Source organism: Cibotium barometz, chromosome 41, assembly GCF_041138505.1.
Source record: "Cibotium barometz isolate CiBa-2024 chromosome 41, ASM4113850v1, whole genome shotgun sequence".
Taxonomy (NCBI): Eukaryota; Viridiplantae; Streptophyta; class Polypodiopsida; order Cyatheales; family Cibotiaceae; genus Cibotium; species Cibotium barometz.
Genome location: NC_141086.1, coordinates 26,524,854 through 26,669,032, shown reverse-complemented (window position 1 = coordinate 26,669,032; position 144,179 = coordinate 26,524,854). Strand labels below are relative to the sequence as shown.

Here is a 144,179-nt window from a genome sequence, read left to right as displayed (position 1 = left end):
ATCTGTTGGAGTATGGAGCGCATGATGGCTCCAAAATTCCCATCCTGATCTTTTCTTTTAGTAATTCCATCAGCTTTGGCAAGAGAGCCTTTGGTATTGGAATCAACCGCAGGTTCCAGGGCACATGTGGAACAGTGAAGATCACCATTGGCGCTGTTACGCTTGGATCAACACAGCCTATCTCATGCGGCTGAAAAGCAAAGGCCTTCCCATGTTTTACAAGCATCTCCTCAAAGCATTCCTTTTCAACTGGCAACAGAAAATCCTTTTCACCAATCTTCAGCTCTTTTAGGGTTTCCTGTGTAAACTTATGCCCAATTTTCTTCGGATCTCTGAGATTCGGTTGTATAGAGGCTTCATCTATTTTCTCCTTGCTTCCTGGTGGCAAGGGCAAGGCAACTGGTTTCACCTTCTTTGCAACCGTTTTATACTTTGTATCAACACGAGCATCCATCTCACAATACATGTTTTTACATTCCATTCCTTCAAATTCCCGGATTATATCATACATCCCCACAGATGACACCTTTATCATCTCATTCCCACCCTGTAAGCATGCTCTTTCCATAGCAAAAAGCACACCCATAGTATCCACAAATGACACCTCATCAAGCACCCTTGAAATAAACTCATTCTTCTCCAAAAGACCACACTGCTCAAGACTTTTTTGTTCATTTTGTACATGTCGACGCATGCCACGCTTCAAATCCTTGCTTTTTACAAAGACCAGTGACCCATAGCTAGAAAATCCCTGAAAATTTGCTGAAAAGTTATTTACATTGATTGAGTCCTGCGAGAACTCATTTTCCCTTGTACCATTGGAATCTCGCTTTACAATGGCACCTGGCCAAAATTATCTCCCTGTAGTTCATGAATTCTCTGTTTATCTTTGGGAGTGACTGTGCTCGAAGAGACTCACGGTTCCTTTCATGGTTAATGCAAACTGTCAAGAACTGAACAGCTTTCTTGCCATCTTTACTCCTTATTCTTGCATATGCCGAGCCATCATCCAAAACTTTTGTTTCCATCCTCACATCTGTAATGTAGGATTACCCAAGGATGAGGGGATACGATGACATCTCCTGAACAAAGAAGTTATGATCATCTTTCACATCCCCTATAGTTACCCTTACATTTGGACAGGCTGCATAGAGCTCTCCAGATGAGTTATTAGCCGCTTTAATCATCCACCCATGATCTACATCCATTGGCCACTTACATTTGTTGTAGAGATTTTTAGCCATAAGATTTATTTCAGACCCATGGTCGATTAGAGCGACATACGGCTCTTCCAAGTCACCTATCTTGACAAGGGTTTCAGTGGTGGCCCTTCCCCAATGGCTCCTGGAGTAATGACTCTTTGTAAGAACTTCTTTTTCATCATCCTCATCCACAAAGCACACTTGTCGTGCCCCTTCAGCAGAGTGATTACATTCCACCACATTCTCTCTCTCTTCCTTTTGTTGTACCTGTACTCCATGAGTCTTGGAAGTGCTTATCTCCCCTTTTGATGGAATAGATTCAATTATAGACTGCCTTTTCCTTCGTATAATATCAATTATTTTATCATGGAATTCTTTCTTTGCAATTCCCAAGACTTCGCCTAGTGTAAATTCCACCCTACTGTTTAGAATCCTCTCTTCAAGCACCTTTTTGAGGTCTGTTGCGGCTTCAATATCAGATTGAAGCTTGTAGAGTGGACTTTTCCCTTTACCCTTCTCCTTCTCATGCTTCATTTTTGCTGGCACTTCTTCCATTGATACTTCCTGTGGAGGTTTGCTATGCGGCGGAGGCATATGTGATGGCCCAGGATCCTTCTTTTCGCTACCACGGGTGACCCTTTTTGATGGCCCTCCTTCCTCATTTTCCCTCTTACGCTTTTCCTCTACCTGTGCCTCATTATTCTGGCATTTTGCAATGTAGGCATGAACAGAAAAAGAATCCACAAGCTCTTCCCAGCCAATCTCAAGACGTATACAGTCACCTGCCTCATGCAAAGCCTGTTTAGACACTTCTTTGACGCAATTAGCTCCATTGTTGATGGCCAAAAATCTTCATTCTCATAGTCTTCATCATTCTCAGATTCCTGCTTTGATTGACCAACCTTTAACCCATAGGTTGCTACCTCAACCATAGAGATGGCATGTCCAGCAACCATGTCTTCAACTAGCTTTTTCATCCCTCCTTTTCCAAAGTTTGTGCTTAATGGAAGACCAGTCTCTGTAAGGTGGATTTTCCCATCTTTGAAAAACACAAGTTGATTTCTGAGGACTTCTTTATAGCTAGCACAGTCTTTCTTTGCATGTTCTGGGTCATCACACCATATACATCTGAATGTAAACCCTTCTTTGCTTTGAGGCCTTTGCATAGAAGCCTGCCCTAATGGTAGCCCTTTTTCCTCAATCCTGGACATCTTCAGTTTTAGGTCTCACATGCCCTTAATAAGCTCATCCATCGGCCCTTCTACCTTTGGGATTGCAGCAGCTGGTTTTGGTAGATTCTCAGGGGTAACAGCAGTTATAGGAGTTGCCGAGCTCATCACCATTTTATCCCTCCTTCGCTGCCCCTTTGCTAACATGGTGACCGCATCCTCGACATCATTCCAATCATTCTTTAGCCCCTGCTCTGTATCCTTATCCTCAAGGAGAATTTCCAGTTTTTCTTGGAGATCTTTCCCAGCTGCTTGTAAGAAGAGCTCTGTTTTTTCCCTGTCTAAGGTTGTGCGCTCTATCCTTGACAGCTGGGCATAGCGCTTCTCAAACTCTCTTAGCAACTCTGTGTGGCAGAAATTCCAATTTTGGGTTTTGTAACCCATTCCAAGAAAGTTCGTTTGGTCACCCGCTCGGAATCCTCCATGAAATAATCATCCTTCAAAGCAAGCTTGAACTCCTCCCAATTTCTACCACCATGTGCTGCATGTAATCCTCTTATGCGCTCTCTTATTTCAGGAACACATACCAGCTCAAAGCTTCGAACCATATCCTCCTCAGTCACCCTATTTAGCTCCATTTCCTTTGTGTAATTGCGCAAGTACTTTGTGATGTCCTTACCATCAAATTGATCCACCTTTTTCACAATTGACTGCAGTGCTTTAGTCGTGGAAATTTGCCCTCTCTCAGCAGCTTGCTGCTGTTGCATATACATAGTAAACATCTGAAACATTTGCATAACCTCGGGGTCAAAATGAACCCCCTATCTCTCAGAATTCTCAGCCATAGCTTGCAATGTGTATTTCACCACTAACTCTCACCCCAGCAGTTTCACGTCGGGTTCACCAAAGCTGTCGTGACGTGGGCGGTATCGCTGGGCAAGTGCGAGACTTCTGGCTGTGAGAGTAGCTTCAAATCCCAACAAAGAAACAAAACATATAACTCTTCAAGGAGCATAAGACATCTCCATTTTTGATGACATGTACATGTGCCAATTCACTTCAATACATCTCCAAATTCAACTTGATGATTGCACATAAATTATGTGTCAAGAGCATGACCAGATCCAAGCATATATCTCCTGACCCTTTATCCAAATGCCATATACATGTCACATATTGGCATCACATAGACTTCAACAAGTCCCCAATACATGTGAACTTGCACATCACATATTTTGCATGTTGCCATCTTCACAACTTCAAGACGAAAATTGAACTTGTCGAAAAGACCTGCTTATAACTTCCATCATCTCACAAAGAAGCAATAGATAGAATGTAACACATATACATCCTCTTCATGTGTCCACTAAAAGCATCATTTCTACATATCGCAAATCAAACAAAACATCTTTATACAAGTTTCCAAACCCGAATTTTCTCCTTTGTTTTGAAGCTTACAACTTTCAAAGCTCACAAATCCAAGAAGTTCTCCAAAACCATGATTATTTAAGCTTACAAAGGGAATAATTAAAAAAAACCTTATATACTCAAATCTCCATCCTCTCAATGCTTTTACGATTTAGAAATCGTATTTAAAAAAAAACTTATCTCTGTATAAAGGAATAAGCCGATTTTAGCAAAAGCTCCACGTTTATCAATCTCATGATCTGCAAAATGCGCTGATTCCACTCGCCTTAAAAGAAACAGGCAGCATCTCGTTCATTTTTGGAAATTTTTAGAAAGTGTATCATTAGAAGAAGCTTCAAATACTCTCTAATTCAAACCCCTTCAAGGCTTGAACAGAAACTAAATTCCCAACACAAGATATTCTGCAAGATTGAGCTCTGGTTTTTCCTCCCCCCCTCTTTCTGCATACTTCCCCCTCGTATATCTGATTTTCTGGTTCTTTCCCATTTTTTCCAGCAAGGGATCCGGGCTAAATTCGCTTTTGCAGCCAAAAATTCGGATTTCCCCATTTGAAATACTCTACGCCTCCTTTTTTCTTGCTTAAAATTCGGATATTCCCTTTTTTAAAAAACCTTCGTAATTTCCCATGCAAGACGCCACCTTCGAATACGTCTGCAACTGCTGCCTCTGCTAGGTGGACTTCCACTCCCCTCGCTTCTGTCTGCTGCAGTAGGGATCGCCTTCCCATCCTCAAAAGCTGCCAAGCTTGCACGTGCATCAATAGCACACGTAAAGGATACTCTGTCTGGCATCATGCCATCAAGCAGCATAGTACGAAAAAGATCCAAAGCTCCATTACCCTGCTCATTCTCAACCAGCACAGCCATATAAACATTCCAAGTGACAAGCTTCTGAGAGAGAATTTTGTCAAATGCACTCCTTGCCTTGCATAAATCTCCACATTTGCCATACATGCTGACAAGAGCAGTCCCCACGATATCAGCATCAGTTGAAAAAAAATCCAAAGCGTTCTCATTATATCCATTCTGAGCAAGCGCAAAAATCATGGCATTCCATGAGATGATATCCCGAGAAAGCATTTTCAAGAACACCTTCCTTGCACTGTGCATGTTGCTGCACTTGCCGTATATGTTTATGGGCGCATTTTCATCCATGGTATCAGCACCATAAATGTTATCAATGATAGTTTTATGAATCTCCTGCCCTTCTTCTAATGCTGCTAAGCTTGTACATGCTTTAAGTGCACATACAAATGTAATGTTGTTAGGTCTGATGCCTTCAATTTGCATCTCATCATACAAACCTAGAGCCTCCTTGTTCTGCTCATTCCGAGTAAGAACAGAAATCATGGCATTCCAAGACACGATATCTCGAAAGGGCATTCTTTCAAAACCAATCCTTGCATCATACATGCTCTGACATTTCCCATACATGTTGAGAAGGGTGTTCCCTACTACAAGGTCTACCATAAGCATAAAAACTCCATGATTCACACCACACTCACGTACAGAGGCTTCGAGACCTGGCTCAGCCTCAGCTCGTCTTATTGAACCTCATTTACAATATGAACATATGTACTTAGGCATCATATAATGACTCAAGTCATGGCACTTAATCCCATGCATCTGGATTTGCATTTAATGGCCTCATATGCATGGTTTCACACCATAGACGTGCCATGGCATGACAACGTGCACGTGTAGATGCATGTGTGCATGTGCGTACATGTGCACGCATGCATGCGTGTATGTGTGTTTGTGTGTGTTTGTGTGTGTGTGTGTGTGTGTGAGAGAGAGAGAGAGAGAGAGATAGAGAGAGAAATGAAATGATATATTAACGTCTTCAAAAGGCCAAAATGACCTATGAGACCAAAAAGGTTACAACAATTGGTGGATCTGATACAATGTCTGTGATATATTAACATCTTCAAAAGGCCAAAATGACCTATGAGACCAAAAAGGTTACAACAATTGGTGGATCTGATAAATGTGTGTGTGTGTGTGTGTGTGTGTGTGTGTGAGAGAGAGAGAGAGAGAGACAGAGAAAATAGAGTGAATGGATATAAAGGCCTCCTCTTACAATTAGTGCTCAGAAAAAATCCATAAGTGCTACACTTAATGAAACACTAGGATAAGTATTTCGATAGTTGAATTGGTGACCCAAAGAAACACATTCTTGGGAAAAAAATCCATAAGTACACTAGGATAAGTATTTCGATAGTCGAATTGGTGACCCAAAGAAACACATTCTTGGGAAGAATATTTGTCTTTGTAACATTCATATTTGCACCCCTAGATGTGACACTAAGGGAAACACCTAGTAGAGAGGCAGTAGTTGACAACCTAGAGGGAAATTTTAAGAGTTTAGAGTGTTTCTTTGGAGTGATGGTATGGCCCCTAAGAATTTTACATAAGAGTTTACCTAGTTGACGGAAATACATTGTAAGTATCCCAAAACGAACTACCCCAAAATGAACTACACTCTAGCAAGGACAAAATCATGAATCAATTTCTTTTCTTAAATCAAGAGAAATTCACACCATTGAGGAATGACTCTTTTTATGTGATTGAATGTAGAGTAGATCTTGAGGTGTTTAACAATTATAATGCACGTTCGTAAACCCCATGAAATAGCTTACAAGTGTAGCATAATTCCAATCTCTAGCAAGGCTCTTGAGGTTTCGAAGAGAATTCCAAGAGTTGGGAAGTAGTTTGGTCCTTATACAAATTTATGAAGGCATACATAGATTTAAGCTACTGAGGGCCAATGTAGAGGAACCTAACGTGGCATTAGCCAAAATAAAAGAGAGTAGAGGAGCGAAAGGAAACTATAAAGAATTTGAAGCCTATTGAGCCAATCTTAAAGATGAAATAAATGAGTGAAGACTGAAGTAAAATTGTGATAATCTTAACAATACCTGAACATAAGTCCTCACTACCACCACAAACATAAGACCTCACTACCCCCACCACAAACATAGATCCTTTGACAAGTTACATGCTTACTACATATACAAGAACTGTAGAACTTCAATTGTGGATGGTTGTTAGGTGACATCATAGCTTGCATGTAGTCACCGTTGGTATTTCTTAATTTGTGCAATGGGCCAAGTGTTCATTTAGAAAAATCATTACCTTTTTCATGGGTCAAACAATTATGTCTCACATGTACCCTTATTGCAGCAATTAACCAAGCACATACATAATTTGCATTAAATTAGAAAACAAGATGTATCAATGCTCATTAAAAAACTCTACATATGTATACTCGGAGTAAATTCACGATCTCATCATACATTAATCATGTAACAGCATGGATTCACCTTTATGGTCTCATCATGCACACTAGGAATGTAATGGCATGGATTCAAGAGAGTGTTTGGGAAACATACATGGCATAAAAAACTATGTTTTTTACACATCCAAGTAAGTTGGGTAGTTCATAAGTTTTTTTTAAATGTGACGAAAATAAAAAGATCTAGTTAGCATTGAGTCTGATGATCATTCAATTTTGATGAGTTTCATAATGTAATGTTCAGATGCTCGTGACTTCGGGATCACAAAAGATATACAAGGTGTGAGACTCGAGTAGCATCATGGCAAAAATTGTTCAAACAAATCGTTGAAAATCTACTTTGAAAAATAAGCAGTTTCAATAAATTTGTACGTAGGGTGAGTAAAAGTATCCTCTAAAGTTATCACAAGTCAATCGTTTCGAACTTCAAAAATGAAATTTGTAACATCATTGGAGGACTATTATGATGAACACTTATTTTGCTACATATATACCACATAAGACTGAATTGATAAGAAAAAGGTAGGCAAAAAGTTTAAAAAGGAAAGTGTTAACAACCTAGGGTTGAGAGCTTATGGATATATTATTTACTTCATTGCCTCTAGGATTAATATTAATCCATGATTAATTGCTCAAGCCTAAAGGGTTAGCACATAAGGGTTGGTCCAAAGGTTAATAAGCAAGGGTTGATTGCCTAGGGCTTAAAGTTCAAAATTTAAATACTTAGGATAGGGCTTCATTTTTTATGGGTTGCCTTGGCCATTAAAAAAAAAGGGAAAAAACATATATAACAATTGTTTAGTGTTATTTTGACATGCATATGCAAAACTTGCATGTAAAAGCATTGGAAATGGGTAAAAATGGCTTGAAAAATTCAAGCCTATTAAGGCTAAAAGTGCATGCTAGCTTTTCTAATGATTGAAATTAGAGGTTATGAAGCAAACCATAAAAAGTACACAAAATGGTAGTAAAATAAGGATTTAAATAATAAAAACCACACAGAAAAGAGAGACAAAAAGAGGAAGAAGTGTTGGCAATGATAGTACCATGAATGAGCTTAAATCTTTTGGGAGCCCAACAAATCAAAGACTAGATACCTATTTACACTTGTTAATGAACTCCAAGGTTGTTGCTAATGAGGAGTTAGGAGCAGTGCTCAAAAATAAATGTTTTTTTCAACCCTTAAAATTAAAGGCAATGCTTAGAAGTTAGGCTTAACAAGGATTTAGACTTGAAAATCACTAGATATCAAAGGCAATGCTTAGAAGTTAAGGTTAACCAGGATTTAGACTTGAAAATCACTAGAAATCATACAAATGCCAGGATTCATAACCAACATATACAAATTTTAACCCTTAAAATCAAAGACGACGTCGAATTCTAACCAAGATTTCAACATTTTAGCAAGGAAAATTACACTACAAAATCGAGATTTCTAAATTTTAGCCGAGAAAATTACACTCTAAAATAGAGTTATGTGAGCACTGATTAGGAGGCAAGGAGGCCACCAATAATCAAATCACAAGGTTTCCATTAAGTGAGGGATTCCCCACAAAAACGAGGTGAACCGTGACACTCACTGAGCAGAGAGAGAGAGAGAGAGAGAGAGAGAGAGAGAGAGAGAGAGAGGGCTTTAAAATAGAGCTAAAAAAGGTGAGCACTGAGATTCCTAGGGATGGGGGCAATCCACAAGTAGGAAAATGTGTGTGCACGCACTGTGTATGTACTTACTACAGGAAGCAGTGTGTGTGTGCTCGAGCGCGCACTGTGTAGACTGTACGTGTGTATGTGTGTGTGTGTGTGTGTGTGAGAGAGAGAGAGAGAGAGAGAGAGAGAGAGAGAGAGGAATGAGGACAAGGTGGTGTTCACATTTAATAACGTAGGAGAAAAGGTGGTAACGGGCGGCAGCAGAGGTGATATTCGCATCAGTATTATTTATGACTAGTTCTGCCCGTGAGAGGACCTCGGAAGCTGTAAATTCAATGAGCGCATCAGATAGTGTGAAGAATGATGAGCTCCTCCTCTCATAGTGGCTTGTGGTTTTGTAGTTGTTAGGTTGGTGAAATTTTGTGTCCTTTTAAAACTATTGCACTCACAGTCTAGAGAGAAATATTAGATTACCCCCTTGTCGATATGCTATCAACATTGAGATTCTAATTATCATTAATCAAATCTTAACCAAGGTACATTGATAAAGTATATTAAGAGCCAATATCCTTTCAATTCATCAAACTTTGAAATGAGACGAGATTTGGAGGTTAGGTTTTTGATTACTTTAATTTGCACACTTGGAACTCCTCCTTTTTTTTTTGGTGAGGACTTTCGGTATTGAAATTATGCCTTTTTCGGGCACACACCTTGCGGGTGTAATGCAACATGGTTCAAGCACTCCAGCTCTGCGAGTTTGGAAGTTTGCATGCTTGCTCCAAGATCTACCCAGTGAATTTTTCATTGAGTCAAGGCACTTTAGTGCTTTTTCAGGCAGTCGAAAATGGAAATACATGATGATTTTAAGTGTGTGAGCGCACAAAGTGCACTCAAATTGAGGGTGCCAGACAAGGGTCTCTACTCTCTGGCCAAGTTTGCCCTATGTAAAGTTTGGCAAATTAGAAATTACAACACACCCCCCATCTTTACAAAGCACCACTTCAAGCCACCATGAGGGTTTGAACTTGTGACCTCCTCATGTATGGACTTCAAACACCCTAACAACTGGGCTATATGCTTGGTGGTGCTTTTACCCTATGTAGTATGTTCATAAAGGGCAGGACATATGCAGTAATGGGTAATGTCCCTCATTAATGGGTAAAAAAGCTACCACTAATAATGTATCAAGCAATCATCATAGCTCAATTGGCAAAGTAAATCAATTTGAATCAAGATACTCGAGGTCAAATCCCTCCAACCAAGGATAATTTTTGACGGGTTGGGTCACCCTTCAAAAGAACGAGTTTAGTAAAAATAATCCCCATTTTTTTCATAATTTATCTTATTTTTTGATGGTCACTCAAAATAAGTGCATGTATTTTAGGGCCAAAATGCCCAAAAATGGACATGACTCCCATTAAAAAAAAACTTTCCTTGCCTGCAATGACCATTTTTTTGGAATGTTGTGAATGTGTCCGCCACTTTTTGGACCTAGAGGTGCTACTGATAACTTTTCCTTTTGTGAGCAACTGAGCGCTTTTCACCCTTTGAATCGAATTACTCCTCCATGTAAGATCCACGCCCCAGTTTATGTATGTCCATCTGCCCTTTGTGAACCAAGCCTAAACCTAACCACTCTTCTATGCAATGTGTACCGTCACTAGAGTGAGTGTGTGTGTTTGTGTGTGTGTGTGTGAGAGTGAGAGATACATGTGTGTGTATGAGAGAGAGTGTGAGACGTGTGTGAGACATGAGTGTGTGTGTGAGAGAGAGAGAGAGAGAGTGTGTGTGTGTGTGTGTGTGTGAGAGAGAGAGTGTGAGACTGTGTGAGAGAGTGTGAGACGTGTGTGTGTGAGACAGAGAGAGAGAGAGTGTGTGTGTGTGTGTGAGTGAGAGAGAGAGTGTGTGTGTGTCTGTGTGTGTGTGAGAGAGTGTGTGTGTGTGAAGGAGACATTGTGTGTGTGTGTGTGTGTGTGTGTCCCCTTTATGATCTATCATCTATTTTCCCCTTCATAGCCCGCATCTCGAGAGACGACGTAACCTTGTTGATGTTAAAACCTTGAATTCAGACCTCTTTTGTACCTATAATCAAGTTCAACATCTTGATAATCTAGATTCTAGAAGTCATCTATTACAGAGTTGCAGAGCAGCTTTTCGACGCTTGTCGTCAAATAGCCTCCCATAATCCGTGTGTTGTTGTACCCACACAAAATCATTTGTAATCTGCTACACTCTTCCCCTCTAACCATCACTGATCACTGATCAGTGCTTATCATCCCTGATCAGTAGTAAGTACTAAGCTTGAAGGTGCTGATTTAATGTAAATTTTGTCTGTTGGATCCTACAATGTAACTTGGTACGGGACAACAGGCGGACCGGTTATTAATGCACTTAATTATCGGCCATCCCATAATCAGAAATCCGCAAGTGATTAAAGAGCTGGGTCTGCCTTCTCCTCTCATCATCATGCAGCAAAAGCAGCTTCCTCACGGTGGTGATTAAGGAGATGACATTTAATCCTCTACCTTCGCGCAACAAAAGCTTCTGAACGAGCTCGATTAAGCTTGTTAATACAAAGGTTTGAGCTAATCACAGATGAAAGATAGCCCCGGTATGATGTTATCCAGCCTCGCCGTTGGAGATAAACAGCACCCTAAGCTCGGAGGATGCGTTGGAGTGTTTTCCCAACTCTTTGATTGGAACCGAAGGATCTCCGACGGCCAATTTTTCTCGCAAAAGCAGCTGCCTGCAGGTCAACAATTGAGCTCATAAAAAGTGTTCATTAATCTTTGTGTTTATGCTCTTGATTAGCAGTTGATTACAAAATTTTGATTTATTTAGGTGGGTTATCTTGAGTTTTTGGATTGAAATGAATATTGTTTTGGCCTCCATCTCAGAACTTACCCCTATGCTTTTGCTTTTTGATATAGAGAGACCAAGGCAAGCCTCTAAGAAGTTTAGAGATGTCAAAAAAGTACCCATGGCAAAGTTGCTTCTTGTAAGTTTTCTCTTTAAATTACCTTAATTATTATTACTTTTGTATTCATTTAGGGCTATTTAATGGACTTTTTGTGTCCTTTTAGGAACAATTAGTGGGTGGATTATCTTAGATTTTGATTTATCCTCTGTATGATGATCAACGCCAGGGCAGCAGCTTCTATTGTTTCAAGTCATGGGCAGTCTTCAAAAAAAAATTGCTCTTAAAATTGAAGGCAATGCTTAGGCTTAACTTAGATTTAGACTTGAAAATCACTGGAAATCGTACAAATGCAAGGATTTATAACTAAAATGTACAAATTTCATTAGGTGGTTTTATCTTTTTAAGATAAACTCTTAGAAGATTTAATTTTTGGAACAATTATGATTAAGTAGGCATGATCACATGAATTGATCATAGAGGATTTAAAATTCAGGAACAATTATGATTAAGATGAATTCTCAGAGGATTTGATTTTCTGAAAATTTATGATTAAGTGGGCATGATGATGTTATTGTTAAGGTGCATGGTGAAATTAAGGGTGGTTCTTGTTAAGGGTGCATGGTGATATTAAGGGTAGTTCTTGTTAAGGGTGCATGGTCAGTACACTATGGTATAATTTGATGCTGTAACTGATTAGATAGATTATTTTTAGGGTAATTTATTAGTGAATTTAATTTCTGGAACGATATTGTTGCAGATTGCTGATGAAAATAGAGTGGATTTACACCCAGAGGATGGTAAGGTCGATAGGATGGCCTCCTCAGGCACGTTGAGTGAAGGTGAAAACAATGATAAGCCCAAGATCAGCAAAAGGCCCGGAGCCATTGCCAGGCTGATGGGTTTGGAATCTTTGCCCGCGCCTGAATGTGAAAGGAAGGAATCATCTCTCTTAAGCAAGTCAAGTACTGTTCATGTTGAGGCTAATCACTTGATTACCACAAAGGAGGACTTTGCATTAGAGCTTGCATTGCCGGATGAGATTAAAGGCTGGCTTGATGATTTTGATGGGAAATTGGGTCCATTTTTGTCTGCATTGCAAATCCAAAAAAGCATTAATGTTAGTTGTCCGGCCACACCTCGGACTAGTGTGGACATGGGTGATTCTTCTCCTGCTTTTGAGTACCCATTGAATGGTGTCATTAGTTCTGGTCCCAGTTTGATGAGGCAAAAGTTGGCCGCCAGATTAGAGCAGGTGGGTGGTGCTAAATCATTGAAAAGCCAGCTTATGTGTAGCAGTGGGGACAGGAATGGACAAGCAAATGTGGGTGGCAAGGTTGAAAAAAAGGAAAATAATAATAATAATTTAGCTTGCAAAAGGCTTCATGCAAAGGCTACCCATGGTAGCATTCAAGATGGCTATATAAAAAACAATGATCATGGCCAAGAATTACATGGCAAAAGCTCTTGTAAGCAAAAGCAAAGGAGATGTAAAATAGACCAAGGATCTCTCTCATTGCATCAATTGAGAAGCCAATCATCAGAACAGCAAGAGAGAGCATGGAGTGTGGATCAAGCCTACAATTATGGTTCTGGTAAAATTAATAATCATGGAACAAGTGTTAATGAATGCTTGTCATCAAATAATAATACTAATCCGGGCTTATGTTATAAGAGAAAGATTAAGGTTGCTGCTGCAGAGCCTAGGTTGGCAATGAGCAATGGGCACTTCGATGATCCAGGGAGAAGATCAAATGGTAGTAAATCGAATGAGGCTCAGAGAGAGATTAAAGCAGAGCCTGCCACAGAGAATGAAGCTTTCTCCTTGATTAAAACTTTAATTAAACGAAGAGCTGCAAGACAGGCTGCTGCCGCTGCAGCTATGGAAGCTGTTGGATTGTTAGGCTCGACGATATCTGCCGAATCCCAGCCGCCCTTGCCGGAACGCCGGGAGAAGCTCTCAGCTGGCAGAAGCGAGGCCGGCGTCGTGTTCATCACTACCAGAGGCTCGCACGACTGCGTCGCCGACGGGGCGGAATCTTCTGTCGTTGATTTCGATTGTTGCCTGCTGCATGTGAACCGAAACGCTGCGCCGTCAACGTCATCCTCTCCACTAGGTGGCGTACAGCTAGAGGTTAGCGGCCAGAGCAACGGCAAAACGACGGCAGCCATCTTGCAGGACGTTATCTCTGCTTTGAATGCTAACACGGAAGTAAGTACGTCAGTGACTGGGCGACGGAGACATAAAGTTGACGACGGCGGTGCCACTCCGTCAACGGCAGAGGTAAGCTCCCGTGACCCGTCATTTCTTGACAATGATTTGACAATTTATTTATTTTTAAATCAAAAACATCTTTATTTTTCACTTTTTTTGGCATGTTAATATGAATTCAATAAATTCATTCCGTCAAGTATTTGTGATATTTACCAAAAAAAGAGAGAAAAATATATACAATGGACCTGCAAAATCTTCCATATTTTAATTTCCTCAATTTGGATTACTCCGCTAATTTTTTAGTAATATTTCAGCTCAAAAATCTGCAAATTCTCAATTAAAAAACATTCAAAATCTTAAACTTCTAATTTTTGTGATTTGTTGAGAAGGAATGGTTTCTGTAAGTACTGCAAAATATATATCTATTTTCACTTGTTTAGTTTATATTCTAAATTATTTTAGAGCTTAATTTAGTTTATATATTCTAAATTGATTTCAACAAAATCATTTTAAACTCGTGTTAAAAAACTGCCCTTTTTTGCTGACAGGGCCAAGACACAGACTCCACGTCGGATTCCGTGGGCTGGATGGGAACTGGCCAACCTAGCCCTGTTTCTGTATTAGTTTCACCATTTGATGACGAGGCATTGCCAGCTGGAGATCACGACGGCGATCCCGACGACACGTGGCTGATCAGAACCGAAGAGGACTACGTGGCTGCCATTCTGGCTGCCACGTTGGAAAGCAGACCGTCAAGCTTGTCACGCGACGCCCGCCGGCTGTTCAAACAGCTGGAGCAACGCGTGGTGGCAGGCTGGCCAGACAGCGAAGGGCCGCCGACACGCGGCCACCGCCGGCTGGTTTTCGATTGCGTGTGCGAGGCGGTGGAGGAAGCGGTGGCGTGGAGGGAATGCAAGAACCGGTGGCGGTGGCGGAGGCTGCTGGCACGTGCCCTGCATGATCAGATCCGGGGGTGGAGAATTAAGGACGCCGGCGCCCACCTTGCTCTGGTGGAAGCTGACCTGCGCAAGCCCTGCAACCGGTGGTCGGGTTTCGAGCCGGAAATCGGCGAGATTGTGTCGGCCATCGAGCGCACTATCTTGCGCTCGCTTGTGGAAGAGCTCGCAATGGCTTGCGTGTGATGTTGCTCCGAGCTACGAGCCCCGTCTTCTTGAAAAAGACAAAACATGTAGAAATTGATACGTATGGTGATATATATAACATCTGGTTAGCATGCGTGATGGATTCTTCGTGTGAGATTTTGACACGTGTGTTTGTTTGTGGATATTCGTGTGTGAGATTTTGACACGTGTGTCTGTTTGTAGGATAGTTGCCTTTTGATGGGCTCAGGCCAGGGCCTAAAATTACGGGTGTTTTGCCTGTCAAGGGCCTTTTTACATGTCAAAAAAAAGGTTTAAGTTTTTTTTTCACATAAAAAAACATGCAATAACTCAAAAATTGCATGTCATTGTGAAATGTTTTAATTAAAAGTGCATGCCATTTGACATGTTGGTCTAAAAAATTTGTTTTCTATTTTTTAAACTTTATATATATATATATATATATATATATAATATAAGCCTTATAAATAATATTATATCCCTAAAGCTCTCTTTTAATATGGGAGAGAAATTGGAAATTGAAATTTAGAAATTAAAATTTTAGATGCCTTGGAGGCTGGCAGCCTGGCCCGTTATAATTGTCTTAAGCAATGCTATTAACTCAAAGCATATAGGTTTAAATATTTTAATTAGTTTAATTGCTGGCATACCACCTCACGAGTCACATTTCACCTACCCTATCTTCAATTTTGCATGCTTCTTTCAGCTTTGGATACCTTTTACTAATTAGGCTATTATCTAATACCTATTACCTTGGTCTAGAAGACGGTCGTTCAACGTTGAGCCCCCTCCCCTGCTTTTATCTACTGCCGACTGTTGGGCCTTGGCCAAGCCAGGTAAGGTTGGCAAATGATCCCCTCATGCATTTCTCACCTCTGTAAACCTCCATGGCCTGCCGGCGGTTGCCTTGCTACAACTCGTCTCCATCTGCCAAGCGATCTCTGTGTTGAGCGCTTCTTCCTTGCTCTCTATGTTGAGTGCTTTAGAGGCTGGAGCCCTTCATCTTGCACACAAGGGGCAGAAAGCGAATCTACTGTGCTCTCCCAAGTCCCAAATAGGTATATGCTCATTGCTCACAGCTCTGTCTTCTTGGACGGTAGGAGTTCAAATTTTGATCTCGATATCTGTTTAAAATTTCGATCTTGATATTTGTTTAGACGGTAGGAGTGCAATCTTGATATTCTTTGCTTCTTTTATGTAGCATGAGGCACTGTGGAGTTTGAAATTTGAATCACATATTCGTCTCTCTTCAATGTTCATCTTCCTCTCAAGAGGAAGTCGCCTGACCCTAACTGTGCTCATTGCCAACCTTGTCTTTGCTCTTCTCAATACTCATCTCACGAGTCACACGTTTGCATGCATTGCCGTGGCTTGCCTGCGTGCGTGAAGGACCTGCATGCAGTGGCACTGTGGTGCTCTTTTATTTGTCAGAGCCGTGGCCATCAAGTAATCTTTTTTTCCCTTTTTTTCTTCTTCTACTGAAACTGCTTTTTTCCTTCTCAAATTGCTAATGAATCATGGGCAATGGCCATACCTAAAACATCTCTTTTGAAGCTATAGATAAATTAGGGGATGTATTGATGGTGTCTTATGTGGGTGTTATGGATGGGGACTCAATCACATGATTTTTTCTACATGCTTTTGTAAGAGGTGTATAATATAGATGGAGATTCAGTTACACGGTTTTTGTAGGAGAGACCAATGAATGACATGATGGTGCATGATATGGTAGTCCATGCCTATGGAATTGTGCTCTCTATGTCTACAATAATCTAGGCAGCTGTCTCAAATTTTGAGTGAACTTGATGGCTAGTTAGGTATTATATTGGGTTAACTTGAATTTGTGTAGTTTTCTCTACTCCATGGTGATACATTTGACTAACCTGATGATGATTGAGTGGGTAGAAAGTGAATCTTAGCAAACTCAAAATAACTACATAATGCATTCTTGTAATATTGTAATTTGTAGGCAATTCAGCTTGGTAACTTTGTTACTGTTGTTACACACCTATCCCTACCTAACATAATTAAAGCCTTAGCTTAAAGTCATTTGCTTGGGAGGATGGGGATGCATTGTAAAAGTATTGAGCTTGATTTGATATTGAGTCTTTCTTCATGCTAATGTATTTGGCAGCCAATTTAGATATGGAGGGTCATCTATGGTAATGCCTCATAGGGGGAGACGTAAAAAGAGTAAATCTCAGCCCTCAATAGCCTCATTCATGTCCAAAGTGGTCAATGTCCGGTTGCTTCGGAGTGAGAGTTCTCCAAATGATGCTCCAGTTGCTTCGGAGTCTTCATCAAGCAAGCCCAAAAGGAGGTGGAGAAATGAATGGAATCTTCTTCATCCTTGGGCATACTTGTGCAAGTCCCCATGTAATGAGGATAGGATGAAATGTACATGGTATCAAGATATAGGCAAAGTCAATACATTTACGGAGGGAGGGTCCCAAAACATTCAGGGTCCCAAAACATTCAGCTTTTAGCATTGAATGAGCATGCAAAATCAGCTGATCATAAAATGTTAGCAAGTGCTCAGATAAAGATTGGTGGAAAAGGACCAATAGATGAGAGTATTGAAACTATAGTACATTCTGAACAGTTAAGGATTGTAACTTGCATGAAATTGGTCCATTTTTTAGCATGCAATGATATTGCATTGGAAAAATATCTGGTTCAATGTAAGCTCCAAAGGGATCTTAGTACTCCCAATATGCCGACATCCAATAAGTATGGTGCTCATACTAATCCTGTTTTTGGAAGGGAATTCTTGATAGCCATGAGTGATTACATTAGAAAGAGGTCGCGTATGCTGAAATTTGTGAGAGTCCTTTTTTTTTCAATCTTGATTGATGAAAGTACGGATCGAACCATGGAGAAGCATTTGATCATCTATGTAATGTATTTGAATGGTGGTGGCAAAGGACAACCTACTTGCAAGTTTATGGGTCTACTTCCCATAGACAATGGGTCTGGTGAGGCAATCTACAATGCTGTCCAAGAATTTATGATAGAGACCAATTTAGACATGAATAAACTTGTTGCATTTGCAAAGGATGGTGCTTCAGCATGCACAAGTCATAGGACTGGTGTGGTGGCACGATTCCAAGCATCAACTCCACGAATCATGGGTGTGTATTGTATTGCACATCGCAGCAAAAGATGGTTTTGTGTCAAATCCTCATGTGTTTGCCTTTGTTGAGAAGGTAGCAAACAAGGTGTATGCATGGTTGGGGAAGTCAACAAATAGGCTTGTTGAGTTGCAAAAATTGATGCATGATTTTCACGTTATGGATTTGAAAGTGTTGCACTCATACCATTCGATGGCTGTTTAGAGGGCAAGTTATGGAGAGGTTGGTTTCTTCAATGCTTGCTATTTTGGTTTCTTCAATGCCTGCTATTTTGGAGCAATGGAGAATGCATTGCCTATGCTACGATCTTTCAAGTGCAATTTGTAATCCATTTGCTAGCTGATGTTCTTATTGAGCTAAATAAGTTGAATGTGGAGTTTCAAAGAGAGAACATTGATGTCACAATGATTGGTGTATATTTGGATTTGACATTTGAGAAGCTAATAATGAGATATATAACTTTTGATGCTAATTTTGGTGTAGGCTCAAAGCATCTTTCTAAGTTTCTAGACATGTCAAAGGAAGGGAGTCTAAAATATGTTGATTATAATGGGCATACTCATACACATGCATTAAAGTTTATCCCAATCCCAAAACAAGCTAGGAAAAAGAAAAGAACTCGAGCATCAAATGGTAGGAGACAACGCTTAATTTGAATGTGTTGCCCGAGGATGTTCAAAGAGAAGTAGGTTCTCTTGCTGAATCCATCTCTATTGGAAAATCATATGTACAAAATGTGTTGGATGCTTTAAATAATAGGTTTCTTGACCTTGGAGTCTTCAACTCAATTAAGCTATTTAATCCTTCCACATATCCTCCAGATCCAATTGATAGGGGAAAAAGGACCACATAATGGTTGGAAAGGCTTATCAATAAGCTAAATGTTGATAGTCCAATCATCGACATCAAAAGGTGTCTTGGTGAACGAGAGGATTTTGTGGGTATGCTATATAGAGTGACTAGAAACAAGGGTATGTATGATTCTTGGGAAACTTGCATCAATACAAAAACATGGTGGGATACATATCCAAGGTTGATGCACTTGTGGCAAGCAAGCATTGTTGTTCCGACCAAGACAGCATCGTGTGAACGGGGCTTCTCTCATCAAAATGCTATTAAAAATAACTTGAGATGTGGTTTGTGCTTGGAAACCCTTGATGCCTTGATGTTGTTCACTTAATGCAAGTGAAGCATCTCAAATTCATTGGAATGATGTCTTTAGTACTTGGTTGGAAAGCAAAGATAGGCGGGCAATGCCATTATAGTGATGTATGATATTTTGCCATTGCTGAACTGTATAGCTTGCAGGTTGCATTTGGACAAAGGTTTCATTTTGAGAAAAAGTCATGGTGGGTGGTTGGGCTATACAGGTTGTAGGTTGCATTTTGGAAAAAGATTCATTTGGGAAGTAGTTGATTTTTGGTTTCAGGAAAAGTTGATGGTTGGGCAGCAAGTATTTTGTCACATTTCAGAAAATGAACATGCATAACATATGCATTTGTTAGATAGGTAGTTGAGGACTCTACACATACTATTTTTGGGGCCATTTTAGCCCTTAGCGTGCATAGCATATGCATATAGCTGCATTGGTAATCCTTTGGTAATAATGAAGCAAAGTATATTGCAACATTGCATGATGTTTGACATATGTATTGGCTATCTTATGGTGATGAAGCAAAGTATATTACAACATTGTAGGTGTATCAAAAGTATCTTCGACATGTATTTTATTCAAGCATATCTATGAAGGGAAGTATGTACATGTGGTGCTTGTGAAGGAAACTACTTCTAAACATATACATGTGGTGCTTGTGTTGTTGGTACTTTTTTCTAAGCTCACTCATTCATGTGTATCATGACTAGTTTAGTATCATGAGTTTCAAGGTGTTTGGTAAGAGTTTAAACCTAAGTTTTATCTTAAATCACAAAATTTAAATATTATATTGTGTTTGATTTTTTATCTACTTTGTACTAACTTTCTAGTGTGGGAGGGGGGGAGTCGGTTCTCTTCCATGGTTATGGTGAAGATAATGAACTCCCCTTCTCCCCCGAAGAGAGCTTGGTGTAGCCACTCCATGTGGTAAAGGGGTTTAACTCCCCTACTCTCTCTCTTTATGTGGTAAAGGGACGGGTCCTCACCATCGACAACAATGTTGGAGATTGCGATCTTGGAGATGTTCTTATTCGAGGACACTTACATCATCTGTCCTATCATAGGTAGGCTTGAATCCTATCTACTTTGCTATTCAATTTTTTTTCCATATGCATGAAAATAGATAATACTTGGACAGAGTTTTAATCAATGTGATAATTTGTTGTGGAAAAAAAGTCTGCGACTTTGAATATTGCTAATATATTATGGTAGTTTTATTGAAAAAAAGCCTTTTATTTTAAAATAATGCTTGTCATTTGAAGGGTGTCATTTAAAAATTTTACGCCATATATGAAAAGGAGTAATAAAAGATACATGTCAATTGAAATTCTAAGACACTCGTCGTCAATTTTAGGCTCTGCCTCACACCTGTTTTCGACCATTTTGGCCATAAAGTACTTGTTACAAATTCTATAAATGCCCATCAAAAATTACACTAAAATACTCCCAAAAAATTTTCTAATGTGGGTCCCAAACATTTTTTATACATTAATTAATTAATAAGAGAGAGCAAAAACCTTGGAGATTGGAGATCTAACCGAGGCTTTGGTATCTGGAGACTTCCACAAATTCTATAAAAGGCTTTGGAAGTTGATTTTCACAATGGGGCTATGCCCCTGAGTTGCAAAAAGAGGGAGACGTGAGAGAGAGAGAGAGAGAGAGAGAGAGAGAGAGAGAGAGATAGACAGATGTGTATGAGATATAAAAGGTTTTTTAAAATATATATACTGTGTCATGCAAATCCATACTGAGAGAGAGAGAGAGAGAGAGAGAGAGAGAGAGAGAGAGAGAGATGGCTGTGTATGATATATATAATGAAAATAATAATAATGTTGTATTTGAGTTAAAGGGTGTGAGAGAGACATGTTTGAGTTGAAGGCTATGAGAAAGAAGATTGTCAGTAGAGCCAAAAAGAGAGACGAATTATTCAATGGTTTTTTTAATTAAAAAATTTAAACCTGAGAGACTAAGGTTATGAATCTTAGAGGCTATCCATTATAATTAGTCCCCCTTAAGGGCACTAGTTCATGGATATGGGTAATGGAGTGAATTTTACAAAACCCATCAATTGTGAAGGAAGACAAGGGTGCCCGTCAAAAATCAAGCGTGTGTGTGAGTCAGTGTTTGCATGAGTGTGTGAGGGGGTATTCATAATCTCTATGTGAGAGTAAGTGTTTGCATGCTTGGGGAGTGGAAACCCTATGTATCACGTGCGTTCAAGGGGTATTTGAAAAACCCCTTACCTATGCATTTTTCATGAATAAAATGACCCCTTTTTCTTTATGGACTTACGAGTTTTTTTCAAAATCGATTAAAAAAATCTCTTCTGTAAATGTATTTGTGTAAATTTACCTTAAAATTTTAAATTTAAAAACCCCTTCATTTGAACTCACGTGCTATACTTACATATTTTTAGGTGAACCCCCCGAGTCTGCATGAGAGAACGTGAGGTACAATATATCATATGGTTCTAATTACTTAACAACATTATATAATATGCTTATAAAAATATGTTACAAACTGGTTTTTTGTTTTTATTTTTATATCATGTCTATGCCAAATGTGAGAGAGACCAAAAACAAGTCAAAAAAATCCTAACATGGATGGTTGTTTTGAAAGTTTCAAGGTTTGGAAAAAAAATGAGTTCGCTTCATTCACCACCCCTTCAATTTAGGAAAAATCCATGGAAGAAGGAACAATGCGTATTTCTTATTTTTCAAAAATAGTTATTATTAGATCTATATATGAAGTGAATGTTGCTTCAAAATAACCTTTTTCTTTCAACCCATGGTGGAAGGGAGTGCTATAAGGTTCACTTAAAAAAGTTTTCTATTTGAAATCATTGCTTTAGACAAATACACATTTAAATTTATAGTTTGCACCAATCGAAACCTTTTAAAACCTAATAAAACTTATCCTTGTCTTAATAAAAAACAATGAAATATTCATATTTTTAGTTCAAAATTTGGTAAATTATAAGAGTTGGATTTTAAAAAATTGGTTACATTCCAACTTTATGCCTTTTGTCTATGTCTAGGGAAAAAGTTTTCTTCTAGCATTATTCAAATGCTTATTCTTTGCCCCCAAGCTCACTTTTGTTTCTGGTCCATAATTAAGCCTGCAAGTGGCAACTAGAGTCACCCCTTTTTTTCCTCACTTATGTTGCTTGAGAGATTGAGCTCCTCAGGTTACAACCCACCACTTTGCAAGTCCCTTAGAGCATGCCTGAAAGAAAGTGGCAATCTAGATTTAACTTTATTAGCCTAGGATTAAGGAAATCATGTTAGATTAGCCTAAGATTAGAAAATGAAGAGAAAGAAAAGGCTTGTGTAATATTGATTATCAAAAGGTATCAAAAATATTATGTATGAGACCAATGTACATGACCCCGATTTCACACTATCATAAGTGTTGTCCATGGGCATGGTCAATTGGCCTTGAACCCATTATTCATATGAGACCATTCCACTTTGTTACAAACCATCCCCACCCAAAAGGTTTCTTCCTCAAAACCATTGATACGTACAATTACAATTCCCATGGATGGATTATATGTCAATGGACTCATGTAAATCTTGAAGCTTATGCTTTCACGATGTATGGGATATCAAAATCACATGTATATGGTTGTAAACTACTCAATAAGCCTTCAAAACAAGCCATAACTTCTTCCCTATAATGGTAAAAGAACCTTGAGTAGCTTCCAATCATCATGCATCCAATTCCCAAAGGTATAGGGCTGTCCACAGTGAATTTACAGTAATTTCCAGCAAGTTAATTCAATGTTTATGACCCTCGTTGGACTTCCAAAATGCATCCAACAACCCTTTAAATCCTTCCAATGTAGAGGTGGGTTGCCAAGAAGCTTCTTCCTTAGGTGGCCCTCGCCATTTGATTAAGTACTCCACTAATGTACGGTTGCGAAGGACTCTTTCTCTTGTACCCAAAATTGCTTCCGGAACATACTCAATCATTCCCTTCTCATCCACTAGAGGCAATTCATCTTGCACAAATACCTCCGGCCGCCCAAGGTAAGCTTTGAGATGTGATACATGGAACACATAATGAATCTTTGAGGTTGATGGAAGTGCCAATAATTGATAAGCAACTTCACCAACACGCTTCACCACCTTGTATGGCCCATAGTAGCGATGAGCTAGCTTGGTATTTGTCGTACCCTTAAGAGAACCATATCTTATCTTGGGAATCCTTAAGAATACCCAATCACCCTCCATGAATTCTAATGGCCTCCGATGAGCATTAGCATAGTGCCTCATCCTTTCTTAAGCTTGCTTCATATTATCTTTGCATTGTTGCAAGGGTGCATCCAACTTTTCCATCTCTTCTTTTACATTAGGATTCACCCCTTCTTGCTTTTGAACCATCATTGGCATATTCACTTTGTACCCATAAAGTGCCTCAAAACGTGACATGCCAATGCTCTCATGATGCGTGCTATTATGAGCAAACTCGGCAAGCGGCAACCACTCATCCCAAACACCTTGTATATCATGGCAATAGTGCTTTAAGAAAGTTTCCACCCACTTGTTCACCCTCTCGGTTTGCCCGTCGGTTTCAGGGTGATAGGCGATGCTAGGTGTCAAAACAGTCTCCATGATCTCAAACAATGTCTTCCAAAATGAACTCATAAACTTCACATCTCGGTCACTAACAATTTGTTGTGGCACTCCATGCAACTTGAACACATGATCCACAAACTGTTTTGCAACCATAGATGCTGTAAATTTGACCTTGGAAGGAATAAAATGCACCATTTTTGTCAAGCGGTCTACCACCACACATATACGCTATCCCATCCCCTCCTTGTATGAGGAAGCCCCATGATGAAGTCCATGGAAATATGTGTCCATTTTCCATCGGGAATAGGCAAAGACTGAAGCAAACCACCGGGCTTATGTGTGGGGTCTTTGTCTTGTTGACAAGGCAAGCAACTTGTCACAAAAGTATACACATCTTTCCACATTCCCTTCCAATAAAAACTATTCTGCACCTTCTCAAAGGTCTTAAACAGCCCCATGTGCCCCGAAAATGGAGAAGAATGCATCTCTTCTAACACCCTCTTCTTGTAGCTTGAAGTAGGCACAAGGTAGACTTTGCCTTTGTAGTAGATGAGTCCATCACGAAGTTCAAAATGTAGCAAATAATCATAGGATCCTTGCTATAAATTTTTCCACAATGGTGCCACTTCCTCATCCAATAGGTACTCTTCTTGGATATCCAAAATCCAATCTTTATGTACCTCCGAAGTTGCCATGCATCTACATGCCCATATGCGTGACAATGCATCCGCCACAGAACATTCTCTTTTCCCTTCATGTAAGAGATCTCAAAGTCATAATTTTGAAATGTGGCCACCCACCTTCTTTGCTTGGGAGAGAGTGTAGGTTGAGACAAGAAGTATTGAAGCACTCTATGATTACTCTTTACAAAGAAATGACTCCCATACACGTAATGATGCCACTTATTTATTGCATGAAGTATTGCCAATATCTCTTGATCATAGATGTCACGTAGGCTGTAACACTTGTGGGCTAGGAGTAACCCATCCCATATCCATAAGCTCTTGCACTTGCTTTGCCACTTCATTGTTCTCCACTTTTGACAATCTATAAGGTGGCTTGTTGATGGGAACCTTGAAATAATCCTAAGTAGTGATCAAATAACCATGAGCATTCAAGTGCTGCCACCATGCATAGGCATAACCTTTTAGATATAAAGTAGCAAACTAAACCTTGGCCCTATCACTATAAGGGCTAAGTTCAAAGTAAAGCTCCATCTTGTCAATCCATTCTTCAAATTCATCATTTGATGAACCCTCTCCTTTGAACTTAGTGAAAGTAATCTTTTCCTTAACACCTTTAAACTCCTCATCCGGCGTCTCTATGACGATCACGTGGTCTTGGATGAAAAGCACCCATATCATTGAATTGAGGTGGCTTAATGTGATGAGGTCCCAAACCATTGAAATGATCACTTGCCCCCAAATCATTGATGAAACGGCCACCCAATTTATTGGAATGACGATCTTGCAAACTGGAGAAGCATTCCAATTGCCAGATGGAGGTGGTTCACCTAATGGAATACCTTTTCCTCTTTCCAAACTTCTCCCTTACATTGGAGATAACCCATGCCCCGATGTACTTGCCATATTAGCATTCCCTTTATGCATAGGCATATATGGAGCATTATTTCAACTTGATTGCATAGGCATCCCATAACCACTTTGTTGCATCCCATAACCACCTTGTTACATCGGCAATCCAAATGTGCTTGTTCCACCTTGGTACATCTTACAAGGCCTGTGACTCAATTCAAGTTGATGAGGACTAACTTGAGGTAGCTGTGAAGCATTTGCATTCAAAGTTCCCATGGTAGAACCAAGAGGTTGGGGTCCCAATGCTCGAGATCCCATTGGCTCATTGAGAACTTCCTTTTCCTTGCCCAATTCTTACCTTAAGCTAGTGAATCCTTCATCTCAACAAATCCAACTTGCAAGGTGTCACTAACCTTTTCGATATTTTGATCCATGGATTCAAATCTTTGATCCAAGCGGTTAAAGAATTTTTCCTCACTTGCAACATCTTGAGATTTTTTACCAAGGCTCTCCATAAAAATTTAGCATTTGGCTCATAGTGTTGTATTGCACAATCCTTAGATTCTCCATGGACCCTTGAGGTAAGTTTGACCCTTGATGAAAGTCAACATTACCTTGCACATGCTCTTGAACATCTTGCCTTGTTTCCAGAACACCTTCCTCCTTGAGAGTAGCCTTGGCCTTTGACTTGGTGGATGCCATTGTAAAATGACCAATTTCAAGTTGGATATGTTCCCGAACTCTGATTTACAAGCTCTTTATCTCTTTGGAGAAGCAATGATGTGTAGAACACCTATGTATGATCACTTTGACTACGGTCAATGCATAAGTACTCTCTGTGTTTCTTTGAAAAGTCAATCAGTGAGTAGATTACCACTTTGACCAAGCAAACCAGGTCCAAATTTTGAAGTTTTTAGCTTGTTGGAATGAGGGAAGAGTATACTATCTAGCTACGGTTCCAAAATAGGTTCAGTCTAGAAACCCTAATTTTTGCAGAAACAGGGTATTCAGTGAAAAAATGGATATAGCGGGATAGCTCTGGTGTCCAAATGGTAAGATCTAAGGCTAGATAGGAAGCTTAGGGTATGGGGAACCTAGCCCTATGCTCACTTTGCCAAAATGATGTGTTGTTTTTGATTGGGTAGCCTTCTTGTCCTGCGAGTAAACTTGTCAATTGGAGAAGTAAATGGAGTCTGAATCAAACACTTGAGGCCTCCAAACATAGCCCTTGGAGAGTAGAATAAGGCTATGTAAACACCTTGGAATTAGTCCTAACCCCCTCGGACTGAATTAGGGTTTAGTGCTGCAATAGAAAACTATCAAACTTCTCTCCAAATCAATCCTCACTTCCCTTTTGCATTGGCAATGTCTTAGACCTTATTTGAAGGTATGAATCTCATCAATTTGTAACTTGGCATCCACATGTAGCCTCAAGTTCCTTGCAAAAATTTTAGCAACACCTCCTTTGTTTTTGCAATCAAATCTCAATATCAAATCAAGCGAAATTAAATGCAATACTGAATTCCCTACTTGCCAAATCCCTTCCCAATAAAATGCATCCACAATAGGCACTCAAAAGTCGATGAAGAGCGTTGAAGCTTGCCGATCTCCTGGCCAAGCTCTTCCCACCTATTGAGAATCATGGATCAAGCTCTCCTACTCACAAAACATTTACCTAATCATGCACTAATCCTACACTAATCACAATACTAAACTAAGGTGGATAGAAATGAAAAAAACTCATCATGAGTGTGCAAATTAAGGTTTAGAGTCAAGTTCAGTTAGGTTACAAGATGGAAACTTGTACTCATAAAAAGACTTGAGATGTTGTGCTTGTATTCCAATGCTTCAAATGTCCTCCTTTTATATGAGGAGAGTACAACATGGCCTTTCTTTTGCATGTGGGATAATTCTCACTTGGTGTTGTGGCTTCTCACTCTCACTCCATATTTTCCTTTGTGCTCTTTGGCACCACATTTCTCAACACTCCCCCTTGTTGGTGCCAAATCTTTGGGCTAATCAAGGTGGTTAGATGTCAGTTACATAATGTTTTTGAATTTTTCCTTTCTACATTCCCCTATGTGCTACTTTGGCCCATGTGCTACTTTGGCACTTCCCCCCCGTAATGCTACTTTGGCTCTTAGGTGAGGGATGAATTTCTAGCTTAGGTACATCATCGATCCTAGAGGCTAGTTACAAGCACTTTTTGTAGGAAGTAGGATTTCTAAATTTTTTGGTAGTGAGGTGGTTAGCTTCTTTGATGTGGACTAGAGTCAATTTCCCATTTATGGTTTTCACACATATGCTTGCATACTCATGTGGTTGCGGTATTTTTACAAAGATTGTACTTTTGCTTTTCACACACACTAGCGTGCTCATTTGGCCGATTTACAACATGATAATTTTTCTTAAAAGTTTGTTGATGGGCAAGATTAGCTCTTCAAATTTTAGAGGTTATGTAGAAACGTTGGAAATCTTGGCATGATCGTAATTAAGATTCATAGGCCTCCTTCACCTTCTAGTAAGTGGTGTTGCTTTAGTCAAACTTGGTGCTTTTGCAAAGCAGGGCTGGAGGTAGCGTGAAATAGCACGCGTTCTCAAGAAAGGCTTGTAGAGGACCTGCTTCATAAGCACAATGATAGGGCCTTTGCATGTGGGTAGTTAGTTGAGCAGTGGGGGTGGCAGCACCAATTAGCTACCTCTACTAACTGTGGAGGCCACACTATTCTGCAATAGCTACCATATTATAAGGAGAGATATTACTATGTAGCTTCTATTTCTCTCTCCAACCAATTTCTTGCTTGGCTACCTACAAATGAAATTTCCAAATTGCACTAAAAAATGGATACTTAAAATGGCTGACTTGACAAATCTCTTACCCTCTCTTTTCTTAGCAGCAATGGAAGTGATGTGGAAATGAGGGAAAGAAGGATGAGGAGTTTTTCATAGAGAAGAGGTTATTTGGGAATACAATTGAGCTTCTTAATGTCTTCAATCCCCATGGCTTCATGTGGAAATAAAACAATGCCAATTGCACAAAGAAACCCCAAAAGAGAAGGGTAACCCAATTCTAGGGTTAACAAAAGCTACAGCCATTATCTTACATCAATGAGTCGCGATAGATACACCAAAGGGTCATACATTCAAGATATGAAGCAATAGTATCCAAAGCTACAACTTAGACGAGCGCCCATAATGGTGTGACGGAGTATTTACGGTGATTTCCACTTCAAGAGCGTGTAGTAAGGATGAAGTCCTAAGTGATGTACTTCATGGATTTATTATGAGAGTAGTAATTGTAATAGCATTAGGCCTCTTATGAGCCTAAAGTGCCCAGCCGAGCACAGTTTAAGTGAGTGTGAACACTTATGGCCATGTATATAAGTGAATATCTCTCATAATACAACACAGTCTCCCATTGTGCAATTTATTCTTGCTCTTGCTAATCTCTCTCCCTAATGCATGCTAGTGAGTGTGTGTGAGTGAAGTGAGGTGAGAGGAGGGACGAGAACCCGTAGTGCAACGCGGCGGTGTGACAACACTCGTGGGAGGCACGGTGGTGGAATTGTTTCTTAAGGCGTTGTAGAGCTTGGAGATCTCAAGGGTTACGAGCTCGGCCATTAGAAAGATCCTCACTCACGATAGTTATGATTCACCGGGTGATCTCTTTTTGGATGTGTTTCAAGAAGGGCTAGGGTGATCTCTTTTTGGATGTGTTTCAAGAAGGGCTATGGTGAGCCATAACATTTTTGGCACCGCTGTGCCAGGGAACTATCCCTTGGCTTTTTCCATCATTTTTCCTCTAATCTACACATTACCCATTGCCCATTATCTTGATTAATAGTTTCCCATGAAAAAGATGTGGATTGGATGGTGATTTGTGTGAGATTTGGTGTAGAATAGCTCTCTTTTTTATTTTTGAAAAGAATGCTTTTTGTTTAATTTTTAGATTAATTTGTTGTTTTTGTGGGTTTTCATATTCTTAAGGCTTACACATAGTTTGTATTAGGCTTAGTTTGCATCCATTACATTAAACAATGCAATAGAATGTAGTTTTTAGTGAATGTTAGCTCTCTTTAGTGTTAAACATAGAATTAAGATCATTACTTTTAGTTAAATTATGTGTTTGTTGTTGAAATTGTTTGGATAAGAGTGTTGGCAAGCATTAAGAGTAGCTTCACCTTTTAAAAGAATTCTTAAAACCATCAAAAAACCATTGAATTTGACAGATTTCTCTTGATGGACTGGTTTTTGTCATTAAGGGTGATCAATCTTGCTCAAGAGGAAAAAAATTTAAAAAAATGTATTAATTGGGGTCTAAATTAATCATATGAACTGTAAAATTGACCATTTTGGCCTCCGACCAACAGCCTCAAAATTCGTGTTGGCCTCCGACCAACAGCCTCAAAATTCAACCTAGAAATCAAGGCAAAAAACCCAAAAACCACGAAAAACACAAAAAAAAAAGCGTGAAAACGATGATGAGCCATATTCGGGCTACTTTTTGAAGGTCTAAACGACAAAATCACGGACAACTTAGGAAAACAAAGTTGTATCAAGTAGTGCCCAATGTGTCAAAATTTATAAGCATATGGAAGGGATACTCTTAGAGAAAACAAATAATAATTTAAATCTTAAAACAAAGTTGGTATACAAAATAAAAGAGACACTTAGTTGGATCCATGATCGAAAGAACATAAATAATCATCAAGCTCAACCGCACTGATAAAGTACGAAGATAAAATCAAGGTAGAAGAAATGTCAACATTAAAATATGAAATGCCTCTAAAAGTACAACCATGGAATGAGCAAAAGTACTATGATGGTAAGTGGACTCCCTATCATGATAGTCATCAACACCCTCTCTATCTCTCAAATGCTCCAAAATGCTATCATGGTTATCCACTCGAAGAGTGGACAAGATCCGTGTTTTCTAACTCTATACTTAATCAAGAGTGAGCCTAATTGCAAAGCACTAGATGAGAGTACTAAAATGCCTCTAACTCCCAGTACCACTGTTGAAACTCACGACTGTCTCGATGATGTCCGATTTGCTAGTAGAACCAGCCTGGCGCAATCATATTATGGGTATCAAAAGAAAACCCATGATCATCTGTCGTATCATGGTCGAGGATACACTTTGGCCTAGAGCAACACATGAGATAGTACTCTTCTCCCTTGCTATTTCCTTCATGAGAATCCTTCGTCAAAAATAACGGCAAATACATCACCCTCCTATAGAGAAAATCTATTAAATCATCATAGTTGGCCATGAACACAGGATCACATCAGACAACATTGTATGTCAAGGATGCTCAAGAGAGAGCACTGTCTGTGCATCTGCCTAAATCCTCTTGAGGAATAATCTAACCAATCACCATCCATAAATTCTCCACAAAAGCATGCAAACCATCGTGTGTAAATCGTGTGTAAATCATGGGGGGATGCCATGCACGTGCTCTTGATAGAATGCAAGCGCAAGGTGCCTAGTATACTGTGTCACAATCATGTGGGCCTCTACGGACAATAAGGCCACCATCCACACAACAAAAAAATCTCCTAGTATCATGTGAGGGATAGGATAAGGCTATGCTCCCACACAAATGATGTTGGGAACACCATTCGACCACGTGGTGCACATCTCTAAACCACTCGGCATCTTGTCATAATTGATGATGTCTCAAAGCACATTTCAACACATGCTGGCACCCATTGCATGACCACCCTCAAAGAAGCTCCAAATCACTAGGATACTAGACTGCACATGCCACCTATAAATTCATAAAAACAAGTCTTAGTTAAGGTGTTATAGTTTAGTGAATTTAGGTTATTTATGAATCCTTGAGAACTATAAGTACCACTTATAAAGCCAATAGAATTTTCATACCATCAACTTGAACTATGCACCACAACCATCTGACCAAACATTGCGCCACCATGTGATCCCACAATCCAATAAAAAAGCAATCATAGAGATGGAAATAGTATTCCATAAAATGTGCATCATGTTGACCACTAATGTAAAAATGGTACTCTCGAACAATGGCATAGGCCTTGGGGGTGCTCGCTACCCCATCTACATGTGCCTCTACATGTTGATAGTTAATGTGGACCATAATAGCAACCTAGTGAGGTTACCTAGGAGGAGAGGTGATTAGGTCACAAAAATCAATTAAGTAATATAGCTCAAATATGAAATATAACCAATTACTCAAAGAAGTAATACTTAGGTTGTATCTCTTGAAATGGTGTGAAGGTGTAGTTATCTGTAAAATTGACCACAAAGACCACCACACCAATAGAAAACTTCCCCAGGCATGCTCAAGACTGATAATCCTACCATTTGGTACAATAAGTATGTGATATATAGGAGTAGATTTTCTCCCTAAATGTCACTGTGAAGAGATAACATGGTGTATGTTTATCCACGAGTTGATTTCTCCCGGTCTGGAGCTGATGTGTCACATACTTAGTGTCGCCATGTCACTATCTCTTGGTCACTTGAATCAAGATCTACCATCTATAGTCATGCAAGTGAACCACATGATGTGCAACTCTCTCCACACAAAAGATATTATATGGTAATGAGCATCCTTCATGCATGCACACAAAAGAGAGTGGATGAAATCAAGGACTGCGAGGTAACTCTCTATGCCCACTAAAAGAACGGAACACATCACAAAACAGTTGGAACTTAGCATGGTCGACAACAATCACATAAGAATATGGCATAACAAAAAGAGATAGCAAGACAAAGCACAATAGACAATGCAATAGATGCACAATGGAGAGAATTTAAAATTCTAATTATACCAAAGAGGTACAAGTGATGGTGTTGTCCACCCGTGCGCTTTCAAGTAGAGCTTAGATGTGGTGATCTAGACAGACTCTGGATGGAGTATGTACAAGGTGTAGAAGAAGGGTGGATACTCATAAGCATTGGATACTTTAGCTCATGGCAACCATGTCCATATATAGTACTATAGACGGTGTGGTAGACGTGTATACAACGAGGGTGATTACACTGCATAGACACGATCACCGCCCACATATCAAGAACACGGCCCACATGTAGAGGTAGAGGGAGATCTTCATGTAGAGACTGAGATATGGGAGTTTGATATGGAAGCAAGAATGATGAAAAACAACAACATGATTCCAACTTGCAAACGTGTGGAAGAGGCCACTCTAGAGGTAGGGGGAGCCAGAGAGACCAAGGTGGATGACAAAGATATCATAGTGGAAATAGCATAGAGAGTGCTACTAATGTGGTAAACCATGGCATATACCTAAGGATTTCTATAAAAAGAAAAATGACATAAAAAATGGAAAGCTTACAAAAAGAGAACTAGATAGAAGGGAGCAACTTTTTGTGATGAATCCATATGCTTAGTTTCATGATTGCAGATGCACCAAATTTAGGAGATATAAGGTATGTTGATTTGGTCACCTCCTACCACATGACCATCCATGGTAAGTGGTTCAAAGAATTCAAAGATTTGAAAAAACTAGGTTATGTAAAAATGGGTGATGATATAGTGTGGAAAGTCCCCCCTTTATCTATGTAGGATGGAAAAATGGAGTATCTTGCTGATGTGCTCAAACATAACCAAAGAACTTGGTTTTTGTTAGGAAAATGATCGACCAACGTCTATAAGTGTGGTTGGTAGAATGTTTACATTGGATGTAAGCATAGTGTGCCTAAAGTGAAGGAGTTTATGCAAGTCCTGCGGAAACCACACTTAGATGCAGCTAGGTGGATGCTAAGGTACATAAAGTCCACAATACATTATAGACTTCTCTATAAGGCTAGAATACAAGTACAGGTACGTGGGTACATATATTAAGATTAGGCTGGTAGTGACTCAAACAGGAGATCCTACTAGTGATTTTATGTTCTCTTTTAGGAGTGCTTCTTTTAGCTAGAGTAGTAAGAAGTAGTGTTAACTTTTCACGTTGTCTAGTACCAAAGAGTGAGTACAGGGATGCTACTATGGTAACATGTGAGTTATCTTGGTTGTAAAAGCTATTTACAGATATGGATGAGCCCATGGATAGAGTAGCTATGATTTATTGTGTGACAACATGAGCAGCATACAATAGCCAATAACCCAATGTATCATTCTAGGACAAAGCACATGGAGGAGCATTGTTGAGATATCGAGCTCGTCTAGTGAGGCGGTGGCCACTCATGACCCGCCTGGGGGATAGGCCCCACACTTACACCACTAGCATGGTTGGTGAGATCATGGGAGATATGCGGCCAGTGGGATGACAGGCTGTGTGACAGCCATTCTAGAGACTGGCATAGTTATAGCGCCAGCTCATTTAGTCGGGTTCACACTATAGAGAACCTGTGTATGTATTGGTTGAGTACCTTTCATATTGTGAGTACTCTTATTCTTGTATATGATGTGTTGAGTGTTGAGTAGAGAAGAAGAAGATTTTCAGCCTCTCACCTTGTGTGTTCTCTATTAGGGTTTTGTGAGTGTGTGTGTGTGCTTGCAAGAGCTCAAGCTCTCTTCCCCCCTGCATCTTTTCATGGTATCAGAGCGTGGTTCGTGCCAAGGACTGAGCTGCAAGCAAGAGAACCACAGGAAGCGGTACGAGGGTAAGAGCTTCAACTACTCTTCTCTATTTGTGTTGGTGACTACACCCTTGTCGGGAGCTCTACGGGAGGCACCGACAAACGATCTCTGATTGAGGAGCTTTCTTCGCGGGAGTAAAGCTATAGGGTAACTATACAGTCCTATCGGACTAATATTTTTGGGCCGAAAACGCGTTTCGGGCGCGTCTGGACCTCCGTTTTTCAGAAAGCAGGCGATTTCGAGCACTGCGGGGTAAGTCATCGATTCTCTGCAGAACTCTGTTTTAAGAACTACAGGAAGACAGATTGACTGTGCAGACACTGTGGGTGCTGCAAAGAGGTCTACAGTTGCCATTGGGTGTATGTATGCACATTGAAGTCACTGTTGGTGACATTTAAGAGTACTACAGTACCGCTGTGCAGAAAATACAGCAGTTTGTGTAGAAAAACCAGAGTGCAGTTTCTGGTATTATTGTGTGTTTGGCAAGATGTCAAATGATGGGATAACTCAGATTGTGGCTGAGAAGCTTGACAAGAATAACTTCCATGCTTGGAGGTTCAGGTTGACGAATTTCCTGATGGGAAAAGGCTATTGGGACTACATAGAAGGTGAGCATGAAGAGGCACCGGAGATACCGGATATAAATCCGACTGCTGCAAATGTGAAAGAGTTTAAAGACTGAAACCAAGGAGACAGGAAGGTTATGTATTGGCTCTCCATTAGTATACAAGACACCATGATTGGGCACATTCAGGATGCCAAGTCCCCCAAGGAGGCGTGGGACACCTTGGTAAAGCTTTATGAAACAAATACCAAGGCACGTAAGATATAGTTGAAGAATGAACTTCATACTGTGGAGAAAAAGAGCATGTATGTGAATGACTATGCGTTGAAGATAAAGGGTATTGTGGAATCCCTTGCATCTATTGGTGTGTCAGTAGATGATGATAATAAGGTGGAGGTCTGTCTACGTGGTCTCGGGCCACAATACAAGGCATTCAAGACATCTATTTAGACTTGAGAAAACATTCCCAACTTTATAGATTTGGTGTCTATGCTGATTATCGAAGAGAAGAACTTGGGTGAAGACCAACAGTCTTCACAAAGCAAAAACAGTTCAAAGCAACAGGCCTTCTACACGAGTTCAGGAAGAGGACGAGGTAGAGAAGGCCGTGGACGCGGTCAAGGAGGTGGTCGAACAGGTAATCAGAATTATGGCCAGCAGCAGCAGCAGCAACAACAACAGTCCCAGAATCAACAACAACAACAACACACAGGTGGAAGAGGTAAATTCAGAGGCAGGGGGAGTCAAAGAGGCCGTGGAAATTAGCAAAGGCAATATAATGATGCACGTGAATGCTATTATTGTGGTAAGCCTAGACATGTGCAGGCAGAATGTTATAAGAAGCAGGCTGACATGCAAAATGAAAAAGTGCAGCAAAACAACTATGCATCCTCAAGTAGAAATAATGAGGATAATGAAAGGTTGTTTGTTATGCAGCATGTCGTGAATGCCATGTCTGAAAATGTTGATGCAGCACAAAAAGATAATGTATGGTATGTGGATTCAGGCGCTTCGAACCACATGACAAGTCATGGACAGTGGTTCAAGGAGATGAAAAACCCGAAATCTCCAGGTTTTGTGGAAACAGGGGATGACACTGCTCATCCAATTGCCCACGTTGGAGATGTGCCATTGTCTATGGAGGATGGCAAAGTGAAGTACCTTGCAGATGTACTTCATGTACCGAACATAACAAAGAATCTGGTTTCAGTTGGCCAGATGATTGAACAGGGTTTGTAGGTTCGGTTTAACCCTGATGGGTGTTATGTTGAAGATTTTAAAGACAAGTGCAGGTTGGTTGCAAAAGGCAATAGAGTGGGCAAAATGTTTACGTTGAATGTAGACATGTCTGAAATGAGTGCTGCGATGTTTGCAAATGGTTCAGGAGTTGTTGCAGACACAGACATATGGCATAAAAGAATTGGACATGTAAATGTGCAGAGATTGAAGTCTATGCAGACAAAAGGAATTGTGACAGGGCTGCCAAAATTTAAAGTGGAAGGTATGCAGAAAATATGTGAAGCATGCCAATTTGGGAAGCAAACAAAGCATGTGCTTCCACGTAACAGATATGTGAGCAGAAATGCACTAGATGTTGTGCATTCAGATGTATGGGGTCCTACGAAGACCATATCTATGGGAGGCTGTAGGTATTATGTGACTTTCATTGATGACCACACAAGGAAAGTGTGGGTATATTTCATGAAGGAGAAGAGTGAGGTGTTCACTCACTTTCAAAATTTTAGAGCTTTGGTTGAAAAGCAAACAGGGAAATATGTAAAGTGCCTAAGGTCAGATAGAGGGAGAGAGTACTTCTTCAATGAGTTCTCTGAATTTCTGAAGAAGAATGGTATTCGGAGATAGTTTACATGCAGATACACTCCGCAGCAAAATGGAGTTACTGAGCGGAAAAATAGGCACATTGCTGAGATTGCACGAGCATTGATGGAAGAGAAGAATATGCTACATTGCTATTGGGCTGAGGCTGTTTCTACAGCAGTATACATCATGAACAGGACTCCAATTGCAGCCATACATGATGTAACTCCAGAGGAGAGGTTTACTGGTAGAAAACCAGATTTGTCTCATCTGAAAGTCTTTGGATGCATTGCATATGTGCATGTGCCAGATGAGCTGAGAACTAAGATGGATCCAAAAGCTAAAAAATGTGTGTTTATTGGATACTCCCTTGAGCAAAAGGGATACAGGTGTTATAACCCTGCTACACGTGAGTTGAGGGTAAGCAGGGATGTTGTCTTTGATGATGAAAAAGAAGCTGTTCGGGCTGATGTGAGTGGAAGTGTGGTTGCACAAAATGCAGGTCAGCAATCATAGTCTTTGAACCAAACAAAACCATTAGAGACTTTATCCTACTACGGATAAAACTCTTGGACTCACGATGTGTCATGGGAAAAATTAAACGATTCTCAATTGAAGCAATGTTTCATGATGGGCTTAAGGAATAACATCTTACACAACTTGATCATTGTATCCAACCGGGAAACATTCGATCAATGTTGTAAAGAAGTAGTACGTTTAGGTGACATAATGCTGGAAGATGATCATGCTACGAGGTGTTCCTCATCTAGACCAAGTGAAGCAATGGCAAAAGAAAGATTGATCTCGAAATTGCCATTACCCAGATTTTATGCAGCCTTGCTTAAAAGCTTTCACTCGACATCTCTAAGATAAGATGAGATCCTTCAAAACCAACCATCCTTAATGCCTCTACAAGTGAGGAGTAAAATGCCTTGTGTTAAATGCAATCACTACGACCATCCCAATCCCCATTGTGCATACAAGGCACCTATTTTTCTATACTACATATATTGTAAATCCTTGGATCATGATACTACAAAGTGTCCCAATTCATCAACAATTGACTCAAAACCTCCATCTCCTCCCGTACACCAAACAAAAGCATTCCAAAGGGTAGAAATTGCTTAGGAAGCAGTTAATCGAACACTTCAGTGTTTCTATTGTCGTGCACCTCACAAAGTGACAGACTACACAGTTTGGAATACTTTCATGCCCATAATCACTAACACTTTGCAAACCATGTGTGAACGATGTGGCATTGATCACATGTTCCAAGATTACCCAGGACGAGTTACTTCAATGCAACTTGTCTCACAAAATACAACTCTTAACATCTTAAGTGTATAAAACGGGCAATTGTCCACGGTACCCTTGAATGTGCTTATAGGCTTACAAGCCAAGGCACCAAAAATGATAAAAAAGAACACAAAAGACAATACCCCAACATGGGTAGAAGAATATGCTTTAAAACCCAAAAGAAAAAGCAAAATCTTCTAAACCCAAGAAAAACAAGGGACAACAAAATATCGAAACCAAGATTGAACTAAAGACAGGAAAAAGGAGCCTGTGGAGGACATAAACCCAAACGAGCCAAAAGCTACACATGATATAGAAGCATCCACTTCAAAAGCCACTACACAAACCACAAAACCCATATGTGTGACATATGATACAAAAGCCCAAAAGAGAATTCAATCTCATTGCATGGACAAACATAATGAGAAACTGATGATCCAAAGAAAGTCAGAAGATGAAACAAGTTCTAGTGCATCACTTAGTGAGGATGAGACAAGTTCTGATTCGTCACTCAGTGCACTTAATAGACCAATCAAGAAACTAGAACCCACCCAACTACCCCAAATTGAAAATCATGATCACATGACATATTTGGAACGCAAAAGGCGAGCTCAAGAGAGCATGCTTAGCATGGTTGAATGGCTTACAGGATCACCGATTCTGATTGAGCCTCATAATGCCACCAATCTTATAGGTACCAACCCTTTTCAATCGCTAGGTTCCCACACCTTAGATATACTAACTAGTCTAAGAAGGGGGGTTTCCCAAAAGGACCACGTGTGAGTCCCTATCATCAAAAGAGCACTCACACACAGCCATAGTGACTCATACAAAAATACAGCCGTACAGATTTCCATAATCATGGAAAAATACGAGCGATGGAACAACAGATCCTGTTCAATTCATACAAATGTTTGAACAGTGATGCGAGGCCTTTGGAAACCCAAACTACCCCACTAAGGTACATGCGTTGAACCTATGCTTAGAGGAAAAAGCTAGTCGATGGTTCATCACATTGATGCCGGCAATCGAGACCAACTTTAGCACCTTGAAAATAGCCTTTATCCACGGTTTTTCAAGATAAGGTGATCGGTGGAGTGCGGCAAAAGAACTCTATTCAATTGAGTGTAAACAAAACAAAACCATTAGAACTTTATCCTACTACACGGATAAAACTTTTGGACTCACGATGTGAATCATGGGCAAAATTAAACGATTCTCAATTAAAGCGATGTTTCATGTAGGCTTAGGGAATAACAGCTTACACAACTTGATCATTGTATCCAACCGAGAAACAATCAATCAATGTTGTAAAGAAGTAGTACGTTTAGATGACAACATGCTGGAAGATGATCATGCTATGAAGTGTTCCTCATCTAAACCAAGTGAAGCAATGGCAAAAGAAAGATTGATCTCGGAATCTCTATTCCCCGAATTCTATGCAGCCTTGCTTAAAAGCTTTCACTCGACATATCTAAGAGAAGATGAGATCCTTCAAAACCAACCATCCTTAATGCCTCTACAAGTGAGAAGCGAAATGCCTTATATGAAGTGCAATCACTACAACCATCCCAATCCCCATTGTGCATACAAGGCACCTATTTTTCTATACTACATATATTGTAAATCCTTTGATCGTGATACTACAAAGTGTCCCAATTCATCAACAATTGACTCAAAACCTCCATCTCCCGTACACCAAACAAAAACATTCCAAAGGGTAGAAACTGCTCAGGAAGCAGTTAATCAAACACTGCAGTGTTTCTATTGTTGTGGACCTCACAAAGTGGCAAACTACATAGTTTGGAATACTTCCATGCGCATAGTCACTAACACTTTTAAACCCATGTGTGAACTATGTTCACATTTTCCAAGATTGCCCAAGACGAGTTACTTCAATCCAACTTGTCTCACAAAATACAACTCTTAACATCTTAAGTGTACAAAATGAGTAATTGTCCACGGTACCCTTGAATGTTCTTACATGCTTACAAGCCAAGGCATGAGAAATAATAAACAAGAATGCAAAAGACAATCCCTCAACATGGGTAGAAGAACATGCTTTAAAGCAAAACCCAAAAGAAAAACAAAACCTTCTAAACCCAAGAAAAACAAGGGACAACAAACTATCAAAACCAAGGTTGAATTAAAGGATAGGAAAAAGGATCCTATGGAGGACATAAAGCCAAAAGAGCCAAAAGCTACACATGATGCAGAAGCATCCACCTCAAAAGCCACCACACAAACCACAAAACCCATATGTGCGACACATGATACAAAAGCCCAAAAGAGAATTCCATCTCGTCACATGGACAAACATAATGAAAAACTAATGATCCAAAGAAATTCATAAGATGAAACAAGTTATAGTGCGTCACTTAGTGAGGATGAAACAAGTTCTGATTCGTCACTCTCAATGCACTTAATAGACCAATCAAGAAACTAGAACCCACCTAAGCATCCCAAATTGAAAATCATGATCACATGACATATGTGGAACGCAAAAAGCGAGCTCAAGAGAGCATGCTTAGCATGGTTGAATGGCTTATAGGATCACCAATTTTGATTGAGCCTCATAATGCCAATCCTAAAAAAGCAACCAAAATACAAAGTCTAGAGGAGTACCACTTACCCTTTGAAGAGGAAGACATACTCTCTACATAAGAGTTATTCGAGACAAATTGCACGAATTATGCAATTGAGAAAGCACATGAGGAATTTGATAATTCCCTTACAAGATTAAAGCAGTCTCTCAAAACCTCATTTGGAGGAATGCTCTTCTCTCATGGAGGGTGAAGCCAGCATAACATCAGCACTTGCACCTTTAAGGGCTCAACATGAGTTATACCAAGACATAAAGAGCTCCATAGCACAGGACTGTGAGGATTCGCAAGTTTTCAAATAGACCTCATTTAGAATTGTCAAAGGGACAAGTGTGCCAGTGTACACATTGGATACTCTTGAAAAAGTTGAAAGCTAAAAAGAGGATGAAAGTGAAGGGAATATGAAACAGAAATGGGATCTGAAGCTAAAACACAAACTCAAACATCCATGGTTCCTCTTAAAGATTCTATCATGATATGGTTGGATTTCCCTACAGTCAAGCAATGATGTTAAGTGCAAACGCGCATTGATTATCCCTCGAGCTAGTCATAACATCATGATAATAGACACTTGGGTGTCATTGGGACAACCGAAACTCATCCCTACAGATAATGGTCTTACAAGAGGAGCCAATGGACAAAACATTGAAGTTCCCAGTTATTTAAGCTATGCTACTCAAACAATCGGTGGCAATTAGAAATTTACATTCCATGTTACCCTAGATTCCCTTGAGTATAATGTCATCCTTGGTGGAACTTGGATACGTGACTCGTTGTATTCAATTGATGAATCCATGCAAACCGTCACCTTGAGCACTCGTGCAGGCATTGTACAATTGCTATCACAGGAGAAAGAGACCTTGGAGGAGCTAGAACTTCCAACATATCTTACTAAAAAGATCCCTAGGATTCTGGTTGGATTGGAACTTTCCAATATATTCACCATAGCTCAAGCACAGCTTTATCCAACATGAGAACACAATCTCATGACCCTCGAGTTATGGGATTTGTTAGGTCAACCAACACTCATGGCTCATCCTGAAAGAATTCCGTTTACACAAGACTTGAACATGCCATGTTTCGAGTACTTTTAACATACAATTTATATTGAAACTAACTCCCTTACCTGCAAGTTTTTTGTGGTTAAGTATGTGTTAAAAGTAGATTTGATCTTGGGGCGTAAATGGACTATTGCTGCCCAAGCACCACTATGCTTTGCTAGCGATAGAGTCATCATGATGGTCAACGATAAAAAGTTGATAATACTATACTGGAAGGAAGAGGATCCAACTTTAATGGATTTCAATGATGTTGAATGCAAAAGGTTACAAGCCTCTTCCATAGAAGCCTCTCTACACAATGACCTACCATATGCATCCACGACTAACTCCAATAAAGAGTCTACTCCAACTCCATCTTCACCAAACAATAAAGTTTGATGCCAAAACCTCGCAATCAATAGCTATTCTTGATGAAGAAGTTCCTCCCTACGCAACCATCTATCTCTAACAAAAAGGAACTCAAAGGAAAAGCCCCAGAGCCTCTTCATCGACAAACCCCACCAAAGGAGACAACTGCATGCTCAAAAGCCTCATCATCGACAGCCACTCCACAAGAGACTCTAGCCTCATCATCATCAACAATGCACATGAGTCCCAAACCTGTAGCCTCACCGCCAACTAATGTGGAGGGCCCAAAACCTTCCGCTTCCACCAAAAAGAAAAATCCACCAAGACAACACAAATCAAGGTATCTTAATGGTATCAAAATGTGGGTGAAGAAGTAGCTACTTGTCACTCAAAGCTACTACGAAGGTTCCAATCAAATTTGGGTGCCTCAATATCAAAGCCTCTTCCTCAATGCAACACTCAAAGGCCAAGGAAAAATAAAAGTACTCCATAACACCATCCACAAAAAACTATGCAAGTTCATCAAATAACTCCATCAAGTCAACAAGTGTGAGTACCAAAAAGATTTACTACAAGCACAAGGGTACTACCAAAGAAAATACCAATGCTTGGCTTTCCAAGAGAATAAAAAAGTTCCCTTAACCTTTTCAAAGAAACAAACCTTAACACCAAAGGCATTAGCCACCAGTTTATGATGTTCATCAAAGATGGGTGCCTGTGCCTGTGCTTCAACAACAAGGATACTATGATGGTATTGCCATCATATGGTTGCCAAAATTGAACAACGTGAAGAAAGCCTCACCACACCGACTTCAACCCCAACATCTTCACCTAAAGTTCAACAAGAATGGAAGCTCAAATGACACACCAAGCAAGTCACTTAACCACTCTCATGCATTCAGCACCTACACAAGAGCTTGTGTGTTCAAACAATCCCAATGGCAATCTTACCTACCCCCTCGACAACATTTAACCCAACAATTCAAGAATCAATTCCCAAGTCTACAACAACGGAGACTTATGTGAGCACATCAAAGACATACTCACAATGCTCTTTTCACCCCTCTGGATGTGAAGCATAAGTGAAAAGGCTACGCAGCAAATATAAGAACCTATTCTCTCAAAAAGGAGAGTAGCCACAAGAACCTATTGTGCTCGTAAGGTGTTAGTTTTTTTTTTAAAAAATTAAAAAAATACACAAACACAAGGCAGCCACACATATGACTTACCTAGAAGTGATAAAAATCACAAGCAACTCCAAGAATCTTCAATAGCCATTATATTTTATTAAGCTTATAGCTTAATGTTCTTTTGGCTATTTTAACGTAGTAGCTGCTCCATGAGTACATATCCATACTCATGCACTAGAGAACATTTGCACCAAAGTCTCACCATCAATAACTTCCAGGTACATCTTTAAATGGGGGGGGCATTGTGGGTGAAAGCCTGGTCAATGGTACAACCCATCACCTGGAATTTTCCTTCAAATTACAAACCTCTCCAAAAGACGCTACCATCTTCAAAAATCAATGATCTCTAATCCTTAGTGAAGACATCTATATTAGCCTTGCAAGTCAACGTAATTCTTTCAACCTCATCAACAAGTGGCTACTTCAACAAGAGTCTATTTGACTCAATTCTTGTACTTCATGTATATCTGCTTCATAAGAACACTTAAATATACATAAAAACACAAAAAGCCCATGGGAAGAAGCATGCAGGAAAAGGTCCTACTACTCAACAACATTTGACAAGAATCCTGCCACACAAAGGGACATCATCTAAGGCCAATTCTTTAAATAATGAATGTCGCGTCAATGAATCAAATGAGGAACTAAGAATCACCATCTTGATCTGATGATTCTGTCTACGTTCCTCAAGACCCTTCCCTCTCTTCTCTCCCATTATTAACATCTCTTAGCGTCCCCACTAACACAAATCACATGTAACCTTGCCTATGATTGCCAAAAAAAAAGCAAAAAATCCACCAAAAAAACATGCTCACACAAATATAAAAATTTAATGACTCGCAAAAAACCCCACCCCATTAATTCCCAATAAACCATTAACCTTTTCATTCACTAACTAGCTTTTCTTATTCCTTAATCCAAAGGGACAAAGGCCATTGTGTGTCAATCAACATCAAAGCCATCGGCAAAGCTTGTCCATTCTCCCCACACAAAGGCATTAGGACCTCAATGGAAGGCTTCTTGGGCCCTTTTATTTGGCAGTTTAAGGAGTCAAACCTTTTCTCTTAAGAAAAAACGTTTTCTAATTAGAAGCTTCAAAACGGCTACTTTATTCGAATTTGAATTTTGGGGGAAAAATGGAATTTAAAATCTAGCGGACAAAACCATATCATGTAACATATCTATGGAAAGCTCTTGATGCGTAGATCACAGATCTATAATCTCCGTTCAAATCGGAGCTTGTATGTAGAAGTTATGGAGGTCCGAAAATTGTAAAATTGCCTCCCCCCTTTTTGGGGAAAAAAGTGCACCCTTTGACCACTCTTACACCTCTCTTACAAACCCAACATTTCAGTCCACATGGCAACCCCCCATTTGGCTATTCCTTAATCACCTTGATTAGGCTTGGGCAAATTAAAGGGCCCAAGAAGACCCCATTCACTTCCTAATTGTCTTCGACGTGATCGCGCAGGAGGATGCGATCGCCATCAAGAAGGGGGGATGTTAACCCATTCCTTAGGTTAACAAGAGATACCGCTATTATCTTACATCAAGGAGTCATGGTAGATAAACCAAAAGGTCATACATTTAAGATATGAAGCAATGGTGTCCAAAGCTACAACTTGGATGGGTGCCCGTAATGGTGTGATGGAGTATTTATGCGATTCCCATCAAGAGCATGTGGTAGCAGGTTAGGATGAAGTCCCAAGTGATATACTTCATGGATATATTATGAGAGTAGTCACTATAATAACATTAGTCCTCTTATAAGCCTAAAGTGCCCAGGCTGGCCACTATTTAAGTGAGTGTGAACACTTATGGCCATGTATATAAGTGAATTTCTCTCATAATACAAGATACTCTTCCATTGTGCAATTGAGTCTTACTCTTGCTAATCTTCTTGCTAATCTCTCTCCCTAATGCATGCTAGTGAGTGTGTGTGAGTGAAGTGAGGTGAGAGGAGGGACGAGTACCCGTAGTGCAAAGCGGCGGTGTGACAACAATTGCGGGAGGTGCAGTGGAATTACTTCTCAAAGAATTATAGAGATTGGAGGCCTCAAGGGTTACAAACTCGGCCATTGAAAAGATCCTCATGACAGTTGCAGTTCACCAGTTAATCTCTTGTTGGATGCGTTTCAAGGGGGGTTAGAGTGAGCCATAACACATGCTTTTCCCTAGATTTAAAAAAGTACATACATGGTTTTTCACTAAATTCAGAAAAGTAGATGAATGTCTATCCACTTGTTTTTTTTAGTAGATAAATAGAATGAACATATTCAAGGAATTGACATATAACCATATTAATTATCTTGCTAAAATATTTTTTTTAAGTAGATAAATAGAATGAACACATTCAAGGCATTTACATAGAACCATATTAATTATCTTGGTAAAATATTTTTTTTAAAAACGAAAAGTAAATAATCCTTGCTAGAGAATTGAGACATCAGACATTTTATTAGTACAACAACGTGAAGGATCTTTTCAAAAATACAGTACAATGTCATCAACAGTACTAGGTCCTTTTCACATTGGTCTCCTGCTGTTGAATATTCTCATTAGGTCCTCATTTTTAGAGTGGGTTGATGTATAAACATATTATGGCTTGCATCTAATCCAAAGAAACACAAATATACAAAGTAAAGGTGCTTGCATGCACAATATGGTCGTCCAAAACCTACCCTGATTTGAAAATCGGGACATGTGCATGATGGATTCTTTCCTATAATCATCCGGTATTTTTTATTACGCACTAGTGTTTCCTCAGTCTCAATTACAAACACTTCCATCTACTCGATCTTAATGACCAAATGCTCAAAGATCATAGTAGTTGTACTTGAAATTGCCAAATCTATTCTCTTGGCTGCCATATCTGATATGCCACTTCTGCACCTTGTTGATCGTTGGCCTACATCATTTGCTTCCTGACATTATCTCTTTTACAACACAGGCCAACCATCCTCCAATTCTTGAATCTCATCCATAGTCAGGCTTGTACCTCATCCCATTGGCCAAACAACCAGGGGTCTAGCAGTAGGTGATTGACAGATGGTGTTACATACTCTCCAAGTATGATCCACAATGCTGCTGTTTACAAAACCACATGAACTGACACCTTTGCCCCCCAGACCATTCTCTCATACCATAGAAAGAAGGAGATGGAGCAGCTTGCCCATAGTTCTTGATGCTCTTTTTACACTTGCCATCTTGGCCACCTAACCATCCTTGGCAAGTTACCTTACTCTGTAGAGATGTTCGATGTATAGCCCACATTGAATCGTGTATGTCACTCTGCACAATTTCTTGCACCTCTGCTTTAGTTATCTCTCTCTCTGCATTTTTTTGAACACCTGTAATTAAAGGAATAATGGATGGAAAGCTTAATCTCCTAACTTGTTTCTTGCGTGGCTGGTTTTCTGTGACATACTCTAGAGAATGTGATGAGTTATCTTCCTCAAGATTTATAACTGTGGGTTTTCGGCGCCAACTAATAGTAATGTTATCACCAAAAAAATTTGCTTGCATGTGCATTGGTGTGCCACTCACTGCTTCCCCCACCAATCTGCTAGTGCTTTGACAGACTTGGAGCTTTTGATGTTTTGGCCTTCTCCATCAACTTTGTTATTGATTGTAGGGCCTCCTTCGTGATATTTGCCTTACATGAATGCATGCTTCTTTGTGGATTGCAAAAGGGCATTAACAAGGTCTGAAACAGATGCATCATATAAAGATATGGTCCCCTAAAACCCTCTCTTGCTAACCAACTTACATGCTTCAATTCTGCTAGATTTGTGGTCGGCATGTGCGGCACATAAGCATTGTTGACATTCTATAATAGGAAATTAAGTTGATTGCATCCTCCAACCGCATTCTATAACCAGATAGTTAAGTTAACAATTTAGATTCAAAATACAAGCTATTCTTTTCGAGAATCAAGAAAACAATACTTACCCCCCTACAAGATGATTCCTCCAATGAGGATATCTATTATGCCACCAACTAAGTCAAAAATCCATGGCTAGTAAGTTTACCATTCATCCACCATGATATAATGTGTCTATATTTTAAAAGTGCATCTTCCTCACTCATCAGTGCACAGCACCACTGACGACATAGTGGCTTGTGCTCTTCCTGAAAATTCCTAACTACATATTGTACTGTATGGATTTTCAAGCTTTGTTCCCAATGAAAAATACATAAACACTCATGACCTTCCAATATATCCTCTGATCCATTATTATAGACTGTCCTAATTGCCCTCTAGTTGGCTCCAGCCTCAGCATGAAGCCAAAAAAATATGGCTTGGAGAAGCCTTTTTGGACCACAACATTATTAATCATCTCTTAGAAAAGCACTTGTGCCACTGTGTTCTCCTCTTTCATTTCACAAGTTGCAATTGTCATGAGCTCTTGCAGGCTGCATGCCATCATATGACAATTGGAAAAGTACTGAAAACAAGATCAATTTTCTTCAAGAACTTAACAAGACCAAACTCTACCTTGGATCATATACATGTGCAGCCAGTGTTGTCCATCCTTGCACATGCCTGACGTGATCAAAACAAATCCAAGTCTTCCTCAAATCCCCATCTCTTATTTGGCGCATACGGTTCACCAGATCTAAACCCAATGTAGGCCCTGTGGTGGTTGACATTCTAAACACATAAGACCGATCTGACTCGCCCAGGAAAACGACTACCATGGAAGAACTCAAAAGCACATTGTCTCTTCAATTCTAAGATACTTAACTCTTCTCCTTGCATTGAACTATTAATCCTAGAAGCACACATCATCCTCCTGAATCTACAAGAGAATTGGATAACTTAACAAACTATGTAAATATTCATTCACAAGAATTACCAAACAATTAAAATCAATATGGAAAGAACATTACCTTTGACATTGAATTAGGGAATGCATGTGTTCCAATAATAGTGACAACTCCATGTTGCTAATATTTGATTCATTCTTTGTATGCTTCCTGACAACTACATCCAATATGAGTTGTTTCGTGATATCCATTTGTACCTTCCTTGGACCACTTGTAGCAACCTCCAAAACTACCTCTTGCACAAGTTCTCTTATCTTTTGCAATGCTTGCCTTGATGTGCCCTTTTGCACCTCATGCAAATGTTCCCCTTGATGTATTATCAATCTTGACATATGTGGATCAGTAGGCATACAATAGTACACCATAGCACTACACATTCTTCTATATACAGGATTGTTCTTGTAGTAGAAACAAGCTAGTGATCCATATCCATCCATTGTTAAGCCCAGAGAGGGAAGTTTCTGTGTGAGCTTGCCTATTATGTGAAAAAATAAAAAGTTTCAATAAATACTCTTATAATTCAAAGTTTATTGAAATTAAGACAAGACAATAAGCTTACCAATCCATGATGTTGTATTTGATGTGTGTTGATATGTGGTTCATAGTTCTGCTTCCACACAAGGCATAAGTTTCCTCAAATAAGCTTCCACAAGAACTCTTTCGTACAACTCCAGGAAACTTCACATGACTCTTTGCACATTTCACTCAACAATGGCCATCATGTGCTTGCTTCATTCCTTGCATTTGAGAGGCTAAAGGATCATGTACATTCGGCAACTCAAAAGCCACATCACCATTATAGATTTAAGGAATCTCTTCTATTTTCTCAATATGTGTGCTTGCTAATAACAATCTACGAAGAACACCAGCATGAGATTCCTCAGACAATAAGTATTTAACCACACTCTTCTAAAGTGGTGTACCTGTGAGAGAATCTCCTATTGTAAGGTCAATAACATTAACTTCTTTTGGGGTGCTTGCTGTAGTGTTGCTTGACTCTCCTATTATTGGAATAACAAGGTATTCTATTGTTATATCTTTATCAAAGATATAACATGGTTCCTCTCCAGCGGGTCTAGCTGATTGGATAAGTATAAGATGTTCTACACCATCATCTTGTGGTTTGATTGCAAAAACTTTCAATCAAGAGTGAGGACATAATATTCCATCAAAATCATCATATTTAGTAATATAATAATGAACTTATACAGTTCTAACAAAATACGATCACTCTCCAAACCTCCCACAAAAATGTGAAAAGAAGTGCTCTCCATGATAAGAAAAGCTCTCAGAAAACCAGCTCAAAAACACACAGGCTCTCAAAAAACCATCTCACAAACATACAACAAATGAATGACAACGAATTCAAAGTCTAAACACGAATTCTATACATATTAGAAAAATTTAAAAAAATTATACTCATTTTTTAAAGATGATCGTTTTTAATAATGTCATTAATACACAAAATCTATAATTCATTTTCAATAATTATACTATACAATAAATGCATGCATAACTACCTCTCATTTGATTATTTCATAACTAACTTCTATATAATGATTATTCCATAACTAACTCTTATATAATGATTATTCCATAACTAACTACTATATAATGATTATTCTATAACTAACTCTCATATAATTATTGCATAACCTTTATATCTTTGTTTTGATCCAATTTAAGCTTTAACCTTTTTGTCATCTCTTTTATGATTGCATCCATTTTTATTTCAAATAAAGAGTACATCCTTGTATTGCCCGAAAATGCATGGGAGAATTTGAAAAGATTGAAATTCAAAGAGTACATCCCAAAAATGCATGGGAGAATTTGAAAAGATTCAAAATGCAACATCTGAGCATGTCTATCATCATCATGGTCATTGTCATCATCATCATATAAAGGTCTCTCCTTTATGCTTTTCCATAGTTTTTATTTAGGTTGAGAGAGTTAGTAGCCATCCAAACATTCTTATGCTTACAATGTGCAAACTTAGAAGTATGGGGGTGACTAAGGGTGACCCCCCCCCCCCCCCCCCCCATTTTCAAACTTAGAAATATGGGAGGTGACTAAGGGTGACCCCTCACAGTGGGCACCCTAGTTGATGACCCCCACCCCCCACTAAGACGTGTTGCCCTACTAAGGGGGGTGGACTAAGAGGGTTAGTCACCGTGTGTTGCCCCTAGTAGGGCGACACGATCGCCCTTAGTGGGAAACCCCCACTAAGGACAACCATTGCCCTTAGTGGGCTTGCCCACTAAAGGCTCCCCCCCCCCCAAAAAAAAAAACAAAACACACCCCTTTCTTTTCCTCTCCCCCCTCTTAAAATAAAAACGCCCCCCCCCCCCCTAAAAGTAAAATGCCCTCTTCCTCCCCCCTCCCTCCTAATAGCAAAACACTCCCTCCCCTCTTTAAAAACAAAACTCTCACACACCCTTGTCCTCTCTTTCTCTCTCTCTCAGAGATTCTCTAACTCCCTAAATCCTAAAACGATAGCTCTCTCTCTCTCTCTCTCTCTCTCTCTCTCTCTCTCTCTCTCTCTCACACACACACCAACTCTTTCTTTGCTCTCTTTTTTCCTCTCTCTCTATACCTTTTCCTCTCCTCTCTTTTCTTCTCTCCATACCTTTTCCTCTCCTCTCTTTTCTTCATTATTTCTTCTCTTCTTCTTTGTTGTTTATTTTTGCTTTCTTATATCTTTAAGGACTCTTTCTTCCTTGTTCATTCTCCTTATTCTCATGTTACTCCTCATGGCGTCTCCCCAATTCCAAAGAGGGAAACAAGTATCCTTGATGCTCAGTGATACCAAGTAGCTACTGGGACCGTTTTTCATGTAGACCCCATCATGGATACGGTCCATGGAATTGCTTTGTCGGAGAAGTTTCTCTTTCTTTTCCCCTCGAAGATGGTGATATCAACAAGTTAAATCAAACCAAAGGATACATCATTATGTGGCCATCCAGAGATTGTATAAGTCTTATTTTATCTCTCTCCACCTTTCTAATAATGCTCTTTTTAAGTGATTTTTTGAGAGCAATCTGTCTTATATATATCGATGTGTTTAGATTGTTACAAACACATCAAAGTAAACCCCACATCCAAAGGTACAAAATGTGTAAAGAGCACACCTGCCAGGCAAGCAAACCAAGAAGTGACAAGTACAAAGAGGAAGAAAGTGCAAGAGGAAGATGATGATTGGAGTCCTCCTTGAAGGAATCCAAGTCGAGTTGCTAAGTCTTTGAAGAAAGGTGCTTCTTCAAAAACTATTAAACAAACTAAGGAAGTAGGAGAGGAGGTGGACGAGGGAATTAAAAAAGAAGGTGAGAATAAAGAGAGTTTCATGGTGAATCCTACAACTCACTTGCGATTAGAACTCCTACAAGACAATCTTAATAGAGTGAAGGTGATTGTAAACCACTTTTTATCAAATCTTACATAAGGTATCTTTTGGATTACCAACGTGTGTGTGCATTGTAGGTGGTGAAAACCACTCCTTTGCCACCTATCCCCTTATGCAAACTTGTGCCTAACCCCTCTAATATGAAGAGTGCAATTTAGGTACAAGAAGGTGGCAAGGGAATTCTATACAAATGGCTATGTTACCAATAAATGCAGGTTCATTTGCTCCATCTTCTCATCCAATAATCCTGTTAGAGAAGTGACTCAAGATGATGTTATTGCATGGGATGACATCTGGAAAATTGAAAAACAAGGAGTTCAAGAATAGGATCAAAGACACAGTGGGAATTCATGAGCAACAAGATGTATGTGTGGGACGGCAATCATCGAGTTGTGGCATGGATGGAGGAGATTAATAAATGTGAGTCTACTTAAACTACCTACTTTTTTGAATGCAGTCTTTTGTTTTATAAAATAGTTTGGGACTAATTAGATTTGCACTATCTAATTGTAGCATTCAAGAATGTCACATCAAGGCATCCTTGTGTTGATGCTATCCTTATTTAATTCAATAATGATAGTGAGGGGGAGGTTCTCACAGTGATCGCTTGCTTAAATAGGTAAGAGAATATATGTTTTAAGACTCTTTGAATTAGGAATATTTGACGTACTATGTTTCAATCTTTCATCATAACCTTAAATTCTGCTGCCATAGGATGAATGAAGTGGGCTATGTTTCTTCTTCCCTTGTGGAAAAAGTGTGCCTCATTAGGGCGCTTAATCATAACCTTAAATTTTGTTGCCATAGGATGAATGAAGTGGGCTATGTTTCTTCTTCCCTTAAGGACAAAGTGTGCCTCATTAGGGCACTTGGGCTGGCAAACAAAGAAACAATTATGAAGCACACTAGAGAGATGAACAAGGCATGGATAGACAAGCATGCCTTGACACAGGAAAAAAAGGGCTGCCCATCTTGGTATAATTGTGAGCTTTCAAAACTTTCCCAAATAGTATTCCAGGTAAACCTTCAATCTTTAGACACTTGCAATATATGATAAACATTTGCATATCATCCACTAATGTTGTATTCGTGAATAATAGGATGAGTATCTCGCAGAGCCACCCGAGATATTTACCCCCTAGTAGATAGTTTACAAGAGTTTGAAGAGAGATGGAGAACAGCATTTTATAAAGATGAAAGAAAGTGGAGTCATGCTACAAGGCGGCTGGCCGCCCGTGTTGCAAACCCTACACAAGGGAAAGGTTTCTTTGAGTAAGAAATCCTACACTATTTCCTCTGTCTATTTTGTAGGCAACAACATTTTATGGTTTTAATGTTGCAGTTTAATTATGGTGTTGTGTTGCAGACAACTAGTGCAAGTTAATTGGGACAAGAAACCAAATTGTTTGACAAAGAATAGGCTATACAGTTTGGCACCTAGCTCGTTGCCAAATGACCACAAAGCACAGATTTTGGATATTTTGATTACTGGCAATTTGCAGAGGCTCAAGGATTCACAAATCACTAAAAGTATGTAATAATTACTTTTCTTATCTTCTTGATATTCACAAAGTACTCTATTTTGTTTGAATAACAATGTCATCATCCTAGTCATCATTAATGCCACATCTTCTTGCCACCTTTGCATGCCACCTCGCACTTGGTAACATGGCATGCCACATCATGGAATTGCCACATCAGCCATAATAGTGCCACATGTCAAGAAAATGCCACGTGTCATGCACGCATATAACACGTGGCATCTCCTTTCCACCTCCCCATTTTTTTTCAAAAATATATTTTTGAAAAAGTTAATTTAGTAATTTAGATAAATAAAATATAGAATTTTAAATAATAAAATATATATTTTTTATTAATATAAAAGAATTTAAAATCACTAATTTTAAAGGATTATATTTTAGAATTAGATAAATAATATTATTTTTAAAAGTCATGTTATTTAATTTAAAAATAATAATTTTTTAAATTTTATATTTCTTGAAAATATTTATGTGTAGGATAAACCTTTGAATAAAATTTGAAAAAAATACATTATAAAAGAAAATGCAGTTATATAATTATAAAATAAAAGATATATTTATATATCCAGTAATGATAAATATTTAAACTTGTTAATAAATATTATTAATAATATTAATTTTTAAGTGGATAATAGTTTATCTTTAATTATCTTTATGTTTTATCTTAATTATCCAATTAATCTTAGATAGGAAATCTAATGATATTTGAAGTGGATAACCTATTTTCCTATATAATCACACATCTCTAGTACTATCCCATACTTATCTCTAGTACTATCCCATCATTGAGCCTTCATAATTTTTACTCTCTTAGCTTCCTTGAGAATGGGTTCTCAAAGTCCTAGGAGTCAAAAATGTGATAGAAGTAGACTCCCCCCCGTCCACCGAGTTCAAGAGGAGGAGAGGAAAAGGGTAGCTCGTGAGAGAAAGAGAGAGTGGAGAGCACGTCAACGAGCAACACCATCCGTTTGGCGATGATCCAAGCCTCGCTCCTCCTCTTCCACTTCCTCTCCCTCCACCCTCTTCCCCCCTACTACCCCTTAGTTTAGATAATCCACAAGAACCCACCCTTCCTGAGCCCCCTTCTCTTCCATAAAAACCCACCCCCTCCTTTGGGCGCCCATAGTGTGGATAGGAAAGAGCTATCAAAGTCAAGGGCACATTGTCGTGCCCATGTAATCTTTCATTCCTATTTCAAAGAGCTCACGCCTTAATCACAGGCACGCATGCTTGATGCTTTGATCGATCTGCCGCCCAACATGGCCAAGTGCAGGGCGCTTTCTGACATTGGAGGTTGAAGAGAGAGGAGAGCTAGCATGGCAGTGCTACAAAGTGTTCATCGTTCCTATACAATTAACAAGAAGAGGAACTCTGCAGACGCTTTGGCTACTTGACGGGCTATTGTGGCAGCCGTAAGTAGCTCCCAAATGAAGGGAAGGTGAGTGCCACATCTCGCATCCTTTCCATAGCACCACACGCACTTTTAGAGTTGGGTCTATTAGATGGCAAAGTTTAGATGCCAATGAGGTTGGTGCTTTGTAGTGGGCGAGTAGTGGTCGTGTAGCTAGGCATGATCACCTACTAGATGAAACCACTAGAGCCTTGATAAAAAGTTTTTGGGAGGCTCCTATGCTCACAAGCCTAATGTGGGTTAGCCTCCTAGTATATGCACACATAATGTGTATATAACATAGCACACATAATGTACATATAACAAACTCTAACAGCCTCCGCAAAGCTATCCAGGTTCTTTAGCTCCACCTTCAAACGGAGGGTTGGCTCCAGCCAAACCGCTCCCTCTTTATCATCTGTGGGGGTACTTTAGGAATCAAAGCCTCACACCATAGACTCCACAGTCTACCAAACTCTATCAAATACTGATCCACATCCTGACCATCTTTATGCTGAATGTTACACAACTCCTTCCATACTTCATTCGGACTCTTCACATGGACAAACTGTGCCAAAAATGCAGCTCTGACTACACGGTACTCAGGATCCTGTTGATGAACATTCCTGTGTGTAGTCACAAACATCTGTAGCCATGTTTTTGCATCACCCTACAAGCAATAAGTCAAAACCTGAGAAAGGATCTCCGGGGTTGCCCTGTCTTTCATCAAAGCTGTAAACTCCATCTTCTCCAGAAACCTGGTTGCATTCTCCTGTGGTAATCCCCAATACTCTGGAAAATCCTGAGCCATCTTTCCAAATCTTGCTTCACACAGCCCCTGTCTTCTTTCACAAACTAGAGGAAATCTGCTCCTCTGTGGAGGCACCAAAAAGTGATGGCACGGAAGCGGTAACGCTGTTTACGCCCTTATAGAATGCCACATGTCCACACATGCATGCAAACACACCAGAACACCAGACCAAAGAGCATGAATAAGACTTATATTTCACAACACACCTTCATCTTTACAGAGTTGGATATCCCAGATATCCACAGAACAAGCTTAATCTGGCATCCACTCGCAAATCAGCCCACTCCAGCTCCTGGTCGCTCCAAATCCGTTCACACTTGCTTCTCTGTAGTAGCCGACCTCTTCGTTCTTTGCTCTGCACCTCACCTGAAGACCACTCTCTCCTACATCACCAGCACACTGCTAGTTCCCCAAAGCAAAACCACAGCTACACCAGTGATCCCTTTGCACTATCAGGCTTTATTCCCTCTCTCTTTGCTTCATCTACCAGCCGCAACAACATGCTTCACTGCCAGTCGTCAGTCTCTCTGTTGCCTCTTCTCTCCTTCACTGCCATCAGCCCTCTCGGAGACGGCTACTTTTCGTGGTACCAGCTCCTTGTCAGCTTGTCACCTTTGACACCAGCCAGTCTCTCTTTCACTTCATCTCTGCGCTACCCTCTCTGCTAACCACCCCAACGCGGCTCCTCTGCACGCCTTCGCTTCTTTGGTATCGCCAACTTCTGCTGTCCACCAGCCTCTGGCCCACACCAGCCCACTGCTTCTTTTACACTTCACTGCCCACCCTGTTTCAGCCCGTCAGCCCGACTACCAACTGCGCTCACCAAGGTGCCTCCTCATACGGCTGCGCTCCACATACGCCTTGCACCTTGACGCGGCTGATGAATGACCAAAGCCCACCTGTGGCCTCATCCTTGCGCCAGCCACTTGCGCACCTTCACAGTGTCTCCCACAACTTGCGCCAGCCACTCGCCCTTTGCCTTTCGCCAGTGCTATGCCCTGCACTTCACAAGGGAGACCCCGTTTACACGATGGCCCTATCCGCCTGGCTGTAGCTCACCAGTCGCTCTCCTCTGCACACGCTAGCGGCTGCACACACCTGCTGAGAACCCCCCAAAATAACATGGCGGCCTCACCTCTTGTCTCCAGCTGCGCCGACTCTCCACGATTCGCCAGCTTCGCCATCTTTCCAGAAGATGCGCTGGCAACACATATTAACTTCCAAGTGGCTTTTCACATATTGGCCACGTTTATCATTATTTTATTTTTTTAAAAATGGCCATCCTCTCTTCCATTTCACACCAATCTAAGGGCTACCTTGGCCCATTAATACTCAATTGCTCCCCATGCCTTCATGCCTTCTTAAATTGCAACCTTCAGTGCCCAATTACCTCTTGGACGCATACACATTTCAAGCAATCGAGCAACTAAAGTCATCTCCAGCAGACTACGTTCTGGACAAGCTGTGTTTCCAAGATCTGATCATTTTTCCTGCACATACACTTCCATCAAAACCAAAAGCCTGACTGCCGCATCCTCGATGCCCATACTGAGTCAATGGGTGTTCCCATGACTTTACCACAACACGAACAACACTCATGTACACATGTACAAGTTGAGTTTGAGGTTCTCCAAAAACTTCACACAATGCCTCTACTCCACTTGCAGACGACCACCTGTTATCACCAGAGCCCAAGCAAGGTAGGCCCCCCTGCGCATCCAGCTGCGTTATCACCTCAAGGGTGGCCTCCCCTGCTCTTGTGCCTGCGGACGGCGGGCTGCACCCGAGAGCCAAAAACAAACAAGGCGGCCACCACTCTTGTGTCTCCTCGCCAGCTTCTCGCGTCTTCCTTTCACGTGCTAGCCGTTGCTTGGGATGATACCCCAATGACTTGCTAATAAGATAGCGGTAGCGGCGGTGAACTAAGCAAGACAGTGATCAATGCATGAGAGTGCATAGGCATCTACAACCATAATCCAGACAAAAATGGGGACAAAACCCAACGACATCATATTGCAATGGATGATTTTGATATTGCCATCCTCAAAAAGGCTAGACATAAGTAACTGCTTCGCTAGGAGAGACAAACGCTCAACTAGTGAGAAATCCATGCATGAAAAAAAACATGCAAGCAAATCGTTACAACCAAGAGACTCAAATGGAAATTGTATACACCAAGATCACCAAAGTGTTGGTGGAAAAGCCAATGCACTTACGCATATTAAAGCATCACAAATACAAAACATTGTAGAACATTAAAGATAGCAGTACAATCAATCAAAGGAATAAAGAACAAGTAATCTGTGAACCATCTGTGAGTGACTGCATATATATTACTGCTGCTCTGAATTAATGAATACATATAACATTACGCTTTGTGCCTTAAGATGTTAACACGTGTGGTACAAAACGACAAATACATTCAGTACATCAACTGGATTCTCATGACTTATTCAGTGGATAAATGGTAAATAGCTAAGGATAAATCTACGAGTTAACAAGGAAAAGAACACCCTTGACACACCAAAATTGAGGAAAGAAAAAGAAATAAAGCCTTTTTTGAAGCTAAAAGGGAAGCCAAGAGGATCATGGCTTTAAAAAAAAGAGGAAGATGGTGAGAGAAGCTAGATCTAAGACTAATTTTAGATAAGTTCAAGTAATACATGATTGATGAAAGAACTATAGTCCATCTTAAAGCACAATGCTCCAAAGAGAGACAAGAAGACATATTAACTTAAGATTTGCATGTGTAAAGAAGATTAGGGTGTGTAGAAATGGATTAGAAATGACATTTTAGCATGCTAGAAATGTAAGAAAGAGATTAACACTAATGATAATGCTAATGATAAGAATGAAGCATAATGACAAGACAAGAGGTTTAGCATAAAATCTCTTATGTTTGATCCATTAGATAGAGTGACTTTTATAAGCTTGAGTACATATTCATTAGCCAATGCTCATGACCCATAAGCTTGCTTAAGTTATCCCTAACCTTTCCTAGATTTGAACACCATCTCCCTTGAAGTGCACACCCAATTGGCATCTTTTCCCATTTCTCCTAGTAGGTCCCTACTTTTGGCCTCCACGTGGGCTAGCCATTCCACATATTCTCCAATCTTTGGGTTCCCTTTTACCATTTAAACCATAGTTTATGACTTATGATTTGAGAACCATCTCCCTTGAAGTGAGCACCCACTTGGCATCTTTTCTTACTTCTTTTAGGTGCCTACTTTTGGCCTTCACTCAGGCTAGCCATTCCACATATTCTCTAATCTTTGGGCTCCCTAACCCTTTAAACCATAGTCTATGACTTATGCAACTCATACAAATGTTGGGTCACAAACCACTCCCTCTTGCTCCTAACATTAACCAACACCACTTGTTATTTCAACACTCCCCCTTAAGTGATGTAAACTACTACCACTATACTCAGTCATTTGCTAGAGTGGTCTATTAGTAGAGGTGCCTCATAGGCTACAATGTTCACTTTGAGACTATAGTTCTACATAAGGGTAGGAATACAATGAGTGGGTTTAAACACAAGGTAAGAGGGGGTGCCCTCTTTCATCAACTAGAAGAGTCTTTTTAATGATTGGCTTCCTTCTTGGGAAGCCCCTTCATTTGTCCATAAGGGTAGGAATACAATGAGTGGGTTTAAACACAAGGTAAGAGGGGGTGCCCTCTTTCATCAACTAGAAGAGTCTTTTTAATGATTGGCTTCCTTCTTGGGAAGCCCCTTCATTTGTCCTTTTTTCGTCATGATGTCTACTTGAGTGTGATTTGGAGTCTTCTTCTTGCTCCAATAATCTTTCTCTAAACCCACAAAAGTTTGTACTTCACTCTGGCTCTTGTTTCTTTGGTGAATAATGCTTTCTCCTCGCAATGTGATGAGATCCACCTACTTTGACTTTGAGTCTCTTTTCTTCTTTGATCAAGGTTGTTTCAATGCTGTTGAAGGTTGGGTCATAAAAATTATTCAGGATAGCCACCAACACTGGAGGTCATGCTCTTGAGAAGGATTGCTATGGCATCCTCCTCTTCCACTAGAGCCCAACACATGCAAGTTGTTGCATAACACTTTTCATTATATTTGAATGTGCTTGGAGTGAGTTTTTTATTTGGAGTTCTTTTGTTTAAACTAATTTTGGAGTTCTTTTGTTTGGCACCAAATAGCTTCGCTAGTTCATCCCATGCTCCTTTTTAGAGCTATCTTTTGATGCGATGTGATGGATGAAAGTATCTCCTATCCCTAATGCAATGATGACTAGAGCTCTCTTATCTCTTCTAAACCAAAATCTTCTTTTCTTTCCCTTCTAATCCTGGACATTTCTCCCTTCCACTTATTATTCCTTAAATCCCATCTTATGGGTTAATAGTTCCCAAATTCAAAAATTGTAAAACAAAAAAATACTATGATTGGGAAGAGTAAATTACAATACTAAACCAAAGGTCAATTTGATTTTAATGATACACAAGTTTTCAGCAACACCCCAATGGTAAAGTAGAATCCTCAAGTTCTCTAAAAATAGACTATGATTAGTATTAATTACTTTGTTATTAACAGAGTTAATTTTTAGTTAAAAGTGCAGAGGGTGATTTGTCAATTAAAGCTTCAATATTTGTTGTTTATGCTTAACAAATCAATCTATACATCCTCTATAGTACATATATTGTGAAATGCATGAACCAAATGCTTGAAAGTATGATGTAAAAACTAAAACTTTTATCCTACCCTATGGATTTTTATTTTCGACTACTAGAGTGTTTTGGAGCGTTTGATTTGATCAATGATGGCTCCCATAAGCCAAGAGGTTTAGCATAAAAGGTCATATATTTAATCCATTAGATAGAGTGCCTTTTATATAGGACTGAGTACATCTCCATCGCCATTAATCATAGCCCATAAGCTTGATTAGGTTCTCCCTAATATTCTTTCTTAGATTTGAGCCCCATCTCCCTTAAAGTCTTCTTTTCCTCCCAATTCTTCTTCGCACCTACTATCGTCGTTTAGTCAAACCTGAAATTCAGTGGTTATGGACCACTCAACTGGCGTCTTCCAGCCATGCCATTAGATTGTGCCCAATGCAATAAGGTGGTGGCTAGCACCACACCAATCTATAGAAGCCTGAGGATGTTAGCTTCTAAATGTTAGAACTAGCATCGAGACAACATATGGGTTGTGTTGATGCGATGAGAGATAGAGGTACAAATGCTCGAAACACACATTAACATTCCACATCTCTTGAGCAGAGAGAGAGAGAGAGAGAGAGAGAGAGAGAGAGAGAGAGAGAGAGAGAGAGAGAGAGAGAGAGAGAGTCCATAAGCATTGATATTATGAAGAAGTCTTAGAGGCTTAGTACAAGAAGCAACATAGTAAAATACTAACTCTCCAAACCATAGACATGCAAAAAGTACAAGAAGTTGATCTCCATCCATATACAAAAACAAGTAAGCCTGCCTGCTTAATACAACTACAAGACTGTGCTATCTAGATTAAATCTCCACTCTCAAACTCATGTGCTTACAACCATGAATTCTATACTCTCACTTGAAGACTCTCCCTCCATCACTACTACTCATGGACTACACCATGAACTCTACACTCTCACTCAAACCCTCTCCCTTCATCATCACTACTACTTATGTCTCCATACATAGATAGACTCAACCGGGTAGCCCCCAAGATAGTTACTGTAATGTAGGAAATTATGTGCACATGTAGGATGAGGGCCTAGGCACATGATATGGGGCATAGACTTGGGTTTATGTGGGTAGCCCATGTGTGAAAGGTCCTAGGAGTAAGTGACTATATAAGTCACTTATGGGATAGTTTGTACACCTTTTTTATATCTTTCATACACGACCATATGGTTATCCCCTTGCCTTGAGCAAGCTTCCATGGTGAGCTTCTCCCACATGAGATTCTAGGTGGTGACCTACACCCATGTTGTCTACTCATGTGATGAATGAGCCTTCTTCTTGCAGTGGTATCAGAGAGTTAAGGGCTTGATTGGTAGGTCTAATGAAGTACTAACAAGATATGTAAAGACCCATGCGACACAATCTAGGGTTTTGACTGAGTTCTGAAAACTCTAATTTCACCCCCGAACGATGTCGGAATCAAGATCTTTAAAGATTGATATGAAGTACTTATGGAATATTACAAGAGGGTGCAAAGATCTAGGCAAGACCTAAAAACTCTATGACTGAATTTAGGGTTTAGGTTACAGGTGTGCATAGAAATTTTTAAAAATTTCAGCATGACCTTTGAGCAATTTCTACCAAAACTCAATCCAAAATGTGATCACAAATGATGCCCAAGCATGGGAAATATGAAACAAGACTTTATTATAAGTGTACTTATGTTCAAAGAAGCCCTAAGGCTCATGAAATAGATTGTTCAATCCATTGGCTAAAAAGAGATGTGACATTTGGCCCAAATTCACTATGGATGATGTAGAAATGATATTCCCCATATTAAACATGATGATTAGCTTAATAAGGATTACCATTACATGCATCAACCCCAAAAGATTCCATAGATTCAAGAAAATCCCCCAAAAGTATGAAGAAAATGAAGATTTAGGTCCAACTTGATGCATAGTGATTAGGGAATGCAATTAGAGTGAAAATTGGCATTTAATCCATTCAACTCAAGCATTAGAACCCTAAATTTTTTTGGAATCCCCTAATATGCAAGAAGGGGAAAACAATTTTGAAAGAGGGAAAATTTGAGAGAAGGAAGAAATTAGAGATTGATCTTATGCTTAATAGATACAATTGGTAAGGATTAGAAGCCACGCATGAACCATTCAACTCTTTACCCTTCACGAACTGTGTGCAGCATGTATGGCTGTTCCATGGCCCATTTTGTCCATTACAAGGCAAGCCAAGTTTTCACTATGGTCAATGTGGTAATCTTACGCTTAAGCTAGGCTTAGGCTTCGGTCTCCACTGGCCAATATGATCCCAAACGGCTGTAGAATGGGCGAAAACGTAGCATGATGAAATTCGGCGAGATTAGTGCAAATCGACCTCCATAATCTTGGTTAGAGGGGTGATAATTCCTTGCATAATGCTCTCCCAAATTTTCCTTTGCAAGATGTACTCCACAATCATCTAACAAGATTCTTAGAAACCAAGGAAGAAAGAGCAAAAAGGGGAAAACGTTTTGATTAACACTTATCAAAATTAGTAAATCTCCCCCAATTTTGGTCTTGCCTTTTTCAAATTTTGAAGCGACTACCCCAAAAATTGATCCCCATCAAACCCATGTCTCCAAAAGCTTAGGACAAACAAGAAAAAGAGATTCAATCATCCAAAGTCACTTCTTGATCAAGAAAATCAAGAACATCAAGAAAATACAAAAAATTCAAGAACAAAATGCATCATTAGCTATCCATAGAGCCCTTGATCACTTAATTCCAATCTCGTTTGACCTTTCATCCATTTAAATCCAGAAATTGGAGCCATGCCAAGGGAAATGCCACGCACGATTGTGGATGAAACTTAAGAGATGTTGGAATCTATTTAAGGGGCACTTGTGGAAGACATGGATGGTGCACTTAACATTAGGAATGATACATGTGCTGAGACAATGCCGATACATGGATTAATGCATGACAAAATGCGTGGAGAGGGCAAAGGCAAGAATGCTTGTGACAAGGTTACCTATGCAAACATAGTGGCATCGAAGGGCAAATGAGTATGTGATGATGTCACTCAAGTAAGGGCAGAATCTTCTAAAGCTAAAGAAGTACCACCTGTCTCCAACATGTATCACATGATGTGCATAATGAGGGAAATGTTAACAGTTTTAATGACAAGAAGTCCAAACTTCAATACCAACTCCTCACCTTGCAAAATCGACTTCTCAATACTTTCAAAAGTGAGATGGCCTTGTTAAGAGGTGAATCAAGGAATGGTGTTATTCAACCACCTCATCAAGATGCGAGGATGCATAATCATGATAGGACACCTTTGCAAGATGATTTTCATGATGGTTAGCAAGACGATTTTGATGACATGCAAGCAAGAAGCAACGTTTTTACCAAGCAACCTTCTTCAAGTATATATGGTGTACAAGGACAAGGCTTCTCTCAAGCAAGGCCAACTGGAGATTTTTCATTTTTTAAGGCAATGGATGAAAATGTTTATCAAAGGCCTTTATCAATTGAGATTCAAGACAAAGGATAATATGCTTTTGAAGATATAAGGATTATGGAACATTAAGATTCAAAAGCAAGGTTTATATTTTCTATAATGTATGGACTTTTTCATACAAGGTTGTTGGAATCAATGAAAGTGCAAGTTTTTCTTGAGTATATCGTATCTACTCCACTAAGTAGTTTATGGTTCAAAAGAGGAGAGACATTTGCACAAAGATTTTTTGCATTCTATGGTGAATGAGTTACTTGCATGGGACTTAAGGATTGGATTAGTAATTGGGATGCCTATTTTCATGACTTTCCTTGTGGCAAGCTTGCCAAAGTGAAGAAAGTGACTTCTTATGCTAAAGGAAGAGTTAGATCTTGGTGGTTGAAGGAAATGCACAACTATAATTAGAATTGGCAGAATTTGGCATATGATGTTGTGTAATACTTTGTGACCACCCAAGAGCAAAAGTGATTTAAAGATTGATGCATGGTATTATCACATGACTCTCTATCTAGCGATATGGAGAGATATTGGTACCTTTCCTTCTTTGTTCCCAACATCAACGAGAAGGAAATTATAGAGGGTTTTGTGAAAAGATTAGACAAAGATTTCATTTAAGTATCTCAAAGTATTATGCAAATTGATGAGGATTTTAGTCTTGATGAAATCATGGTGTTGATGGGACTTGTCTACATGCATATCCAAAGGGTTAATCACAAGGGAACGTTTGTTAAGCTAATCAAGATAGAAATGAATGAGTTGGTGGTGCCCATTCTTGGCTACACTTCATGCTTAAATGGGGGTGGAATGCTTTAGCTCATGTTGAAAGATTTGAATATCAAAAGGGATAAAAGAGGTTACACGCTCACTCAAGCTTTTGGTCATTGCATGGATTATGATTATGTGGGTCTTTGTGAGTTCATTAAGAGTATCCTTGGGTTCAACACACTTGCTAAAAATTCTGAAAAGCAAGTGATTGTAAAACCATACAGTCAAGTACAAGAAGTTTTGGACATTATGTCATGTACCGATTGTGTTCCGGCATGCATAGATCTTTTTCCTATGATGGAAAAATCCATGTGTTAATGTAGCGTCCCATTGTGAGCCAATGATGAGCTTTGTGATGGCTGGAAATTTACAGCTTGTTGATGATTGTGTGAACAAGCCTCTTTCACCTCTCTCAAAGGACTCTTCACACTTGGCTTTATGATGCATTGATTGATGGTTCTTGGGGGCAATAAGCACATGTGGATTGGCACCGAGTTTCTTAGAATAACTCATCTTTTCTTGAGGTTGACTTGGAGTCGTCTTTAAGAGATATTGATGTGCATGAGATGATGGAGTCAATATATGTTATAGAGGTGGATGGTTTTGCTTTGGGCACTACACCTTCTATTGATGCATGTATCCATGGGTATAATGACTTTGCGAAAGAGATGGATGCCTATAGATGCTCATGAGAGATTGGATAGTTGTGCATCTACTTTGTGTGATGTGCATGATGTGGACATATGTGATACTCATAGTGTGGACAGCTTTGTTTTTTATCCACCTATGGTAGATGTTACATATGCATTGATTGGTGTGGACAGCCATACTAGGGATTCACTTATGGATGCTTTGAAGGATGGTCCATGGACTACATTCGTGAATCCAATTTATGATGCTTTTTCGAGCTCGGAGTGGAAAGTTTATGATTGTGAGCTCTATGAGACTGCTTCATGTGTGGATGCCTTATCGAAGTCTAGTGTTGATGAGGATCATGCTTATGATGGTCTTAGAATTGTACCTTGGACACGTGGGCAGATTACACATGGTGATAATTATGCACATGATCAAATTGGATCTCTATTTTGAGATGAACCCTCGAAGTGAAAAAGCCATGGTTTACTTCGCCACTTTACACTTGGAAGGGTATGCTCATGCATGGTGGAGGTATCTCCAATCACAAGGTTATGAGACCACAAGTTGGGATGCTTTCAAAGAAGATATGAGGAACACATTTACTTCCAAGATGCACAAGGACAAAATGCTTTGTGAATGGGATGATCTACAACAAAGATACATGAGTGTGAAGGAGTATACATAAGTTTCTCAAACTTATTGCTTCAAGCTAAAGATTTTAGTGAAGAATTCAAAATAGTCAAGTACATCAAGGGCTTAAAGAATACAGTTGGAATGGATGTGAAGGCACAAAGACCAATAACTCTCAAGGATGCAATGATCTTGGCTGAAGTATATGAAGAAAAGTATGCAAATACATGGGTGAACCGTCGGATTATGGGTTAAATGCTTCCACAAAGCCATCTCCTACCACTCCAAATGTACCCAAATCTCCTACCGTCTATGGTAGTGGTGGAAAACCATACAATGTGGGTGCTTTCAAAGGTAAAAATTGTTGAGATTTTCATCATGGTATCAGAGCCTGGTGCTCTCTATTAGGGTTTATGAGTGAGTGAGAGAAGAGGGAGAAGAAGCTCTGAAGCTTGCCATTGGAGCTGTAAAGCTTGGAGCACACGGTTTTTCATCAAATCTGAGAGCTTGGCCTACCGGGTAAGGAATACTAAACATCCTTGAGCAGATTACAGGTGCAAAAACACAAACAACATCAGTTTTGAGTTGCCCAAAGCAAAAAAAAATCCTATTTTGCAAGCTCTCCATTGAAGCTTGAGTGTGGTGAATGTATGAGGCAAATGGTTGCAAATCTGACAAAGAATCATGTATCTGGAAAATGGGAATGTATTGGCAACTCATGTGCAAGCCCTACATTTAATTTGGGCAAAGTTGATGCATTTAAGTAATTGGAAATTCACTGTTTTGAAGCCCTCACACAAACAGAGAAGAGAGGTCCATTGTTGAAATTAAAGACGGTCTTTTGTAAAAATCAGCACATTGGTGGATTGGTTACATGCCTTGGAGTGTTGGGTATCTACATATGCCCTCAATAGCCACAATAAATCACTCAAATCACCCCTACAACAGGCCGCGCAACCTGAAGGGAAAACAGAGCAGAATTTTTATCTTTTTTCAAAGTGGAGGTCAAATGCTAGTTTGGTGATTAATTAAATTCAAAATTTGCTTAGCAATTTTGTGGTACACACACTTGAGAAGGTTGCTATGTGGTTGGTTGGAGCAATTATGCATTTTGGAGCTGATTAAACAAGCTGTCTATAGTGGTTAGTGAAACAGAGGATCATTAATCGGCTAATTACTCTCTCGACTTTTACAATTAGTCTAATTCCTTTTACATGGAGTTAGTAGACATCATTGCTAAGCTAATGAATGCCTGGTCTCTCAATTTGGACAAGAATCGAAGGAATTAGAGCACTTTTTCTATTGATTTTTACTAGTTTTACTGGTTTTTCTCAAAACAGAGAAGGGGATTTGATATTTTTGGTATGTACACACCTTGGTTGGTGTTGATATGCAACATTGAGCTTGTTTAGGTGTCAATGCAAGTTATCCACACTTAATTGAACCACTACATTACAATTTGAAGCCTTGAAAAACGTACCAAAACAGGGTACTTTGGACTGCGTATGCCAGTTCAATTTGAATGCAATCAGAGTGATTTTCTACATCAACAGTGAAGTTCGTTGAGTACTTTGGAGTATCTGGAACACTATTAGAGTGTGGTTGAGCTTAGAATGGCTCATTTACAGAATTGGACGTGTGCAGAAGGTGCATTTGCATTGAGCAAATATGTCAGACAACCCAGTACACAGATTGTGGGTGAGAAGTTGGATAGAAAGAGCTTCCAGGCATGGAAGTACAAGATTAAAAGCTTTCTGAAAGGAAAAAGATTTTGGAACCTTGTTACAAGTACGAAGCCAGAGCCTAAACTACCCCGACAACCTACACAACAACAATTTGTAGCTCATAATAAGCAATGGTCAGAGAGAGCATACAAAGTTTTGCATTACTTGTCTATATGTATCTCGGATGCTATACTCATACATATACATGATGCTAAGAATCCCAAGGATGCATGGGATACTTTGGTAAAGCTGTTTGATACAGATACTAGTGCTCGTAAGTCTCAGTTGAGACAACAAATTCATAATGTGAAGCGAAAAGGAAGGAGTATTCATGATTATATACAAGAGATAAAGAAGTATGCAGATGCATTGGCAACTATCAATGCCCCCATGCCTGCTGATGATGATTTGGTAGACATTGCCTTGTATGGTCTTGGCAAGGAGTACAAGTCTTTTGATACATCCATCTCTACCCATGGGGAGAATTGATTTGGTGCTCAATCTGTAGACAAAATTATACAAGCACCAAATGCCCTCACCTAAGGCCAAGATAGTTACTTTATTATGCTCAATGTCAAGGACTAGGGAACCATGACACTGCCATGTGCAGATATCTGAGGATCTAGCCTTTAGCACAATTGCCAACACCTTTAGTACCTCTAGTCTTACCAGCACCACCGATGCAAAACAATGTGGCTGCAGGGTAGCCGAATATGTCCTACTTACCAAGAGGAATGTTGAGAATGCACTACATGTCGCCATTGCCGCTACTTATTTTACCACCACAACCACCGCATGCCAAGGTCAACTAAGTGTTGATTGAGGAACCCTTGGAAGAGGAAGAAGTCATGCATGAAGTAGAAGTTAATAACGACTTCTACGAGGAACCAACAGAGATCACATCGGAGTATTATGTCTTACAAAACAGCATGCCAGTACCAATGTTTTAAACCATGGTACAGTGGAAGTGAAAAGACATAAGCTTGACTATGAGAAGGGGACCCATACAATGTTTTCATTGTAATGGACCTCATCGAGTAGCGGAGTGTCCTCTAAAAAATGTGACAAATGCTGGCCAAACTCAACCGATAGCAGTGCAGACCAACACCATGCCAACTCTTTGATGTGTAAGTGTGGTATTGATCATCTCATCAAGGACTACCCATATCACGCCAATGGCTCTGCTGCCACTTCTAACCATGCCACCATCAGGACTATAAGTGTGCAGCCTAGAAATATCACCACTGAATGTCCTGACACACACACAAGCAAAAAAAGTGGACAAATGGAAGAACCCTAGAGGTATTACCTCTAAGATTGGGAGAAGGAGAAGAGTGAAAAAGGTGGGCAAGGGTGATACCATGGTCATAATTCTGGATGGATCCAAGAAAGATACCATTGACACCGAATCCACCCAATCAAAGGAAGGAAACGACCAAGTGTTGAAACTAGATGAGCAAGCAAAGGAGAGACCAGCAACCCTCAAGGGTGTTGGAGAGTATCCAAATGCTAAAGAGGAAATAAGGAAGCTTGAGGAAGCTAAGGTCTGAGGAGTGTCAATGCAACCATGACGCCAAATTGAGGGCTAACTTGGATGTGCCTACTCCAATTCAAGAGGGTTTCGAAGAAGGAACTCATAGTGACCTGATGGCAAGAATGTTTGAGGAGGCAGATCAAGAATTGTCGATCCATTCATTCCATAGGATTGAATATGAGACAAACACATGGAAGGGACCCTCACTTGCAATAGAACCCAGAGACATAGGTAGTCTCTCAACATAGTCTCTCAACAATACTGTTACAACCGTTCAAAATGCCGATAGAACCATTGCTACACAACACATTGGTATTGTGGGCATATGTCAAAGATTGGGTAGAAGGAAGAATGAACCCAATGACCGCTCTACAGAGGAAAACTAGTTACCTCTGTAGTGGCAGAGAAAAACCTAATGCCTAAGAAAGGAAGAATACAAACGCTACAATTCCAATCCACCACAATGGGTACCAAGCACTTGCTATCCTAGATGGAGAGGCGGGTGTGAGCATTATCACCAAGCGATGCTGGGAAAACTAGGGAAAACCAGAGTTAGAAAGAGCAAATCTAATCGTCAAGATGGTAGATGAATCATCAAGACCAATGGGGCTATTGAAAAACATTAGGCTTAAGGTCTTTTCGTTCCGTTACCATCATACATTTAAAAATGGACTTTTTGCACCAGCCACATTCATATGACATTATCTTGGGTAGACCCTTTATGAGGGAAGCCAAGGTAGTGCATGATTGGGCATTTAAACCAAGTTTATATTTGAAAGGATTCGCAAATTCTGAAATCAATCTCCATACATGGAAGACACATCCCATGGAAGGGAAGTTGTTTAGGAATGATTCGATCACCACTGAATGAACCACATCTTTACAAGTCTGCCAACGAGTTATCGAACACTCATGGGAAGAGGAAGAGCACAAGATGTATGCATACTTCTACCTCTAGACTTTAGTGAAAACTAGATACATGTACTTGCCACCATAGATGTGTTGCCGCACAAAGGAACAAGGTATGTTGAATTGGGAACGATTCCTACAACCTCAGTGCCCATGGTAGATGTGCTAACCAGAGAAGGGGGAATAGAGCCTCAAGCACAGAAGTGCCTGGACCACATGATCGTAAACAGCACACCCAATGCCTCAGGAAATGGCGGAAACAAAAAAGGTATATCACTCGACGCAATGCCCTATTGTTGTGAAGTAAACCCACGGGTGCTTAGTGGCTTAGATATCTTCAGGTCAATGATGAGTTTTCTAAGAACTGGGATGAGGAGTTGAGTAAGATAACCTTGGAAGGAAAATAGGAGGAGAAAACTATGACTCAAGAGCCTGATACGCCTAAACTCACTAAGGTAGGACGAAGGAAACAAAACAAGGCTATAGCTGAAGCCGAGCAAGGGGCAAGGAAAGCGAGGGCTTGGACAAAAGATGATAAGGACGACAAGCTAGACATGCTCTCAGTGCTGGACCATAGAACCTACACCATTGATGAACGAAAGGTTGTCCAATTAACGACCAAAAGCGTAAAGGAAAATGGCCAATCCACGTCTTATGATGGGCCAACAGAAGTTAAGGAGGTAGACATTGCAGAGCTAGGGGAGGATCCCAAACCTGTCTACATTGCTAATGACTTAACGACGGCGAACTCGTTACTCTTATAAAGAGTTTAAGGATTGTTTTGCTTGAAAATATACGGAAATGAAGGGTGTACCACCGAGGTGGTTCAACACACTATCCCAATCATGGAAGGATCGAGGAAAAAACCATACTGAATAAATCCTAAATATGCAGCTATAGTAAAGGAGGAAACTGATAAGCTCATTGACGTATGTGGATATCATCTATGAGATTGAGCACAAAGATTGGGTTTCGCCAATCATGATCGTGTGCCAAATAAGAATGGAAAGCTAAGAGTTTGTGTTGATCTCAAAAAGGTCAATACAGCTACCAAGAAGGACCACTAATCTTTACCATATACGAAGCATGTATTAGAACGTATAACAAGGGAGAAAGCCTACAGCTTCTTCTTAGACAAGTTTTCAAGCTACAATCAGGTGTCCATTGCATCAAAAGACCAACATAAGAAAGACTTCAACACAATGTGGGAGACCTATGCTTATAAGGTTATGCCTTTTGGTCTCACTAATGCCCCACCAACTTTCCAATGATTGATGTGTGCATGATCTTCAAGGACTACTTGCAAAAGTGGCTCGAGGTATTCATTGACGATCTATGTGCACACTCACGAGATGGATTGAACACCTGGCTTGCTTAAAGAAGGTGTTTGAGAGATGTTGATTATATCGCATATCCTTAACCCTTTTAAAGTGCCAATTTTGAGTCAAACACAGTGTAATCTTAGATCACATTGTGTCTAAGAATGGTTTTTTCACTTATGAGAGAAAAGTGAAGTTGATCTTGGAATTACCCCCACCAATAAACTACAAGGGTGTGCAACGGATTATGGAACACGTTGGGTATTATCAACGATTCATCATATTCTTGTCAGAATATGCAACGGAAATGATAACCAAACTTGGGTAGACAAGAGCAAGTAGAATGCAGAAAATAGACAGCACAAGACACATAGAGAGATAGGTGTGTAAACTCTTCTCTATATACAAGATCCCGCAGAAAACTGAATGAGGAAGTGCTGGGGGCAAGGGGCCTATTTATATGCCCCTATGAGAGCAGTCGGCCAGCACTGAAGGGCCTCCACGACTGCATGTGCAATCGACCAGCAGAAAAAATATCCACGACTGCATGTATCCAGTCGACCAGCAGTCCAGAAGCCCACGCATGATCTGTGAGCAGTCGGCCAGCCCCACAGGACTCCAATTGGGACAGTCGGCCAGCCCTGAAGTGCTCCTACCAACCTCTGGCATCCCTCCCCACCACTAGAAAAAATGAAAAAAAATAGGAAAAAATACGGGGAGTGAGGAAAAATGATAAAACACCTTATACAGGGCGGGCACACCCACAACAGAGGCCCTGGTATATAAATATAGACAGGAGATGACTTCTAACACCCCCTCTCAGCTCCTGGCTGTGAAACCAACCCAAGGGAGCTGGAGTGCCGCCTGAGCATAGCCTGAGGTAGAGACTTCGTGAAGAGGTCCGCCGCATTGTCCTCCGTCGAACAATAAAGTAGCAAGAGGTCACCAGCTAAGATCTTCTCACATACAACGTGATACTGTATCTCTATATGCTTGGTCCGGGCATGGAAAACCGGGTTCCGAGCAATAGATATACAACTCTGGTTATCGCACTGGATGACTGTGGGCTCCCTCTGTGGAAACCCGATCTCGCCTAGCAGCCTCCGCAGCCATACAACCTCACAAGCAGCACCACAAGCAGCCCAATACTCTGCCTCTGTCGAAGAAAGGGCAATAGTTGGCTGACTCTTGCTGCTCCAAGAAACAGCCGAGGGTAAAACTGTATCCTAAAGTAGATCTCCTCGTGTCTGGATCTCCTCCCCAATCTGAGTCACTCCAACCTTGGAGCCTGACTGCATTCCCTCCTGTGTAAAAGAGTCCCAGATCCTTCGTACTCTGCATATACCGCAAGATCCGCAATCCTGCGTCCCAATGAGACTTCAGTGGCGTCTACATAAAAGAGCTCAATAGCCCCACGGAGAAGCTCAAGTCCAATCTGGTGTTCAGCAACCAGATCAATGAACCAACCACCTTCCGGTACTGCGAGGCATCAACTGGCTCACAAGGATCCGTAACGGTTAACTTTGTGTTTGGGTCCATCGGCGAAGTAATAGGCTTGCAGTTCTCCATCCCAAAGGCCTCAAGCAACTCATGGACATACCGTTGCTGAGAGACGAAAAACCCCCTCTAGGTCTGCCAGATCTCCAATCCCAAAAAGAAGTGGAGTAAGCCTAAATTGGTCATCTCAAACTCCTTTGACAAGGCAGCCTTCGTCACTCCAATGTGCTCCACATGACCGCCGGTGAGAATGAGATCATCCACATAAAGGATGATAAGCGTGACCATGCCGCGTTCCCGAAAGAGATACAGGTTCGGATCTGCAACCGATCTCTGAAATCCAGTCCGAATAAAGAAGGAATCAATCTTCTGATTCCAAGCCCTGGGAGCCTGCTTAAGACCATACAAGGCCTTACGTAACCTGTAAACCATCCCTTCAGATCCTGGAACAATAAAGCCTGGAGGCTGCTCAACGTACACCTCCTCCTGCTGCAGGTCACCATTAAGGAACACATTTGATACGCGGGCCACCTCTGAGAAGAAGCAAGGGCAAGAACGGTCCGAATCGTGGACATCCGCACTGTCGGTGCAAAGGTATCCTCGTACTCGATGCCTGGGCCGCTGAGCATAACCTTTAGCCACAAGTCTGGCTTTGTGTTTGTCCACCGACCCATCAGACGCATATTTGGTCTTAAAGACCCATTTGACACCAATGACTGACCGCTTCGACGGCCTCGGTACCAACTCCCAGGTGTGGTTCTTCTCGATGGCATCAAGCTCCACCTGCATGGCTTTTCTCCAAGTATCCTGTGAAAGGGCTTCCTTTACGGAAGTGGGCTCTTTATCCCGCATGATACGAGACATCAAAGCATAGTTCACCTGAAGAAGTTCCACTGTGTTGCTTTTATCTCGGACTCTATGTGATCTTCAAGGGCCGTCCTCTGTGGTCCACTCGGAGGGTAGCTCCGTGACACCTGGCTCCCGAAAGGTGTCTAACAACCACCTAGGTACTCGAACAAATCGTGGAGCCTCCTATGGTCGCGGGGGCTCTACTCCAGCTGCGGGCTCAACCTCTTGTGATGACTGAGGTGGATCAACTGGAATGATAGTCTGGGAATCATCATCAGACTCCTCTGGATCTCCAAGAAGTGGCGGCTCCTCGACAGTGGATGCGGGAACATGCTCGTCAAAGACCACATCCCGGTTCACAACAATCTCGTTCCTGTCTGGATCATACAACCTGTATCCCTTGGAAAGAGAGTTATCCCCAAAATACCAGCTTGCGGGACTTGGAGTCAAACTTCCCCCTCTGCTTCTTCGGAATATGTACATACGCGTCACTCCCAAAGACACGGAAGTGCGAGACATCAGGTTTCCTGCCAAAGTATGCCTCAAATGGAGTCATATGGGATACTGAAGTCGTCGAAGATCGGTTGATGGTATGGACAGCCGTTGCCACAGCCTCTCCCCAAAGTGGTCGAGGAAGATCACGATGCTTCAGCATGATCCTCGCCATCTCCACCACAGTCCTGTTCTTTCGTTCAACAACTCCATTCTCCGAAGGCGATCCAGTATTGGCCAGTTCCCTTTTGATGCCATGATCTGCACAAAATCTCAAAAATACAGTCGAGGAGAATTCACCTCCTTTATCAGCCCTAAGAGTCTTAACCTGAAATCGAGACTCTTTCTCCACCATCACGTGCCAATCCTTGAACCGAGAAAAAGCTTGGCCCTTCTGGGAAAGAAAGTAGACCCACATGAATCTGGTACAATCATCAACAACAAGCAGCATAAAGTAGAGAGATCCTCCCAAAGATGGTATCTGCTGAGGTCCACACAAGTCAACTCCAATGGTTTCGAAGCCCGCCTGGAAGCCTGCTTCGGAAAGGATTCCATGAGCTGCTTACCACGTATGCAAGAACTACAACGCCCTTGCCTACTACCAACATCTGGCAAGCCAACCACCATCTGGTCGTCCCGGAAAGCTCGCCTCAATGCATCCACATTTAAGTGGCCAAAACGAAAGTGCCACAAATCTCCGACCTGAGAACCTGTCAATGATGAGAGTGCAGAGAGCTTGTAGATACCATTCTCCACACCGCCTTCCCAAACAACCTAGCCAGTCTCACGGTCCCGTAGAGCAATTGAATGCTCCTCAAATTCCACCCGAAAGCCAGTCTTACATACCTCATGCACTAACAGAAGATGAAAACCTAGAGCAAGGACATAAAGAACACGGGAAGCATGCTTGCCCCCCTTGCCGTCGGGAATAATCTCCATTCGGCCCTCACTATGTATCGGAATAGTGGAGTTGTCGCCAGTAAAGATGGGACCTGACTGTCGTTTCAGATCCAGAAAGAAGTCACGGGATGGAGTCATGTGCCTGGAAGCACCACTGTCGAGAATCCATTCCCGGGTATCCTTCGCGATGAAGCCAACTGCCTCCTCGCTCGAAGATGATGAAGCATCAGAGTCCACCATCTCTAAGTGCACAAATGCCAGAGTCTTTGCAGCTGAGGCTAAGGAATCAGCACTCTTGCCTGTCCCCTTAGGGCACTTCCTCCAGTAGTGGCCTTTCTCGCCACAATCATTACAAGATCTTTCGGCCTTCAGCTTCTCTCGTTCTGAATCAGGCTTCTTCTCAAAAGACTTCTCCGGTGAAGCCTTCCCTTTGCCCTTGTTGTTATTCCGGCCTTTCGACCGTTGGCCAGTTAAGGCCTCCGAACCTCCGCTGTGAGGAGGGTTCATAAAACGTTCCTCCTAGTCCAAGACCATTGGCACAAGCTCCTCCCAGGTAATGGTGCTGAGCCTGCCACTCGTAATCAACAACGAGGAATAGAAAGCAGAATACTGAGCAGGTAAGTGGGAAAGCAAAGTGATGGCCATGTCTTCAGATGATATCTCTTTCCCAGCTTGTAGGACTTCCTGCTGAAGGGCCTGCAGCTTGTTAATGTGTTCCCGCGCATCGTCGAAGACTTTGCAGGGTTCATAACCCGCATCTGCACTTCCAAGGAGATCCGTTTCATGGGTGATACCCTGTTATACAAAGAAACCAAGTGCTCCCAAATGCCTCTCGCCAGCATCATGTGCTTTATATGATTGATTACTTGTGGTGTGCAATTGAGGAAAATAAACGACCGGACCCTGGCGTTGACACGATCCCACATGTATGCCTGTGCCTCTCGGTCCTTCCTCGTCGACAGTAACTCCCCTTCCTCTACTTCAGACCGTGGAACCCCGATGATGATAAAATCAGCAAGGTCATATGACTCTAGCACCGACTCCATCATGACCTTCCAGATGCCGTAATTGGACCCGTCCAACTAACGATCCACTGGGAACGTGGGGAGAGTCGGAATCTTCACATGCTTCGCCATCGCGGAGAGTAACCTGAAAGGGTGGGTGGGTGGGAAAAAAAAATCTGAAAACCTGCAAGTGGTTGTCCAGCACCTTAGCCCGCCTTCCGCTTGCACCTTCTCTTCCCGTACAGTCCAAAACAGTCCACCAATCAGCAGCCTAACGCTCCCCCTCTTGCTCAAAAAAACTCCAAGATCTATCTCGAGCCTAGGGCTCTGATACCATGTCAGAATATGCAAAGCGAAAATGATAACCAAACTTGGGTAGACAAGAGCAAGTAGAATGCAGAAAATAGACAGCACAAGAAACACAGAGAGAAAGGTGTGTAAACTCTTCTCTATACACAAGATCCCGCAGAAAACTGAATGAGGAAGTGGTGGGGGCAAGGGGCCTATTTATATGCCCCTATGAGAGCAGTCGGCCAGCACTGAAGGGTCTCCACGACTGCATGTGCAGTCGGCCAGTAGAAAAAATATCCACGACTGCATGTATCCAGTCGGCCAGCAATCCAGAAGCCCACGCATGATTTGTGAGCAGTCGGCCAGCCCACAGGACTGCAGTTGGGACAGTCGGCCAGCCCTGAAGTGCTCCTGCCAACCTCTGGCATCCCTCCCCACCACTAGAAAAAATGGAAAAAAATATGAAAAAATACGGGGAGTGAGGAAAAATGATAAAACACCATATACAGGGCGGGCACACCCACAACAGAGGCCCTGGTGTATAAATACAGACAGGAGATGACTTCTAACAATTCTATGCTAAAATTACTAGGCCATTGTATAGACTACTCATCGTCTTTGAGTGGACTAAAGAATGCCAAGAAGCATATGATAAGTTGAAGAAAGCTCTAGGACCTCTTATTCCATGTACACATTGATATTGGCACAACCTGGGGAATTCAAATTGGATTATCTAGTTGCTTTGCCAATCGACAACGTAATGATGCAGAAATAAACTAAACCACAGCTGAGCGTAAAGGGTTGGCCATGGTTTATGCTGTTAAGAAATATAGACATTACTTATTGGTCAACAAGTTTGTATTCCTTGTTGATCACCATGAATAAGCCATGCACCGCAGGGAGAATCACACGATGGTTGCTTTTACTCTTGGAATTCGACTTTATGGTCACAGTGAGAAAAGGAACACAACATGTTTTGATAGACCATATGTCTAGAATCCCAAACAGAGAACCTACAACTGGCATTGATGATGACCTACCATATGCATGTTTGTTCAAAATGGATATGGTGCCTGAGTGGAGTGAGGAAATATCGGAGTACCAAGCTCATGGTTTTCCACAAGATCGGCCCTTGAACAAAGATAAGATGCATCGGCTTCTTAAGCTAGCCACACCATATCAATTGATTACGAGAGAACTATACAAGCTCGACAAAGACGATATCCTCAAGATGTGTGCAAGAAGACGATATCCTTAGGACCGCCCCAACAGGATTGTGGTGACAAGTCCACATGCGGGACCCATCATCACACTACTAAACATGATTGGGATCAGTAATTAAACCCAAAGGTAGATCTTGAAAAATCTACATCCCACACCTTTGAATGCTATCACACAACTACAAAGCTTAGAACCAACATGTTTCCAGCAAGGATCTGTGGCCTCAATAGCAAAGTCTAAGAAGAAGAAGAGCCATAGGAGAAAAAAGTCGATTAAGAATGAAAAAACAAAAGAGACCAAAAAGACAAATTTGGGAACGCCTCAAGAGCCTATCTTCATTAGGAACCTAGATGAGGAGTCGAACTCCTTGGGACACAAGAGCCGATTTTGAACTTGGTAGAGAGATACCACCCAAAACCAAGAGCATGGGAAAGGAGACTCCACGAGAACATGTAATTCCTAAAATTAATCACATGACAAAACTTGGCTCTTATACTGACCCTCAAAAGGAGATTGAGCAAGTCCAAGATTTAGTGATTTAGTTACGAAAACACAAGAGGAGCTAGAATCAAAGCCCAAGCAAGTGAGAGTCTCAGATTACTATACACACTAGTACCTTAACGACTACTACTGGAATTCACAAACCACTAGATGTGCCTAGTGTCATCATGGAAGAGACTGAGGCCTTCACCACTCGTAGTTTAATTCTTGATTGGTTCAAGGAACAATTACCCTATGGAAACCCTGAGCCCATCTTGGATATGGATTTTCCAGTCTCATCAACACCTTTTTATGGAAAGCAGGTCATGAGTTTGCCACTCAATATCCCCAAATTGTTGGATTTTATGGCCTCACAAACAAGTACAATGATTACCGCCCAATTAAGTGGAGATCTTGAATTATTTGAAGCAATGAGCACTCTCCTTAATGGAGAACTCAATGTAAGATTACCACCATTTGTTGTTGACATGCATAAGATGCATCCCCACTATACAATGGAGACACCTTGAGTTGTGCGCCAATGAACAGTCCTAGTGGAAGAAGAAAATGCCAAATCTATGGTTAAAATTTCATTTAATAAATTAGGACAATACTTTAAAGGTGATGAGTCTAACGCATTGCTACCAATCACATCACAGCAATGGGAGTCCTAGATGGTGGTGCGAGAGTGAGCACAATCACCAAGAAACGTTGAGAGAAGATGGTAGAAGTCTCGGATATTATTGTCAAGATGGCTGATGGGACTGTCGCCAAACCTATTAGAATGTTACGAGATTTAAAGATCAAGGTTCTTGAGCATCAAGTTAACATACCTTCATTGTTATGGAGTTTTCTAAATAACCCAAATCATATGAAATGATCTTAGGACGCCTCTTCATGAGAGAAACAAAGATAGTACATGACTGGTCTAAGAACCATGTCTACCTCCAATTCGATGATTCCATCATCAGGGTTGATCTTGTGATTGGCCACGTATATTCTATGGATAGCAGAGGACTTTTTGAAAATCGTTCACATACCACCACTCATTCAACCACATTGCAATACTGTTATACTTGCAAAGAAGAGGCCGATGTAGTGAAGAATTCACCCTACAAGGATGCTGAAAAACAAGCTATTGAGTGTGAAGATGGTCTAAACTGGATACATATGATAGCTACAATCGATAGTTCGGAAACCTGAGAACCTACATAGATTTCACCTGATGGTGAGGAGCTCCCCAAGGTCATGCCATTACGAATGATTCGTTCTCTACCTTCTGATATCGAGGGGATTGGTTATAGTGAACTTGAGTCCACATGGGGTGACCGAAAGCAACACAAGCACCAATGATGGTGAGGACTCTGAAATAAAGACCCAAAGCAACACTAACTGCTCAATTACTACTACGAGCAAAACAGAGCTGGCAACATCAAGAGAAACGATGGAAAGTGAAATAGAAACTACATGGAGTAGCTCTGAATCTGATACTAAGCCCCAATCTGACGAAAGGGATGAAGTTCTTCAAAACACGAAGGAGGATCTCCGAAAATGACAGACAAACGCTATGCAGCCAATTGTCATAGAAGGCTGCAAGAGAGAACAACTACTACTACCCAATGGGTGGTTGCAATATGTTGGTGCATTCAATGCACATCGCTAGTTTATTGACAACTAGAAAGAGGAATTACAAAAAGTTATGTATTGCAACCCTCCCTTCTCTATGTTGATAGCCAAAATTGATGTCACCAATAAACCTAAGCTCAATTGTTTTGTAAGGTGGAAGAAGAACAAAGAGTTGGCCCAAAAAGAGAGGGAAGCGGCAATTGTGCAGTTAAGGTAGCTGAAGAAAATCAAGAGCCAACACCTAACTTGTGCCCTATCCCAGAACACTAAATCTCTGACAATTGAGAATCGCAAGTTAATGTTTGATAATACCACACGAAAACTTGTAGGTGCTCTCTATCAGTTCCATATTGAGGGGTCTGAAAAACATGTTCTCACATGCCGACTTCCTCCACCATAAAAACACGCTTCTAACAGCTTCTCCATTAATGCAACACCAAATCAACCAAAAGCACTTACACAACCATTGGTTTCTGCCTTGCTACCATTCTGAATCACTAGCAACATCTCATGGATTGCTAGAATTCCAAGCCAATCAAGGACTAGGCCACAAACAATTGACAAGAATTTTAATGCCAATCTTTACCATGGCATCTTATGCTTGCTTTACATTGCTCCACTCCCTAAGTTGTTTGTCTACACTTTTCACTCTTATCCAAGCTTCCATAGCTTTTTTGTGGCTTCCGATGGGAAATTATACATTTACATATCATTCTCACATGCTAAATGTAAGCAACATGCAACACAACTTCTCAACCTGGAAACATTTCTTTTGCACGTGGAAATGCAAGATAAAGTGTTGAATAACAAAACATTGTGAATGGATGATAAGTGTGGAATATCAAAATCTTGTCCCAATCTCCCAACCTTGACATAATAAAGAGTAATCCTTGAGACCACCTTTGTGACCGGGACCAAAATAAATTTGTTATTAAGTGTGAAATTAGTATACAAAGAGGCCATTATTTTCACATAACTCTACTAATAGCTTACTTTCAAAGCATTTTAGTTCTCTTGTTTACTTATGTCGTGTGTAGCAATTCTGAGAAGGGGCACACTTGACTTGCCAATCACATAGCTGGCATACACTTGGTTTGCCAGCTAGGTCTGCCATTATAGGAAAATGCTTAATACCATGGCAAGACAACACAATCATGTCTTTGCACGCCAGATAAAAGCTTGATTAAAGAATGTCTCCACAACACCCGACCAAACATTTAAAAAAACAAGCAGACAATCAAAAAATGTGGGAAGTTTGAGCTTAATGAAACCCTTCAGACATAAAATTACATCATTAATAAGCATCAAATCTTACCAGAATTGAGGACCCTTTATAAAAAGCTAAAATCCATGTGGGTAACTACTAAGTCGATTACCTAAGCACACTGATCTCATCAACTAGACTTCTGTACACAATCTACCTTAAACTTGTACTATCATGACTTCAACCCTCCAAATACCACCACCAAAGTACTCCATCACAAAAACCCAAAATAACTCCCAAGAAGTTTGCAATACATAAAGTCCACATCTACCGATAATATGCTTGTGATAATTGAATGAAACCTTATGCTAGCCCCTTTTCTATGAGCCTCACTGCAAAGTTCCAAGGAGCAAGAGAGAGCTTCTCATGCATAGAAGAGGAGCAAACCTATTGCATAGAGTCTTGAAGCTCAACACACCTGGGATAAGAAACATTGGCTTGAGAGAGAGAAAGAGAGAGCTCCTTTGCTTTCCCATGGGAAAAATCAATTGTGAAATTTTTCACTGGCAGAATTCATTGCTAGGGTAATTTTTTAGTTGTAAAGGAATTGACAGCCTGAAATGACATGGAAAGATTTTCCCTTTTTGACCCTTGCACTGAAAAATTCTTGTCGGGCACAACTCTCTTCTTGCGAACTCTGACAAACAAGCCAGGCTAGACAGGTTATATATCTTAGATGCTGACATTTTGGCCGTAACATGGGATACTCCAAAAAACAACAATGAAGAGAGGGAGGACATTCATATTGATCTATTTATCCCTAATCGCCTGTTGGAACTTTACTTGCAAAACAATTTCAACAAAGCTTCGTGTTATGGGATTTGGACACTACTTGCCCCAATCCCTTCTGAAATGTGGCTTATTCTACTTGGAGAAAGAGCTATGGAAGCTGCTACTAAGGAGTACTCAATGTTGGCTCATGAAGGAGTGCCTTCTCTCACAAGTCCTACTCTTCTCAATGGACCCTTCACCCTGCAAACATTTAAGTATAATAGATGTCCCTCTCATTACGGTGTCTGTGTACTGCCCCAATCTTTTTCGCAATCCTAGTTGTGTCCTCTCTCCCCTCCTGTCGTATCTCTGTCCATTGTCCAGTTGTCCTTATCTTGAAGAACAAGATAGTGGGCATCCTAGCTTTTCCATGTGTAACACCATCTCTTTTCAAGCATTTCTAGGCTAGAAGAATAGTTCTGCAAATTCATTCGAGTCCAGACATTCACCTTTTTTCTGTTTAGATTTTTGAAATGCTGCCAATGAGGATACCCAAGAACCCCTGTAAACTTATGGTAGAGAAGTGGTCAAGGCTAGAACCAAGGTGATTCAAAAGCTTCACGCAAAAAGAGTTCATTCAGGAAAGAATTGTGACAGGGTGGTGTGGTGGAGAGAGAGAGAGAGAGAGAGATGGCTATGGTAGGCATGCACACATGCAGAAGCAACGACTATCCGGAATTTTTCCAATATTCATTTAAAGAGATTATTTTGTAGCTAATGTACACCTGCAATCGTTAGTCAATGCAGAAGGAATATGGATGCCCTTATCTTTAAGGGGTGAAAAATACCTTCAACGCTACCCTATGTACACAAACAGCCTGGTAAAAGTTAAGTCATCTATTAGTAGAAACAAAAAAAACCACAGCTGTTAGTCAAGAAGCCAAAAAACATACATGATGTACTTGAAGCCTCAGAGATTAGAGGGCTTCATTAGTATGATACCTTGTAAGCCTCTGTTTGCAGACTAGTACATACTCATCATGAACTTGAACCATAGTTTACAAACTTGTAAACACTCGACATCATGCTAGAGCCTTGTTTATATGGATTAATACACCTTTGATGAATGCCTAAATTTTTCTTTGAAGACCTCCATGATATAGGAAAAATTAATGCCCTTACCATATCTGTAAAGCTTCCTTGCTTGGTGATGCATCACCAATAGCATGGGGTGTGAAAGCCAGTTGATTGTATCTCACACCTAAAAGAGTAGTTCAAGGTAAGTCTTCCAAATGAACTCGAGTTAGAAAGAAATTGACTTGTCAGCAAGCTCTTGCTCGAGTGGCTATATAAGCACGCTAGGGGCATGAGTTTGTAACCCTGACACCTAGATCTATAATATATTATGTAACTCACAAAAAAAAAAAAAAAGGAATCAACTCATATCAGTGATTTACCTAAAGCTTGAGGAGTTTTTCTAGTAGTTTGCGCTGTCTTTCACGTGATGAAGCACGATTCTGTTCCATGCGTAGTGCATGCTGCTTCCCAATATTTTCAAGAATGTTATGCATAAGGTTGTACAGGACTCGGAATACACATTAAAATTTTAATATTAAAAAACAACACAATAGCAACTGCATACATCCAGAAAGGATGTGCAGAAAAGCTGAAAGGACCTCTAGCATCATAAATATTTACCTCACGCTTTCTGCATGCTTTATAAGCATTGAAGTAAGCTTGGCAAAGTCTTTTGTTGTTCTTGGCATCATCCAAGCCTGTAAGCTTCAACCATTAATTATCCTCTCTCTCTCTCTCTCTCTCTCTCTCTCTCTCTCTCTCTCTCTCTTTTTTTACTAAAGAGTTGTATTAAAGAAACAATGTACAAAGGCCACCGGCCTACATAAAGCTCAAGTAAGAAAGTGGGGCCACAAGGCCAACATGCTAGAGTGAAGAAGTGCCCTCAACCCCTTTAAAACAGATAAGAGCCGTCGTGCGAATCAGCCTCATCCACAGAAGGGCTGAATTCTCTGTAATGACTTGTGTTGATACCATAGAGAGAATTTACCACATCAAAATCCTGCGCACTCATCCAGTATGTCCTCGAATCCCAGACTGAGAACATGCGTTGAGAGACCTCCACCCAAGGACGCCCTCATCACAATATCAACACAGTCGGCTGCATCTAGACACCCACAAACATGTCTTTGGAAATCTCAGAGACCCACAGCATCCCACAGACAAAGGATTCAAGGAACTGCATCCACTAGCCAGAGGAGACCACAGTGCAAAGAGGGATTATGGACATGTAACGTGGACAAGTGGAAAACTCGCCATCTCATCTCAGTATGGAGTTCTCAATCACCTTTGGGACCCATTTCCCTGACAAGGAGTGAACTTCATATATATATATATATATATATATATATATATATATACCTAGATGAATCCAGGATCATGCCCAAATTCACCTTTTAGGAACGTGCATGTTATATACTCATGGTGGTCAGCCCACAAGACTATATAACTATCAACTCCATTATGCATAGTATGGACTAGATAGTACGACATCCCCACTAACGTCACCCGTGCCCAATAGTGGGTGTAGAACTCTGTATCAAGATAGGCTCTCACACACGCACTCCACACACACACGCACACATAAGAGCATATATTCACACAAAGCTCTTCGTACTGAGTTTCTGTCAAACCTCCGGAGATGCAGGGTAGACTCAGCCATAATGAAGCTTAGCACTAAGGGAAGTAGCAAATAGAAAGAATTAATATAGCAAATAAGTAGTTGATAGGGCAAATGCACCGCTAAAGATAGAAAGAATTAGCACAATATCAATTGGCTGCATCCCTGGCAGAGATACACAAGGCCGGAGCCCAGGAGTGCTTCCTCAGACTAGTCACCCATATGCTCTATCACATTGACCTAAACCCAGTTTACCTTCTATTTCTTCTTCTAGTAGCTCTTGGAGATGCTCTACGCATATCCTATTACAAATTGTGTAAACGTTGTACCTTCTTGGTCTGATAGGCCATCAGATTCCGTAGATAATTATTTATTTCTCTTCTCTCTCTCCTACACTCTTTGGTCAACACATTGATGAGATAGCAGCCTTTGTGGACAGCTTTGGGGGCAGAGGCTCACCACTGGCTCAGGTAGTGCCCATATTGCTGTATGCAGATCAGCAGATGACATTGTCTTGAACTCAAATTCAGCCAAGGGTTAACAGAAACCCTTGGATGCATTGGAGAGGTTTTGCAAGAGGAGAGATCGACTGGTAAGAGACCTTGCCTCCCTAGCCCATCTAGAGAGACACTGTTTCCAAGCCCACTCCCACAAGCCTCATACCAAGTGTTGGCCTTTTGACACTTTAGTATGGTGAGCAGCTATGTATGGTGAAGCTTTTTGGGGACCAGGGCTAGGCGAGTCTACCTGGAAGAGCTCACAGAGACTACAGGTGATGATGTTGTCACGCATGATCAAAAGTAAGCCATCAGTGCAACATAACGTTGTTCAAGCAGAGTTTGGGGTGGCCACACTGATCATAGGCACCCTCTTCCAAACAATCACCTATATCCAGCATGTATACACTTGACAAGAATCACCCCCCGAGGCTGACACTAGATTCTTCTAGGCAGTTACATCTGGACTACCCTCCTCCTCATCAGTCCCATCACCATCATTAACCTCATCAGCATGGTACTCCAATGTAGTTGAGTGGTTTGATGCACACGGCCTCCAGAAGGATCGTCTCCCCCCTCTCCAGTATAGTCTAGACTCTCCATTCTTGGACCTCTCCACAGCAGGAGATCAACCAGATTATCCAATTGGATCTACTAGGGCTTCACATACATCGGACATGGATGTCTTCTTCCCTGGAACTTGGCACGAACTCCCAGTTTTACAGGGACTACTTCCTAAGAGTTTCAGGGGGATGAATTCATTAATATCCTGAGATACATACAGATATGTCACATGCCATGCATATCATTATTGTCCAGCTCAGGGTATCCTCTTACCACCTCAGAGTAGAGATTGGCAGAGCTGATGATACCTCAGAGGAGGATCAGATATGCAGAGTATGCACCACCAGAGAGACAGGTGGAAGATGAGCTGCACTACATGCTTAGTTGCCCGGCCTACTACCAGATATAGGGGAGATTCCATTACCTATTCCGAGAGGGGTTTGCTCCACTCGTACGGGTGATGCAGAGATCATTTGCTGGAGCTCCAACATCATAGGGATGTAGTACTTAGACAGCATACCAAGGCAGTTTGGCACAGTTTTGAGAGTCCTATAGGTTCCCGAAGGTGCCCACGACATACACCAATGGTTGGGACATATTATGGGCAAAATATGAATACATTTTATGATATTTTTTTGACGCTTTGCTGTCCAACCTGAATACAACTTGCTATCAAAATCCCTATAAAAGGGCGAGTCAAGGGTCATTCTAAGCATTCAATGATAAAGATTACAAAGCCATGATTAAGGGCATGTAGCCAAGACCAAATACAATAAGCATGATGTTCATGCATAACATTCACATTGTAATTACTCATTCATTTAGTAATATGCAGCAGTAGATTAGGTAAAGAGTCTCTTTGAGTCTCTCCTACTCTCTACTTCTTTATGTCATCATTGCACATGCAATTAGCATTAATCTTTGTTGCTTAGCATTAATCATCATTAAGCATGTTTTTGCATAGTTAGCATGTTACAACCTCTTGGATTTGTATCTGTCGGGAGGAGGGTCGTGATGCTTTGGGTCAGGGGCATCTCGCCACAAAATAGATTAAGCTCTATCATTGAGGACCTGTCACATGCACCCATGCACAGAGGTGCAGTGTGACACACTGGCTCATCATCAATGCAGTACTTATACATGAAGTAGTACCTTTTTAAACATATTTGTCACATGACATGGCCCCACTATGAGCCCCGGTCTAGGACATGTCAAGCATGAGCTACTAGGTCAATCTCCCAGCCCTAGGTGTCAAGGTGACACACTGGCTCATCATCAATGCAATACTTATACATTAGTCTCTTTTTAAAAATATTTGTCGTATGCCATGGCCCCATTGTGAGCGGGACATGTCAAGCAGGACAACAGTTCTGCTCCATTAGCTCTTGAAGGAGTATATGTGCACTTTGCAAAAGCATTTCTCTTTTTCTTATGTCTTGGTGGACATTTTCTTGTGTAGCGATTCCTTCTCTGAACTAGCACAACAACAATTTTTCTTGCACATTTCTCACTACCGCCCCCCGTTCATGCTTTTACATGCTTTAATATACTTTGTCTATGCACCCAAAGGATTTACTTCTCATGACCTAACCTCAAATGACCTAAATGCTTGGTTCTCCAAGTGGGTTACGGGATTGACCTTGACACTTAAAAGCTGGGCGACTGGCATAGTAGATTGTTCTTAGCATCTTTAGAAGACAGAGTACCCTTCCCCGACTGCAAAGAAGACTGCTAATGTGGAGCTCTGAGCTGCTCCCTTGAATGTTGTTGCCGCTCCCTTGCCATCGCTCCACTTCACCTTCCACATTGCAGCCCCTCACCATCGCTTTGCCCCCTCGCCTCTGCATTGCAGGCCCTCGCCAGAGCCCTTTTCTAAAGCGCCCCGCCCTCTCCCCCCCTACCTACGCTCTGTGCCTTCTTGCCTCCCCTCTCCCCGCCTGCGCGTCCCCCCCCCTCCACCCCCCCCCCCCCCTTTCTCCCCTTTTATGCCCCTCCCGCTGCCCCTTGTGCCGTGCCGCCTCCCTTTTCTATTCTTTCTTTTTTCTTTTATTTTTATTATTATTATTATTTTGTTTTTTTTCTTTCTACCCACCCCACCCCCCCCCCTTCTTTTCCCTGCAGGTTCCGTTCTCCCTTTTCCTCCGTTCCGCCAACAATCTCTTTGTTCTTGGGTATTCGTATTTTCAGGAGGACGTAGCCGCTTGGTCATCCCCGACCGCCGAGGCCACCGTCCCTTGCCTATCATTCTCTGAGGCGGACCTCCAGCTCCTCGCTACGACAGTTGCATCTTTAGAGGCCTCCACTCTGGTATGCAGGATTGTCGGTAGCCGCCCTACGTGCGGAAAACTCAAAGATCTTCTTCAAGCTAACCTCCTTGGAGGGCCTGTAAAGATCACAGACATTCGTCCTTTGGGGCGTGGCTACTACCAAGTTGAGTTTGACTTGCCAACGGCATCGGATCGAGTCAAGCAGCTGAGCCCCGTCGCATTGCGTATGGCCCAGGCCTTCTTTGTGAGGTGGCAACACAGCTTTGACCCCGAATCCGACCCACTAGCTAGTGTCTTAGGCTTTCCTGTGACAATCTGCTTCCCAAGGCTCGAAAAGGAGTATCTTCCTCTTCTCCTGGAGATTGGTGGAGCCATTGGGAGAGTGATGGAATCATCCCCCACTGCCACTTTGTCCCTCGCACGGGTGGCTAGGATTCCATCCCTTCGCATTTGTATTGCCTCGTCGAAAACAGTGCCTCATGTCATATCCCTTCCTTGCCTTCAGGGATACCCCATCCTACAGAGAGTGGAGTACTCAGGCCTAGCCAATGCTTCATTTGCAGGCAGATGGGACACCTCATCAGAGCTTGCCCTCAACGCCAGTCTAGGAGATCGCCTCTAGTGGTCCCTCCCCCCAGCCCCAGCTCAAATTATCACCAAGGGATAGAGAGAGAGGCAAGCTCTCGGGAAGCCAAGCATTAGGACCCGACCGCGGCCAACTTTGCTGCCGGAGAGTTGCAGACTGTTGGCCTGCGCCATGCCATCAGCCGACTACCAAAGCTAAGCGCCGCCGCCGCACGTGCCAGGCTAGCAGAGTACAAGAGGATTCAGTTTTATCAGAGAACCGTTTCAAGCATTTATTGCAGCACCCACCTGTCGGCGATGGGCCCCTCCCCTACGAGGGTCCCACCTGTGGCCCCTTCGGTTTGGGGGCCATTACCCCACCGAAACTCCTCCGGTTCTCAAATTCCAGGGAGGGCAGTTGGTCCCACTGAACCGCCGGCGAGCCCCTCCCAGCAACCTCCCTCTTTGATGGACCACTCCCAACCGCTCATATCTCGCTCTTCTCTGCCTCCCCATCCCCCTCTGCCTCCAACTCTTCCTACAGCAATCCCCCCTCCCCTGTCCTCTTCCTCCGAGCCCGCACTCCCAACTCCCTCTACCTCTCCAGAGCACTCCTGCCACCCTCCGACAGGGCCCAAATCAGATCGGAGGCAGCCCGCGAGCTCCGTCCGCCATTTGATTCATCGGTTCTCGGATCCGGTTGAGATGACCATCACCACTTCCCGGTGAGGGGTCTCCCACCACACTCCCCAGTTGGGCCTCCCAGGATCTTGAGGCTGTCCGTGGATTACTGTCATGTGCATCATAGATGCCATGGACATTCTCAGGGCTAGATCCAAAAGAGGCAGCCAGATAAAGAGCAGAACCAGGATGATAGAGCACAGAGCACTCTTGGCAGTGTAGACTGAAGCAAGGCTTGGAGAAGAACCAAAAGAGGCTGTCGGCTGCCAGAAAGGCCTGTCGGCTGCATGAAGGAGGACGCAGTGCCAGAAGTGTGTCGGCTGCAAGTGCTACAGGATGTGTGGAGTTGAGTCCAGCCGGGCAGCAGCATGCGCATCATGAACCAGAAGTAGATCCAGTCGGCTGCGCTAAAGGGAGCATTAAAGGCATTCAGAACTGGCCGACCAGCAGTCGGCCAGCTCCTACATTGTCCAGGGGACCTATAAATAGGCCCAAGTGCTCATCATTGAAACTAATTCACTCCCACTAGGGGTGTGAGTCATTAGGGGTCCCATAGGGGACTGTTTTGGTGAGTTACCACCTTTTTATGTAAGGCAGCCCATGGCTGCAGATTTAGGTACCTTTTTGTACCATAGAATATACTGAATTTTCCAGCACATCCAGAGCCTCCTCGTGTTACAATTACAGTTTCATCCAATCTCTTCTAGTGGAAGGAACTGATATTTTTGAGGAGACATTGGCTCCCATTCGGATCTATGTGGTGTTTTGATACCGTACGGTGCAATATGCCCGTTTATGGCTGTTGGAGCTGCCCGTTTACAACCGTTTTCTGCGGCATTTTATGGCCGTTTTATGACCGTTTTTGTGGCCATTTTGGCTTGCCTTGTGACATGTGTTGGGCCAAGTCTTTGGCACTTGGCACTTGCCTATGCCATGGGCCATGGCCCATACTTATAAAATGCCCACCCCCTAAGCTTCCCTCAAGGCTCTCATTGCTCAAGTCTCAACTATCAAGCCCCTCTCTCTCTCTCTCTCTCTCTCTCTCTCTCAACTCTCAAGCCACTCTCTCCCCCGTCTCTCAAGCCTCTCTCTCTCTCTCTCTCTCTCTCTCAACTCTCAAGCCACTCTCTCCCCCGTCTCTCAAGCCTCTCTCTCTCTCTCTCTCTCAAGAATCAAGCCTCTCACTCTCACATTTTCTCAAGCCTCTCTCTCTCTCTCTCTCTCTCAAGCCTATCCATCTCTTCTAACTTCTAAGCTCTCCTTCTCTCTCTGTTACAATGACGAGGGAGAAGAATGAAGCCTTCAATGTGCATGCTATCCATGGAGAGAAAGCCGATGGAAAGCCCAAGTCATTGTTGGGTGTTGGACTCACACACTCACATACACAAACCTGCACATTAGGGTTAGGTGCAGGGTAGAGAAGCTCACACACGGAAATGAGAGAGAGAGAGAGAGAGAGAGAGAGCCAAAAGTGTGGTATCCACAAAATGCAAGTCAACCCTTGCATGTGTGTCACATCCATATAATATAGAAGTACAAAATATTATATGTTAGAGTGTCCTTTCACACTTGATGTCCAAGGGGAAAAACCACATGGGAAAAAGTGCCCTTGGTTAAGCCCTGTTCACACATAGCACTACCATAAGTGAGCATATGCCTACAAATCCTCCCTGTAGTGGAAGTGTGAACCTGTACAAGGTAGAAGATCACTCTCTGTATGAGAGTAAGCCCAAAGCTTTGCGGAAAGCTTCAAACTTTTCTCGAGGTAAAGCCTTTGTGAATAGATCTGCAACATTATCCTGTGTAGGGCAGTAAGATAAACTGATCTCCCCTGCATGTAGCCTCTCTGTGACATAGTGATAATGAATCTCAATGTGCTTGGTACGTGCATGAAATACTGGATTTCGTGCCACGGCCATAGCACTCTGGCTATCAGTGAGAATGGTGGTGGGTGTCTGCTGACACTCACGAAGATCAGCCAATAGTCTCCTCAACCATACACAATCTACTGTAGCTGTAAAGACTGCCCTGTACTCAGCCTTACAAGTAGATGTAGCAACAGTGGGTTGCTTTTTACTCAACCAAGATATGCATGAACTGCCAAGAAAAAAACAATTCCCACTGGTGGATTGCTTGGTATCATAATCTCCAGCCCAATCTGAATCACTGTATGCATAAAGCTGCAAGCTGCCCCCCCGGGATAGAACAAACCAAGATCCAAGGTACCCTTGAGATAACGAAAAATGCGTTTGACTGCTTGCCAATGCTTTGTGCCTGGGCTATGCATGAATTTGCTCAACAAAGACACCCCAAAAGATATGTCTGGCCTCGTGTTACACAAGTAAATGAGGCATCCCACTGCCTGGCTCTAAATGCCGGCCTCAAAAGGCTCTCCAATATCATGCATAGTAAGCCGTACACCTGGTTCTACCGGAGTAGAAATGGGCTTACATTCATCCATGTGAAACCTTTTTAGCAAACTTTTTATGTACTTAGTTTGCTGCATAACAATGCCATCATCTGTATGCATAAACTGTATGCCGAGATAGTAGTGTAAAGGCCCCAAATCTGACATATCAAATTCAGCTTTCAAATCAGCTTTGAAATCTGAAATTTGTGCTTTGCTAGTACCTGTAATGAGCATGTCATCTACATACAAGATGACTATGAGCATGTCATCTACATACAAGATGACTATGAGAATATCGGCATCGGTTTTCTTCACATACAATGTGCTTTCAGCTGGACTATTCTTATAACCTTGGCTGGTTAGATGAGCATGTATCTTTTCATACCAAGCTCTTGGAGCTTGCTTTAACCCATACAATGCTTTGTGTAACCTACATACTTTATGTTCCTCACCAGGAACTACAAAACCAATGGGCTGATTTACATATACTTCCTCCTGTAAATCCCCATTTAAGAATGCAGTTTTGATGTCCAATTGATGCACTTTCCATCCTTTATGGGCAGCCAATGCAATCACTAATCTTATTGTGGTCATTCTCGAAGTAGGAGCAAAAGTCTCTTCATAATCTATTCCCTTTTTCTGGGAGTAGCCTTTAGCCACGAGTCTTGCTTTGTACCTGTCAATAGTACCATCAGACTTTCTTTTGACTTTGTACACCCACTTTGTTCCAATTACATGGTTGCCTTTAGGCAATTCCACAAGATCCCATGTATTGTTCTTCATGATAGAAGAAATTTCAGCTTGCATAGCTTGCAACCAATGCTCATTCTCATGTGCTTCTTCGTAAGAAGAAGGTTCTTCTGAATCAAAGAGACCACCCATTGCTAATGCAAACTCCCCACAATGTATATTCAAAGCATGGCTGGAACTAGCCCTTGTTCTACCTGTGAGTGGAGCTGCAAGTTTGCTTTCTTGCAAAGTTTTCAGCAACCATCTTGGCACTGACTTGGCTGCGTCTATGGCTTTTTGCTCTTCCCTGACAAGATCTTCCACTTCTTGCTCTTCCCTGACAAGATCTTCCACTTCTTCCATAGAAGGGGGCTGAATGGCTGGCTATTCCACATGTTCTACATGAGGATTTTCTTGTGTAGGAGCTGGCTGATCTGAATCCCCCCTAATTGCAATGGGTAAAAGTCCATCAAACATGTCCTGTATGCCTGTATCATTGCTTTTATACAAGCTGTACATGGGCTGTTCTGAATTTTCAGCAAATACCACATCTCTACTAACAAAAATCCTTCGTGTAGTTGGATTATAAAGACGGTATCCTTTGCTCTCATTGCTGTAGCCCACAAAAATGCATTTAATTGCTTTGTCATCTAGCTTTGTTCGGAGTTGTTCTGGCACGTGTGCATATGCCAAACACCCAAATGTACGCATATAATCCACTGTTGGCTTTCGGCTATACCAAGCCTCAAATGGTGTTATGGTTTTCAAAGCTTTTGTTGGACACCTGTTCAACACATGAGTTGCACACATTATAGCTTCCATCCAAAATTTGTGAGGCAACTTTTGTGCTTTCACCATGCATCTAGCCATCTCCATGAGAGACCTATTTTTCCTTTCAGCTACACCATTCTGCTAACGGTGTATAAGGCACAGTACATTGGTGTTTGATGCCCTTTTGAAGCATATAATCCTTGAATGCATTTGACATGTATTCTCCACCTATATCTGTGCGAAGTGTTTGGACTTCACATCCACACATATTTTCAGCCATTGCTACAAAGTGTCGAAAGCATGTAAACACATCTGCTTTCGCTTTCAAGGGGTAAGCCCAAGCAAACCTGGAGTAGTCATCAATGAATGTGACGACGTAAAGATGCCCCCCTATGGATGGTGTCCGCATTGGACCACATACATCACTATGTATGAGCTGTAATTTACTTTCAGCTCTAACAGCTCCATCTTTGGGGAATGGTTTTCGTTGCATCTTTCCCAAAATACACCCCTCACATACATGTCTTGGTGGAGACTCAAGAGGCGGCATATTATCAACCATATGATGCTTCTGCAAAAGCATCAAACTCTGAAAATTTACATGCCCAAAACGAGCATGCCATAGCTCTGCATCATGCATAGCAGGAGTGTGGGCAGCCACTGTATTTGCATCATAAGTGTGCTTGTCATAGCTGTCCAGCTTATACAAGCCTTTGTATCGTGTTCTAGAAGTGACTATTTCATAACCCTTTGATGGGTCTTTTACCAAACACTTCCCATCTTCAAATTCAACCTTTAAACCTTGGTCGTTTATGGCTGAGACGGAGAGCAGATTTTTCTTTATCCCTGGAATTTTTCATACATATATTGGCACCATTGGCTACAATAAGTATGACATTACCAATTCCCTTTACTGGATATGTGGTATGATCTGCACATGATACAGTGCGGCCATTTGAAGCATAAACCAAGTGCTGAAATACATCTTTGCATGAAGTGATGTGGCTCAAAGCACCACTATCAAAATACCATGATGCATTATGTTTATCAGATGCAATGCAAGACATATCAGTGTCTGAAGCACTTGGCCCGGTCTCTAAAACCACTCTGACTCTAAATAAGATCTATGCATCTGTTCCATCTAGTCCCCAATCCGTTCCTACCCTGACTCTGAACACTGTCTTGGTCTTCATTCGTGAGATGAGTCTGGCACTCTCACATCACCCCTTGGACGATAATCCTCCCTTAGGACCGTTGCCCGAGAACCTATCTGGCTCACAGGACTGCCATCCCCTCTGGCTTTGTGGAACAACACCAACAAACCTCCTGGGAGCTCTTCCCGATCTTGTGTTCCTTGCCTTGGGCTTCGTACCCATGTACTTTCCTGTATCTTGGACCTGTACACAATCATATGGGACTGAATCAGTGTTTAGCTTTGCTGAGCCTGATGCTCTGATACCAATGTAACACGCGGAAGCTTGGGGGTCTTCTTTCAGCACTTGATGCTCGAACTTCTGGTTCTTATCATTCTTTTTCTGGCTGCCCCTTCTGGACTAGCTGAGGAACATGTCCATGGGCATACTTGCACATGACATCCCCCTCTCCTAAACTTGATGACAGGATTCCAACTTTTTCCTTGGATGACTGTCATCATCCCATTCTGTTCCGGGAGTCCCTCTGTCATCCATCCATCTCTGGCAACCCTTTTCACTGAAAACCCGGCCCGATCTCTCACATCACCCCTTGGAGGATAATCCTCCCTTGGGACCGTTGCCCGAGAACCTATCTGGCTCACAGGACTGCCATCCCCTCTGGCTTTGTGGAACACCACCAACAAACCTCCTCGGAGTTCTTCCGATTCTGTGTTCCTTGTCTTGGGCTTCGTATCCGTGTACTTTCCTGTACCTTGGACCTGTACACCATCATATGGGACTGAATCAATGTTTAGCTTTGCTGAGCTTGATGCTCTGATACCAATGTAACACGCGGAAGCTTTGGGAGTCTTCTTTCAACCCTAAACACCACTGAGAACATGCTGATGCGAAAACGCAAACAGAAGGGAGAGTAGAGAGAGAGAGAGAGAGAGAGATGCTGGAAATTCAGTATATTCTTATGGTACAAAAAGGTACCCTAATCTACAGCCATAGGCTGCCTTACATAAAACCTACTCTAAGACCCATTCCATGAGGGAATGAATGAATAATACAATGAGCATCCTTGCCTATTTATAGGCTCTTGAACAAATAGAAGAGCTGGCCGACTGCTGGTCGGCCAGCCGGCTGGCAGTATTTCCCATAAAAGTGATGCGCCTGCAGCCGTCAAATCTGGTCCAGCCGACAGCCTTTTCTTGCAGCCGACAGTACCCCTCTTGCAGCCGCCTGGTCATCCTGGTCCCCTCTAGCCAAAACAGCACTTGATGCTCCCAACTTCTGGTTCTTATCATTCTTTTTCTGGCTGCCCCTTCTGGACTAGCTGAGGAACATGTCCATGGGCATACTTGCACATGACACAACCATAGCCCACTATAGCCTAAAGCCTGCAACCTTCAAGTAGAGTATTTATTGATATTTTTGAAATTTGAAACTCTCCCAGAAAAGCCCCAAATTTGACACGTTAGTCTACCGAGATGATTTTCTTTTGGAAATTGGCCATCTAGTAAATGTCACGTATGCATCTATGCCAAGGTTTGAAGCATTCTTTAGCAAACTTGGCAAACTCGAATGCGAATGCACGAATGCAACAAATGCTTGCAACTATGGGGAAGACCAGTCAGACATCTCTTCAGGGGTGGTGAAAGAAACTGACTTGGGAGGGTGGGGCTTGAGCAACCTGACCAGCGGATCGCCAGTGAGAGGAACGCGGCCAAGTCGAACCATTGCCTTGTTGCTGGGTCCTTGGCGGGGAGCCCGGCAGAGTAGGTGCTGGATTACTACCTCCTCTTGATCTCCAATTTGGGGCATTGCTACCACCTTGGTTGTTTTGGCGGGTGGAGGTAGTGGGGTTGGAGGTGTGGCCTTTATTTTCCTTGGCTTTAAAAACACACTCATCATCAAAATGTCCAGGCATTTGGCAATAAGTGCAAAATCTATTCTTTTTGGGAATATTTTGCTAGTGGGGAATGGGTGTTGGGGTAGGGTTTTTGGAATTAGTATTGTTGCCGGGAGGTTTGCCTTGATTTCCTGAGTTGTTGTTCCCCTTCCCTTGCTGTTCTTTTAGAGTAGAGGTGGTATTGGACACAAGGGCCCCCTCTTGAGTGGAGGAGGAAGAGGATGACTTCTTGGGATGAAATTGGTCATGCAACCGAGCAAAGTGCAAGAGTTGGCACTCACTCATATAAGTTAGGCATAGGTTCTAAACTAATGGTCTATGTGACAAAAGTAAAGAAACTAGGCGGCAACTTGTTTAGTAAAGTGATAACCTGGTCTTCCTATGACTTGGCAGAACCAATGGTGGCATACTTGGCGTTAAGGCGCCGATATTCAGCAACTTTGACGATCAGGTCATCCCCTTCTTTGATAGAGAAAATTTGAATTTGATGCTCAAGATCAATGCGACGCGTGCAATCACTGCGGCATATCTCTTTGCAAGGTGTGCCCATCTGTCAGAGACATAGAGGAACTGCTAGAGTTGAGAATGAAACTCCGGCAGAAGGCCTTGCATGAGCTCCACTATAGCAGTGGCATTTCTAGCTTCCCAATGGCTAATGACTTCAAGAGGTGCTAGGGAAGGGTGGGGTTTTGGTTCAAATCCCTTTACTAGTTTCAAGGAACCTTGGAAAGTAAAAACTTGTTCCATAAGATTAGCCCATGTGGTATAATTAGACCCGTTAAAACGAATCTTTTCTGTGAAAGCATTTCTCGACATAGAAACATGAAAGGAAGATGGTGGGGAGGTCCAGGATGACGAGAGTAAGGTTTGAGGAGGAAAACCAAAAAATCCACCAGGACCAGGCATAGGTGTAGGACCTATCGAGGGTGCTCCAGAAGATGGAATATAGGTTTGGGCAGTCAACATAGATGGAATACCTGGTTGAGGCACAAATCCTTGAGAGGGCACATAATTAGGAAAAACACCAGTGCCAGAGATGGGTTGGTAAACCACCTGGTACCCCAAAATGCTGGGTGGCACCGCAATGCCAGAGGGCATAGTGCTGAAGGATACCTAGGATGGGTAGAACCCATACGCAGGACCCAAAGGAGGTGCAAGCTGTCAAATCCCCACGGATCTCCTCGTGACCGTTCCTGGTACGAGACTCGAAACCTGCAAACAAACGAACAAACAAACAACAAGGGGGTGCAGGCCTGACTCACCTCCCAACCATGACAGCCGTGGGCGAACCCACAGACTTGGCTGTCCCCACCGAGCCACGAGCTGAGCTAACTAGGATGACGTACCGACCAATCTCCTCCTCGCGACGTCCCATACCGCCACGAAGCTGCCCTCGCGGGCCTCGAGATTGCTGCCGGCCTCGGCTGCATAAAGCAGGTGTACGTCCGCACTAGATCCAGGCTCCAAGACCATAGAGCTCTCACAAACTCGCGAGACTCTCTATATCCCAATAACTAACCTTGGCCACCCTTTTATAGGCTCTTGGCCGGTCATCGGCGTCCACACTTGGGCGCCCGCCCGTCCATACTTGGGTGCCCGCCCATTAGTTTATCCCTAACTCAGCTCGTCAAACAGCCTGCCTAGCTCCAAGCTTCCCCAAGCCTCAAAACTAGTCTTGCGTGCGTGTAGCACACGGTAGATACACACTGTGCACATGACAGACAATCAGAACAAGTACTAGGGCGAGAAAATACAGTAATTGACGTACTTGTCAAAGACAACTAGTTAGCTGCCTTTGGCTTGGGTCCTACGTTCGTCTTGGTATCCTTTTGCTTTGGGCACTCGTTACGCATGTGTCCTTTTTCTTCGCAGATAAAACAACGTCCTTCCTTCTTGAGCTTTAAAGCCCTAAGGAGTCATTTCTTCTTTGCTGGTGTCGAACTGGAATTCTTCGAAGGTTGGTCCGAAGACTTTCTTTCTGTCGTGTTAGCCATAGGTGCGGAGAACTTTCGTTTATGCTTGTTTCCCTGCTCGGTAACGAGTTTCGACTTGGAAGAGACCATATAGATACGAGCTGAATGAATGGCCTCGTCCAATGTTTTACATTTGTTATTTTTAACCTGTAAACGGTATGAGTCTGCTAAACCAGCTACGAAGAACCCCAAAAGAGTAGTGGGATCCATCTTTGTAGCTTTCATTTGCAAGTCACGAAACTTCTGGAGATAGACCTCATAAGTGAGGTGCTGCGAGGTCATGGTCAAAGCTGAAAACCTGGCAACAACATCATAATCATCCTCTTTCTTGAGGAATTCTTTCTTGAAGACGTCTTCGAATTGTGCCCAAGTCGTTGGCTTAGGGTTGAGTTCCTTATACCAAAGCAAAGCTTTGCCGGACAAGAAACCTGCTACTAACTGGATCTTCTTTCCATCATCATATGGATGAAACTGAAAGTGAACTTGCCACTTATGAAGCCAAGGTATCCATACCCGAGAAAGTAGAGAGGGTAGTGGTCAATAGAGCAATGGAGTTCTGCAAAGCTTGCATCTGGGCTGCGATTTATGCCTGACGTTCCGACGAAGAAGCTTCGAGAGCTAATTTGAACTCTTGGAAATCTGATTTTGACACAAAATCGTCAAAAAGATCGGCATCGGTACCTTCCGTAGCCGGCAAGCCTTCGCGTTCCACAAGGGGCTCCAACTCCGATTCTTGGGTCGACATCGTGAAGAGGGTACGTGGAGAGAAAATTCGATCTTTGCACAATAAAAGTGCGAGGGGACTTGAGAGCTTGAGAGTTTGAAAACTTGAGAGATGTGTGGCAAGAAGCCCACTTAAGGGGGTTTATAAAGGTTTCCAAAAAAAACTAAAAGCCTCCAAAAGCTATCTTTAGCTTTTGCTTTTGTGTTTTTATATATATATATATATATATATATTAATATATATATACATGGATATATATATTCTAGGTTCTTAAAAAAAATAAAACACCTTTGAAACCTTGGAGGAGGGGTCTTTTAAACTTTTTTTTTTTTAAATTAAACTTCAAAAAAAACGAAAGCCCCAAAAAAAAAACGTGTGCTTTCCTTGTTTTTTTTTTCTCTTTCCTCCTGGATTAGTGCTACTGGCGTCACCCACCCGGCTACAAGCGTGCTTTTTCCTTGCCGTCGGCCACCTCGCCTGTCGGCTGCTGTCATCACGCGTGCAGGCGCCTTCCGCCAGCTTTCCTGCCGGAGCCTTCGCGCCACTCTGCGCCTGTGACAGCCCCTTGTAGGCCTGGCCACAAAGCAACGTAGGCCTAGACGCCTGCATCGCTGGGACTGGGCGCCCGCTTGGCCTGGCGTGGACGCTGCCTGGGCTGGCTACGCAAGCCTGGCTACCTGACTTGGCAGGCCTGGCCGCCTGGCTACGCAGCCCATGCGCCCGCCTGCCAGCCTCGATAGCCAACCAACATCACCCGCCAGCGCACAAACCTACCAGCGTATCCACCTTCTCACACGTGCTCTCTCTCTCATTCGTTCAACCAGAAAAGCATCGTGCTTTTTTTTTTCTGTTTCTCTCCTTGCAGTTCATGCAACTGCACAAACGACTTTCCTACTTCTTGCAAAGCAATCAACCCTTCCTAAACTACCACCTCCCATCAATATGGGTTTCTTTGATGAAGAAAAAACACATACTGAATCTGAAAACAGCAGTATGCACAGAAAAAACAGCAAGCTTTTTAACACATACCTTTCTTCGACCTCGTCTTCTCTACCTACCGACTTGCTCGTTCACGAGGTATGCTCTGATACCACTGTCAAATCTCCACGGATCTCCTCGTGACCGAACCTGGTACGAGACTCGAAACCTGCAAGCAAACGAACAAACAAACAACAAGGGGGTGCAGGCCTGACTCACCTCCCAACCATGACAGCCGTGGGCGAACCCACAGACTTGGCTGTCCCCACCGAGCCACGAGCTGAGCTAACTAGGATGACGTACCGACCAATCTCCTCCTCACGACGTCCCATACCGCCACGAAGCTGCCCTCGCGGGCCTCGCGATTGCTGCCGGCCTCAGCTGCGTAAAGCAGGTGCACGTCTGCACTAGATCCAGGCTCCAAGACCATAAAGCTCTCACAAACTCGCGAGACTCTCTATATCCCAATAACTAACCTTGGCCACCCTTTTATAGGCTCTTGGCCGGTCACATCGGGCGTCCACACTTGGGCGCCCGCCCGTCCATACTTGGGTGCCCGCCTGTTAGTTTATCCCTAACTCAGCTCGTCAAACAACCTGCCTAGCTCCAAGCTTCCCCAAGCCTCGAAACTAGTCTTGCGTGCGTGTAGCACACGGTAGCTACACACTGTGCACATGACACAGGCGGTGGTGACTGCACGCCCACACTAGTAGGAAAAGATATGGGTTGGGGAGGGTTTTATGCTTGAAGTTGACCAGTATTCCATAACACATTAAGAGTAGGAGCAGAAAGTGAACTAGAGGAGAAAACAGTGTTACCTCCTTGAACACCAAAAGTCTGAGAGTGAATTGTACTCCTAGACCCTCCTCTGTTTGGGTTCACAAAATGCCAGGGATCGAGGGTAGTTAATGGTACCGTTTGTTGAACCTGTGCTACAGAAGAAGATACCCAGCTAAGAAGAATCAGTATCTGGTATGAAAGTGTCATGTGCACAGTGTGTATTACCGTGTGCTATACGCATGCAAGACTAGTTTCGAGGCTTGGGGAAGCTTGGAACTAGGCAAGCTGATTGACGAGCTGAGTTAGGGAAATACTTGGTCGGGCGGGCGGCCAAGTGTGGACGCCCGATGACCGGCCAAGAGCCTATAAAAGGGTGGCCAAGGTTAGTTATTGGTATATAGAGAGTCTCGCGAGTTTGTGAGAGCTCTATGGTCTTGGAGCCTGGATCTAGTGCAGACGTGCACCTGCTTTACGCAGCCGAGGCCGGCAGCAGTCTCGGGGCCCGCGAGGGCAGCTTCGTGGCGGTATGGGACGTCGCGAGGAGGAGATTGGTCGGTACGTCATCCTAGCTAGCTCAGCTCGTGGCTCGGTGGGGACAGCCAAGACTGTGGGCTTGCCCACGGCTGTCATGGTTGGGAGGTGAGTCAGGCCTGCACCCCCTTTGTTGTTTGTTGTTCGTTTGTTTGCAGGATTCGAGCTTCGAACCAAGATCGATCACGAGGGGATCCGTGGGGATTTGACAGTGGTATCAGAGCATACCTCGTGAACGAGCAAGTCGGTAGGTAGAGAAGAAGAGGTCGAAGAAAGGTATGTGTTAAAAAACTTGCTGTTTTTTCTGTGCATACTGCAGTTTTTCAGATTTAGTATGTGTTTTTTCTTCATCAAAGACACCCATGTTGATGGGAGATGGTAGGTTTAGAAGGGTCACTTGCTTTGCAAGGAAGAGGAGTGTTTTTTCAGTCGCATGAGAGAAAACAGAAAAAAGGAAAAAAAAACATGTTTGCTTTTCGTTGAACGCATGAGCGAGAGAGCACGTGTGAGAAGGTGGATATGCGGGCAGGTTGATGCGCTGGCACATTTGCAGGCGGCGGCTACCGGCGGGCTGAAGGCGCCTGAGGCTAGGCGGCCAAGCAACCAGGCCAAGTGGCCTTGTGGCCAGACTAGCGCAGCCAGCCCAGGCGGCGCCTAGGCCAAGCAGGCCTGCGCCCAAGCCAGGCTACGTCGCTAGTCCGGGCAGTGCCCAGGCCAGCCCAGGCCTACGCAGGCGCTCCAGCCAGGCAGGCGGCCGACTCTATGTTGGCAGGCGGCCCAGCGCCGGTACCGGCAGAAACACAAGTGACGCCAACAACCGCCAGGTGAGTTGGCCGACGGGGCAGAGAAAAGCTTACGCCTGTAGCCCGGTGGGTGACGCCAGCAGCAGCAGATCTAATCCACAAGGGAAGCGAAAAAAAAAACACAAGGAAAGCATTCGGTTTTTTTTTAGTGCTTTTATTTTTTTTTGGGAGTTTAAATTTTTTTTTTTAAGGTTTAAAAGTCCTCTCCTCTCCAAGGTTTCAAGGTGTTTATTTTTTTTAAGACTATAGAATATATATATCCATATATATATATATATTAATATATATATATTTATTTATTCAAGAAAAAAAAAACAAAAGCAAAGCAAAAGCTAAGCCTAGCTTTTGGAGATTTTTTGGCTTTTGGGAAACCTTTATAAACCCCTCAAGTGGGATTCTTGCCACACATCTCTCAAGTTCTCAAGTTTTCAAGCTCTCAAGCTCTCAAGTTCAAGGCTTGCCGGCTACGGAAGGTACCGATGCCGATCTTTTTGACGATTTTGTGTCAAAATCAGATTTCCAAGAGTTCAAAGTAGCTCTCGAAGCTTCTTCGACGGAACGTCAGGCACAAATCGCAGCCCAGATGCAAGCTTTGCAGAACTCCATCGCTCTATTGACCACTACCCTCTCTACTTTCTCGGGAATGGATACCTTGGCCTCTGCTTTAGGCCCCAACATTACTCCGGAACCGTTCGGGGTGTTGGGTTTTATGCTGTGTATGCACCCAGAGGAGTGCTAGTGATCATCAGTAGATTACTGGGGCACTTTTTACTTCAGTTAGTGGAGGTTTTTTCCCCCAGTTTAGCTTAGTTTCACTTATAACAGTTTATAAGTGTTTTGGTCCACCTGGCACACTTTATGGCCGGACATGTGAACACATCTTTTAGGTCACTTCATTATGTGGCTATTGTACTTCACTTTATGATAACTAAATACAAGAAGAGTCGTGTTCTCTCTCTCTCTCTCTGCTCTCTACATTTCTGTTTGCAGTACCTCCAAACCCTAACCTAACTGTTGAAAGCCTTCATTTGGTATCAGAGCCATCCGTACAGGCCATCGCCACCAACTGCCCTTGCCGTCAACTGTCGTACACACCTGCGCAGCCAGTCAACTGTTTCCGTACAGACAGCCTCGCCTTCAGTCGTACATTCAGTACGGGCACCTGTCTTCTTCCGTACTCTGCTCCCTACAGTACCAGTCAACTGCATACAATCGACTGAATATTGTACCTGCTTCCGTACTGTACCTGCTACGTACAGTATCACGACTGCAGCTGCTGTGTACCTGCTTGCTCTGCTCAATACTGTGATCCGTACAGTACCATGACTGCAGCTACTGTGTACCTGCTCGCTCTGCTCAGTACAGTGCTCCGTACAGTACCAAGACTGCAGCTGTGTACATCCGCCATACAGTCATCGTACCTGCAGTCTGCTCCGTACAGTCATCCGTACCTGCACAGTACAGCAGTCCAGTCATCCGTACCTGCACAGTACAACAGTCCAATCATCCGTACCTGCACAGTACAGTCGACTTGTACCTGCAAAAATCACAGTTGTGGTAAGCTTTACAAGTTTTGAAATTTGGGCATTTTTCTCAGTGAAAACTTTCTGGCAGATACAGGCAGATTTTCTTGCAAAGAAATCTCTACAGGTTTCTTGCAAGGTTTTGGGTGCAGTAACCTTGGGCATTTTTTGGGCATTTTGGCACTGTGTAAGCCATTTTTGCTGCTCTACTCAATCAGTGGTGCATTGTGTTGCACATTCAGAGGATTGAGAGTGCAGGCATATTTGGGTTAGCTGTATTCACTGGAGTACAGTTGCTTTCAGGGTTGTTGCTTGGTTTTTTGATACACAGGTACAACATTGTGCATTGGCATAATGGCAAATCAACAGCAAAGTGATGTATTCACGTATTTGTCTAAGGAAGACAAGTTGGATGGCATGAACTACTCCTTGTGGAGTTTTATGCTGAGAAATGTGCTCGTGGCAAAAGGTCTTTGGGATTTTGTTAGTGGTGATGAACCACGTCCAGGTCCATTGGCTCTAGAGACTCCTCCCCAAGGGGGTGCTCGTGGACGAGGACAACAGGTACAAGCACCAGGTAAGCCATTGCCTGTTCAAAGAACAAATGCTCAGAAGACATGGGATGCCAGAGATGCACAAGCCTTGTCACTCATTGCATTGTCAGTACAGAGGTCTATTATACCTCATATTCGTTCAGCTGGCTCTTCACGGAATGCATGGGTGACTTTGGAGCAGATGTATGCTGCTCGTAATGAGGCTCGGATCTCGTTTTTGAAAAGAGAGCTGGAAAATCAGAAAATGCATGAAGGAGATGATATGTCTAGCCACTTAAACAAGCTGCAGGATTTGAGAGAGCAACTCATCAATGTGGATGAGATTATTCCTGAGACACAGCTTGTGTCCACCATCTTGAACTCTTTGCCAAGATCTTACTTGGCTTTTCATACCTCTTTGAACCTCAGCATGAGGAATGCTGTTGAACCCCTTAAGTATCAGGAACTTGTTGCTCTCTTGCTACAAGAAGAGCAAATCAGGAAGAATATGAATATGAACACAAGTGCTGAACAAGCATTTACTACAGGTCAAAAAGGGAAAGGCAAATCTCAGCCAAAGAGTTCAAATCAGAATTCAGGTGACGGTGGTTCATCTCAGGATACCAAGAAAGGTGATGGACAGCCCAAGAAGAAGGGCAAATGCCATTACTGTAAGAAGCCAGGTCAATACATCACAGAGTGTAGAAAGAGGATTGCCAAAGAGAAGGCAAAGGAATCTGGGATGTCTGTAAATGATGCCTCTAAAGCTCCTCCAGAGACTGCTTCTTTTGTTGAGGACAGGGATTACTCTTTCTATACATGCAGCTATGATGCCTCTTGGTCTTCACAGGCACTCAGTATGACAGAGCATGCATTTACTTGGTATTTTGATAGTGGTGCTTCAAAGCATATCACATCTCGCAGGGATTTGTTTTGTCATGTAGGCCCTGCCCCTGTTGGCAAAACTGTTCAGTGTGCCAATAATGCTTCATATCCAGTTCGTGGCATTGGGGAGATTCAGCTCACAGCCATTGATGGCTCTACTCTTCGCCTTACAGATGCCTTATATGTACCAGGGATAAAGAAGAATTTGTTGTCCATTTCTTCTTTAGCACACTGTGGAATGCAAGTCCACTTTGATGATGACAAATGCATGGTCAGAGACAAAGCTAATGCTTTGACCTTGATGCTTACTGGTACATTATGTCATGGACTTTATCAGTTGGATGCATTTCGGCCAGTAAATCAGTCTGCTTATAATGCATTCAGTCTTACTCCAGCTATGGTTGATGCGGAGTTATGGCATGCTCGCATGGGGCATGTAAATTTTGGTAGTCTTATGCTTATGCAGCGACATAACATGTCGACAGATCTACCTCTTATGGAGAAGCCTCCAGATCACATATGTGAAGGATGTATTTTGGGAAAAATGCATCGGTTTTCCTTCCCACGTGATCAGGCTCTACGAGCAACTGCAAAGTTGCAGCTTATACACAGTGATCTTTGTGGTCCCATGCAGACGAAGTCATTAGGAGGTTGCTTCTATTTTGCTACATTTATTGATGACTTCTCTCGTATATGCTGGGTCTATCCGTTGACACAGATCATGGACACGTGGCTACATAAGTGGCAAGTTCACTTTCAGTTTCATCCATATGATGATGGAAAGAAGATCCAGTTAGCAGCAGGTTTCCTGTCCGGCAAAGCTTTGCTTTGGTGGAAGGAACCACGTCCGAAATTCGAAGCATTCCGCACTGCTTTGAATTTGTTTCCTTTTGGTGGATGATGTACAGTGATCACATATCACTCCAGGGGGGTTTGTTGGGTTTTATGCTGTGTATGCACCCAGAGGAGTGCTAGTGATCATCAGTAGATTACCGAGACACTTTTTACTTCAGTTAGTGGAGGTTTTTTCCCCCAGTTTAGTTTAGTTTCACTTATAACAGTTTATAAGTGTTTTGGTCCACCTGGCACACTTTATGGCCGGACATGTGAACACATCTTTTAGGTCACTTCATTATGTGGCTATTGTACTTCACTTTATGATAACTGAATACAAGAAGAGTCATGTTCTCTTTCTCTGCTCTCTACGTTTCTGTTTGCAGTACCTCCAAACCCTAACCCTAACTGCTGAAAGCCTTCACGGGGGCGAGCAAAAGCAGCGAACCAAGGAGATCATGGACACGTGGCTACATAAGTGGCAAGTTCACTTTCAGTTTCATCCATATGATGATGGAAAGAAGATCCAGTTGTAACGGGAGGCGGACGCGTGTATTGGAATCGTATAAATGTGAACAAGATTCTGAGCACTTAACACTTGAGCATTACAACCACAAAACTGAAAATGACAGTACACCACATAAAGGGGCCGATGATAGGCTGACCCCCCCCCTTTAGGTTATATTACCAAAAGAGTCTGCAAAGTACAAGATTACGGGTGCCTGGGGATTCACCACCAGCCTGCACCTGATTCTTCCAAATACATCATGAATGAATACATTTCAAACAAGAGAATCTGTAGGTACATCCGCCCTACACACAGGTACATCCGCCCTGCACAAGCCTCTTCACAGGTACATCCGCCCTGCACAAGAGTATCACAATCCTCACAGGTACTCCGCCCTGCACAAGATGTAAATGGATCTTTAGGCCCTGTTTCCACGCGAGAAACTGATCCAGAAACCTGTGTTCTCCGCGAGCAAGTGTCCCCAATGCTTGCCCTAAGCACCTGTTACACCAGGAATCCTTGAGACACATCCATGCTCACATATTCCATTGCTGTCCGGCCTGTTTTGTGCAATAACCAGTCCAAAACAGCAACTTTCTATCGCGAGAAATCCACCTGTAAAGGGTCCTACAGCCCTGTGGAGGTCCCTAGAGCTGTCCTGTACTGTCCAAGTTGACTTTGGACACCTGTAACCAGCCCAAAACTCGCAATAACCAGAAAATACAGGTCTGAAATTTACCAACCAGCCCTTTAGAAGAGTGTGGGGATCATTATCCAAGCTTGTGTGAGTCCAGGAAGCAAGCAACCAGCCCTGTAGCAACTCCCAAAGCTTCAACCAGCTCTCCAATGTGTTTTTTTATGAATAAAACAGCCCAAATGGCCTCTTGAAGGAGGCGCCTTTCTCCAGTGCCACCTATGGGGCTTGGTGGATTCACATACAAGCTGACAAGTGTCCCCATAAGGTGTCCAGGTAGGTGTCCAGCCCATAGTGCTCCATTTGTCCTGTTTGTATAAGTTTAGGTCCAACCAAATGGGAAATGGCCATAAGTTGTCCGGACTTCATTAATTTTGGTCCAACCAAATGCGAACGCATTATAAGTTGTCCGGCCACTTATTAATGAGTGTGGACCTGCAAACCAATAAACTTTAGTAGTAAATGAAATAAGCTGTACATTGAGTGTGGACGCACTTACCACCTGCAAAACCCATAAGCCCACAGTTTTAGGCCCAAGCAAGAGTGCACACACGTGTCCACAAGGTGCCCGGGCGTCCCCGGTCCCTCGGGCTTCACAAGCCAAAATAACAAGCATTGTCCAGGCAGCAAGACAATGTCACACAAAGTAAAATAAAGTTATGGCATGCATCATTTATGCATTGTGCACATGTAAACTTGGAGAACCACCTATCATCATTCTTGTACTTGAAAATATTCCGCCTGCCATCATAACACACCATGTGTGCATGGCCGGAATCCACACGGGCACCGCCCGAAAGTCCACAAATGTCCTGCCATGTCCTTGGACTCATATGCATCCACTCATATGATCCATACACGTGCCCAGGTATAATACATACATGCATCCGCATGTTTCTAGGCCTGACACGCATCCGCATGTCCCTAGAATATATAGGGATTTGTGACATCCCCCCGGCTTCTAATCAGTTGACCGCAACTGAAAAACCTCCAGATAGGCCTTCAAAAGATCTGGGTAATCCTCGAAGTAGGCCTCATCCATCCATTTCGCATCCAAAGCTGAATAATTCTTGAACTTCACAAGGTACCTACGAACAAGTTTGCCTCCCGCAAGCTTTCGTTCCTTGTGAAAAACAATCTGTTCAGGTTGAAGAATCTCTTCCAGCTCATCCACCTCGGGTGGGTCTTCCAAAACCGGCTCAAACGGTGTCGGTCCCACATAAGGCCTCAATAGGCTCACATGAAAAGCATTATGCATGTTCCAATGATCTGGGAGTACAAGCCGAAATGCAACATCATTGATCTTCTCCAAGATCTGAAAAGGTCCATAGTACCTGTTGGAAAGTTTAGGATACTTTCCCTCTTTTCCTGGCCTCTTCCGAAGGCGTGCCTTTTCAAATTTCAGCAAGACCCAATCACCTTGTTTGAATTGTACATCCCTTCTATGCTTATCAGCTGCCTTTTTATTCTTGGTTTGAGACCTCTCTATGGCTGTCCGTACCTGTGCAAATGCAGTATCCAAGTCTCTGACATACTCATCTGCTGCAAAAATCTCATCCTTTGTACGAAGGATGGGTGGTAGTACCACCTTGCCATAGATAATCTCAAAGGGTGCCTTGCCCGTAGAAGTATGTACCGTATTGTTGTAGGCAAACTCCACAAGTGGCAAATACTTCTCCCAATCCGATTTACGGTCGAATACATAAGATTTCAGCAAGTCGAGGACGGCTGAATTTGCTATTTCACTTTGCCCATCTGTCTGTGGATGGTAAGCTGATGAGAAGTTCAGCTTTGTACCCATATTGTCAAACAATGCGCGCCAAAATAAACTTGTGGTTCTAGGATCTCTATCCCCCACAATAGATTTAGGCATGCCATGGTGTTTGAATATCTGTGCCAAAAACATCCTAGCCATATGATCTGGCTTTATTGTCTTGCGCACGGGAATGAAATGTGCCTGCTTGCTAAACCTGTCAATAATGGTCCAAATAGCATCATTTCCCTGTGGCGTCCTTGGCAAATCCATAATGAAATCCATAGCAATGCTTTCCCATGGTTCATTTGGTATAGGCAAAGGCTGAAGCAATCCAGGTGCTTTATGTCGATCAAACTTGACCTTTTGACATACCATACATTCACGTACATATGCTTCAATATCCTTGCGAATATGTGGCCAAAAGAAATATCTCTCCAAAGCTTGTGCTGTGGCCAAAATGCCTCTATGACCTGCATATGGAGGAGCATGGCACTCATCCATAACCTTATGGCGAAGGTTCTTTACCACACACATACGATTTTGCATCATGAGATATCCATCTCTTATGACATAAGATGGGACAGCAATACCCTCTTGCAAATCAGCCCATACATGTGCAAAATCCTCATCCAAATGATAAGTATTACGCATATCCGATAAGTCCTCATGGTATGCAATTGTAATAGCATGAACCTGTGGTCGTCTAGATAAGGCATCTGCCACCACATTCTTTTTCCCTGGAGTGTGTAAAATCTGAAAATGAAACATTGAGAGGAAATTTGCCCATCTCATATGCTTCTCTGAGAGCTTACTTTGAGTCAAAAAGTATCTCAAACTTTGATGATCAGTTTTGACCATAAAATCAGCCCCTAAAAGATAGTGTTTCCAAATAGTAAGGGCATGAATTACAGCCAACAACTCCTTCTCATAAACCTGTAAGTGAAGCTCTGCATGTTGCAAGCGTCTGCTCTCATAGGCAATGGCATGTCCTTCTTGGTTCAAAACAGCCCCTATGCAGTCCCCACTTGCATCACATTCCACGACAAAAGGTTTGTGCAAATCCGGAATAATGAGTACCGGTCCCGAGATGATTGCACTCTTCAACTTTTGAAAGGCATCTCTCTCTTCTTGTGTCCATTTAAAGATTGCTTTCTTCTTCGTTAAGTCATGTAACGGAGCGGCAATGAAAGCAAAATGCTTGACGAACCTCCTGTAGTAAGCACATAAACCAAGGAAGCTCCTCACTTCATGGACTGATTTCAGCTCTGGCCATTCTTGCATGGCTTGTATCTTTGCGGGATCCATGCGCACACCATCTTTTGATACAATATGACCAAGATAGTGAATCTCTGGGAGGAAGAATTCACTCTTTTTTGCATTTATGTAGAGCTGATTTTCCTTAAGCTCTTTAAACACAATAGCCAGGTGCTCACGATGTTGGGCTTCATTCTTTGAGAATACAATAATGTCATCAAAGAATATACCTGTGAACTTTCTATGCTTTCTGAACACCCTGTCCATCATCCTGTTGAAGGTAGCGGGTGCATTTGTAAGGCCAAAAGGCACCACCAAAAACTCATAAAGACCAAAGGCTGTCCTGAATGCAGTCTTGTGTACATCTTGAGGTGCCACTCTCACTTGATGATACCCACTCTTGAGGTCTATTCGGCTGAAACATGCCGAACCTTCAAGCTTGTCCAAGATGTCATCAATGCGCGGAATGGGAAACCGATTCTTGATGGTTATCTTATTGAGGGCACGGTAATCAACACACATCCTGTAAGTACCATCCTTCTTTTGAACAAGAAGTACCGGCGAGCAATATGGCGAGGAACTAGGCCGAATCAAACCCTTTTCCAAAAGTTCATTCACCTGAGCCATAATCTCTTCTTGTTGACTAGCACTCACCCTGTATGGTGGCCTATTAGGTGGAGAGCTACCGGGAATTAGATCTATGCAATGATCTTCCGGCCTCTCTGGTGGCAACCTTGCTGGCAAAGCATTTGCAAAACAATCTTTGAACTCATTCAAAAAGTTAAGCTTGTCTTGATCTAATGCACTAATATCAACATTAGAATGTTCAATGGTATCACGTACAAAAACCAAGTAAGAACAAGCTGATTTCTTTATTGCCTTATTAATTTGTACATGGCTTACAAGAGGTATGGTACTTCCAGTAGTACCAGCATCTATAGAGTGCTCACGGCCTCTATGTACAAAGCTGATTTTCTTCTCTTTGTAAGCCTTAACAGGCTCTAAACGGTGATGCCAGGGCATCCCCAACAAAACATCACAACCTGTAAGAGGAGCCACTAAAAAGCTCTCATAGTCGAGGTAGTCCTGTATATGTACACGGAGCTTACCAATGACCGGAGTTACATCAACCTGTTTGCCCTCAAAGGCGGCATCTGCATTCATTTGCATTCCCATGTCTTCCACATTAAGACCTATGGCGGCAGCCATCTGTACGGATATAAAGTTATCTGTGGAAGCATCATCAAAAAGAAACAAAGCGGGCTGATCCTTCAATTTGCCCCAAGCCTTGCATATGACTCTACTCTTGGGCTCATGCCCTGTATTACCCTGCACATCGGGTACAACATTCACAAGAGGCTTTTGCACATTAGGCTCAGCATTCTTAGGATTCTGTGGGCATTTAGGATATATATGATCTTTACTGCCACACTTAAAGCATTTTCCAGCCTTCCTGTACTCTTCCAATTGCTGTTTTGAGAGCCCAAAATTGTGGCGTTTACCCCCCGGCTTCTTTTCGGAGTCATCCTTTGCATCTCGGCCATCTTTGGGAGCATTCTTAGGTGGCTGTCCACCCTTTTTCTGGTCATAACCAGCCCTGAATTTGCTCTTGTTTTGACCTGCAAATGGCTTATTTGTGGGTGCTTTCATGTGCAAGTTCTCCGCAATCATGGCTGAGTGTATAAGCTCTTGTATGGTCTTATTTGGGTACACTCCCAAGCTTTGTTGGATGATGTGATGGAGCCCCGATTCAAACTTTCTCTTCTTCTCGTCCTCTCCAATCTTCATGAAGGGAGTAACCTTGAGAAGGACTTTCCAAAACTTTGCTATGTATGAAGCAACGGACTCTCCCTCATCTTGGGACAGCCAATCCCACTCCTTGCGTACATCCTTTGCAAAGTTTGGTGGTAAGAATTGATCATAAAACTGAATTTTGAAAGAAGACCAAGTTGGGGCAGCACTTCCATCAAGTATTTTTGCAAGCCACCAATCACTTGCCGTATCCTTGAGATGCATTCCCACATGCCTGAGCATAGACTTTTCCGAAAAGTCTTCATTGCAAAAAGCTATCTCAAACTGTCTAATGAAAGCAAGTGCTTTGGTAGAGTCCATCCGTCCCTGAAAGTTTTCAAACTTTACATCCTTGTCACCGGACTTGAACTCTCGAGGCTTCTTCCTTCTATAAGCATCCCTATGTACATCCTGTTCATCTGCATGATGATGATGCCGCGATGAAGATTCACGATCCCTCTTCGTTCTCTCTTGAGCCACACTCTCCAAATGAGTGGAAAGCTCAACACGAGAACGGACATGTCTTCTTGGAGCAAAGCGGGAATGAGTAGAGGATCCCTCATCCTTACTCTTCTCTTGACCTGCATCAAGCCTAGCACCAGGGACTCTTGTCCTTTCAGCATTTGGCACTTGCTGTGCTCTTTCTGCTTGTTGAGCATCATGTGCATCACCATGGGCAGCCATGAGGGATGGCTTCTTGAAAGCCAAACTACCATCTGCTTCAGTGTATACATCACCCTTAACCATTAGGTATGCAAGTACAAGCTCTCGGGGTTTCTCAACATCCATTTCCTTTGCAATTGCTTCAAAAGTGACTTCATGGACCGAAGCCTTTGCCTTTGCAGCCAACACCCTTTGTACATCCGGGTCATTTTTCAATGACCTAAGCTCTTCGGTTTCAGCCCTATAGCGTCGCACTTGACGTCTCAAAGATTCCACATCAGAATGCATAGTGTCATGAGTACCTGCATCTCCATAGACATCATTGCCTGCAGCATCTCTTGCATCCTTTGTACCATGAAATTCACGGTCCTGTGTGTTCTCCACACTGTCAGAAATGTGGCTGTCCATGACACTCAAATCAGGTCACCACTAATGATTCCAAGCCTCAGACCGTTTTCCAATGAGGGGAAAAACTGAGCTCTGATACCAATGTAACGGGAGGCGGACGCGTGTATTGGAATCGTATAAATGTGAACAAGATTCTGAGCACTTAACACTTGAGCATTACAACCACAAAACTGAAAATGACAGTACACCACATAAAGGGGCCGATGATAGGCTGACCCCCCCCCTTTAGGTTATATTACCAAAAGAGTCTGCAAAGTACAAGATTACGGGTGCCTGGGGATTCACCACCAGCCTGCACCTGATTCTTCCAAATACATCATGAATGAATACATTTCAAACAAGAGAATCTGTAGGTACATCCGCCCTACACACAGGTACATCCGCCCTGCACAAGCCTCTTCACAGGTACATCCGCCCTGCACAAGAGTATCACAATCCTCACAGGTACTCCGCCCTGCACAAGATGTAAATGGATCTTTAGGCCCTGTTTCCACGCGAGAAACTGATCCAGAAACCTGTGTTCTCCGCGAGCAAGTGTCCCCAATGCTTGCCCTAAGCACCTGTTACACCAGGAATCCTTGAGACACATCCATGCTCACATATTCCATTGCTGTCCGGCCTGTTTTGTGCAATAACCAGTCCAAAACAGCAACTTTCTATCGCGAGAAATCCACCTGTAAAGGGTCCTACAGCCCTGTGGAGGTCCCTAGAGCTGTCCTGTACTGTCCAAGTTGACTTTGGACACCTGTAACCAGCCCAAAACTCGCAATAACCAGAAAATACAGGTCTGAAATTTACCAACCAGCCCTTTAGAAGAGTGTGGGGATCATTATCCAAGCTTGTGTGAGTCCGGGAAGCAAGCAACCAGCCCTGTAGCAACTCCCAAAGCTTCAACCAGCTCTCCAATGTGTTTTTTTATGAATAAAACAGCCCAAATGGCCTCTTGAAGGAGGCGCCTTTCTCCAGTGCCACCTATGGGGCTTGGTGGATTCACATACAGGCTGACAAGTGTCCCCATAAGGTGTCCAGGTAGGTGTCCAGCCCATAGTGCTCCATTTGTCCTGTTTGTATAAGTTTAGGTCCAACCAAATGGGAAATGGCCATAAGTTGTCCGGACTTCATTAATTTTGGTCCAACCAAATGCGAACGCATTATAAGTTGTCCGGCCACTTATTAATGAGTGTGGACCTGCAAACCAATAAACTTTAGTAGTAAATGAAATAAGCTGTACATTGAGTGTGGACGCACTTACCACCTGCAAAACCCATAAGCCCACAGTTTTAGGCCCAAGCAAGAGTGCACACACGTGTCCACAAGGTGCCCGGGCGTCCCCGGTCCCTCGGGCTTCACAAGCCAAAATAACAAGCATTGTCCAGGCAGCAAGACAATGTCACACAAAGTAAAATAAAGTTATGGCATGCATCATTTATGCATTGTGCACATGTAAACTTGGAGAACCACCTATCATCATTCTTGTACTTGAAAATATTCCGCCTGCCATCATAACACACCATGTGTGCATGGCCGGAATCCACACGGGCACCGCCCGAAAGTCCACAAATGTCCTGCCATGTCCTTGGACTCATATGCATCCACTCATATGATCCATACACATGCCCAGGTATAATACATACATGCATCCGCATGTTTCTAGGCCTGACACGCATCCGCATGTCCCTAGAATATATAGGGATTTGTGACACCAGTTAGCAGCAGGTTTCCTGTCCGGCAAAGCTTTGCTTTGGTGGAAGGAACTCAACCCTAAGCCAACAACTTGGGCACAATTCGAAGACGTTTTCAAGAAAGAATTCCTCAAGAAAGACGATGATTACGATGTTGTTGCCCGGTTTACAGCTTTGACCATGACCTCGCAGCACCTCACTTATGAGGTCTACCTCCAGAAGTTTCGTGACTTGCAGATGAAAGCTACAAAGATGGATCCCACTACTCTTTTGGGGTTTTTCGTAGCTAGTTTACCAGACTCGTACCGATTACAGGTTAAAAATAACAAATGTAAAACTTTGGACGGGGCCATTCATTCAGCTCGTATCTATGATGATACGATGGTCTCTTCCAAGTCAAAACCCGTTACCGAGCAGGGGAACAAGCATAAAAGAAAGTTCTCCGCACCTATGGCTAACATGATTGAAGGTAAGTCTTCGGACCAACCTTCGAAGAGTTCCAGTTCGACACCAGCGAAGAAGCAACGACTCCTTAGGGCTTTAAAGCTCAAGAAGGAAGAACGTCGTTTTATCTGCGAAGAAAAAGGACACATGCGTAACGAGTGCCCGAAGCAAAAGGGTACCAAGTCAAACGCAGGACCCAAGCCCAAGGCAGCTAACCAATTGTCTTTGACAGGTACGTCAATTACTGTACTTTCTCGCCCTAGTACTTGTATTCAATTCTAAGGTATTTGGCATGCATGATCTTCTCCGCGTTTATGGAGAAGTGAAGGGCCATAAGATTCACATTCTTTTAGACCCTGGCAGTTCGCATAACTTTGTTAACTACAAACTTGTGCAGAAATTGAGTCTTAATACGACACTCAGCGACCATACCTATGAGGTACGTCTACCTGCGGGAAGACAAGTTTGGGATCGCAAGGTGGAGATGCTTCCAATCCAGATTCAGGACTACAAAGACACTCTGGAATGCTATGTTATGCATCTGGAAAATGTAGACTTGTTATTAGGGATTGAGTGGTTTAAGACTCTTGACGTCCAGATAGATTGGTCTAGTCATATTTTTTCTTTTCAGCATAGGGACACCAAGTATAGTATTTTAGGTAATTGTATTCATCCCTCTCAAGGACCTCTTGTAAATACAATTGATTTTGGAAATATAATGGATTCTTCTTTGTATACCGCTTTCCATTGTATATTGATTCCACTTTCTTCTTTTCTCATCCCTTCCATGGATGTAAATGAATTGAGTGTGTTTGAAAGCAAAGAATTACAGAAGATACTTGATTCGTTTCAAGATGTATTTCCTAAGGAACTGCCATCGGGTTTACCACCTGAACGGGCAATAGATCATCGTATTGACTTGATCCCTGGTGCTCATCCTGTCAGTATTCCACCTTATAGGATGAGCCAAGCTGAGGAAGATGAGTTGGCTAAACAACTCGAAGATTATTTGAGGATGGGCCAGATCCGTCCAAGTAAATCACCTTGGGGTGCACCTGTGTTGCTTAGGAGAAAGAAGGACAATACTTGGAGAATTTGTATAGATTACAAGAGATTGAACAAGCTGACCATTAAGAACCGTTATCCTCTCCCTAGATCAGATGACCTGATTGACCGGTTAGCAGGAGCGAAATATTTCACGAAGATAGATTTACGTACTGGCTATCACCAGATACGTATTCATGAAAGGCATGTCGAAAGAACCGCCTTTCGGACTAGGTATGGCCATTACGAGTTTCTCGTATTACCTTTTGGGTTAACCAATGCTCCAGCCACTTTCCAGCAAATGATGTGAACGATCTTTTTCGTGAACATTTGGAGAAATTTGTGGTGGTGTTCCTGGATGATATTTTGATTTATAGTCGTACTCTTGAGGATCATGTCAGACACCTCACGATTGTCTTATCTATTTTAAGACAGAATCGACTATATGCTAAGTTAAGTAAATGTGAGTTCGTTATGACCGACATCATTTACTTGGGACACAAGATCACTAGAGATGGATTGAGCATTGACTATGACCGAGTTCAGAAGGTTTTGGACTAGCCTATACCGCGAACAGTGAAACAACTTCGTTCTTTTCTCGGTTTTGTTGTTTTTCTTCGGAAATCTGTACGGGAGTACTCTCAGCTCACACTACCGATGACCGACTTATTGAAAGGTCGTGGACGTAAGTCCAATCAGCCTATCACTTGGAATAACGATTTGGATATGGCCTTCAGACTTTTGAAAGATAAAGTCAAGGAAGTACCTATCTTAGCATTACCTGATCCTAGTCGGCCTTATGTTCTTGAAACTGATGCCAGTGACTTTGCTATCGGGACTGCTTTATTTCAAGATGGTAGACCGGTTGCTTTTGAAAGTAAAAAGCTAGACGACACTCAATCTCATTGGCCAACCCTTGAGAAGGAGCTTTATGCTGTGATCCATGCTCTCAAGGTTTGGAGACATTATTTATATGGCTCCAAGTTTGTGGTATTGACTGATCATCAGTCAATCAAGTATGTGTGTGATGCGGATGATTTGAGAGGCAGGAAAGCTCGTTGGGCAGAGTTAATGCAAGATTTTGATTTTAAGAACCGTTATCGAAAAGGGTCCATGAATAGTATTGCAGATGCGCTTAGTCAAATTAGAAAGGTGAATTCTTTGTCGTTCACCGAGATTTCTACTGACTTATTTCAGTCATTGAGAGGGCTTTGCAGGACTGATAGTTATTTTGGTCCATTTTGGCAGAAGATCCAGGACGGGAGCTCATTGATTGACCAAGACTCGATGAGACTGAGCAGTCTACCATTCAGGCTGCAGGAGGCCAGTGGATGATTCGGAATGGTTTACTGTTCCGTAATGGCAAAATTTGTGTACCACAGATCCCGGACATTAGGTCCAAGATTCTGAGGGAGTGTCACAACGCCCCTTCTGTTGAACATCCTGGGGTACACAGGACACTATCATTAGTGAAACACACTTTTTATTGGCCGAAGATGAAAGGGTATGTAGAAGATTATGTTCTCAAGTGTCAGATTTGTCAGGCAAGTAAAGCTGAACGCTTTAGACAAGCTCGGTTGTTGCATCCTTTGCAAATCCCAGGTAATAAATGGGAAAGTATTTCCATAAATTTTATTACCGGATTGCCAAGAACACATCAAGGCCACGATTCTATTTGGGTTGTGGTAGATCGCTTGACAAAAATGGCTAGATTTTTACCAACCCGGAAGACTATTACAGCTACGCAATTAGCACGGCAGTTTATCGAGCAATTGTTTAGACTGTACGGGTTACCGCAGGACATAGTCAGTGATAGGGACGCTAAGTTTACGAGTGATTTTTGGAAACTTGTTTTTGAGAAGTTGGAAACAACTTTGAATTTGAGTTCCTCTGATCATCCTCAATCTGATGGCCAAACTGAAAGAGTGAAACAGATTTTGGAGGATATGCTTCGAGCATATGTATCCAAAAGACAGAGTTCATGGGAGGATTATCTTCCTATGTTAGAATTTGCATATAACAGTACTAAGCATACAAGTACAAGGTTTAGTCCTTTCATGCTTATGTATGGTTTTCAACCTAGATCACCTGTTACAGTAGGATTCTCAGGACTTCAGCATGATGCAGCACGTAATTTTTTGCAAGATATGCAAGAAATGTTACAAGTTGCAAAGGAATCTATTAGAAGTGCTCAAGACCGAGACAGGTTTTATTCTAATAGACATCGTTCACCTAGAGAGTTCTCTGAAGCAACGATGGTGTATTTGCGAGTTCCAAAAGATTCCCAGACTTTACAGACAGGTAGATCTCCGAAATTATCCCCTAGATACTGTGGACCATTTCGTATTACACGACGGATCAGTTCAGTTGCATATGAATTGGATTTGCCTTCTCATGTGAAAGTTCATCTTGTATTTCATGTCAGTAGACTTAAGGAAGTACTAGGTGGAGCAGATCAATTAGTTACTCCTCAAGAAATTATAGATGTCGAGGACATGACATTTGTTCCGCACGAACCTAAAAAGATTCTTGGATTTCGTGAACGAAGATTGCGTAATACGCTTATCACGGAATACAAGATCAAGTAGAAGGATCGTGTTGAGGAGAACGCTACATGGGAGACATTGACTACTCTTCAGAGAGATTACCCTGGCTTTTTAGTGAGCTCAGGAGTGAGCTCTTAGAGGAAGGGGAGTATGTCATGTGCACAGTGTGTATCTACCATGTGCTATATGCATGCAAGACTAGTTTCGAGGCTTGGGGAAGCTTGGAACTAGGCAGGCTGATTGACGAGCTAAGTTAGGGAAATACTAACGGGCACGCACCCAAGTATGGACGGGCGGGCGGCCAAGTGTGGACGCCCGATGACCGGCCAAGAGCCTATAAAAGGGTAGCCAAGGTTAGTTATTGGTATATAGAGAGTCTCGCGAGTTTGTGAGAGCTCTATAGTCTTGGAGCCTGGATCTAGTGCAGACGTGCACCTGCTTTACGCAGCCGAGGCCGGCAGCAGTCTCGGGGCCCGCGAGGGCAGCTTCGTGGCGGTATGGGACGTCGCGAGGAGGAGATTGGTCGGTACGTCATCCTGTTAGCTCAGCTCGTGGCTCGGTGGGGACAGCCAAGACTGTGGGCTTGCCCACGGCTGTCATGGTTGGGAGGTGAGTCAGGCCTGCACCCCCTTTGTTGTTTGTTGTTCGTTTGTTTGCAGGATTCGAGTTTCGAACCAAGATCGATCACGAGGGGATCCGTGGGGATTTGACAGAAAGGCTGATCCTCCGGAATCATGGGTAGACGATCCATGCTGTGCTCTCAAGGTCTTCAATCCTTTTGCTCACGATAGCTCTGATACCATGTGAGGGCAAAAGAGATCAGAGCAAATCACACAGCATGCAATGGGGATGTATATATAAATGATGAAATCCAGTACAAGAGCTCTATATGAGACTCCGAAGGAGCAAAGAGGCTGCTGTCCCAAAAACGCAGACAACAGTCCCGTAGTAAGCCTGATGTAAGCGCCAATAAATCCCTGATGTAAGGCTGCTGTAGATGCTGAAGTACTCCTTGTGAAGAAACGCTGAAGTCAGCCTGAAGGTGTGCTGAAGACAAACGCAGAAGTACACCTGAAGGTGAAAACGCTGAGATCAGCCCTGATGTAGGCGATGACAAACGCAGAACATGCCCCTGATGTAGGCGATGGAGAAACGCTGTAGACAGCCCTGATGTAGGCGATGACAAGCGCTGTAGATGGCCCTGATGTAGGCGGCCTGCACCAGCAGCAGAGAAGGCAGATGTTGGGCACTGATGAGGAGCCAGATGTAGGCGACCAACAGCAGAGAAGGTGCTCTTTTACTGATTCGTTGAATAAGGATGCACCTCATATTTATATGGAAAGGGAGGGTGCTGGTCGGCCAGCAGATAAATGTGAAGTTGAATGACTAAATAGCCCTTTTTGGGCTGGGTAAAATACCCTTTTGGGTATATTTTCACACTTTAATGTGTTAAATGCCGCGATTTAATGTCCCCTGCTCTGTCGACCAGTGTTTGGGCAGCAGCCGTCTGCTGCTAGGCCTTCTGCTGGCTGCCAACAGCCAGCAGAAGGCCGACAGCCTGTCTACAGCCAACTGACATAAGCCCAAGCCTCCATGTGCTGATGATGAAGTTGATGCTGCTGAAACTGATGATGATGCTGATGCTTCTGATGTTGACGCTTACGATGCTTATAAATTGATGGTTCTGATGCTGTGACTGCTGATGCTACTAATGGTGACCTAAATGCTTATCCTAACTGCCGCACTAATCAGAGATTAAGACAGGTTCATGCCAAAGATTAGCCATGGCACGGGCGTGCACGTGATAGCTTTGCCCGGAAGCATGTTTCTCAAAGCTTCCGGTCATGCCCATGAGCTAAAGCGGCAATGCAAGTGCTTTGCCTGGAGCAAGGTGGGCAGTTAAATAACCGACTACCTGGCATGTTTCTGGAAGCTTCTAGCCTTGCTCACAAGGACCATCTGGACGGTCGGAGCAAGTTAAGCATCTCGTGGATGGTTTGAAATCGTCCTTGCATGCAAATGTTTGTGAACATCAGTCCCATGATCTTTCTGACGTAATTCGCCTTGCTACAACTCTCAAGTCACTGAAGAGTCCCAAGCCTCAAACTCCACAAAAAATCCAATTGCAGAAGGGCAAGGATATTCCTAAAGGAGAAGCTATTAAGGCCATGGAGGATAACAACAGTTCTGTCGCAGACACAACTCTCTCAAGAGGTGTTCCGAGCCAAGCAACGAGCCAATCAATGTTGAAAGAATGCGGCACGGAGCACCAAGCGAACAAAGGCGCAACACGCAGAGACGGAAGCACCATGCAAAAGGAAGCGCGGCACTCAGAAGACGACCATCAACTGGCCGGCTCCCCCCCAACATCCCATGAGACCACCAATAAAGGTGGGGAATAAGGGGAGACCAAGGGCATTTTGCCCTATTTAGAGGGGTTAATTTAACCCCAACCCACTATGTGGGATAACGAACTGCCATGTGACAGCGTGAGAAGCAGAGGAGCAAGAATCCATTCCAACAACGCCCCTGGATGCTAGGCCCGAAGCCAGGCAGCTGGAGCTGACGAGGCTCTAATACCATGAAGAACGCGGGGCACGGAGCACCAAGCAAACAAAGGTGGGGGGTAAGAGGAGAGTCGGAGACCAAGGGCGTTTTGCCCTATATAGAGAGGTTAATTTAACCTCAACCCACTGTGGGATAACACACTGCCATGTGGCAACATGAGAAGTGGAGGAGCAAGAATCCATTCCGACAAATGTTTATGTAGAATACTTGCGCCTATGTGCTACAGAGATAGAAAGAAGAGTGCAGCAGAGTCACACATACACCACACACGAGTCCTAAACTATTGCTCTATATTATGTACAAGAAGAACGTAATACAACTGAAATTCAAGTACAAGATGTGGCTGAGAATGAAGACGTCAAATCACAGTCTTGTGACCTATTGTATACTCCTGGCTAGCACTTGTAGAATCTAGCGTTAGGGTTTACAACATAGAGAGACTATGGTGGGTGGAAAATATCCATGGCGAGTAGAGCGAGAGATAGAGAGAGATCAAAGATCTAGAGAGAGTGATTTGCATGACTCAATGATATATAGATTAGTTGATATTTTCAATGAAGTACATGCACCTTTATAAGTATAAAGGTTTCCCCAATGACATCACTGCTTATGTCAAAACACAAATAATATCTAGATATTATGCTAGCCCCTCTTGAGAGTGAGAAAAACCTAAGTGGGTGTTTACTCCTTTGTAAGAGGATGTTCACCTACACACAAACAAACACATAAGCAAGACCTTGATCCCAACACCCCCCCCCCCCCCCAAGCGATTGCCTCATATTGTGTCAAAGATAAATCTAGGCTCATGGTTTCTCATGCTAGTTTTCTTGGTCAAGACTCAAGGATAAATCACATGACTCTAGTTTTATATGCCACTTATGGTGTCCCAAGGGTAGAGACAAACCAGGGATTTTAGGTCACACAAACAAAAGAAAAACAACAACACACAATGTGGAATTTGAAAACCCCAATCGTCCATAAAATAGTTGGTCTCCTTTGTAGAAGGCTCTGTCAAAATATGCAGCGGAAATGATAACCAAACTTGGGTAGACAAGAGCAAGTAGACTCCAGAAAATAAACAGCACAAGAAACACAGAGAGATAGGTGTGTAAACTCTTCTCGATACACAAGATCCCGAGAAAACTGAATGAATGAGTGGTGGGGGCAAGGGGCCTATATATACATCCCTGGGAGAGCAGTCGGCTAGCATAAAAGGTGCCCACGACTGCTGAAAATGGTCCCACGACTCCATAAATGCAGTCGGCCAGCAGATAAGTGCCCACGACTGAGCAAGTGCAGTCGTCCAGCAGTCCAGTAGCCCACGACTGAGAAACATGCAGTCGGCCAGCACTGGAGTGCTCCTGGCATCCTCTGGCAACCCTCCCCACCACTAGGAAAAATGGGAAAAAATAGGGGAAAATACGGGAAGTGTGGAAAAATGATAAAACACCTTATACAGGGCGGGCACACCCACAACAGAGGCCCTGGTGTATAAATATAGACAGGAGATGACTTCTAACACCCCCTCTCAGCTCCTGGCTGTGAAACCAACCCAAGGGAGCTGAAGTGCCGCCTAAGCGTAGCCTGAGGTAGAGACTTCGTGAAGAGGTCCGCGGCTCCGCCGCATTGTCCTCCGTCGAACAATAAAGTAGCAAGATGTCACCAGCCAAGATCTTCTCACGTACAAAGTGATACTGTATCTCTATATGCTTGGTCCGGGCATGGAAAACCGGGTTCCGAGCAATAGCTATACAACTCTGGTTATCGCAATGGATGACTGTGGGCTCCCTCTGTGGAAACCCAATCTCGCCTAGCAGCCTCCGCAGCCATACAACCTCACAAGCAGCACCACAAGTAGCCCGATACTTTGCCTCTGTCGAAGAAAGGGCAATAGTTGGCTGCCTCTTGCTGCTCCAAGAAACTGCTCCTGAGCCGAGGGTAAAACTGTATCCTGAAGTAGATCTCCTCGTGTCTGGATCTCCTCCCCAATCTGAGTCACTCCATCCTTGGAGCTTGACTCCATTCCCTCCTGTGTAAAAGAGTCCCAGATCCTTCGTACTCTGCAGATACCGCAAGATCCGCAATCCTGCGTCCCAATGAGACTTCAATGGCGTCTGCATAAAAGAGCTCAACAGCCCCACGGAGAAGCTCAAGTCCAATCTGGTGCTCAACGACCAGATCAATGAACCAACCAACTTCCGGTACTACGAGGCATCAACTGGCTCACTAGGATCTGTAACGGTTAACTTTGTGTTCGGGTCCATCGGTGAAGTAATAGGCTTGGAGTTCTCCATCCCAAAGGCCTCAAGCAACTCATGAACATACCGCTGCTGAGAGACGAAAAACCCCCTCTGGGTCTGTCAGATCTCCAATCCCAAAAAGAAGTGGAGTAAGCCTAAATCGGTCATCTCAAACTCCTTTGACAAGGCAGCCTTCGTCACTCCAATGTGCTCCACATGACCGCCGGTGAGAATGAGATCATCCACATAAAGGATGATAAGTGCGACCATGCCGCGTTCCCGAAAGAGATACAGGTTCGGATCTGCAACCGATCTCTGAAATCCAATCCGAATAAAGAAGGAATCAATCTTCTGATTCCAAGCCCTGGGAGCCTGCTTAAGACCATACAAGGCCTTACGTAACCTATAAACCATCCCTTCCGATCCTGGAACAATAAAGCCTGGAGGCTGCTCAACGTACACCTCCTCCTGCAGGTCACCATTAAGGAACGCAGATTTTACATCCATCTCATACACGGGCCACCTCTGAGAAGAAGCAAGGCAAGAACGGTCCGAATCGTGGACATCCACGCTGTCGGTGCAAAGGTATCCTCGTAGTCGATGCCTGGCTGCTGAGCATAACCTTTAGCCACAAGCCTGGCTTTGTGTTTGTCCACCGACCCATCAGACGCATATTTGGTCTTAAAGACCCATTTGACACCAATGACTGACCGCTTCGACGGCCTCGGTACCAACTCCCAAGTGTGGTTCTTCTCGATGGCATCAAGTTCCACCTGCATGGCTTTCCTCCAAGTATCCTGTGAAAGGGCTTCCTTTACGGAAGTGAGCTCTTTATCCCGCATGATACGAGACATCAAACCATAGTTCACCTGAAGAAGCTCCGTTGTGTTGCTTTTATCTCGGACTCTATGTGATCTTCGAGGGCCGTCCTCTGTGGTCCACTCGGAGGGAAGCTCCGTGACACCTAACTCCCGAAGGGTGTCTAACAACCACCTAGGTACTCGAACAGATCGTGGAGCCTCCTGTGGTCGCAGGGGCTCTACTCCAGCTGCGGGCTCAACCTCCTGTGATGACTGAGGTGGATCAACTGGAATGATAGACTGGGAATCATCATCAGACTCCTCCGGATCTCCAAGAAGTGGCGGCTCCTCGACAGTGGATGCTGGAACATGCTCGCCAAAAACCACATCCCGGCTGACAACAATCTCATTCCTATCTGGATCATACAACCTGTATCCCTTGGAAAGAGAGTTATACCCCACAAATACCAGCTTGCGGGACTTGGAGTCAAGCTTCCCCCTTTGCTTCTTCGGAATATGTACATACGCATCACTCCCAAAGACACGGAAGTGCGAGACATCGGGTTTCCTGCCAAAATATGCCTCAAATGGAGTCATATGGGGTACTGAAGTCGTCGGAGAGCGGTTGATGGTATGGACAGCCATTGCCACAGCCTCACCCCAAAGTGGACGAGGAAGATCACGATGCTCCAGCATGGTCCTCGCCATCTCCACCACAGTCCTGTTCTTACGTTCAACAACTCCATTCTCCGAAGGCGATCCAGTATTGGCCAATTCCCTTTTGATGCCATGATCTGCACAAAATCTGAAAAATACAATCGAGGAGAATTCACCTCCTTTATCAGCCCTGAGAGTCTTCACCTGATATCCAGACTCTTTCTCCACCATCACGTGCCAATCCTTGAACCGAGCAAAAGCCTAGTCCTTCTCTGGGAAAGAAAGTAGACCCACGTGAATCTGGTACAATCATCAAGCAGCAGCATAAAGAGAGATCCTCCCAAAGATGGTATCTGCTGAGGTCCACACAAGTCAGTGTGAATCAACTCCAATGGTTTCGAAGCCAGCCTGGAAGCCTGCTTCGGAAAGGATTCCCTGTGCTGCTTACCACGTATGCAAGAACTGCAACGTCCTTGCCTACTACCAACATCTGGCAAGCCAACCACCATCTGGTCCCGGAAGGCACGCCTCAAAGCATCCACATTTAAGTGGCCAAAACGAAAGTGTCACAAATCTCCGACCAGAGAACCTGTCAATGAGGAGAGTGCAGAGAGCTTGTAGATGCCATTCTCCACACTACCTTCCCAAACAACTTTGCCAGTCTCACGGTCCCTTAGAGCAACTGAATGCTCCTCAAATTCCACCCGAAAGCCAGTCTTGCATACCTCATGCACTGACAGAAGATGAAAACCCAGAGCAGGGACATAAAGAACACGGGAAGCATGCTTGCTCCCCTTGCCGTTGGGAATAATCTCCATCCGGCCCTCACTATATATCGGAATAGTGGAGTTATCGCGCCAATAAAGATACGACCTGACTGCCGTTTCAGATCCAGAAAGAAGTCACGGGATGGAGTCATGTGCCTGGAAGCACCACTGTCGAGAATCCATTCCCGGGAATCCTTCGCGGTGAAGCCAACTGCCTCCTCGCTCAAAGATGATGAAGCATCGGAGTCCACCATCTCTAAGTGCACAAATGCCAGAGTCTTTGAATCTGAGGCTGAGGAATCAGCACTCTTCCCTGTCCGCTTAGGGCACTTCCTCCAGTAGTGGCCTTTCTCGCCACAATCATTACAAGATCTTTCGGCCTTCAGCTTCTCTCGTTCTGGATCAGGCTTCTTCTCAGAAGACTTCTCCGGTGAAGCCTTCCCTTTGCCTTTGCTGTTATTCCGGCCTTTCAACCGTTGGCCAGTTAAGGCCTCCGAACCTCCGCCGTGAGGAGGGTTCGTGAAACGTTCCTCTTGGTCCAAGACCATTGGCACAAGCTCCTCCCAAGTAATGGTGCTGAGCTTGCCACTCGTGATCAACGAGGAATAGAAAGCAGAATACTGACCAGGCAAGTGGGAAAGCAGAGTGATGGCCATATCTTCAGATGATATCTCTTTCCCAGCTTGTAGGACTTCCTGCTGAAGGGCCTGCAGCTTGTTGATGTGTTCCCGCATCGTCGAAGACTTTGCAGGGTTCATAACCCGCATCTGCACTTCCAAGGAGATCCGTTTCATGGGGGATACCCTGTTATACAAAGAAGCCAAGTGCTCCCATATGCCTCTCGCCAGCGTCATGTGCTTCACATGATTGATCACTTGTGGTGTGCAATTGAGGAAAATAAACGACCGGACCCTGGCGTTGACACGATCCCACATGTGTGCCCGTGCCTCTCGGTCCTTCCTCGTCGATAGTAACTCCCCTTCCTCAGATTCCGGCCGTGGAACCCCGATGATAATAAAATCAGCAAGGTCATATGACTCCAGCACCGACTCCATCATGACCTTCCAGATGTCGTAATTGGACCCGTCCAACTGACGATCCACTGGGAACGTGGGGAGAGTCGGAATCTTCACGTGCTTCTCAGCCATCTCTAGTAAATCTGCCATCGCGGAGAGTAACCTGAAAGGGTGGGTGGGTGGGGAAAAAAAACTGTAAACCTGCAAGTGGCTGTCCAGCACCTTAGCCCGCCTTCCTCTTGCACCTTCTCTTCCCGTTCAGCCCAAAACAGTCCACCAATCAGCAGCCTAACGCTCCCCCTCTTGCTCAGAAAAACGCCCAAGATCTGTCTAGAGCCTAGGGCTCTGATACCATGTCAGAATATGCAACGGAAATGATAACCAAACTTGGGTAGACAAGAGCAAGTAGACTGCAGAAAATAAACAGCACAAGAAACACAGAGAGATAGGTGTGTAAACTCTTCTCTATACACAAGATCCCGAGAAAACTGAATGAATGAGTGGTGGGGGCAAGGGGCCTAGATATACATCCCTGGGAGAGCAGTCGGCTAGCATAAAAGGTGCCCACGACTGTTGAAAATGGTCCCACGACTCCATAAATGCAGTCGGCCAGCAGATAAGTGTCCACGACTGAGCAAGTGCAGTCGGCCAGCAGTCCAGTAGCCCACGACTGAGAAACATGCAGTCGGCCAGCACTGGAGTGCTCCTGGCATCCTCTGGCAACCCTCCCCACCACTAGGAAAAATGGGAAAAAATAGGGGAAAATACGGGGAGTGTGGAAAAATGATAAAACACCTTATACAGGGCGGGCACACCCACAACAGAGGCCCTGGTGAATAAATATAGACAGGAGATGACTTCTAACAGGCTCTTCAACAACATTTACAGTATTCTTCTTGGAATAGAAATCTTTTTCAAGATGGTTGCTTCCACGATCCACAGAGTATTAACACTATCCTTGAGCAACTCAATGCCAAAGCTGTAACGCATAGCATGATCCACACTCTAGCCCACATACCCTTTCTCCCTCTCAGCCTTAAGAGTAACGAGATTGGCAAGAAAAATTTGAGCCTTGAAAAATCATTTAGTCTATGCTATCTATGTGCATAGATCCATGGTCCACACCATGGCTAAGCATGCCTCACCAGCTTGGGGTGGATTCAACAAGAGAAATTGTCACCAACTTCACAACTTGGCAGATCTCAAGATCTAGGTGAATTAAGGTGATTGGTAAGGTTGAAAGATATTCCCCCCCTAGTGCAGGAGTTGTAATGTATTGCTAAAAATAGGTGCATGTTTTGAGTTTTAAGAATCAACCTTGCATTCATGTGAAGTCAGTTTTAAAAGAAAATAAAAGACCCAACATGCGCTAGATTTAATCTCTCCACTGAGCCAAAAAGAGGTGGAATATCAATGTAAGATGACAAAACTTATTCCATGCATAATATTTGCAAAGCTACTCCGACAATCAGATGCCAATCTAGCAGACACACACCCTTGTGCCACCCTAGGCTTCTAAGTCCACGTTGAACCCACTAGCTAGGTAGATAAGTCCATCTTCTTCGTATTTTTTGTCAGCTTTGACCACAACATTGATGAGTGTAGCATCAACCCCACCCTAGCTTATATCCAATCTAGGGCATACTTGTGCTTGTAGCCATGGCTACATCTAGAGGTGTGTCCTAGAATAAATTCAAAACACTAGAGTAAAGCATGTCCTAAACACAAATTCAAAGCCATATTTAGGCTTCACCAACTGTAATGTTATACCCCTTTTTCAAAAAAAAAAAGAAGGATAAAACGTATGCATTCTCCTCATATAAAAAAGATGAGAAAATTTCCATGGAAATTGAAAAACAGACAAAATGGATTTTATTATTGATAGTAGAGAGAGAGTACATTTAAGAGACGCGGCATATTGCGGTGCGCACATGGATTCCGACAGCCTCTGGAAGCCGGGCGAGGCCGGATACTCTGCAGCAGCAGCTGCTGTCGTTGTTGAGGATGTTGAGGTTTCGCTCTCCTCCATCGTCGTTTAGAAATCGTATAAAAGGGGGGGAAGGGGGGTGAGAACGTGTGGGAGTCTCCCTTTTCAAAGGAGGGGGTGTGAGTCAAGTTTTCAAAGGAGGGGGTGTGAGTCTTGATGACTCTTGAGAAAGAAGAGAGAAGCAACAAACAAAAAAATTTATTAATGTCTACAAAAGCAACATGTGTTGCAAAGGTTCCATGTGTAAGTGTGAACATGGAAAGAAGACCCCCTGCCCCTCCCATATACATGTGGTATTGAAAACCTCGGAACAAGATGGGCCATAGATACCCGAATCTCCTTATCCAATGATACTATCACCCTCCTCCATAAGCGAGCATAGAGCTACAATGGTGCCTCCTACCCTTGGACTAGCCTCTCCATGGCTGTGGAGTATGTCCAAGATCTCCAGCTAATAGGCCCTACGCCGCCTGGAACCCCAAATGCGGGGGCGAGTGCGTAGAATCCCAGGTGCCATCTAGCCATGGTCTCTTGGTGGCACAACAAAACGACAGTAGATGCCCCCCCAAATGCGGGGGCGAGTGCGTAGAATCCCAGGTGCCATCTAGCCATGGTCTCTTGATTGCACAACAAAACGACAGTAGATACAGACCCAAGCCAAGCATCTCTAGTCCTCATAATGCATAACCTGTGAGAGGGGACTGAATATGTCTTGAAAGAGACAATGAAATCTCCCTCGAATCTCATAGTAAGGTAATGTGTAATGCTCCTCGGTCTTTGATGAAAGACCCAAAGGGTCTATGAGACCAAACTAAATGTTACAATGGTACCATAAGGTACCATGATTATGAAAACATAGATAACTATTCACATGCATAATGAGGATGATAGCAATAACTTTAGATGCATGGAAAAAAACAAAGCTACAATACATCCATCCAAAATGTATAACATAGGGGAGTCAATAATTGACGAGTCTCTCCACATGCATGATGATGATAGAAATATCTTTAGATGCATGGGAAAAAATAAATTGCCATGCTACTACAATACATCCATCCAAAATGTCTAGCTAGGGGAGTCAATGATTGACGAGAGACTCATCATGTCTACAGCTAGTGATGCTAGAGGATCTCCCTAACATGGAGATGTCTTGTAGAGCACATCATGAACATGGAGATGTCTTGTAGAGCACATCATGAACCAAGAGCCCATGGAGACCAACAAGTACACTAAAGGTGACGAGTGCGATTTAGTGTGACTCTAGAGAGTCAAGGTGCTCTACGAAGCCAAAGCCAACTATGCTTAATAATGAGAATATATCCATAAATGGATTTAGGGAGTGCTTGGATTTGTTCTACAAAGCTTCTAGTTCTTATATATCAACCATTATAAGATAAGTGTCATAACTCAAAATTCCCTCAAACAAAACTTCATCCTTACCTAGGGCTATGAGCTCTCTAATGGGGCTTCATGTAACCCTTCACTAAAGATGGAGTTGGTGGGTTATTGTAAACATTCAGAGTAAATTTGATAGATGGAAAGGGATGAGATTGGGCTTAGTTGGAAGGATCTTTGCTCTCAAATGTTTCCTCATCTCTCACCCACAAATATAAAGGACCTTACAATTGAAAAGATGTTGGAAGTCAAGTGGAATAATTTCACTTCACCCAAGGCATTGAGAGGATTGAATCTCCCTAACCTCATAGATCTTGATCTTGTAGACAAGTTGATAACTAAGTGGATCCTAAGAGCCTATGAAGACTGGAGTATTTTTTCTTACTACGAATATCAATGTGTTCAAAGTGGTACACTACCCTACTTGGAAGAGTCTACCTATTTCCTCATGTCTCCTTGATTCTTGTTAATCCCTCTCATAAAATCCATGTGGAAAAAGCATGGTTCTCCATGACACACCTCACTCTCTAAAGGGGTTTCAACCAATGTCATGGAAGGAAATATTATTGAGGCTCATGCACCCGATTCCCCAAGCCCTACTCACATAAGCCTTATTTCTCAACTCGTAGACTTTATCCTAGGAGTCTCATTCAAAGAGTCCTTCCCAACCTTTGGTACCCATTAGCGAAGCCCAAATTACCACGAAGATTGCAGCCATAGAACTATCCACTAGCGAAGCCCAAAGTATCACCAAGATGGCAGCCATAAAACATCCCAATGCATTAGGAACAAGGGGTGGGAGTGGAAATCCATTAGGGCTAGGAGAAAATCCTCCTCTCACCACAATTGATACATCAACTATTGCAACATCATCTTTAGGAGATCATCATGGAGCCTTTGATTCTCTGCGAATTCTGGAGCCTTTGGCATGGGATCTATCAACATGGGTGCATGACCTTTGGGTGTCATGAAACTTCTAGAGTATTTGGATTTGTATTAGGGGGCCAAAGGGAGTTTAGGAGTGTTAGGCTCACTCTTTGGTGCAGGTAGTTTAGGATAATTCAACTTTGGATGTGGTGTGAGGGCATAGAGATAATCACCAAATCCGCCCCTATGTACATGGAAGCATTACCCGGGCTTTGTAATGTGGGTGAAACCATGCAAAGGCCTCCAAATAAGTTCAATTTAATGAAGTCTAGGATCCATCTTTGAAGAAGCTCTTGTTTCTTAAAAAAATATGATTCCTTACTTAGTATGATGGTGCTTTCTAGAAACTTAGAATCTTCTTATATTTTTCCATTTTAAAAAACATTTATTTGTCTAGGATATATATATATTCAAAGCAAAATGGCCATGTGGATTCCCAGTAGGGCCTGACCAAGCCCATATTATCATTGTGCAAAAATTACCCCTAGCCAACATGGCCACGCAAGATCATGTGTTAGAAAAGCCCCTTGCCAAGGCTAAAAAGTAGCACTCCTAGCTTATTCTATCCCCACCACACGTAGTCGTGCACTTGCAAAATGATGAAGATGACGATCGTGTGACAACCTTGATGATCTTTATGATGATGTGCAACAAAACAACAAGCAAGAAATCAAAAACATGGAAGAAATTGGTGCTCAATTCGAAATGAAAAGCTCATATTTCATTTGTCTCTCCATGCGATCTTCCCTTATTTGTGTGTCGTCTATCATGTACAAAAAAGTCATGCTTAGAAAGCAATGCTTCAAATAGCTAACTTTTAATAGCTTAGGGTGAGCTAAAACAAAAGCTTCCTTCCACCTTCACTTTACAAAAAAAAAACCAAAATACTTTAATAATATTAATCCCACAAAAGGACAAGGAAGTCCCAACAAAATAACATCGATAATGTGAAGATTGGGGAAAAAAGATCGCTCTCCATGGAAGCCCATTGAGATCTAAAAAAACCTGCATCTACATCAATGTTGCCATAGACAACACATACAACATAGATGAAAACGTGACCAACACTGATACTTCATGGCACGCACATGTGTATCTGACCAAACACATGAAAAACTTGAACAAACATCACATTCACCCCCCAAATCACCTCGATTTGCAATAGTCTTTGTTTTACCGGTCCAAATCCTCAGGGTTGATGACAAAGTGTCATGGTTGCTCACCAGCATAAGCCAAAGAATCATTATAAGCTATGTCTTCAACGACCAAACTATGCAAACATTGTCAACCAATGGATCACCAAATAACTAGCTTTGATGCACAAGCCACTTTAACAAAGCATCCTGAACCACTTTGTCACCTCAAGCGTCATATGTACATATTGAATGTGTGGAAAGTCTATCCTCTTGAATATCCTCAACACACAAGAGTTCTTGGCCTATATACAAGCTACCAAGAGTGTGCATATCCCCCAAAGTGTTCATAGTAATGTCATCATAGTAGAGAGAAGGTAATTAAACCCATCCATCAACCCTTGTGTGACCTTATTTGCATCTGTGATACATATGTGATACAAGCAAGAAAATTTGTGATACATCTGTGATACAAGCAAGAAAATCCCAAATGATATGCCAGCCCTCCTCAACAATATTAGCCCCAAGAAACTTATATGGATCTTCAATGTGGACCAAAAACTCCACAATAGTATCCTCGTCCCTAGAAATTGTGACATTGCTAAGAATCCCGTATGTGAACCGTGAACCACATAACAGACAAAAGAAGAAGCAATCCCCCATTTCTCTATAGCACAAAGACACTTACACTTTCTTGGCACAAGCCATACAAAGAATTGATCCTAAAAAATGATTGATCTAACCACGAGGAACTAAGGTGCAAGATCTTGTGATGATTAAATAAAGAACATGAGCCTTTGAAGAATGACCATACCATCATGTTGTTGAAACCATATCATTTTTAATCCTAAAAAATGATTGATCTAACCATGAGGAACTGAGGCCCAAGATCTCGTGATGATCAGATAGAGAACACGAGCCTTTGAAGAGTGACCATACCATCATGTTGTCGAAACCATATCTTGTCAAAGAAGAAAGAAACATACCATGCATCATCATCAAACCATATGCTAATCCCCTAATGTGTCGATGAAGATCACTTCCTTCACGAAATCCAATAACTTTTCCATGATCAAATGTAGAACATGTTGACTCCACAAATATCCCCTTTGTAGAATCCATGCAAAGAAACTCATCACATGGCCAATCAATCCTTCTCAAAGGCTTGTAATCCATATTCATGCGACAATCAACAAGCATTAACTCACAAGGATATTTGTCCTCCAATTAACCTTCAACATTTGGCTTTGCATACACACTATTCTCAAGAACTTCAAGTACCTCATGCACCCCAAATTCCTCAATGGCAAAGAGAGTAGACAAACCATCATAAGCATCGTCCTCATCATCAAATATAGGAAATAAAAAGGCAAACCATCATATGCTCAATGGTTCTTCAAATATATCCATTTCCATGGAGAGAAAATCATCCTCCTCAAGCTCATCAATGTAAACTATAGGAGCATCCACCTAGTTTTCAAACAAATCCTTTGCCAAAAAGAGAAGATCCTCCTCCTCAAGCATATCAATGGAAGCTTTAGGAAGAGGAGACTCCTTTGCTTCATTAATACCACACCCAAGCTCAAAGTGCCCTAATTCAACATAATCTCCATCCATAACAAGGTCTATAGGAGCATCTATACTCATCCATTTAAAAAGAAATGTCAATGAAACTCTTACCTTCAAGAGCGCCCAAGAATTCAGCCAATCACGTCCTCGTCTTCATTGCTCAAGGTGTGTCCCACAAAATCATAGTCCTCGATCATCTCCTTCACACAATCGATAGAGCTGACATGGCCTCAAAGGAAGAAGCCTCGCATGCCACCAAGCTCTCAAAGAGATCAGAACATACCACCATCACCTCTTGAAAATCATCCCCCTCTTGTCGCACACAAGGCTCCTCCTCATGCTATGACCCGAAGACAGTATCAACATTCTACAAAGACTCCAAATCTTGGTCTTCACAACACTCCTTAGCTGCTGGTACATGCTTATCTTCCATCTTGACCACCGAATTAGCATCCTCTTTGAACTCCCAATATTCACAACCTAATTTTGATTACAACTACTTGGATCATACTCTCATACACACACATTACAAAACATGCCTTGAACTACCAAGACCAATCACTGCTTGCGTACCTCATTTGCCTGGTAGTCAAACATACCAATCATAGATGCAAACCTCTCGTAAATACAGGATGAAATGGCTCACCATTGTTCCAATGAACACTTCTACAGAATTGTTGTATTTTTGTACATCCACATGAAGTGCCATAAATTATCATCACGTGGATACATTTGGAAATAAGATTCCAGCCACCATAGTCATACACCAAACAGTGTTACACTCTCACACAACCCATGTGAGAGGCTTCACGTTGGGTTCACCAAAAAATGTGAGGGTGCAAAGATAATTGCCAAATACACCCTCTCATGTACATGGAAGCATCACCCGGGCATTGTGCTCTGAGTTTAAGGCCTCCAAATAAGTTCAATTTAATGAAGTCTAGGACCTGTCTTTAAAGAAGCTCTTGTTCCCAAAAAAAATCCATTCCTTACTTGGTATTTTCCTACTTTCTAGAAACCCAGAATCTTATTACATTAAAAAACATTTAATATATATATTCAAAGTAAAATGGTTGTGCAAATGGATGCTAGGGCCTGCTGGCCAAGCCTATATTACCATTTGCATAGAAATTACCCCCAACCACACAGCTTTGGCTTGCTAACCAAACACACTAAGGTGTGGCTACCACACCACTAATAAAGGACCAAAGTTGCAATGAAGGAGGCTCAAACCTGCAACAACAGGTGAGATCTTTAAAGGTGGCTCTCCTACCCAATAAGGCCATGCAAGATCGCATGTTAGAAAAGCCCCTTGCTAAGGCTAAAAAGCAAAGATCCTAGCTTATTCTGTCATCAACACACATAGTCGTGCGCTTGAAGAATGATGAAGATGATGACCGTAACAACCTTGATGAGATATTTATGATGATGTGCAATAAAATGACGGAAAACATGGAAGAAATTGGTGCTCAATTCAAAACAAGAAGCTCCATCTTTCATTATACTCTCCACACCATCTTCCCTTCTTCGTGCATGTATCATGTACAAAGAAGCCTTAATAGGCTTTATATGACCTTAGAAAGCAATGCTTTAAATAGCTTAGGGTGAGCTCTTAAAAAAACAAAAGCTTCCTTCCACCAACGCTTTACAAAAAAAAACCAAAATACTTTAATAATCTTAATCCCACAAAAGGACAAGGGATTAATCCCAACAAAATAATAGACCTAGGAAAAAAGATTGCACCATGGAAGCCCATCGAGATCCAAAAAATCCTGCATACGTATCAATGTTAACTTTGATTCAATACTATAAGAAGTTTAACATAAAGTACTACATAAAACAATTAGCAAAATAAGAACATTTGTTGTATTATATATATGTATATATATATATATATGTGTGTGTGTATACACACACACACACACACAAATACATCCCTCAACTAAAAGGACCCACTCCTCAAAGACATCATTATTAGTGTCTTCACCAGTAAACTTTGAAAGGATGATCTTATCCTTCGCACCCTTGAATTCATCTCCATTTCCATGACAGTCAACACGCCTACGAATAGGCCTATCCACATAATGATTGTAGTCCTCAAACTCACCAAAGAAATCTTCCTCGATGAGTATTCCCTTTGAATGGAATGTGACCATCACTCCTTAGAACTCTTGAACCTTCATTTGGAGATGCATGAACTTTGCCTTGGCATCATTGGGTGAGTGTGTAAACATTGGGTTGCACATAGCACCATGAGTAGAATGAAAATTTGGGTGATAATTCTCCTTGTCCTTAACATGAGCTTGTCGAGAGATGTGCCACCCTTGTCTTCATCCTTGGTTTTCATGTCTCCATGCATACTCTTAATCTCTTGCACAAGTGTTTGCGTTATGGTGCCCGTAATCTCTTGCATCATACTTTCCATCATGCTTCCCATCATCATCATCATCATCATGTATTGACCACATTTGCAAAACTTGGCCCAATTTGCATATGATTGATCCTATGTGCTGCATTTGCAATGTTGTCATCTTGTAGATTCACACCCTCATCACCAATCTCTTCTACACAATCCTCATTCACCATTTCCCTATCTTCCCTTATCTCATGAAGTTCCATTGCTTGCTTAGACAGACGTCCCCTTGAATGGCTAGTAGAAGGCTTGAATGATGTCGCAATTGGATGATTTAGGGCTCTATTTAAAGATCTTGAGGTATAGAATGCAAATATTCAAGAATAGAAAATTTTCGAATAGCCGTAATATTCTCTGTTTTAGAGTTTTTACAACACTGCTGAAAATCGAAATTAGACTATAGAGTACTCAAAAGTCATTGGATTTAGATGAAATTTGATGTGTGGGTTTGTGATGATGAGTGACAAGTACTAACTATGTCGAAGAGGGTTTTGACCAAAGTCAAAGTGTAGATATCCTCTGTTTTGACTTTTTGGTCAAAGTAAACCATATAGGTTTGACCCCCCAAACGACATCAAATTCGGGTATACTATGGATTGTTGGGAATCCCTAATGATGTACATCCATATCCTATGATGTCATTTGTCCCAAATAGCTCGATGTTTCTAACTATGCACAAGTTTGATCTCCAATGAAAAATGGCAAGTTGGGGATCCAAATGATGTTAGAACGGAGAGGTTTAAGGCTTGTTGGGAAGGTATAAGGGAGTACTAAGAGCCTATATAACACCCAAACTCCAACCCTAATGTAATTTTTTAATGTAATTTTTGAATGGGCACAAGTTTGACCTCCAATGAAAAATGGCAAGTTGGGGATCCAAATGATGTTGGAAACGGAGAGGTTTAAGGCTTGTTGGGAAGGTATAAGGCAGTATTAAGAGCCTATATAATCACCCAAACTCCATCCCTAATGTAATTTTACTGAATTAGGGTTTTGTGAATCTGCAAATTTTGCTCAAGGGCTCCTTTGGTACCCATTTGCCTTTCGCATGTTCCACATGTACCACCCTTGATTCCAAGCATCTTTGGCATCCAAAAGCACCTTATATGTGTCCACAATTACCCTCAATCCCAACCATGCATGTAAATTTTAAATTTTTTTGGCATGGTCTTCTTTGTATTAGTGGCCAAATCTCAATATCAAATCAAGCAAAATCAATTGTAATATTGAATTCCCTACTTGCCAAATCCTTGCCCAATAAAATGCATCCACAATAGGCACTCGAATGTCGATGAAGACCATTGAAGCTTGCCAATCTCCCGGCCAAACCATTGAAGCTTGAAGGTCGTACCTAGGTCAAAAATGGGCACAAGTTGGGGCCATTTCTTCATTACCACTGGTACCTAATCCTCCACCTTACGACTTTTCCAAGGCACTCACGACAAGACGGATTCGAGACATGCTCCCCTCGGCTTCTCCTCTAAATACCCACACATCACTTGATTACTAAGAATTGAGATGTGAGTACAAGTGTGTGTGAGTTGTGAAACATGAACTTGAAGGGTATATGTGAATGAACTTACAATCGGCACTTATAGTTGCACGCCATGATCATCCAGCATACGAAGATAATGTCGTATATAGAAGAGGTTATTTGGGAATACAATTGAGCTTCTTGATGTCTTCAATCTCCATGGCTTCATGTGAAAACAATTCAATGCCAATGCAATAAACAAGGTGAAGAAAAAGGCATATGGATTGGCATGTATCTTGACATTCCCAAGCATAGAGATGGCTTAAATGTCACACCAATGATTGAAGAAACATCAAATGGTTCCGATGGCATCCAATGGTGTATGGATTTGATTAAAAACCCCCAAACTTGAGACAAATGGCTTGATCATTGGTCTATTTGAAGCATTAGCTTGTGTAATAGTATCATTACATGTTTAGAAGCTTCACAATGCTTAAGAATGGGTTTCCCAAGTATTATCTACCCTAGGGAGAGCATATTTCTTGATCTATGAAGCTATGGGACTCTACAAAATTTGAAAAACAGAGGTCCACATTTTTCTTCATGGCAAAGGTATTCTCCACCATACACTCATAAGCAAGGCCTTGAGGTAATCTTTGAGCATTTGCTACCTTACATTTCTTGCTTGAATCTTGGAGTTCTTGAATCCTTCCTTGAGATTTAGGGCTTTCTTCCAAGAAACCCTAATTTCTTGACATTGGCCATTCCAACTTGTCATTAGTCTTGTCTAATCATCTCATTAGATGAGCTCCATGGTATGTGATATTGATGATTTTCACTGCCAGCACGTCCAGATTTTGCTGCTAGCCTGTAGTGAATCCAAAGCCCTAATCACATGTTTAAGATGCACAATATCTCTCCCATAATGGTGCCTAAATGATGGTTAAAAGATATGGAGTGATTAGAGCAAGAAAGGTGATGGAATTATTGAAGCACCAAATGGCTGAAAATTTCTATAGCAAAACATGGTGAAATTTGGGAAAAATAGGATCAATGGAAAGCTCTAATACCACTGCAAAGAACTAGCTATGGCCACTCAAAGCATGGAGTGACAACATGGGTGTAGGAGCACCATCCATGAGTAGGGAGAAGGGCAAGATTGCCATGAAAGCTGATTAGCTTGTAAATTTGATTAGTAAGAGTTAATTGTAATTAGCTATTCACATTGGCCTATATACCATGGCCCCCTTTTCACACACACTTATTAATGTCCACCCTACTTGGCCTTTAGCCCATAAATATATGTCCCCACTTATACTTGACCCTTTGGTCCAATACAAGTTATGCTTGGCCCTTGGCCTCATATGTACAACTTATATCCACCGCTTCATTACAGTCTCCAAGATGCTCATATGATCGTGCTGGGCTAAGGTCCAGGGTGGGGGACTAACTTTCTTGCTGTTACGAAGCGTGAGTTTCACAACAAGAACTAGATGAGAGTATATGATGGTCAGGTAAACTCATGGGCCACACCTGAGGTTGGAGAGACACTGGGTAGAGGAGTGGCAAGCTCATGGGAGGCGTTCGACAAAGGAGCAAGCACGGATGGTGCACCCAAAGATGGAGAGGCACCCAATGGAGGAGTGGCTGGCTCATGGTGGGAAACACCCAAGAGAAAAGTGCCAATCTTGGATGGCATGCCAAAAGGTGGAGAGGCACCGACCTCATGGGCGGCGCCTGAGGGTGGAGTGACAACTACATGGGGAAGGTGTAAGGGAGGAGTGGCAAAGGGGTCAAAATAGTGTAGAGAAAGAATTGTGGGAGAATGAGGAGGAGAAGGAGGTGGAGTGGGGTCATGGGGAAGAGATGGAGAATGGGTGGGGGAGGAGATGATGCCTCATCAATCAAACCTGCCGTGCGTTTTCTTGCTCCTCATCATGAACAAGGTGGATTGGGGGATCCTGTTGCCTATTGCTTTTTTTTACTCCTATGACTTTGTGAACCCATGCTAAGAAGTAGGAAAAAAGAGATTAAACAAAAATTAAAGGAAAAAGAGATTAAGCAAAAAATTAAAGATAATTAAGATTAAAGCAATACTAGAACAAGATTAACATATGCTTGGAATGGAGCTATCTCCAAAGTTGGTGAAGCTCTAAGAATGAGGGAGACTCTGAAAATTGGGTTACATATACCAAGCTAGTTAGCATTTCATTGGTTAAATTAGATTATGGATAAAATCTAGATTTTTATAGATAATGATAATTTTTTGTAAAACATTAAAAAATATTAAAAGATAATTATAATTTTTAGAACTGATGAATGAATTAATTATTTGAAGTGATGAGTATTATATTATTTATTTAATAAATAAAATTTATTTGGTTAATAAATAATATTAAAATTTCTTTAGATATTATATTCTCTGTTGCTTGACAAATGGCATACTCTCGAAACACCAAGCCTAATAGGGTTCCTTTGTTTTATACTTTGGGTGGACAAACTGTGAAAATTTGATTAAGGTGGCTGGAAAATCTGGAAAATGGACTTTCCCTACTCGAATTCACTCCATTTTGTTTTTGGTTAAATTCATCATGACAAGTACTTTGATCCACAAGAAATTGAAGTGCAATGAGGGTCATATAAAATGTATATAATTAAATTATTAAACTTTTGCATGCCCTCTAAGAGACTGTGTAAATTTTCTATAGAAGTTCAACCGTTAAAATTGTAATTTGACAATATGGCCACATTCTATACATATTTGTCTAACTTCTCACCGTTGGATCTTCAATGATGAGCTTCTCATTTGCCAAGATCTTGAATAGAAAATCACATGTTGATTTACAATATAAAAAAGCTAAAAAAGTATTTTTAGAAAATAGTTAAATAGTTGGGATGATAATTGGACTTGGGATGCGGAAGTACTAAGCATTGTATGTGTGACATATACTACAATAAAGAAAGTTCGAAAATGCAAATGCCAAAACTTCCATGTAATGAAACAATCACTAAAATAAATTGGATTTTTGATCAGGGGGTGCCATTTGAACAACCACTTTATGTATAATGTGCCCCAAACACCATGCCACTAAATTCCAAACATAATTATGAGAGATTGGACCTTGAAGTTGTGAAGATGCCTATTTTCAGGCTACCTTCAAGGCGCCCAACTGTCAAAAGTGGTGTCCCTTGTAACCACCCATGAAACATTCTTAAGCCGAGTAAAATTGACTTTATCCTCAGGATTTAGGGTTCAATACCTTTGGTGGGACTTCCCTTCTAGGGCCAGAGATCAGGTATCATGGTTACATCTCTTATTAGCCCACATGTTTCGCAGATTGACTAAAAACTCTCTATGTGCTGGATTGGGTCCCCATCTCCTGAGAACTTTGCACAAGCCTCAAAATGATGTGTGGCTTCATCTGAGATGGTCTCGATTCAAGGGAAGTGCCTAGTTCTCTAACCATGCATCTGCTCATTTCTGCAGCCATAATCTGCCCTTGTGACCGCATTTAGATTTGTGTTGGGATCCACAATTGGCCTTTGAGGAGCTACCCCCTACTTAGAACTCTTCCTCTTCCTGCATAGGTTGTTATATTCAATTTGGGTCTATGGCTGGGTCCGAGCACATCCTCATCACCTGTCTCATCATTAGCGGCCTTAGCCCGCCTTTGTTAAATTAGAAGTTCCATGCTCTACAAGATTGTGGGATCATTGATCATTTCATGTATATCCTCTCCTCCTCCTGCAAATGCTCTAGGTAGATTGTCCACTTCTTGTGTTTCGAGGACTCTCTTAGCCTTGGCTTCCTTGTTTATGGGTTCTAAGGCTGGTATTCCTCCTTCTGTCATTCCCATCCACATGTTATTTGACATTTCTAGATGTTTCTGGTTCTTTGCCACGTGGTCAAAACAGATTAAAATTATCAATTTTTCTTTGTTCCGCCATTGCCTTTTTAAGCCCAATAGTCACAATTGGCGCTCAGCCAGTTTCATGTCAATGTCCACTTCCTCCGATGTGGGAAAGAAGATTTGGCCCGTTTGGGCATCATTTTCCTTGTCCCTCCTAACCCTAGGAGTCATTCCACTAATCCTCACTATGTTAGCATTCCTGGAGCCAGAATTTAGGGCTGTTTGGGTTTGTAAGTCCGGTCTTAGACTATGACGGGGCTCGTACCCATAGATTGCGCTTAGAGTTAGAAGAAGCAATAGACACCAAATATCAATGCTTTGATTTCACATCCCTTGACGCTCTCCAAGCTCTCTTTTGGAAGCTCCACTCCTCCGATCTCCACCTCCATGTTGTCACCACTGTGTCACTCACACCACGGTCCACAATGCAAGGCAATCAAGATTCCTCTCACTCTCCCACACACATGCATAGAAGAAGAACATGCACTAGAGTACTCTCTCTATCTCTCTCTCTTTCTCTTACACACACACAAGACAAAGAAAGATCTCTCATAGCACAAAGGGGGATTGTGTGTTTCCATTTTGAGAAAATGCCTTTTATACAACTGGTCCTTATTCATACTTGGGCACCCAAAACTTACTAACTAAAGCCTTGGCTGGCCAATATCTCATAATGTACAACCTTTATAGTGCCTTTACATAGCACTTATTAATTTTCTCAAATAGAGGAGCATATTTGTTAATCCAAAATGGGATTAACAGAGTATGATTGGTTTAATTTTCTATCACACTGAGACACATTGCTCATAACAAGGAGGCATGCTAGAGAGCAACACATAGATGGCCTCCTCTTTTCATCAATGGGGTAACACCTGCACCACTGAGTTAATTAATCATACATCTAATATCATTGACATGAGAATCCAAACTGGTTTTGTCATCCTTTTCTATCATGTAAAGTTTCTTTCTTAAGAAGAACCTAGCAGCTACACTGATTTGCCCAAAGATGGACTTGAGCCTAAGTCATACTTCATTGGAAGTATTTGCTAAGCTCACTTGATGGATTTGGCTATCACCTAGCCCACAAATGATGAGGAATAATGCTTTGGAGTCTAAATTGATCCTCTTGATAATGAGTTATGGATCTCCATTTGGCCTCTTTTAGTGCCATTGACCACTCCCGACATGTCTTTTTCTATGAGACACATTTGCATTTTGATGCACCAAGTACGGCACTTGGATCTATCAAATTTATGTATTTTATTAAACATATTTCCCACCATGTTTGCCATGCTATTCAATTTGACACAAACACAGTGTTCCCAAATTACACAAAGAGGGAAGCCCTTTATAGTTCTAGGACTTTACGATGGAGCTAGTTTTCACAACAAGGAACTTCACTCAAGAATCCCTTCACCAAAAAAATAAAGATGTGTGTACATGAACTCTGACCACTCTAGGTAATGTGTGTTGGATTGAACCTTGGATATTTGCTTGGATTGAATGCTTTGTTTTGACTTTTGCACTTGGGCTTTGGTTTTGGTTTTGATAAATCTAGGCATGATGTCACACACATACTATGAACCTTTCCCCCCTTTTCACACTAAGAAATGCTAGTGTGCTTTTTATAGGTCTAGAGCATGTACAATATGCTTGTCACAAAGAATGCATGTGTAATTGCTACTCTCCCACAAAGATGATGAAAAATATGCAAAGGATGCGACCCTTTATCATAAGGTATTTATTGAAGACATGTGAAAACCTTAGAGTAAATGAAACTTGAAACAAAATCATAAATAAATTTGTACAAATGTACTTTCCCTCCTATAATGAAGGAGGAAAACAAGCTAGCGGTGGAGGATCAATTTCTCCCTTGATTCAGCCCAAATCAATATTTGATTGAGAATAGTGCGTACCTCATGCTTGTCTTCTCAATTGGGTTGATTAACACCCTATCGGACTATAATTAATATGCTGATTAACTACTATTTTCTGTTGCTCATCCTCGACTCTAAATTTGCTGTTGTTCGTGTGGTTTTGGGTTGGACTTCATCGACTGTTGTTTTCTTCTCATAGGTGGCTCTATGAGCCCCACCTAATAACCTAGCTTTAGGCGACTGTGGTTATGCAATCTCTTCAAGCCTAAGTTAGAGGGCTTGATGCCCTGAGGCTAAAGCCCTAACACAATGGTTGTAGCACATACCAACACAAGTGTAATTGAAGCCTCCAAATAGTGCTATTTTTCACTATGTTTTGCACACAGAAAAATCATATATTTGTACCTTCTTTGCTTTGTTGATGCTCTCAATCATCAATGTTGGCCACCACTTGAAGTTGATGATTTCTCAAGGTCTTCCACTGCACTTCTTTATTGATGATGGCTTTGAAGAAGGTCTCCAAGCTCAGATCCAATGCTTCAAGATTGATGTACTAAACCCTCTCAATCACACCACCAATATTATACTCTCACACAAGCTATAAAAACAAGGATTTGTTTTGTACTTCTTCTCACTCACAAAGAGATTTCCATAGATGATTTCTCTTCCCTCTCTTGTGCCACTAAAGATGAAGAGATTAATGCTTTCCCTCCCTCACTCCGATGTATGCCACTTACACAAGCATAAAGGGTAATGTATATCACAAATCAATGCTCACTAAGGAGTTAAAGTTGTTGGCCTTCTTGATGCTTCAAAGTGCCACTTTAAGAAGTAAGAATCAAACCTCAATGCAAAAATGAAACCAACGGGTCTCTCACCAAAAATTCCACTTAATGATAAGAGAAAATGCTTGTGAACAAATCACACATACACCGGGAAGCTCCCAAGAAGGGTAGCTCTGATACCATGTTAAAAGACATGGTGTGAGTGAGATTAAGCTTGACAATGATTAAATGAATCACATAATGGAGATGGTTATCACATAAGCAAACTCACACCACTAGAGCAACATATGAAACCACTTAGATAAAGATGAGATGTAACCAATGAGCAATAGAATGTACTCAAGGTCACCTCGAATCAAATAAACACATGCTAATGAAAATGTCAAATAAGAGAGTATTTCCACAAAGGACCACTTAGTATATTAGCCACTAATCAAGTAGACAAAGCATGGGCTTTACACTCTCTCCACATAGCTCAATGAGAGTGAGTAGTGTGGCTTATTTATATAGGCTCAAGAGAGGGGGGCGCCTAGAGCCCAGGAATCTCTCCACCTCTGTTAGATTTCTCACCAGAATCACCTAAAAGGTGATGCCTCAATGAAGGGAAAGTATCTACTAGGCCTACACTCAGTTACTCTAGTAAATGAGCCTTTTAACCTTAGAACAAGACACTTTAAGGTACCACTAAGGATCTCACATTAAGAGTGGATGCTAGATTACATATTTTTTAACACTACCCCATAATTTCCTTACAACCATTTGAGAAATGGGGCATTGATTTTGTAGCTCCAATTAGTCCGGTTGCCCAAAACACCCAAGCAAGGCATATCATAGCAGAAAAATGGATGAGTGCACTAAATGGATGGAAGCAAGAGGCACAAGAAAGGCTAATGCAAGATCCACGACCAAATTCCTTTACGAGTGTGTGATCACTAGATTCAGATGCCCTCTTGAGCTTGTCAGTGAGATAGAGGTATCCACTTTATCAACGAGGAAGTGCAATTCTTGCTACATATAGTCTTGGTCTCACAATGTAAATCTTCACCTTATTACCCCCAAGCTAATGGCGAAGAAGAGAGTAGTCACAAGACAATATGCACTATCCTAACTAAGACCATGGAAGCAAGTTTTAATGACTAGGAACATAAGTTGTTAACTACACTTTGGGCTTATAGAATGGCATACAAAGTGGCCATTAACACAACACCCTTCCACTTAACGTATGTAACTAT

General features: G+C 42.2%; 2 protein-coding genes across 2 annotated transcripts; one reads left to right on the top strand and one right to left on the bottom strand.

Annotated features, from left to right (window-relative positions):
- Positions 1-10,595: 10,595 nt before the first annotated feature.
- LOC147614817 (uncharacterized) lies at positions 10,596-15,106 on the top strand. Its single transcript, XM_086779788.1, has 4 exons — positions 10,596-11,492; positions 11,671-11,738; positions 12,418-13,941; positions 14,421-15,106. The coding sequence occupies exons 1-4, from the start codon at positions 11,336-11,338 to the stop codon at positions 15,012-15,014; spliced, it is 2,343 nt and encodes a 780-aa protein (XP_086635914.1). The 5' UTR covers positions 10,596-11,335; the 3' UTR covers positions 15,015-15,106.
- A 66,615-nt stretch (positions 15,107-81,721) lies between these two features.
- Positions 81,722-127,604, bottom strand: LOC147614816 (Cox19 family protein (CHCH motif)). The gene is made up of 4 exons (XM_086780164.1): positions 127,373-127,604; positions 82,544-82,620; positions 82,303-82,383; positions 81,722-82,106 (listed from the first exon to the last, which is right to left on the bottom strand). The coding sequence occupies exons 1-3, from the start codon at positions 127,500-127,502 to the stop codon at positions 82,303-82,305; spliced, it is 288 nt and encodes a 95-aa protein (XP_086636290.1). The 5' UTR covers positions 127,503-127,604; the 3' UTR covers positions 81,722-82,106.
- Positions 127,605-144,179: the final 16,575 nt, after the last annotated feature.

What these genes read in the sequence shown, in the direction of transcription:
- LOC147614816 (XM_086780164.1), bottom strand. Translation starts at nt 127,502, where the DNA reads ATGGAGGAGAGCGAAACCTCAACATCCTCAACAACGACAGCAGCTGCT. An exon ending in ATATGCCGCGTCTCTTAAAT is followed by an intron (nt 82,621 to 127,372) that starts GTACTCTCTCTC and finishes TGAAGCTTACAG; the next exon opens with GCTTGGATGATGCCAAGAAC. An exon ending in AAGCATGCAGAAAGCGTGAG is followed by an intron (nt 82,384 to 82,543) that starts GTAAATATTTAT and finishes ATTGGGAAGCAG; the next exon opens with CATGCACTACGCATGGAACA.
- LOC147614817 (XM_086779788.1), top strand. Translation starts at nt 11,336, where the DNA reads ATGAAAGATAGCCCCGGTATGATGTTATCCAGCCTCGCCGTTGGAGAT. An exon ending in GCAAAAGCAGCTGCCTGCAG is followed by an intron (nt 11,493 to 11,670) that starts GTCAACAATTGA and finishes TTTTTGATATAG; the next exon opens with AGAGACCAAGGCAAGCCTCT. An exon ending in CCATGGCAAAGTTGCTTCTT is followed by an intron (nt 11,739 to 12,417) that starts GTAAGTTTTCTC and finishes ATATTGTTGCAG; the next exon opens with ATTGCTGATGAAAATAGAGT.